This window comes from Lipophrys pholis, assembly GCF_963383615.2.
Source record: "Lipophrys pholis genome assembly, chromosome: 13".
Classification (NCBI taxonomy): Eukaryota; Metazoa; Chordata; class Actinopteri; order Blenniiformes; family Blenniidae; genus Lipophrys; species Lipophrys pholis.
In genome coordinates, this window is record NC_137632.1 from 6,951,650 (window position 1) to 7,095,828 (window position 144,179).

Below are 144,179 nucleotides of genomic sequence, written 5' to 3' on the forward strand. Positions count from 1 at the left end.
TGTCATGGTTTCATAACGGATACACTGACATTTGTGTGATGGGATTTAGCCATGGGTTAATATAGCCATTGCTGGCACACTGCATTGATGTCCATCTCACTTTGGCTGTGAAGTCTATCTCACCGGTTTTTCTCCTGTGCCCTCACAGAGGTTTCTTTCAAAGCAATGAATTGGATTCTGTGCTGGTTTAAACCAATTATTTTATCAGAAAAAGAAAAAAAAAAAAACCTGTTTGATATGTAGGTTTGTTTTATATGATGTTCATGTGCCTCAGGATCCGTTCAGATCATTCTTTTTTGGTGAGTGTTGGGCTGGGGGTAGGGGCTGCTCGGGAAGGCAGGCGATCAGCATTAAAATCAGAGCCATGTAAATCTAATCAATTATACAGTTTTTCAGATAAAATGTTGGTAAATCAAAACACATTTTCCAAAAGTCACAGTATAATGAGAAATTTAAATTGGAAACAGAAACCATTTGTTTATTATAAATGCCAGGGTGAGGTGGTGACTTGCCATCCATAAATTTTGTTATCCTTTCATATTCCTTTTATCTATGACTACAGCTTTGGCACTCGTTCAAGATTTTAATGAACCCAGACTTCTGAGGCATCAAGGCCTAGTGATGCATTGTCCATTTGGATAGGGGAGAACAGAGGGGGGACAAAGGCAAAATGCTTACTCCTTTGACATAATATTTTATATTCTGTTGCCTTACAGGGGGTCATTAGGTGATTGCAACAATCAACAACATAACAGATTGACAAGAATATACGCATATTCAGCATATATCTGGAATTAATACCAGATTGATGAGCGTGTGTGTGTGTGTGTGTGTGTGTGTGTGTGTGTGTGTGTGTGTGTGTGTGTGTGTGTGTGTGTGTGTGTGTGTGGTGTGTGTGGTAAGGGGTGACTCAAATCAAAAAATAATTTTCTGTGCTCCATGAGGACACAGAGAACCCCCCTGCTCTGGCGCGACCCGGTGTCGGCTGCTTTCTTGAGCTCAGAGGTTCCTAGGGGAGACCAGAATGGAAGTTGAGCATCTTGCTGTGATCCAAAGAAAGTGTGCCAAATGCTATCAAAACTGGATTAGTAGACAACAATTGTGTTCGATGAACAGACGGGGGGAGGAAAAGAAGTAGTTTCCAAGTAACCCGTGAATGGAATTTTTCTAACTCCACTGCATTTTTCATCTCTTTTAAGATTGGATGTGCACATAACCTTCCTTTGTTTAGAGGCCCTTTTCAAAATTGAGATTTATTTCATATTCACTTTTTAAGAGCACCAATGACCAAAACAAAGCACGCAGCGGAAAGATCATTGACGTGATTGCAGGAGGCAAAATTTGTGTCTTTCACAAAATACGTTTTAACCCTGTTGGGGTAAAGACAGATAATATTTTTCATTGTTTGTGGTATTCAGTCATCAACCCATTAAAGATGCTCAGCAGAATATTTGGAAATTGAAATTTCTCATCTGGAGTGTGCTTGATGGATATTTCGAGACTTTAGAGTGTGAATAAACACTTTTGTGTATCATTTATGTAAATCAGGTCTGTTGAAAAGCAATAAACTCACCAAAATGACACACAACTCACCATTTCTACAATAAAACCAAATATTGGATGAATGTACGGGATTGGTTTCACACTCTGTAATACCACAGTAATGTATTTACATGTAAAATAGCCCTAATTGTGACTTCTTTCAGGCATTAGATCTTTGTATAAAAAGGGACATTTAAATTAATCTTATGATATAGTTCATATTTTTATTTCACCGTCTCAAAAAATGTATCACCCAGGTGCACTGACTCTGAGGAAGTTATGCTTTAATGAAGGCAAAGGGGGTCAAACATAAAAGCAGTACCATCTCAATGTTTAATTGATCTGTGTTATAGGGTTCAACATGGTTAACCCTTTCATTAGTGTCCTGTTACCAGGATTTGCCATGCATGTTTCTCATATTCCTAACTCTTAGACAGCTCATAAAATCTAGGACATTTGAAAACTACCAGTCATGCAGAGAAATAGAGGTTTGCATGCATGAATTAGATATTAAAGTGGCTCCCAGGACTTCCTCAGTGAGACGGCAAAATCACAGACAGTTTTCACCAGTGTGTCCCACATCAGCTTTTACAATCAAAGCAATTCTGAAGAACTGCCAAGTGTTAGTTAAAGTTATCTGGAGGAAAAAGGCACAAAAACTAATTATTTGCATATTGTTGATCATTTTACAGCCATCATATCAAAATAAATCAGGTCAATTTAGTAGTAAAAGGGTTAACCTGGCTGTGTCATAGTTAGAGTTCTTTTTAATATTTCATCTACCACATAAACACACAGAAGACAGGTGGGATAATACAAAAGTATTCTCAATATTTTGTGTTTCAGCTCAATAGAATAGCAAATTACAACTTCTGAGTGAATGTAACTTTCTCTGAAGTATATTGGATTACATCAGATCGCATTGCAAGTGTACAAAAACACTCAGTGTATCTGAATGTAAATGAGTATCAATAACGGCCTTTTAAAGTATTTGGAATAAGTGACAAGACTGGATAAATTAGATATAAAAAGAACCTAAGAAAATCCTCAAAGGTCAATCTTATATTTATCCAGTGAAGTCACCAGTGCTTACCCTATAAACATATTTTCTTTCTTATGTGTATCCAGGAAAACATCTGTTCTCGATGGTGATAGGAACATGTTTTTTTTAAAGCTTGGAGTGATCTGTAAGAACCAGACAGATTTTTTTTCCCCACTGAGACAATAGTAAAAAAAAAAACAAAAAAAAACTGGCGGACATAAAACCTTTCCTGTATTTCTCCCCAGGTTTACCACCCAAATACCTTTGTGTCTACAGCCATCATAAAGTATACGGAGACCAGCAGCACGTTCCCATTTAAATACGAGTATGGCCCAATAGCTGCCCTCTGAATGCTGACATTTGGAGCAAATCCCCTGCTGACTTAATCATGGAAAATACTGCATGTCATTTGTGCACCACACTTGGACCTGGCTGATGGTAGAGCTGGTAATTCACCACTGCTGTGAGAGACAACTCCTGGGGTGGCATGTGCTCAAATCTCTCTTTCCTTTTACTTCTCCAGTAATTCCTTTTTACAAGCTACTAACTGTCTCCTGGCTCACAGAACATGACACCTGAACAGAAGCATTGCAGACACTGCAAAAAAAAATTAGGTTATGATTTTTTTAAATTATTTTTTAAAAAGCATAATTTGAAAATATTATAAAATTGTGACGTAAACAACCTCCAGTGTTTATGAAGCATTCATCCTTCAGACACTGCAAAAAAAAATTAGGTTATGATTTTTTTTAATTATTTTTTAAAAAGCATAATTTGAAAATATTATAAAATTGTGACGTAAACAACCTCCAGTGTTTATGAAGCATTCATCCTTCACATGTGCTGATAGTAGATCAGAACCCGCCCCTTTTCATCTATCGGCCAATCACAAGAATGAGGCTGCACGCGACAACTCGTCTTTCGTCCAATCGCGGCCGGCATCTCTTGGTGACGTCACTGGGAAACATGGCTGCGCGCATGGTCCGAGTTGTGAAGCGTCTTGTCCCACAGTAAGTCAGCTGGTGTTTCTTTTATCTCTCATAATGTTCAGCGTTCTCTGTCTCCCGTGGAGAGAGAAAAAAAAAACACGACACTGCATCTCCTGCATGTGAATAATGGGCTTGTTTGTTTGTTTTTACGCGCCGCTTTCAGCTGGTGCCACTTGTTTGTTTTGCTGTTTCGAAGTACAGCTGCTTTACAACAAGGTTGTCAGTTATGCTGTCGTCTGTCATCTCCGAAAGGTTTATCAAAATACCCTCAAATATAGCTGATACCGTGACAAGAATAGGACGGATGGTTATTTGTGTTCAATCTGGTGAAAGACCTTGTAACGTGTCTACTACAGAAGATCTGCAAAGTGTGGTGCACTTCAATGCCATTTGCCATAAACACACTTAACCTAGGTGCAATATGACTTCTTATGAAAGTCATATTGCCTTTTAGGTACAAAATGAGGAGACATGTGCAATTCTATCTGACAGTATAGTTGCACATTTCAGAACATCTGCTTTTGTAATTTGCCTATCCAAGCTGATGTTCTGCACCTATGATGTAAGACTGAGATTTAACCTTTTACCATGAAGTCTTTGGGAAATCATTTACAATGTTGTATTAATATTTCTTGTAGAGGAGAACCAAGATGGAACACATTTTTTCGTTGTGCAGTAGGAACACTGAAACACTTGAAATAGCTTTGCAAGGTTTTTACCCTGCTGTGATGCACTTCAGTCTCCTGTGAGTTTGGATAATAAAAAGATTATTATGTATATCAGAAACACACTTAAGACAAAGGGAAATACAATTATGACAGAAGAAGAATTAGTCATGCAGGAAAAATGAGGACAATTATTAGTTTTTATTATATTCTCGATTAAATATTTAAAGAAGAGTCTGGGAAGCCCTGTGTAAAACTGATTCACCTGGGATTGGGTTAGGGTCAGGGTTGGATGAAGGAAAAAAGACACTTGACACAGGGACAAGTAAAAAGTAACACCTCTGACACAAGATTTTCTTATTAAAATAAGGAAAAAAACATTTTTATGGTAAAATTATCAATTGAATATTTCAGAAATCCTGATTTTGCAATTTTCCTATCAATGCTGAGACCATGTAACTGTGGACTGATTTTAACTTGACTTTTAAGATCAACACTGTATTCAAACAGTTTTTGTTGATGGCATCAGGATTATATAACTATTCTCAGCTGAATGCAGTCGTTCATCATCGTTGTTAAAGCTCGAAGGCTAATTTTAAGTCACTGGAAATTCCACCACTGCTAAATAAAACAAGCAAAAGATAGAAAAAAGGCTGTGACTACATGGTGTGAATACAGGAGTTCAAACCGGGGTCAAAATGAGCTTTATTTCCCCAAGTGGTTTGTCATTGACTCATCTGCAGCTGTTGTCCTGCAGAACACGTGTTTTGGAGCGTTAACACTCGTGGGCGTCTTCGAGGGAGTAAAGAGACATTTTAAATGTTGTTTTGGACAGTCTTGCCGGCTTTGCCTTTAATTACTTTATATTTGGTAAGGTACAAAGGAATTGAGGTGCAACATCTGGTGCAAAATAGAAATAGTCATATTCAGAGTTCAATCATTAGAGCGTGGCCATCTTCTTCTATCTAAATGTCATGACTTTAAGTACAGTTTCTATGTTCCTTGCTCGCCGTGCGTGTGTATTGGCAAGTTGTTTGAATTGTAAGACTGATTTATGGCAACGCGTCACATTGGCGTCATCGCGATACTAAACCTCTGCATGTTCATGAACCAACCCCGCAGAGCCTCTGTGTTGCCCGACGTGGACCTCGAAAACTTTGTAGCTCCAAGTCGCAGCGATGCGGACTGCAAGGGCTGAGATTGGTCCAGTTCTGTATGCACGCGAAATAAAACAAAAGTTTCTGTGAACACAGTTAATAAAACAGAATGTTTTTAATAAACAGGATCTCTATTCAGAGGAAATTGCTAATGCGTCAATCACTGTGTGCGACACGCCATCTTGTTCTGGAAACTCCCTCCCAATGAGTTTCATCTGATTTCATGACGGAACTTTCAGAAACTCAAAGTCACATTTACTGTATTTACTCTGCTGGCATTTCACACGAGAACCACATTTTCAAGCTTTCTTGTTTGGTCTTCACCAATGTCTAAGATTTATTTATTTATTTATTTAAATTCTGCTGTGTAGCTTCTTTTAGCGATGGTTTGCTTTCACTATTAGGCAACGGCACTGGAAATGGGTGTTTTTGTCGGTGTCACTGTAGCGCCATTCTGCTGTCATACAGGGACATCTAGTGGTCGCAGATGGTATGTATGGGTTGCTTCTAATACAAGTCAGATGACCAGCCAAATAACTTACGGTATTGCTGTTAGACCACACACATTTCACAATAAAAAAACGAAAATATTATGGGGTAGTTTGAAAGGTATGACATAGTCTCTTACGATGGGCAATTTTATACAGTCTTGCAGTCTCCTGCTCAGTTTTTTTTTTCTTTCCTTAAACTACCTGAACTTTATAGACTTGAAACATTAAAATACTAAAGAGCTCCAAGCATGCGTGTCGGTGCGGGTCTCTGAGATGAGATCATAAGCGTCAGTGACAGATGGTTGGCAGTCCACATTTCCGCGTGCTCTGCTTTTCTACCGTTTTGTAACTTGTCACGCCAATCTCATTGGAGGTACAATGTGGAAAAACAAAACTTTAAACAGTTTGAATGCTACTTCCGCTTAAGTGGGTTTAATATTCCAGTGATGTGTCTGGTCAACAACATTGTGACATGTGGCTCTAATTCGAGGCGCATGAATTTCCAGAGGCACAAAGCTGATGATCCTGCCAAATTAGAGTGTGAAGTGACTGTCACGCCACACGTGTGTGTGTGTGTGTGTGTGTGGCTGTGTGGCTGCGTGTGTGTGTGTGTGTGTGTGTGTGTGTGTGTGTGTGTGTGTGTGTGTGTGTGTGTGTGTGTGTGTGTGTGTGTGTGTGTGTGTGTGTGTGTGTGTGTGTGTGTGTGTGTGTGGCTGTGTGGCTTGTACTCCTGGGCATACTCAGAACAGATAGGACAAAACTACATTTTAAATATAGAATTTTCTTGCAATGTCTAATAAAAAAAAAAAAAAAAGAAAGAAAAAAAAGAAATATATATATGTATTTTTCAAAATTTGTATAATTTGCACATGAGCACTAAAAAAAAAAGTTGATGTTCCTGCTGGGATTCATCTTAAATTTTGAGTGCTGTTTCTGGGAAGCGGTGCATTAATGGTTAAACGCAGCTCTCTCAGATGGCTGGGACCAGGAGAGGAATGTTTGTGCTTGTTTTATGGACAGCCTAGAGCCCTCGCCCTGGCATTGGCGGCAGACTGCTCTTTGTCACAAACACCCTCGTGTCAAAGATGCAACAGCATCCTGGAGGAAGCATTGACTGCCGCTATGAAGTCGACAAGTGATGAAAGTAGCCTAGAGGTTGTCAATTAGGAGAGCCAAGGCCTGGACCTTATAAGTTAATGGGCAGTTTCCCCTCACAGGGCCTGCTAGGGCTTTATAGCACAGCTTATAAAAACCCTAAGTGTAATGCACCCCTATAACGTTTTCAATTAAGAGAAGGGGGCATAAAGCAGTGCAGACACTTGGCAGTCATGCTAGAATGTTTATAAAGTGGCATTTGGCATAAATTGGCAGGGGAATTTTCAATTGCCCCAGTTGTTTTAAGCAGCAGCTACTGTGCAGAATTTTATTTTGATGGCACTTCATGCTGACTGGAAGCATTACAGACTTCCTGGTGTCTTCCCATTACCAGTTCTTTTAGCTTGCTCATATGGACACACAGCCAGGAGTTTAAAAAGCCCCGTCTCCTAAGTCATAAAAGAGATGAGAAACAAGACAGGATTTTAATATACATGTGTAATATGTATTCCTACAGTGTGTAGCTATGCATGCATTTTGGGGTTTTATAGTTAATTAGGTAATTTGATTTTAAGCTATATATTATCGGATGAATTTACAATTAAATGAAATGCCATAAACCTTTGTTTGTAATGCACGTAGAAGTAGGCACCATTTCTAAATCTTCAGCAAGAATCTGTTTGCTCATCTGGTGTCCTCTGCAGGCCGAGCTTTCTTTGGCTTCCGGTAGAAAAATAAATGAGTGTTGAACAAACACCAGCGTGTTGACACCTCATTTCCTCATTGATTGGTGGTGGAAGCCGAGCTTGAGGTGTGTGGCCATAATCCAATCAAGCAAGAAAACAACCACAGGGACTGTGTAACCAAATTCTCCAGCTCTGGGAGGGCCAGCAGGTTGGCCAAGGGACCCCGAACCCTCTGCTCTTCAACGGTTTAATGGTTTATCTAATCTTTTATAAGACACATTCTTGGCCATTGCATCACGGTATCAAAAATTGTGAAACTTGGATGGTTTTGAAAAACAAGCAATTTTTTTTTTCTTTTCTTTCTTTTTTTTTTTTTTTTACCTCAAGTTATGTATGAGATATTTCATCTCACAGTCAAAGAGGAGAATGAAGTTGAATTAAATGTCAATCACAAAATACACCGTGGGACTTGACTGCTAAATCTGCACCACACGTCCGTCCCTGTATTCACTAGCGCTGGCCAGCGTAGCCAAGGAATCAGCCAAGGAATCAATAAATCGCTCTATTACCTGTTGTTGACCCAGCTAAGCTGGCCTTTGAAATCTGTTACAGAGCATTAAGTTAACACATGTTGCTGTGTGAAAACAAAGCTCTGGCGACTGGCGTGGGGACCAGCTGAGTAAACAGGGTTCAGGGAGGCAGAGTGGCAGAGAAAAGAGGCCTACACTTGTCCTCGCACCGACCAAGGTGGATCCATACGGCCAACAGATGGATACGTTAACCTGTATCCCCAAAGTTGGGGGGGGGGGGGGGGGACACACACATACACAACCAAAACAAGTGCCTCCACTCTGGCACTGAAACCTTTGATCAACAGAACATCTCAGGCTTCAGAGGTGGACCTCTTAAGACCCCAGAGCGCACATGGAATTGCATCTGTATAAACATGTCCAGGGAGGAATGTGTGAACAATGCAACAAAAGAATTTAGTCCCAGAAACACGGGGTGGACTCGGCCAACGGGTGGTTTATGTGGTTAAGGCTTTGAGCTCGGTGGTCGGATTGAATGAAAAGCTGAGGAAATAGGCTCTGTTTTTAATGACAACACAAGTGGGGGAACTTTTTACAGATGCGCAGTGATGCATCGTCAATTCTGAGACTATTACATTTTCACAAGTCTGATTTTTATTTATTTTTTAATGATAATTGCTGAAAATACATCGATGTTGAAAATCATTTGGGTTTTATCCCCAGTTTTAATAGTATGCTGAAGATGCTCTTGATTATTAAATTGTACAAATGTCTTATAAAATGAGGTTTTAGCTCACTGCTATTACTAGTTGTCACCTCCCCACTGCTTATTGAACTGTACTCAAGGCTTTACTGGAGGCATGACTAAGAATTACTAATAAAACGTGTGTTTGACTGGTGCAGTTTAGCCCATGTAACATTAATTGGGTAGCAAAATTGTGTGTGGGCAGGATATTGCTTCCAGGTTTTGGAGTCAGCTCCTCTGTCACAAGACCATGGAGTTTCTTTTGGCTAATAAATACATACAGGTTTGCATTGTGTTTCCAACTCGGACACCTGTAGGTGCTTATTGTTTGTATCTCTGGAATTGGTGATCCCGTAGCAATTTGAAGGAAATGTATCTTGTCCTGTCCCCTCTTCTTCAGCCAAGGTGGTGTTTTTTAGTCTTCTCACAGCGCTGAGGTTGGCTCATTGCCATGGTGATGGTCGGCTAGTTCCAGGGCGATGAGGTGTAATTTACCCAGCATTTCCTGTCTGATACACAGCACCCTAATGAGTAAGAGGCCTGCTTTTATAGCAGAGTGTTTGTTAACCAGGCACAGCAGGGTGTGTGTGTGTGTGTGTGCGCGCGTGTGTGCGCACACACCAATAGGTGAGACTACCTGTAATGGTACATGGGATCCATGCTGTGGCAGAGGCTGCAGTTCTTGGTTTAACCCCTCGGTGTCAGTGTAGACAGTGTGCCTTGTGATGAAGTCTCAGAGAAGCAGCCTTTTTTTTTTTTTTTTTTTAAATCATCAAGTGGGTCTTTTATCTGATAAATTTCCCTCATTAAATAGTCCTACACTGTCAGTGAGTGCATGTCCAGAACATTTCACTGACTGTACCTCATGGCCATATCTAGTATGTGATGCTACTAAAACTTGAGGTAATCTCAGCATAAAAAATAAGTTTGCAAAAACATGATGGAGTAATGAATATTTAGGCTGGTGTTGTGCCCTGTGTATTTTAACAATTATATTGTTATTTATTATTAAGTGATGCTTAAAGTTTAATCACATATTCAACTTTGATGTAAATTTGGGAGGGAATTTTAAGATAAGTCATGTATTATCCTGGCTTTAACATTTATAATTCACTGCGATTAGGTAACTTGATGCAGTTTTTCCTTTACTTTATGTCTCCACATTGTAAATAAAACATTTGAGTTTTCTGGCAGCAGATTAATTCTAAGATACTGCACGGGCGTGGGCATTTGTGATGGGCTTCTGTCACTCCTGACATTTTCCACACTTGACGAATTGGTATTCATCTGCTGCAGCTCTTAATGGTTTGGGTTTAATTCAAGGCTGCATAACATTGAATATCTGTTGATGACCTGTGCAAAGAATGAGAGTGTAGGTTGGCTTCTGAAAGACAAAGAGAAAAGATTGTTGTGACACTCCTGAATCAGAATTACTATGCATTTTTTGTGGGGGGGTATTAAAAATTGTGTCTTTCAGCTGTGTGGAGAAGTGGTTTTGTAAAAATGTGCATGTGTGTATGAACATGCTTTTCAGCTTTTTTTATTTATTTATTTTTTAAAACCAAGTCCCATTGAGATCAAAACGCTTTATTTCATAGGAGGCCAAGACGCCATAGCAACAGTTTCTCACAATGAGTGTAGGAGTAACTGAGCAGTTGGATGTGAAGGGCCTTGCTCAGGGGCTCACAGTTGTAGGATTTGAAGCAGTGGACGTCTGGTTGCTTGCTCTCCTCGCCTCTAAGCCACCACTGCCCCAAATAACAAACACGATAAACATGCTGCAGTTGATATAAAAGGTATCTACTCAGATTTTCTAGTGTAACCTTTCTTTCTCTTTTTTTCTTTCTTGGCTGTATATTAAAATAGCTGTTCTCTAATTCTGACCATCATGACATCATTCCAGATGTTGGGGTTATTTGAGGTGAATGATCGCCACGCTTGTCCACTGATGCCACAGCTTTTGAGCAGTTGGACAACCTGCACTCAAGGGTTGTATGATTGTAAACACAGAATCCTGCAGTGGGAAAAAAAAAATACTTTACTCTCTATACTTTTATAAAAAAAAAAATCTTTAGTTAAAAATGTTATTTCTGTTGCATCTGGACATGGAACAAAGTATTGGCTGATTTTTTTTTTTCTTCTTCTTCTTTTTTTTTTTTTTCTTTCTAAATTTGGATGTGGCGTACAACTCCTCATCCCGTGGCTGGCACCAGCACTGGTTGCAGACAGGGAGCCTCCTGTTAGCACTACACTTCATTAGGACCAGGTTTCACTTGTACCACACACATTCAAACAGCGGGGCCATCTCCCTCGCATCAAAGGATATTTCACACAAAGAGTTGTCTCTGTGTCTGTCTCCCCATCAGCGTCCGCTAATGATGCATGCCGCACACATTTTTAACATTGACACCCTCCTCTCCCTCACTCATTCACGCTCACCGGCTCCCAAAGTCGGCTTCCATGTCTTTTTCCCCGTCGGCCCTCGCTTGCTCGCTCTCTCTGCGTCTTTGCCTCCCCCCTCAGCCATTCGTGGTGTTTGTTTGGCTGCTGGGTTTTGTTTGTTTATTGTTTCCAGATGGCAGACGCAGACTTCATTTGTGTGGCTTTCAAGTTCCCAGAGAGCTTTTTACAGCCTTGGCTCAAGCGCTTATCCTGTTTCCTCTAGCCAGGCTTTATGATGGGCCCTTTTATATGTAGCAACTGGAAACAACTGTCACTACCAGTCTGCGGCGGGTAGAACCGGAGAGGGGCCGAGAGAAAGTGTCTCCTTTTCTTCCTCGTATCTCAACATCTTCATCACCGACTGAGCCGTCGATCATCTGCTGAGGACGAGGTTTCTCTCTCTTCCCAGACGGTGAACTTCATCGGCTTCGTGGAAGTAGAGAGGGAACACTTGGATCGCACTCACCACTTCACACTTCAGCTGCATCATCAGCAGTCCCACAGAGAAATGAGATACAGTGTGCAAAAGTAATGCTTTGTCGACATGTTGGTGAAGGCAGCACGCTCACAGTAGTGTTGTTTATTTATTTATTTATTTTTTGTTTCCTTCAGGACCTCACTTGAGTCTAGTCTGGGCATCATTAGGCGCTGTGACATCACTTATTTACAGGAACCCAGGAGGGCAACTCGCCCAGTAAATGTGGGGGAGGACCAGTGCACGTCTTTACTCATCGGATGCGGTTTTAAGACGGGGCAGTAATCAAAGCTCTCAGCTATATAAAACCCACCCCTTCTCCTTAAGGAGGCCTTTTCTCCTGGCTGCTGCTGAATGAGTGATTACCCTGGCATTCCAACCTGCCTAATCCCATTTCTAACACTGATTTAAAAGGGAGTTGCAGTGGCCAAAGCGCTGCATTCACCGGCCCACCTCCCGAAAACCCACCGCTGAAAGGGAAATGTCAAACCACTTTGTAAGTCTGCGAAGTACTGACAAATAAATTGCGAGAGCAAGCGCATTTCATCAGAAGGAGCCAACATTCGGGAGACCACCAGAGTTACTGTCTTACAGAAAGCGAGAGATCCCAGCCCACATGACATTACAGGATAATCGTGTATTTTGTTTGCGAGTTATTAGGCCTTTGTCAGTTTAGAGGAAGATCTGCCGTCTACTGTAGGTTTAGAAATGGTGGCACCATCATTACGCTAACCCTCATGTGACCCTGCACAAGGGGATCCGAGCCGAAGTGTGAGGGGATCTGACTTTAATGTTCACGTAATCAGTGGTGTTTGTGTTTTACCACCACTGAGCGCCTGGCTGGCCGGCTAATCTCATCAGGGTTTGGGCTGTGGTGCTGGGGTGAGGGAGAGGACAGCCTAGCATGACCCATATCTCCGTGCCAGGACGGCTGCAACTCTGCGACTCCACTGCGCAGCTCCATCCGAGTTTACTACGAGGCCCGTTGCCAGGGTGTTTACTACCCAACTGTCTGGCACAACAAGATAATGCCTGTACTAATGCCCTCTAAGGACACAGCCACTCTCGTATAGGAGGGTCTGCTCTTTTCCATCATGCCAAAACTCTTTGCAACAAGAAGAGATTCATGGTTGGAGCTGCAGAAGGAATGCGGACTGGGTTCGCATTGTAACGGGCTTGCATAAGCAACATCTCACCTCTCGCCAAAGATGGAAGTGGGTTTAGTGACATTTAACTTTAATTACTCTTTTCTTCGTCAAAAGAGAGCTTGAAGAAATCAAAAAGAAGCTGAACCATTTCCATTGTAGAGATTCCTGAAATATATTCATATAAAACAGTTGGAAAAACTTGGATTTTTCTTTTTTAATTTAAACCATTTCCCCGATTTTTTTATTTATATATAAATGCATATATTGAAGTGCACTTACGTCCCAAACAGCTGTTTTTACTGCCTTTTCCCTGGTGATTTTTAATGGAATAGCCACAGGATAAGCATACTGTGATATTCTGTTATTTTTGCATCAAACCATCTCTGAAGATCCCAGTGAAATTGGACAAATTAAAGTCCGACAGTGTGAACAGAAGGACCAAGGACTTTTTAAAGACTCATCGCAGGAAGTTAGACGTACAATTATACCTATTAAATTGTTATCTAAGTGTAATGGTGTTTTCTCTACTTTGGAAGTCAGTGAGCGGTCACACTGTAATCTCAGCCAAGTGCCGATAATCCCCATCGACACACAGGCAGCATGCCTGAGGTTGTGTTTAGGCCTTTTCGCACGCAACGAGGAGTTGCTTAAATGTTCTGAACTCCAGTGTTTTCTTGTGCTCCGACATCTGATTAACTTGCAATGCACCAACTTCCGGTTCTATCTGAATCTCCTGTATCGTACATTTTCACCTCATAGCCGCCCACACATGCATAAGTAGTGGAAGTCAGCTGATTTCATGTCAGGTTGAGACTGTTTGCTGAATTTGTGTAATTCAGACACATCACAGCAGGACTGCACCGTGCACTTTCACCAAACACAGTTAGGAGCATGAGCCCTGCAAAGAAATAGAACCGATCATACTTTGTTTCATGAGATACGTTTTGAATATACACATTGAAACTCACGTGATTAGGTCTGAACTCACACACTGCCTCACTCTTTGGATGAATTCCACATCTTTTTTTTAGCAGCAGAATCAAAGACAGCCAATAAAATGAATTGACAGGATTGAGTGAGCACCTTGGCTGATTACATGTCTCTAAAACATGGCGTTGTAAAGCTCAAGGAGGACTCATCAGCAGAAACAATCTGGATGTTGGGTGGATGTCTTTTCCCAGCATACTTTTCTTCTGTTTACTTTTTTTGGATAATCTCCCTAATAGAAATAAATGGGAGGTAAAACCATAATTATTTTTCTTAAAATACATTTTTTGGAGAATTTATAATGTCATGAAGACTATTTAAAAGAAAATAAACTTTCAACAGCTGTTAACAAGGGTTTCTTACCATGTGAAAATCATGAAGGCGTCCAGCATTCAACATATATTTGGCGAGAGTCGTGTGGGGGCTGTGGGGTGGCCGATGGGGTTGAAGTTCTGTGAGGAAGGTCTTCTTATCACACTTTAGAAATCCTCTGGTTCCTTCAGTTCATCAACCAGTTCTGCTCTGATGAACTTGCACCAAACCAACTTGGGATGTTTTATGGTTTTATCTGGCATGAATTGATTGACTGTTCTTTTCCACATTTCATCATTTCTTGAACACATTTATCATATTTACAACAATATTTTTTCATCAAATAATTTGGAATATGTGATATTGTCGTGCTTTTCAAATTTAAATCTTCCATTTCATTGTATTGGCCTATTTGTGAACTGTCAAGACAATGCTTTTATTAATTTTTTTCTTTTGTAATACAGCTGTTTTTGACCACTTTTAACATTTTCTCAAGCATCTGAGAAGAACAAAAAACAAAAACAGACCAAAGAACAGGATAGGAACATATTAAAAACTCAAAAGACTTTATCCTGTATATCACTTTCTGTGTGAGGCCCAATGTCCGGATAAAAGAACTCTGTTGAACTCTCTTTTACAACACACACACACACACACACACACACACACACACACACACACACACACACACACACACACACACACACACACACACACACACACACACACACACACACACACACACACACACACACAGGAAACAAATCAAGAGCAGGCTGTTTGATGGTCTAATTTAAAACAGTGGATATTTTTGAGCTGTGTGTGTGTGTGTGTGTGTGTGTGTGTGTGTGTGTGTGTGTGTGTGTGTGTGTGTGTGTGTGTGTGTGTGTGTGTGTGTGTGTGTGTGTGTGTGTGTGTGTGTGTGTGTGTGTGTGTGTGTGTGTGTGTGGACACAAGGGCATAATAAAAGTAGTTCCTTTATGTGAGGGATAGCTTTCCTGTTTTGATGTTCAGATCTAGTTCTAAATATCTAGTTTTCCGTTTTATTTCAAAACCAGTCATTGATATGGAAACGACAAATGGTTACGCCACCCTTTTGTAAGTACTTTTTGATCCACAGTTTAGATGTAGTAATCCAGGGTATTCATGTACACTAGGCATCATCAAATGGATGATGCAGTAAGATGTATAATCGAAGTGTCATATTTGTAGTATTTCTTTTCAGTCGTACGTGAAAACTGAATTTTGATTGAGTTATGCCCAAACTTGATTATCATTTAATTTGCAATAATAATTAATGCAGGATCCTCAGGCCTCCATCTGGGAACACATGTTCAAATCAAACAAACCATTTAAAAGAGTTGAAATTCTCACTCGGGTTTAATTATCACCTAATAGCTGGTGTGACAACAAACAAGTAATTATTATCTCTTTTGCTACTGTTAGCCCAACCGACAAATTAAGGTGCCTCTGTGCGTGGCAATAAAAAGGTTTGTGTTTATGGAAATCAATCCCTGTGGTGCTAAATGTCACAACACTTTCATTTTATTTTTACATAACTCCTTCCCATCTGACAAGTTTGGATCTGATTTGTCTGGCGTGTGCCCTTGTAGATTTCTCTGTATCAAAATGTCTTTTTTTAGGCATTCGTTCCAATTTATGTTCACGCAGCTTCATTAAATGTAATTGGTTTTCTTTACCGAGAGGTAATATATGTTCTGTGAGGCATTCATCAAACACAAACCAGAGTGTACTACCTGATATTTTGCCTATATGCTCACGGCTGGCTCTTTTATAATTAGCCAACGACCTGCCACCCAAACCTATTAAATCAACAGATTAAAAACTTGCCTTGCTATGTGATGTTAAATACTTGTCTACCGACCTGCGCCCATAGACACACAAACACAAGCAGCATGGTAGGTTAGCTCATCTTTGATCCACACCGACTGACAAAGAGACTCCCGCCTATCAAAGGATTACAAATAAACTGCAGTGAAAAGACTGATGCACAAAATGGTGGCATATGTCTTTCTTCTTTATGTGTTTATGTGTTTGAAAGAAACTGTTAGATATTGGTAGGTTTTCTTTGATGCTTTTGTTTTAAACCTCCAAACGATGCAAACTAAGTGGGTTTTATTTTTTATTTTTTGTTCCTTTTTCAGGAGGACCATTATTTAGCATGAATAGTGAACGATGCACTGACTCAGATGGCACTATAGGACAGACCATGAGCAAATTGCCATGCCTTTTAGTCCTATCTTCGCTGATGCGGTACTTCCTAAGGCTTTTGTCTTCAGTTTGGGGCACAGCTGTCAGGCTAGGTGCTATCCATGCTCCCCTCCCAAAAACCTCAGGCCACGCGCCACTGCACCCCGAACACTAAATAGGAGCATTAGACACACCGTGTTAAGGGCTGCTGGTGTTTGAGCGGTGGCTTTGGGTGCCTGTCTTGTCTCATGGCCAGAGACATGTGCATTATCACACAGATGCACGCACAGCTGCCCACCACACCGCGAAAGTTATCTCTTGGTCCCTGCCCGCCTGCAAAACAGCAGATTTCCTCGATTGCATTAAATGCCTATTGTCCTATTGCTGACTTCTGTTGTGTCTGCCGTCCACTGACCCTCCTCCATCCTTTTAGTTTCCCCATCCCCATCACAGATCTGCACTGTGCAAATACCCACAAGGCCGATCTACCCATATGTAGTGTTGCAGATTTTGATTATGCACCACTGGCATCACACCTCAGCAGGATATATCCAAACATGAAAATTAATTCACAGCTAAATGCTACTATATGCAGTCGGAGAAGGGAGGGCGGAGGGGAAATCAAACACAGGTTTACACTAGTGAAAAGCTACAGAATTAAGAAAGAGAGCCTTAAGGCAAGCACAGAAAGTAGTGTTCATTAATGTGCAAAGCAAATGAAACAGTTACTCCCCCTACGAGCAGACAACACACCCTCTGACTTGCGTAAATAGAAAGACACACACGCAGACATGCAATGGTCATGCCAGACGAGGGAAGATCCGTTTGATTGCAGGGATTTTAAACATGTCAAAAGAAAAATGACCTGAGTAAAACAGATGTAAAACACTTCCTTAGCTGCATAAAAATCCAGTTAATGAAAAAGAATAAAATCAGCATAATGATCTAAAAAAGTAAACAGAGCCCCACTCACAAGAGAGCTGCATTGATCAGTCTGCAATGAGCAAGTTAAGAGAAGATTCTTGCTGTGTTTCAGAAGTTTTAACGCTGTTGTCCAATTTACCTCCATACTGACAGATTCTCAACTTTACACTTTCTTGAACGTTTACGTTGAGGCCATTCAAAAGAAAGAAAAAAAAACCACGCCTCTATTTGTTAGATGTGTGATATTGCACTAAGGGTTTTCCACTATGGTGCATCTTAGCAGCTCTAATGATATTTTAGACTGTTTGTTATGAACTTAAGCATGAAAGTACTTGGGCATGACTTTGTCTCAGAGCAATGCAAATGGAATTGCCCCCCGATGGGGTGGAATGCACCCAGCTGGCCTTTAAAAGGTGATAATTGGAAAATACAGGATGAAGCCACAGTCAAAGTGGGGACCTGTGTTAGACCGAGTTAGCCACACCTAACAAGAAGGAAGAATTGAATACACATTTTTTTTTTTTTTTAAATACACTATGATGTCAAAAGACCCTGTGTATGCAAGAAAATCCAAGCAGGTTTTCCAAAAAGATCCAGGAGAGATTTTTTTTCCCCATAATGTGAAAAAATAAATAAACCAATGAGAACCTGGTGTTATATAACAGTGCAATATGGTCTCGAGAGCACAAGTGAAACCACAGTGCTTGTTGAAGTGGGAGAAGTTCATTGAAATGCCGCTAATACAAATACTGTAACCAAAAAAAAAAAAAGCTTCTCTCAATTTTCCAGTTTAGGTGGTGTTTGAATATTTTCCTTCGCTTTGTTGAACTCTTCGGATTTAAATTCTCTTAGCTGCTGTTTGAGTAGATGTCAATAGGTCTTGGAGTATTGCTTTCCAACCAGGGGTCCTTCTCCACGGTGGGTACGGGACATGACAGGGGAGCCTTGGGTCTTTGCCTGGTCTGAGGTTGTCAAAATTAGATTTGTAGTTGCCAAAGTAAAGAAAAAAAACATTAAGATGCTGACTTGGAAAAGCGTCCATCACTTTAAGTTTTTAAAGTTCCTTCTATGGGATTTCCTAATCGCATCATCATCGAGGCGGATTTTTGCGATTTTTCATTGCTCTTCAAATCGAGCTCAAAGTCGGACCATTTTTAAAACGGTCACCATAAGCTGACCTCAGTGACATGCCGGAAATGATCTTGTAACGACCCCACCATAGCAGCATTAGTAACACAGTGGCTGTTCACGAACGTTACAAACTCTGGACTTTTTAAAAGGATAAATGCCCTCGAGAGAGCAAAATGGTGAGGCGCATTTTTAGAGAAAGTGGCTGAATTTATCATATTGGACAACCAGCCCATCTCCGACGTAGAATATCAAGGTTTTGGTCGTCTTTAAAAGCGCAGCATGTTGTGACATCTGGACGGTATGTTTATATTTTGCTCATTGGATTGATTCTGGCACTTTTCAGTTAAATTGAGCAGTGTTGCATCAGGCCAGTTTCATATTTATTCACTTATACAATTACAGAATAAACAAAGAGCAAGTTCATGTCATCTGCATATAATGAAAGCAGCTTACCGGTCAATATGAAAATGTAAATATCTTGATCGGCACATACCATAAAAAAAAATCAGATCAGGACCAAGAACCAAAAGTTCTGATGAGACATCCCTCTCTGTTCTGCTTTTGTATGTTGGTGTGAGTGGGTGGTCTCACCGTCGTTTGGCTTCACTGTAATCTTTGGGTAAATAAGAGATAAGGGTTGGGGGTCCACAGCTTGTCCACCAAGCAATCCGGGGTTGGTGTCAAGGAAGTGTTTGGAAACCACTGATAACAAAACCTAAACTCAGTGAGCATGACTTTGAAAGAGAAATGTCAAAATTTCTAGATAACAGATTTCATTGGCGAGCTTCAGTGTCCTAACGGAAATTTTATTTATGACACTGAACTGTCTAGATTAATAGCACTCTGCAAAATAGGTCAAAATATTTTAAAAAGAGGCAGTACTGCAGGCTGTAATGTTTTTATTCCTACTACATTGTGGGGATGGGGCTGAGCCGATCCAGTATCGGTATCGAGTTCCGATATCAGCATAATTCACTGATCCGAAATAAAGTGATTCTGAGGTTTAAAAGATATAACAAGTTTATTATGAGATGATGACGTCACGCAGACCCCCACATTGTCCAAATTGAACAATAATTGCTTGTACTGCTTCCTTTTCTGACCTCATACTAACCTCAAGTTGCCTTTTGAGAGTATACGTGCATACATTCGTGCATTTCATACTTCCCTGTAGAAAAGAGTTTATTACACCGTCATATAAAAATCAACAATAATAATGATAATAACAATATTAAAGCAAACAGATCTCTGGTATCGTAATAATATCAGTATCAGCAGATATCCAAATTCAGGTATCGGGATCAGATCATAAGGGAAAAAAGGTGGATCGGCGCATCCCTACTACATTGGTGGAGTAAATTTCAACTTGTTACAGACTTTCGTGCTTTTGTGTGTAATATATTTAGTGGTTATTATGATAAACAAATTTCCCCATTTCTACCTTCACAATATTTCTTAAAAACAAAAAGAAGGTAATATAATCAGATTGACATAATGTATATTGACAAAGGATTATGTGATGGGGCAACATGTTTCTCTACTCCTGTCGTCCTTGGTTAAATCTTGACCTTGTATCAGGCAGACGTGGGTTCAAACTCCCGGGATTCGCAGAAAACACATCTTGCATGAAAACCAGTGAAGTCAAATGGCAACGACCTGCTGAGGTGGCCTCTATAAAAGTGGCCCTTCTACTAAACTCCAGCTTGCCACATTTATTCGCTCGACATTCAAGAAAAGATACCGTGTGCTTTCTGATAAATGATTGAAGATTTTTTTATTTTGCTATTAGATCCACGTTAAGGGAGACATTTGTATGAGATGAAGTCCTCCGCTGTTTACTGCAGAGCGTCCTACAAAACTCGTATCATTGATCACAGAGCTTTTTCTCTTGAGGCTCCACTTTCATGGAACAACCTGCCGGAGAATCTGAGTACGTTTCTTCTTTTAAGTTGCTCCTGAAAATTCACTTTTATCGTAAGGGCCTCTTATAATCTTTATTGATTTATTTTTAGCTTCTTTAATGATTTATTTGTGGGAATGTATAAGCAGTGTTGGTTTCTCCACCTTTATGTGTGCCTCGTAACAGTGCTGATTTTGGTAAACGCTACAAAATGAATCTAATTATTACTGGTATTGACAGAAAACAGACAGATTTACCCTCTGGTGAAAACCCCCCCCCCGCAATTTGTCTTTCATCTAATCTCTTGCTATGTGATGGGGTGTTTGAGAATTTGTAAAACAGCAAAGCTTTTCTATTCTCTTGAAATCTTGTTTGAAGGGTAGCTGTCTTGCTGCGTCTCAAAGCTATTGCATTATGTTGGTATCTTTTACAACATTTTACACACTGCTGCGGGTTGGTAGTGAAAACACTTTGCACCAGCTTTTACACCACAGCTTTTTTAAGCAACAACCAAACTTTGTGACTTATATTTCATGATTTGTTCCACCCGATTGCATGACGTCGGATAATGCCGTTAATTCCAATCTTCTCTTTGGTGTTTACTGAGATAAAAGGCCGAGAGAACGTTAAAATCCACATTGCTGCCAATTCATAAAGCCTGACACAGCATTCCTTTGCTTCTCATGAAGGAAGGAAGTGGAATGGGAAGGTCGGGAGGCCTGTGCAGGAGCTCTTCCGTTTACAAGGCGACATTCAAAGCGTTTCTTCGCTCCTCTTCTGGTGTGCGCCCAACCTGGCGTAAGCCCATGCATCAGGTCTCCATTACAGCGCTCGCTTCCCGGAGAGAATGTGACAGTGATAAGGCGCTTTTGAAGTTCAGCTTTAGTACAGCACATGAAGAGAGGGACAGGAGCAAGCCGCTTCACTAGAAAGGAGAGTCAGCCAGCTCTCTTTTTATTACTGCGTCTGACAAGTATCATGAAGTATTTCTAAATCTGAAACTTCTCGAGTGTTGACGAAGTGATGAAGTTTAAAAGTTGAATGGAAGGTTTAAGGCATCGAGATGTCTTTATTACTTAAGGGAAAACCAAGGTATCCATCCTTATATGTGGAAAAAAAAAAAAAAAACATTAGAAATTTACGACCAAAAACAAACCTGGTGCTTTGGACATTTTCTATGTCAATATCATGAAAAGTTCAGTCATTGCTTTATTATTTGGTTGTGATTGACTGAATGCTGTTTTAGGTTTCCTGGAGCAGGTGGTTTATCCACAGTTAGTCGATTGAATAAATACACTTTTTTCACACCCGTTTCAAGGAGTTAAGTTTGTTTTTATCAGCGAAAACTGGAGGGGGTCACCTTAAGGTTGAAAATGATTGGTTCAATGCCTCATCATTCTCTCCATCTCCCAATAGTCCACAACAATCACAGTGTTCTTGAGCAATTCACTATACACAACCAATACCAAACTCTTTAGTATTTTTTTTTTTTCACAATATAGGTTACATTTGTATGATGTTTACTATGTCCTGCACATGTGCTTCAATACATTTAATCCAAGTTTTGGTTGTCCTCCTCTTAGCTCATTGTCCCGCTCTAATATGATAATAATAGCATTCCGAACCTTTTAACCCAAACTAGTGAAATGATCGTATATTGGTGCGTATTCATAGGAAATTTCTCGATCGTGACGTTTCAGTAGCGCTACGATCATTAGGCTGGGCTCCAGTCAAAACAGTCTGCAGCCCGTCAGTCGTCATGCCCTGTGTCAATCAGCAGACATTTCCAGTAAACATATGCCAACACCCATTCTGCACGGTTCAGGAAATCTTTCGCTAGCTCCAAATGGAAATTTTTTAATGACTTCCTGTACCTGATGCCTGCTATCGCTGTTTGGATCTCAGCTATGCATCATTTTGTCTGAGCGGCAGAAGATTTGTGTTGTTTTTAGGAATCACTGCTTTTAATGTCCTTGACATGTTTGAATTATGTGTGTATCTATTATACATCGCATGATACTCTATCAGACTAAACCTCCATTCTCCATACAGTGCAAATGTAACACAAACATCTTGTTTCATTCATAAAAGTAGGATAGTCTTTGCTTTGTGCTCAAAGACCCACAGTATTAAGCTGAGTAGAATTAAACAAGACTCGTCTATAAGGATTTTTATGTATTTTGGCAGTATCAAAAGGAACTTGTCGCCGGTTGCTTGGTGTTAGGTGTTAAATTTTGCTAAAGCTCGGATGAGATTTGTTGAAAAGGGGGGCTAGACGATATGTTCATTTGGAATACCTGTGGTACTTGTGATTTAAAACAACTATTTGACTCAATGATTTGCACCTTTAATACTAAATGGTCCAATGTCCTGAGAACAATTTATGACAAGCCATTTTCTTTACTACTGGTTCACTATTGTGTTATATCACATTTCACGTCATCTTTCATTTTGTTGTAGCTTTTATATTAAAACTGTTGAGACACATTCCCCACCGCATGGTAATATATTGTTGTTGGACAAAGAAGAAAACATCACATTTACAATGTGCGTACATCTAAACGACCTGTATTGATGGGGTTTAAGAATAAGTTATTGCTTTACCATACTATGGAGAGCTACTACTCAAATTCAATGTAGTTTAATTTATAAAGTGCTTACTACAATGCAGCCCCTTCGTAGCACTGTACATTCAAATAAAATACAGAGGTAGACCCAACCATTTGATAGGACGGGAGAACGATGAACAAAATACTTCACCTCACAGTCATTCTTGCTCTGAGCAGTCAATGTCAGTGTTTTTTTTTAATCATTCTTTCCAGAAACAATTTAATCAACAACAGCCTACATAAGCCTCTCATTATCAGCTGCAATCAGCTCAAAAACTTAGTTAACACCTTTTTTTTTAAACACTAAAATGCCTAGACTGCCACCTCAGTTTAAATATAGTGGGTGCTAAGATACATGTTTTCCGTCTTGTTCTGAGATAAGTTGGTGCCAAACAAATTGAAAAATTGAGTCGGAGTTTAGTTTCCACGATCCTCCCAGTAAGGGAAGGAAGGGGCCTGGTTTATTGCATACCCCCACCCACACCGCACCCTCAGTGGAGAAAGAGGCCATGCCCGGGTCTTGCACTTTCCCTGTCAGTTTCCACATTGTGGCCGCTTCTGTGTTTATGTTTCTGAATGGTTCATGTGTTCAGTTGCTACCAGGAGGTTTGCTTCATTAGCTTCTGCAGCGGGTCTGACAGAGTGACACAGTTGTATTTCACCTCTGTTCTTTCTCAACTATGACACAGTTGTATAGTTTATTTACTTATTTGTTTTTGGAAACGTTGTTGGTTTGTTTGATTGAAAGTTGTATTGATTGACTGTCAAAATGAAGGATGTCAATGCATATGTGAATGTCTTAGGACGTGACCTATAGTAGACTATAGATCGGATGAAATGCTCAAAGCTTACCCTATTGTAAGAGGGATTTTGTGTTGACATAGAACTGTTTAAGAAGACGCTCTTATACCTGTGAGATGATGATGAATTAATGCTTAGCGCACACAGACTTGTATGCATGTGCTTTATATCAGGCATGCTTCAGCACAAACCGTCATGTAATCTCAGGCCCCATTTACACAGCAATGAATACGTGTGTATCCGCAAAACTTTCTTCATTTTTGGGGGGTCCGTTTACATCATACCGGTGGTCAGATCCACTGTATCTGCAAAGTTTTTATTCCGGCTCCCAAGGTGGACAGATTCTTTCACGGTCGTGATTCACTCCTACAGAGACTGCCGGAGGCGACGGAGCGCTGTTACTGCGCATGCGCATCTCTCCCCCTCCCTTCCAATTGAAAATAGTTCCTACTCCTCATGCACTTGTAAACAAACATGGCGGATCCGTAGGTGTATCACTCGCGGTCTGTGTTCTACTTTTATCATCCATATCAGTAGTTTTATAGTTGAGACTCTCCCCTGATAGCGTCTGATGCGTCATCATTCCATACGGATGTCGGGTTCTCTCCATTTTCTTCACATTTATAGCGTATTGTTCTCTGCACACATGTCTGTGTGGTTTCATTACAAAATCAAGCAACAGCGCCGTCCCGTGGCCCGGCATACTAACTACATCATTGTTCGTGTGACGGCTGCTGCATTGTAAACGCACCCCTTTTTTTTTTAACGGATTAGGTGTTGTCCCGTGAAACGTCGTGTCAACGGGGCCGTACTCGAAATGAAGAAACCTTCACGTCTTCATACGTACATCAGTAAAAAAATCTACCATCGGGTTGGCAACAGGACACTACTTGGAAACAATGAAAAAACAATTATTAACTCTAACAGGCTCTGAAAGTTGCACTGTCAGCAGGAATCAGACCTAATGTTCACAGGCTGAAAAGTACTGAGTCTACAGTCTGATACATGCATTTCTTTAATGAGCTCCAAAGCTCCCGAGCAGTCGGTTTGATGTTTCTTGATTTATAAGCAGCAGTTTAGGATGTGCGGGAAGTGATGAGGACAGCTGGTGTCAGCATCACTTGCGTCGAGTACATAGGTCTGTATGTCTGCAGCACTCAACAATTTACTCAGTCAGTGCAAACAGCTATGGCACATAAGTGAAAGATGTATCTGTCAATCTTCACCTGCACTGTATAAAGCAAGCTGCACTTTGTCACTCAAGTCAATTACGTTATTTGAAGGGCCCCTCCATAGAAAATCAAACCCTCTTAACTTGTTCATGTGGATTTTTTTTCTCTTCCAGTTCTGAAGCTCATTCATGAATAAAATAAGTACCATATCCAAGTATTTCTACATTTGAGCTGCAGTGTAGCAATGATCGTTTTGTAGTCAAAAATTCAGGTTTGAAGTTAAAAGGAAAAACCTGTATTGCAAATGATGGTGATTATGTTTCTATGCACGGTGCGTTCATGTTTTGCTGATGCAAATTGAACATGAAAGAAAAGCACTAATAATGCTAATTTACACTGATTGGCACTGCTAATTATTTCATACCTGTCGGCCACAGGGCAGATGTCAAAAGCACAAAATTGACCAGAATGCCGGTGGAAACTGTGTGATGGAGAAAGTCAAACGAACAAAAACACTGCGTCACACATGGCAGGAGTTAGGGGAAAAGAGATAGCATATTGAAATGTCCGGGCACACAGACATATACCTGTTATACTTGAAGTTCTATCACGGGGCGGTCAGTGGTAGAGTCGGTCGTCCAATAACCGGAGGGTTGGCGGTTCGAATCCCACGCTATCAAAAAGTCATTGTCGTTGTGTCCTTGGGCAAGGCACTTTACCCACATTGCCTCGTATGAATGGCGCATGAATGTTGGTGGTGGTCGGAGGGGCTGTTGGAGCAAAATGGCAACGTGGCTACAGCGTAGCTTACCATCACTGGTGTGAATGAATAATCGTCTCTCTCTACGCGCTTTGCGTCAGCTTGAAAAAAGCTCTATATAAATCCGAGCCATTATTATTATTTGTTCATCACAAATTGTATCGCGATCGCAACAATCACAAATATTGCATACCACAATCACATGTTCCCCTGATATCGTGCCGCTCTAATTCTAAATGTGTCCTCCTCATGAGGCATCTGGATCCTGATCTTGACACGTCGGCTGGACTGTCACAGTTCGGGATTATGGCACTGTTCAAACACGTTGACTTCTTGGCCAACTCGTACATTCTACTCTTCCTTTAATTCTGAGCCTGTTTTCAGTTTGGCCTTGTATGTCAAAATAACCGGAATATTCCCTCCTGGCATATGGTGTATGACAGCGAGCTATAGCATTTGCATTTGACAAAGGTGTTGAGGTGAGCAGGTAAGCTGCTGCTACAGATGAGCACTAAAGTGAAGGCTGAAGCCTTTTTTTGTACGCTTGGGAGTGCTGGTGCTGAGGGAAGGTATGGAGTTACATCCCAGTCACATTGAGGCATTCATGTTTTGTTTTGTTTTTCTTGTGAAAATGTATTGATTGGAAAGTGTGATGAAAAGTGAGGTGTTTTTTTTTATTTAACTCCAGGAAAAGAGCATATGGAACGTACATGCCGACATGCATACATACAGCTGGTAGTTACTTTGGAATATAAAAGCAGAGTCAGCAAGAAGAGGTCAACGCTTTTGTCATGTCAGACTTTAGAGTGTGAACATATGGCTGGTTCCTGAAGGCACTGTATGCTTGGTGTTAGTTTTTAATCAAACCGGAAAAACATGCATTAGCTTGCGGCACTTAACAATATCTGATGTGGTTGGTTTTGCTGACTAAATTAACCCTCATTGTTCCGACTTGTATCAGCCTTTTGTTTGCTATTAAAATAATGAGACTTGTCACACATGTTGAGTTTCCTGTTTGCATATAATTAGCTGCGTTTGTAACATTTATGTCATCAAACAACTCTGGTCTTGAGGGTAATTCAGAAATGCCATGAGGGATTGGCAGTGCTTGTGGAGCTCTTTGCACTTTCTTGGGGCTCACTGAGTCATCGGTGGCTGTGTTGCGGTGAAATCTGGTACAAGAATTCTCTCCATGTGGTTCGCGACACCCGCAGAACACAGCGCTCTGACAGTTGCACAATCCCAGTTTCCTATTTCCATCACAGCTTTTCGTTACAGGAAATGTGTTGTTGGTTTAATTATGTGGTGGCGTGTACAACTGTTGCTGTTGGGAAACTGTTGGAGTTCACCTAGCTATAACAAAAAAATGATGCACTGATAATACTGCCTGCCCTGTGTAATTGAAATATTCCAGTCTGTGGTTTGAAGAGGCAAACGAAGCATGCCTCTACAAATGGTACAAAGGAAACAGAAACCCAGTTAAAAAGTGTATTTCTGACCGCTAATAGTCTTTCTGTCAGTTTTATAGCCAATGCCAAAAGATGTAATTTTCAATTTTATTGGGAGAGAATCCAGATGTAGTTGTCAGGGTTTAATTCCAACTGTATAGGCTTACCTTACTGCAAACTAGAGGGGCTTTCAGCTTACAATCCTGTTTTTATGTGGGCTGTAGGGAGGGGCTGCAGGCTGCTCCGGGGGGCTGTGGCCTATATAATACTTCCATGGTTTTGGCAGTCAGATTTTCAAGAAACTTCCTGGTGTGTCAGGATCAATCAAGCCTAAGCCAGTCTTAATTAAAGGCTTGGGGCTGGGCAGAAGTTGAGGGCAAAAGGCATCCCTGTTGGTTAAAAGAATGAAGCGTCTGTCATTACAACACTATGGGGAGCATCAGCTTTATTACTTAAAATTCCTCCTTAAAAAGTCTGACCATTCAGACTGACACCTAATGATTTATCTATAGCCTTCTCCACAAGAAAAGAAAAGAAAAAAACCAGTGCCAGTCTGGTCGTACAAAAGGTTGTAGTGGAAATGGTACGCTAATAACGCGGTCAGATATTCTTCTGCCGTCTAGTCACTCACAAATTGACAGTTTGAGCCCATTTTTATGCATTCAAGGGTATTTACATTCATGCATGCATTGTGACGAGGCAGGGTTGATCCTGTGCGTTAGACCATGAGAGAAGAGCACTGTTCACCGTTCAGCTTGGCTCACAGTATTTTCTATTCTTGAATTATGCAAAGATGTTTCAGTCTGTGAGAAAAGTGCTTCAGTAGAGCACCGTCTTAAACCCTCTTACTCATTTGCAGCCACTTTCTGAGTGCTTTTTAAATAGAACAAGAGCATAAGAGGCTTAATCTCAAAGTAAATGTTACACCGAACGAGTGGGTTTTTCAACGGTCCTGAGCACTGAGGCAGTTTATCGTGCATGTTAAAAACAGACGCAGTTATAAAGCATATGCAGTTATCATATTTAACCACTTGGGGGCACAGGCAACTTACACGGGAGGACAAGAGAGTGAGGTGTGTGTGTGTGTGTGTGTGTGTGTGTGTGTGTGTGTGTGTGTGTGTGTGTGTGTGTGTGTGTGTGTGTGTGTGTGTGTGTGTGTGTGTGTGTGTGTGTGTGTGTGTGTGTGTGTGTGTGTGTGTGTGTGTGAGCTTTAAAGGGGGGATTCATTAATTAAATGGAATATGATCCAAAAGACTCTATACTCACACATAACCCATCATGCCTCACAAGAGAGAAAATAAGACAAATGCCACAGATGTCCCTTTTCTTCTTTGCTCCGTTTATCTCCGGTTCTAGTTTCCCTCCAAATCCAAACGTCAGACAGACAACGCCTTAGTATGTTTTGGTCTCCTGAGTGGATCTTTCCAGTACATCCATCTGTCAGAGTTTTTTTTTTTTTCTGAAGTCCGAGGAGGGGTGGGGGTGGGGGGTATGTTTGTGTCTGGGCCCGGGCTGGTGAAGGGGTGGGGGCATGGGACCAGAAGCAGGACATATCACATCGCAGGCCAAATATCCTTACAGTCTGATCTGCCTTCTGATCTACTGTCCCAGTCATATCAATATCCAGGGCTCAGCCGGGCACATCTCATCCCAGACTGTCATGTAGTACATCTTATAAGCCTCATTTTTAGGCTCATCCAACTAAATGTCTGTTTTTTTTTTCTTCCTTTGATCATCTGTTTTTTGGTGTTTTTTTTCCTGTCAGGTTTAAGCAATGTTTTATCTTTCATCCACAAAATAATTTTTATCTTCCCATAATTACTGTTCACACCTGTGGAGTCGGCCGAGCATTACCTTCTCTTTAACTCCAAACTTTATGAATCACGTTTTCGGGTTACATGGTATAAGTTGAAAAATAAGCAAATTCATGTTTGTTCATTCTCGTTTGATATCCTCCCTTGGCAGTCGGCTTTGAGACTGAATCAGCAGTTGGTTTAACTTAACTTGATGCAAGCTGCTTTGACATTTTGCAGCAACGGTATCTATTATGTAAATGTGAGTCTGTGCCATTTGTGTGCAGTGAGAAGTGCTCTCACCTGCAGAACTAATACTGTTAATGCATTCATATCATGGAGGGTTATGTAACAGTGCGAGCTGGGATGGAAAGAGCGGCCACCTTGCCAGTCGTAATGCATTCAGGCTCCACAGTGTCAGATGGCCCCGGTGATCCAGGGGGCTCAAGATGGCAATGCTGTTCTGCAGTCCGGATATGTGTGTCCGTGCGGGCGAAAATATGTGTCTGTGTGCCGCTATGTTTGTTAGATTAGGCTCAGATATGTGGGTCCATATGGTTCAGTGGTGACACATTTGAATCCTTCTGGCCTTTTTCCAACTATGTGGAATACGTGTGTGTGTGTGTGTGTGTGTGTATGTGTGTGTGTGTCTGTGTCTGTGTGTGAGTGAGTGAGACTGGATTTGTGCTGAATCCTTTCTAACCATATGTATACCTCTATTCATCGGTTCGTGATCATACGGCATCAGTTTGTGTCATGGAGCCAGAACTGGTGAGGAAGGCTGTTTATTGACCCATGGAGAAATCTGCATACTCGTCGCCTTGGTTTGCCATCAGTTGTGAGGCAGCTTAAAAGTAAATGCCAGTCAATCCTTCTTGGCTCCCAGTCTCATTTTTTTTTTCCTCCCTCCCTCTGCTGCCATGACACACAGGCCCAGTGACATGAGTTGTGAAGAAAGCTCCCCACCTCTCCTACGCCTCTATTCTCTTGTGCACTGTAATCCTGACACCAAAAACCGCCCCTCGGAGAACAAGTGTCAGTCTCAGAATAGAGTGTGCAGTCAGCTCCCCCTTCTTTTCCCCCTCTGGTTAGCATGTTCGAGAGTGCTAATGTTCACGGAGGTGACAATTAACTATACAATGATCACAGTGATGCCGCTTGTACTGCTGCCTTACAGCCTTGCTAAAGAGATAAGTAACTGATCTCAACACGACTGGGACTGGGCAGATGACAGATAAGCACATAAAGGGATAGTTGCTTTGGTGAATATTGTGTAAGCTTGCCTACCAGATGTTCTGCAAGCCTTCCATGCTGCATATTTGACTTGCTAATCAGCAGACTATTTATAAATCTTTGAAGCTCTGAACCTTAATAGAGCCCTCATCATTTTATATGTGTGATAATGATAAGACATCAGATAGGGCACTGTATATACATAAGATGACTCTTCGTGTTAAATATTGCTCTTTGAAAATAAGACTTAAGCTTTTAACCCTGGGAAGAAAAAAAAACCTGAATTTTTATTAAAAACAAATCCGCTGGGAAATAGTAAGAGGTGTGTTAAAGGAACAAGCTCTGGCCTTATTTATGCCTACAGACTGGTAAGCCCACCAGTGCGCGCATCCTCTGCTGCTGCCACTGATTTGCACTTCTTAGCCAGGCACCCATCGGTGACTCTGGAAAAAGAGTGGAATTGTTTTGGAGACAAAACCCGAGATACTGACCATGTTGCAACCCCCACTGTCAGGGTGTGTTAGAGCCCAAAGATATTTGCATTAAATAAATGAGAATATCTCCCATGTCCAGCCCTGCTGCGGCCAAAGGTTTACTGTCACAGATGCACGCTCCATCTGGCCCTGTTCTCCTTATCTCCAGTCTTTAACTGTTCAGTTACAGCAACGTGGCTCATGTTCATTTAAGGATATTATATCGGAGATTCGAGTCGGTATCTGTTTTTGTTAATGTTAGATTTAAGTATGAGGAGGAAACCGACATTAAATGAATCTCATTGCTTTGAGGTGTCACAGCGTTTCTAAATTGAGTCATGCGCCTCCTCGTCTGCCCGGGATTTTGGGCAATACAGGGTTGAAAAGGGTCAAGTGATCCTCCATCCTGAGCAAACAGGGACGTGGTGACAGCCGATGGGACAACAAATCTCCACGAGAACTGTGCTGTCCTGCCAACACTCTCCCCGCCTCTCCACAACCAGCACAAACCCCTCACCCCTCAGCCCAGGGCTGTGATCCTGCATAGCCAGCATAATGAAGCCATATAAGCCTGTTATTTGCTGCTTTACGGCTTGTTTTATGAAGGTGAGCTGACAAGCAGCTCCCAGAATGGTTCCTGCCACTTTAACAGACAGCATTACCAAGAGAAAAGGAGCCGTGAGGAGGGAGGGCAGAGCAGGCTGGAGAATGTGCCGGGGCCTTTATGTTGGCCCTACCAGGGCTTTGATGGGTAGAGGTCTGGCTGCAGGCTATCACTAGTACATTTTACGTCTTCCACCTTTTGTCAGGGGGACATTATTGACGTTTGACCTATGTTACTATTCCCAACTCCTCTCCACTAATCAATTACCACATTGATCCATTAATCAGACAGGGTGATGGCCAGTGAAAGGGCCCATGGGTATGTGTGGAGAATTGTGGGAGAGTCCTCAGGCTATCGCGGAGGAGGGCCTTCACCTGTAGAGTGCACGGTGAGAGTTTGGCTTAATGAGTAGTTCCAGCCTATGGTGATGCTTAAGAAAAGGCACAATTCATAACAACATACTTTTTCCTTCTTCTACAGTCCACGATAATAAAATGTATATTTATAGAAAAATAAGTCATCCCATTAGTTTCCACGATTCGCTGTATTTTATAATAAGCATCATTATTAATTTACCATGTCATTTGTACTGAAACATCAACACATAGCCCGGGTGGGCTTCATCGTGTTGTTTTTTTTCTTTTTCACACACTGAGAAAGCAAAAACTTCTCAGTTCTTTCCATAGCCCTCAGGGAAATGAAATAGTCAGGAAGCGTTTGTATTAAGGAATCATTATTTAATACGACTCATGAAACGTTGGCTCGAATACCAGCAGCCAATTCACGATGTCACCAAAAACAAGGATGCTGTTTGAATGCGAGCAAACATGTTTTTGTTCATCTGACTGTTTCCATGGAGGTTAGGCAGTAGCATAATTGTGTTTAGGACAGAAACAGATCAGACACACAGACAGCCAGCAGATCAAAACGGAAGCTGCGGGAGCGGAACCCGCCATGCTTTGATTAGGTTTGGTTTCGTTTTGGTGTGTGCAGACTAAAGCCATCACCCCAGTCTGTCTCTGCCCTTGCCAAGTTGTTTGCCAAAACGGGGAAAGATTTGGAAGAAAGTTGGACAGAAAAAAACTGTGGGCAGTTTGAGTCCACCCTCCCGCTCCTCAGGCCGACCAGAGTCCAGCCGACTGTCACCCAGCTCTTGTGGGTTTTGTGAATTGAGAAGACACTTCATGTGTGGATTTTTCAATTCTTCAGCATGTCATTTGGCTGGGAGTGCTATTGTCCCCTGCCCCTTTTCTCCCTGCTCCTTCTGCCGAGACGAGTCGTGTCATCCCCTCATGATCAGCACTTTTGTTGCCTTTGTTTTTGGCCCTACCTCAGAAGTCCATCTTGTCTTTTATATCCCTGCCTTTCATGCATAAGGGAACAGTTGTGGCCTGTTGTGGGCCTGTTCCACTGCATTTCCACCAGTGGGGTTTCCTTTCATTCTCTTCAAAGTACTACAATGGGGCTCTGAAGGCCTGAATGGCCAATGCAGAATGCACAATCCTACAGAGCCCGCTCATTTTGTTTTGGTAGAGTCAATAAAAATGCTAAGTTAAAAGCTAACCCCCTTATGCCCTCCTCAGATGGAGTGACTTGCATGACCTTTTTAAGCTTCCCTCTCAATTAACTTTTAATGATAAATTCATTGATTTTCTTTTTTTCAGCTGTCATTTGAACTTTACTTTTATCATTCATTTACCTGACTCACATTCAAACTGTCCTGTACTTACAGCAGGAGCCGGCTGAGCTGATTCATCAAGCTGTCTGGATTATTGGTGCACATGAATCCAGCTCTCCTTTTGTCAAACTGTCAATGACAGCACTTTGTCCTTTACAATCTGACTTTTCCTTGTCCCAAAACCTAGATTAAGATGTCTCTGTTCTCTTAAGGAGGTGGATTGAAGTAGTTTTATATGGAGGGATGAGGGATGGAAAAAAAAAAAGAGGGGGGGAAAGACTGCTGTCATCTCAGAGCCGTACGGCAGAGGCCGTGCATGAAAGCCTCGTGTGCCGATTTGTGAGCTGGAAGAAAGCTTGGGACTTTGAGAAGGATTACAGGTAGGCAGACATTGGCTGCCGAAGATAACTGCCATGACTTCATCTTCATTGTGTAGATTAAGGCATAAAACCCAAACTAATGAGAATGGAAAGGGGTGTAGGCATGGATGGGAGGATGAGTAAGGGTTTTTTTTTTTGGTGATGGTCAGGGACTTTGCTTTTAGCTTTTTAAAACAATACGAGAAGAAGAAAAACACTTACAATGTGAAAAATTGAGAATTTTCAATTTTTGCAGTAAACCTCAACAACTAACATCATTTCAGTGGCCAAAGGCTCGTGTTAAGCAGGAGTGTTTTGGTCTGTTCTGCATGTAGTTGAAGGGTGTTTAATATTTTATACTTTCATTTGAACACAAAAAAACATCTTGTGTTGCTACTGAGGGGTTTCAGCACCCATTTCATTTGCCTAATTCTTCATTTCAGTTTTTGGGGTTTTCTAACACAGTCCAGTCAATACAGACATTACCAAACAAGTGCCAGTACATCCAGTGTGTGATTGTCTACCCTGTTCCTACTGGTAAAAGAGAGGCTAGAACCCAGTAAACTCTGCAGCCCCCAACTGATTTAATCTGGTGGGGAACGGATTGCTCATCCTGAGCTCCAACTTGCTGGAGGGCAGGCAAACAAAGCAGGGGGCAGAAAAGTAGAAGAAAAGTGTTTGATTCTTTCCTCTCCCTGTCTTGGGTGTCTCTGGTTAATTTTTCAACATCTCTCTGCCATCCAGTTGTGTCCTCAGTCCTGAGGCAGTGTGAAAAAAAACACATACAGCGTCATGCTGGGAGGAGGACCGTGTGCGGGGAATGCTTCACCTCTGTTTTTCATTCTGAAAAACAAAAAAAGTGTCAGACAGGCAGGTGGACAAGAAGCTAGGTAAATATTGATGACTTTTTGACCATTTTATTTCCCACCCGCAGACAGCTTTCGGCAGACGGCTGGCTTGTTGATGCTTCAGCGCCATCGATTTCCTCCCTACTCTTTATTCATCTTTATTTTCAGCAAATTTAATCTGGAATCTTAAGCACCACAGACCACAGAATGTAGTTTGCATATTAAGAAGTGGCTGATTATTGTGGGGTAGGAACACAGATCTTTAATTTTGTGCATTTTAGACACAGCGTCTGCCTGCACCACCATGCAGGAGATGATTGTAAAAATCTACATATTGAGAGGGTGGCCGTCATCGGGGTCTGTTTTGGAGTGGGCCTCTTGTTATCTGCTGTAATTCATGCGGTAGGATGAATATTACCACCTGAATTAGGCTATTATCTTGCCATGTGGAGGCCAGTAGAGTTACAAGAAATAGCGATGATCATGCCATGATAATGAAGCAATTACTACAGGCTTTTCATAATTCAATATTGATGGCCAGACCGCAATCACCCTTTCTTTGAAACTGTATTGTATATCGCATATCTCATCTTGAATTTATTCTTTGTTGGGATCTACAACATTGTACAAGTGGAACATTTGACTGGCAAGAATACAATACCTAAGATACCACTGAAACCTCTTGTCTGAAGTCTGACAAATAATCAAAATGCCACGAGTACTGACCCTTTTCTTTCTGCAGCCCCTCCGGATTGCCTTCTAGATTGACTTAAAGAAATTATCTGGATAAACTCTTCGATCTTTGGCTTCACTGTAATGTTCTGCTTGTGGCGTCACCCACTCTCAGAACACGAGCCATAAAGATTAAAAGTGAAGGGCAGTTTCCCCAACCACGCTCTAAATTCTGAAAAGTCTCTTGTGATGGTTTCCGTTGTCAAATACACATCTATTTTTGATCATCTTAGAGCATACCGAACCTTCTCATGATTGCGGATTTACAAAGGTGGTCCTGGACTTCAGGTTGGGAACCTTTATGGCTATAAAATAAGGTTTGTCTCATCATTCCATGTATGTCATTTCAATTCCACCAAAGACAAACTGGTGCATCGACACCAAACAAAACTCGTAAATGAGATTTGTATAAACTTCATCCATAGTGGTAGTCCTGTAAAATGTCTTCCATGGCAACATCTGAATCCATCATCCAGCTTCAGCATGTCTTTGTCCATCTTGAGGTCATGGGTTGCTCGAGCTGATTCAAGCATCAGTGGACAAAAAGGAAGGTCCATAACAGAGCAAACTCAGTGACAGATCACGACCACCATTTACACCTGTGTCCTTTTTAGCTTTATCAATTAACCTGGAATGCATTTTTTTGAATTGATGGGGGAAACTGGAATACCAAGAAAAACCCATTTGCACTGTGAAAGAGAACATTCGGACTGTGTAAAGAAATGACCCCAAGCCTGGAATCTGGGCTTTTGTCACTGATGGAGTCCTACTAATGTAGTTTTACTGTGTGCTTGTAGAACTTTGAGATTTTATTAGATGAAAGGTGCTTTATAGATAAAATGTGTTGATGTTAGTATTATTATTAGTATATCACCTCCCTCAAATCAGAAAAATAAATAATTTTTAGTGAGAATGCAGAATATTAAAAAATCATTTGAACAGTTATAGGTCAGTCAATTTCTGGTGAGGTTTGGTGAGGTACAAGCTCAGATTGTTTAAAGTGTTCGGTAACGGTAAAGTGTTTACTTCAATGACATATTTTACTGCTTTACATTCAGGAAAATACACAAACTCCAAAAATGTAATAACAAAACAAAACACTATTGTGTTTATTTAAATTTTTTTGGAGGGGGTGTAATTTATTGATCCCCTTGGAGAAATGATTTCTCTGCCTTTAGCTCATCCTAGTCATAGGTACCCTTAACTACACATGCAGTTACTGGGGGTCAAGGACCTTGCTCAGGAACCCACAGTAATAACCTGCCAGTATGCTTCTCTAATCACCAGGACACCATTTAGTAATGCCTTGACTCTTTGTTTGACTCAAACTAAACCAGACGGTATGATCAAATCCTGATGTCTTACTTTAGATTCGATTAAGAGTGATAAATATCCCACAGTTGCCAGATAGAAATTGAACAAGCAATGGCCTCCAAAGGAAGCTCTTTTCTCATTTATATCAGGCTTATGGAGATTCCCATCTTGCATCATCCTTGATAATAAGAAAGGTCATCAAGTTATAAAGTGAAAAGAATATGTGAATGGCTCTTTTTATAACTCCCACATTTTCACTGACTGGTCAACTGCTTGACATATAATCCAACATGCACACATCACTCTGCACAGAAGTGAATATTCTGACATTTCTCAGTGGCGTGATCCTGCCTGTTACCTTGTGAAACATCACGATGCACCTGTCTGGATTAAATAAGAGGATTTCATAGATAAGATTAATACGATCAGCCATGTTAGTTACATAGTTGCCTGAGAGTAGTGAAGATAAGATGTGTATTTCAAGAATGTGTGGTTCAAGGTGGATTTATTGTAGTTAGACGGTACAGAGACATCTGGCGGTGAGTGTCAGATCATCACAGCCGATTCTGTTGGATTGAAGATCAGTTGTTGGCTCTGTACCTGTGAACTGCTTTGTCCAAGACGCTGTCTGCTGTTTGAGGAAGACGCACACAAATCTGCATGTAAAGTAAGAGTACCACTAACAAAGCCTAGAGAAGTGCCTTGTAAAGCAAAACAAACCCCAAACTTGTTTGGATAAATGTTTTCTGCTCCTCACAATCATTGCTTGTTCGATTGCAGGCCCAAGTATAACATACTGTGCTGCTGGCTCAGGCAGCGCCATGTGTAGTCTAACACAGAGCAGCTTGCCACCTTCTCGCCACATTGCATCACCACAACCTCTTTCAGCGCCACCAGGCTGGGCTCTGCTGCAGCCTGTCTGCTAATAAGAACCAGGCCCATCTAGCACCATATAACCCCACTAACACATACTTTCCTCTGATCTCAGACCAGTAAACATTGTCACTGTGGCCAAGTCCAACCACTTTACAGCTGCTGTACGCCTGCACAGACTCGTGTTATCATAACCCTTCATGTAAAAAAAACCCAGAAAGAGGCGAAAAGAGAGAAGAGGAAATAAATTGGTAACATGGGTGCATATGGCACTTTACGGACTGGTTAAATATGTACAACACAAGTGTATATGGATCTAATGGGAAATGCCAACCAGATGCAGTATGGTGCAAATGGAAATATCCAAATGACTTTTTGTCTTCTGTTTGAAATCACTGAATAAATTATGCTTAAGGTTTATCATGCACATTTAGCTTTTAGGTTTTTATTTATTATTTATCTATTATTATTCAATTGTTTTTAATAACAGCCAGATTATAGTATAGATTATAGTGTTTATGGTGGTCTGCAAGCAAACTTCCCAGATAAAAAAAACAAAACAGATGAATACCAGACATAAGGACGGTCTGTTCAGCCCCAGTGGTTCTGAACATGGTTTTACTTTTTTGGGGAGGATTCTAAGTATTGTTTGCATGCAGCGCTGGTGATTGTTGCACCATCTTCCATTGCAGTTCTATGGATTGTGTAAGTAGCTGCAGGTTGTAGCTGCAGTCACACTGTGAGGTGCAGTGGGACGGTAATGTCAAAATTTCTGAAACGGGTACACAAATATTTCAGGCTATCTTTTGTCGGAAGCTGTGACATTTCACTCTCTCAGCGTACGACGCAAAACCACAGTTTTAGACCATCCAAGACAATATGTTTTGCCATGATTGCCTTGGAACATGTCAAAATTGCACACTGCATGCCCACCTGATATTAGGAATATGTCCTTTTTTAGAAAGGCAACTTGACATGTGTAAAGCCTAAAGGATTGTCTACCTCATTGAGAAAAGTCTTTTTGAATGACCTTTTCTGTCTCACAGAATAATGGCATGATGTTCACCTTAAGTCTTTAACGTCCAGATTATTTTTAGAACAATTTTTTTTGTTGTTGTTTTTTTACTTTTTAAATTTGATATTAATAGATGATTTTCTGATTATAGTTGTGGGAGCCACAGTTCAGTCTTGCAGTTGCCTTTCAACCCATATTGGACTGAGCATCTTCAAAGAAGAAACACTATATGGAGCCTTAAATCCAAACAGTCGTTATGTCATACCCTTGTGATATACTGTTCCCGGGATGTGGTCTTCTTGTTGTTTGATCATCTTTGTTCATTTTTCTAGGAAAGCAGAAGATTTCTTTTTTCACTCCATTCCTTCTTACACTGGCTTGCGTTTTTCCCTCATCGTGGCATGAATGGAAACTGAGTATCTGTTTTGTTCCTTGGTTAATAGTTTAGTGTAAAGCAAGACCTTGCAGGGACTATTAGGAGGTGGAAAGAAGGAGGACAGTAAAGGAGAAATGCTGATTTTGGTCTTGGTTACTGACCTTTGCTTCTGTTTCTTACCAACATCAAGGCTCCTTTCTTTCCTTTCCTTTGTATTTTTTTTTTCCACTTCATAATGGTAGCCCCTTTAAATTACAATCATCTTTTTGTACTTAAATCATTATAATATATTTGACTTTTAAGTGGGCACTTAGTATGGCTTTTTATCATTTCCCCCCCAAAGCGGTAAGTGCAGAATAGACTGATTTCATTCAGGTGACAGCCGTACCTCAACACTTGACATTCCTACTTTTATCCTCTCAACCACTATTTTCAGTGTTATTATCATACATAGATTTTCTTTGACGTCCGCTTAAATATTTTTTTTTTCTTTAAGGTTTCTGGCTCCTAAAACAATTTATCATTTTGGAATTCATAGATTATGTCCACGTTTTTCAGGCTTTTTTGCATCAAGGCACTTTTTTATTTTTTTTTGCCTGAAAAGTTCTTTGACAATACTCTGTTGCCTGATACAGTTACTTTAATGATGCTATAGTCTCTGGTTTCAATGATTTCTGTATGATACTTGAGCCTGTTTACATGGTCACAAATTTGATATCCTTGCAGGGATTTAAGAAAAACACACACAAAGTTAATTCTCAACTCCTCTATCTTAAATGTTTTTTTTTCTAATAGAAGTCATGCTTGAAGAGCTCAGCTCACATATACTGTATAAATGTTGTTTAAAATTTGACCAATATTGAAATACAGTATCTCTGTTTGCAATTAAGGGTTAGCAGTCAACCAAAAACTGTCCAAAGATAGATCTGTAAACTTTAAGCTTAAAGTCAGAGCAGTAGTGTTATTTTTTTCCTCTTGTTCTTGCAAAGTCATTTCAAAACTGCTGATAACAGTTGTGTTTCCATAACCCAGTGACGGCAGTCAGTATAGGCTCAGGGGAAATAAAACGACAACTTCTGTTCAAGAGTCTTCAATTGTTAACCTATTGTCTCACACTGAGTGGGAACATTTCCCAGTTAGCCATTTCTACATGTTGCTGCAAGAGCTTTTCGTTTTGCCTGTGCTCCGGAGCAGATTTTTATTTCGGCTTTACATTCACAAGCGCTGTCCATTCAGGTGTTGAAATGTATCAGCCTTGCACAGTGCTCTTTGCTCACCGGCAACTTCGCGTCATTGTACTTCTCATTTGTGAAACACTTTGAGTTCCACCTGCAGCTCCTACACAACCATGTTGCCGTGCGACGCCCAGCAGACCTCTATATAGAGCAGTGTGACATTAAGCTCCACTGCCATTTCCTCACACAAAGACGTAAAAAAAAAACCAGTGCGTAGCAATAACGTCCTGAACCTTCGAGAAACTTTGGCGCACGCCTTGAAAAATACAGTGATGTCTCCGACGGCATATCTGTCCACTAAAAGCACATTCCCCAAAAGTTGAGACTGTTTTCATCGACTCATCAAGTTGCAAGGCAGATTTTCCCAAGCTTGACTTTCAGTGGGCCTTTCTTTTATCGACAAGAGCCTCTAACTACTTCACTTACCACGTCGAGTCCGAGCAGCATATGTACCATGGCTTTGCAGGCAGGTAGAGTTAACATCCCTCCCACCGTGTGTGGCTCTTTTGATTGATCGATCGCTTCAACCAATTAGTAGCTATCCTTAAGAGCTTTTTCATGTATCATTGCTGTTTTTCTTAAACCTGATGAGTTTCTTATTTTATTTTTTACGAAACATTGAACTTATTATTTTTCAATGAAGGGTGCTCAGTAGGGCTGCCACAAACGATTATTTTGATAGTCGACTAATCACCGATATTTTTTTTTCCCGATGAGTCGACTAATCAGATCATACGTAAATTGAATGTAAAACATACAGCATTTCGCACCAGCATTTCAGCTTGAAGTGTTTAAGGTATATGCAAACTAAAAATAAAGACAATTAAGACGATCTTTCATTAAACCTCTAAAGAAATATGCTTGTAGCAACAAACACTTGTTTAACTGTGTAGCATAAAGTGCAAACAGCTGAGTAAAATAAGGAAAGGGCACTTGCCTAAACCACACAAAAATAAATACTTCAGGTTTATTTTTTAGGTTTTTTTCTTTCCTTAATTTGCCTTTGACATCAAACAGCAACAATGAGGGCGGCGCCTGGAACCAAGGAATTATTAAAGTTTTGGTCTCACTGACTCAAATAGAACACAAGTGCATTTAGTGCTCAGTGCTCACAACTGTTAATGTTTACAGCTATATGAGTAAGTAGTTAGCTGCTAATATTACAGTAAACAGAGAGCTAACTAACTCGCCAGTTAGCTTACCGAGACGATGGTCCCTCTTCACCGTTGTCACGAGCCACAACGCGCTTCCTTTTCCTTTTCAGGTGCTCGTGCATCGCAGTTGTGCTGCCGTGGAAGGCAAGTTCTGTCGTGCAGATATTGCATTGCACACTTTTCTCTTTTGTTTTGAGCTGCGTTGCCGCTGGGTAGCCATGACAACAGAGCCCCGTCTGGTATAGCTTCGGCTGACCCCGATTACCACTACTGCGCATGTGTGTCCAGGACAGGAAGGCAGACGGCAGTGCAAGGTGCCGCAGCAGATTTGAGAGAAAAACAAAGATAAAAAAAACCCGAATTGTCGATTATTAAATTTGTTGTCATCGATTTTAATAGTCGACATAATCGTGACTAGTCCACTAATCGTGGCAGCCCTCGTGCTCAGTTTGAACTTTGTCTGCTCACCAAGCATCAGTAAATGTAGAGCCAAAGGAAATGTAACCTTGTGCTCACAATGTTTTTTTTCTTCTGACCACCATTTATTCCGGGGTCTTCATCAGAGGCTTGTCCAGGGCCCTTCTCAGATGTACTTCTTCTCAGATACTTATCCATTGCTCACTCCGCAACTTTTCTCAGTTTGTATCACTAATAAGGTCATTCACTACCTGCTGCCACCCGTTGGAAGAGTGTTAAATTGCTCTACTTTTTGGGCTAGACCTCCTAAGTTAAATACGATATTTAAAAAACGAATAATAATTTCCCTATTCACACCAGTTTGCATCACTTTATTTGTTAAAACCACTGCAGAATTCACTGTCTTTTCTTCCAAAGCTTGTGAAATGTTCTTCCCTATTGGCATTCTGAATCTGCTTTAACTTCCTGCAACGAGTGTAACATCTCAGTGTAGATTAGACCTTCCTGGGACTGGAGGGCTTGTAGAAGCGTAGTTGACGAGATTAAGAGGCTATTGAAGTCACTTTAGCTCCTTTTATAGAGCAAAAGACAAGAAAAGAGAAAAAACCCATCCCTCTCTGTTAACAAAAGGGATATCCCCTTTCGAGCTTTCCTCAAGCAAATAAGGACACTATCTACCAACAAGTTTCCTCAAAGGACTATTGATTCCCAAGGAGCTTTAGTGGTAGGAGGAGCTTTTTGCCACTGTAATTAGTTAAATCTGATCTTAAACAAAAAGCTTTTTATGAGGACCAATCGTTTCAGAAGTAGGATTAATGAAATAATCCAACAGTTGTGTGGTTGTATGGGAAGCAGCACACACAAGACAACGTTAATGCTTGTGCGTGCGTGCATGCTTGCATTTGAGTGAACATGCAGAACTCACAATGACCATATTGGGTCCACTTTGAAATGATCTGTAGTGTTATATTTCTGATTGTTTTCCAACTGTAAAAAGAATTAAGGTGGCAAATTCACAACGATAAGATGTTGTTTTTACAACCCTGAAACTACTCTGGATTTTGTCACATAGTTCATAAACCACACCAAAGAAGTAGCTCTGAAGAGAACAACCTAATATTAATGCTGGCAGAGTGGTGTAGAGAGTAGAAAATCATATACACCCTCTTTATAAAGAGAAAGAAATAACTTGGCCAGCAAAAAGCAAGATGAGGAAATGAATACACGAAGGCCCGTTCCAGATGGATTTTAGCATATCTTATAGGTTAAAAGAAATATAAAAATCTGATAGGCGCTCCATCCTGCACTGGTGACATTCAAAAACGCAAATATTTGAAACCTGCCTCCAGAGTGGGTAACTCTGAAAAGTCTTGCCTGTCTCTACGAAGAAAACGTTGAAATCCAGACATCATCACCCCGTATCTCTCTTAGCCTGCGTGCAGTGGCAGATTACAGGGTTGTGTTCAAGCCGCTGTCAGAAACTACTGAGTTTGCTTTGACTTTTACAACAAAATGCTCACATACCCAAATTGTTGGTTTTATAATCCAGTGTGACTGAAAGCAGGCGTTCTACTTTGACATCGGTTCGCACAATAGATGCTTGTTTTTCGAGTCCATTTTTGCCGTCGTGTGTTTTGGGTTACGCGTCTATGCTTTGTGTCTTTTTCTTGGTTTTCGGTGTATTTCTGTCTTCCTGTGGCTGCATTACACCCCCACTAAAGGTCTGGTGTATATACTGCAGTGTTTCAACTTTTTCTGTGGTTCCTTGTGGACGGGCAACTTTTTGTCAACAGATGTATCAGCAGATATATTTTCGTCTGTGTGTGCGTAACTTACTGAACAGTTATTTCCATTAAACAGTCTATATACAAAGAGAGAAATCTGTGGTAACCTTCATTTTCATAACTTTACCTCCTTAACTCTTGCCACCGTCCTTCCCCCAAAACAAATTCCTTGGATCCATCCCTCATGCAAGTGGAGTTAACACTATTTATGAGCGTGTCTCACAGCTTATCCAAACCAGTTCATGCTCTATGTATGTTTGATTCGAATGACAGATTGATGACGTAGTGAAGATAAACATGATTGTTGGTCCTTTTACATGCCAAATCTTGTTTATTTGGAAGGAGTTTTGAAAAGTCCTGAAGACAAAGCAACAAATTTAAAGGTGGCAGAAAAAAAGGTGTAGTTTTTATCAAGACAAAAAAAAACAAAAAAACAACAACAACGTATGTGTCGGTGTAACTTTCCATGACTTTGCTCCTAACAGCTACTTTTACCCGGGCTCATTCACTTTCTGCCCTGCCTCGGAATTAAGGCCGTGTGGCAACATTAGCATATGTGTGGCTCAGTGTTTGGGTGAGTTTGCTCTCAACAAAGAGTGCCAAAGCACAGGTCAGCATCTCACATTCACTTCAATGAGCAGCTGAAGGGCAAACGGAGCTCCCAAAATGAAATGTTTCCAGACTTTCACTCCAGTCTGGAGGAGGTGGCCTCTGCCTGGATCTTCATATGGGATATTATGAATGCAGCAACAACCTTTAGATATTCATCGCCCTTAGCCCTTTATTGATACTGTGGGTGCTCATAAGTAATATATGCAGTCATGTGTGCATATGTTATGTGTGTGAAGGTTGTGTATGTTTGCGCGGTACACAAATGCGTGTTTATGTCCTCTTTGCACCGTGTGCTTATGCATGTATACGTTGCTGTTGACAGGGATAGCAGTTGGCTCCTGCCCGCAGGCTTTTATAAAGAAGCATGGCGTCATCACCACCACTCTGCAGGCTCTTCGCTGCGCTACATACCCCGCAGGGCGGTTCTCTACTGCCCCGGCAATGATGAGCGAAAACTGAGGAAACTGGCCTCGCTGGATGTTGACTGTGCCGTGTTGGACTGTGAGGATGGCGTCGCCCTCAGCAAAAAGGTACGCAAAGCCATATATAGGCACATGCAGACATTAAATATCGCATTTTGTGAACAAATTAGGTGGGAAGATTTGACCAAATGTATATCAGTGTGACCCCGAAAGGCTTTTAATCCCATCTCCCTCCTTTGGACAGGTGTTGGGTCTTAATCACTGAAAGGAAAACTACCTAAGTGAGATGTTTAAAACAAGCACATTTCACCCCATTATGATGGTATAAAGACAGCGCGCCCCCCGCATCAGAGTCATTTAAAACAAGGTGACCATGTCCCACTGGGTGAGCAGTGGGAAAGCACCAGATGCAGCAGGTTAAAAGCATTCTCCTCCTGCCCACACATCCTCCCCATTGGTCCTCCTGAACTGCCCATGAAATTGTGATTGGGGAGCGGAATAAAGAAGGGGCCCAGGCAAAAAGTTAACCAACAAAGGTTTTTAAGTCATGATAATAAAGATGATTGATATGGCTGGAGGCTGTTCCTGTAGAAGACAAAGACAATAAGATGATGGCCTGTGTGACTGACAGGCTGAAACTGTGACCCTGCACTGGTGTTGATGGATGTCAGGGCTTCTGTCTTTATTATGTGTTAAAGGAGAAATGTGGAGAGGAATGCAGCACTGGGGACGCCATTCAGACTTGAGAAGAATTCAGCCACCGGTGTTTTTGTGTTTGTCAGCACGTTACAGGTCCATACTGTTTTTGGATTACATGTATTTAACCAAAAGTTTTTGGCTTCAGTCAACCTATTTTTTTTTTTTCAATCGACCTCTAGTCATATCGCGTAAATCATTAGATATTATTCTCATTAGAGGTTAGTAAATTTGCAGGAAACGATACTGAATTTTGAATAGAACAAAAATGCTTCTTTTTCTTTTTTTTTTTTTTCACCTTTTAAAATGTCTTTCCTGTCTTTGCAATTATCCAGCGCCCACCACCTGAAAGTATATGCTGTTAAAATTGGACAGAAAAATTATATTACCTGCAGGGTAGTTCCATTCCCGTAACATGCAGAATAATACCCCTCAGCAGGCTTACCACTTTGTCTTCCTCTAGTGAAACACTCAGAAATGCACAGTAAAAATACCAACAATAAATTCTGGGATATAGAATTGTACCTGTATGGGTTGTATTGCTTTCAACATTTCGGCTTCAGTTAGATCGGTGCTGTGTTGTATAAAAGAAAGCCTGAAGCACATTTCAGCCACTTTTTTTGACATGTTAGCTTCCAACACTGAGTGCTGAAATCTTGTACCCTATTATGTGTTGGCTAGGTCGTGCTGTGTAATATAGAAATTAGTTATTTACTCAATAACAAAATGCACCTTCCCCACTGGTACCCTTTCTTCACTTCCCACACTCTCGGTGTCTTTCTCCACTCTGGCAATTGGAAATCCATGGGGGTTGATGTGTATTTGTACCTTCTCTTAAGACAGTATTTTTTTTTTCCTGATGGATAAACAGCGCTACTAGTGTGTATCTGTATTTGTGGTTTTCTGAAAATGTTTGTTTAATTCATAATGTTTTGTTTTGAAATCAATTTATTCTTGTTGATTGGTTTAATTTTTCACCAGTTTAATTTCCTTTTCGAAGTTGTTTTTCCCCATTTATTCCGCATGTCACAGTTTTTATTGGAGTAATGAATTCATTCATTTTATATACTACAGAGTTTTAAGTGAGTGAAGTATTGTGTTTTTCTTTATAAATCATACATACGTGTGGAGTTTTTTTTTTAATCATCTCTTGTTATTTTGTAAGAATATGTGCTTTGTTTAATACTGAGACCGCTGCCTCAGGATGATGTGTCATAATGTACATTTATTTTCTATTTGGAGACGGATAGCAGGCTCCTTTGGATGTACTTACGTAGGTGCCATGGTTCGTTATTGTGTATATCTACAGAGCCCTGTGCATGGTTGCAGCCTGGTACACTGATGGAGGTTTGAAGCTGCTGCTCCAATGCTGATAATGTACAGCTTTCACTACAACCACCCGTGTTGACATTGTATAAGATGTGAACACACAAGTGTTATTGAACACAGAGGGAGAGACTGTATTGCTTGGTCAAAGTGATGAAAGGGTGTTGAGCCAACTGCATTCCCTCTTTAGTAACAGCTCAGAAAATGTAAGCCCCAGCAAAGAATATTGGATCACTTCACAGGAGCTCCGTAGGGCCTAATTCTTTATTCTCTCCCCATTCTGCTCCTTATAGGTAGTTTTCCTTCTCAGGAGAAAATGCTCGCAGCATATATGTTGTCTTTTTCTCACTTTAAATAGGGAATCAATTTTAGAGCTACGTGGGTTTTGATGCTTTTGACTTTTAGTGCATTTATTGTGCTGTATAGGCCTCTTCGTTCAAAGGATCAGCCAAACAAGTGGAATGTAAAGTTGCTGGCTTGTTGCTGTCAATGCCCGTTAGATATGGATGTTGCCATATGCACTTGCATTTTAACGTATTTGTTAATGTCCGGGTTAAAAGAAAAATACAGACTACAATTTTGTCCCCCTGACTGTAATTTGCCTGAAGCTTTGTAAACATACCCCAGCGTCTTATGAAAAATATTACCCCTAACTTGACTTTTTATTAAGCCAGTTTAAGAGCTGCCCTGGGACTAAGCGATCTATAAATGAATAAGAGACGTGGGCTATTACATTGTGAGAGTGCTGACAATTTCAACAGTGTACACCCGAGCTGCGATTATATTCACCATGACAACCACACAGTCGGCACTGTGGGTTTGCCAAGACATGCCAGGCCTCAACAATGTCTCAGAGTTCTGTAATGCATGTTTAATGGGAGTAAAGCAAAGAATGAGCTTGCTAAATGCCACCCCGAACCACCGCTTTTGTGAAAGCAGGGGCAGGGTGAGAAGTGAGGTTAGTGACGGGGCATGCACGGCTAGGCCCCGAGCGGGGCAACTGCCCACCTATTGCATGTTTGTTAATGTATTCTTTTCATTATCGTCTCACCTTCACCTAAAAACACTGAAGGATGTTCATGACAAAAAGGAACGCGATGAAGGTCACTTCGCCTTCTCCACGTGAAAATTGAAATCCGGGAGTGTGCGCTTTAATTGCCTGCCACTTTGACTCCAGAAATGTCCGCACTCCATCTTGGCAGTAGCTGCTTAGGCAGTGAGGAGATAAAAAAGGGAGTTAAGGGTCGGAGCCACCCAGAGCTTTCTAACTGTCGCCATGGACCCAGAGGGGAGAGGAGGACGGGGAGGAGAGAGGGGAGGGAAGACAAGGCTGACTGCTCTAACACTCTTACACATATCATCATATCTGTATGATCAGTGGGGTGGAGGAAGAGGGAGGGCAAGTTGAAACCCCGGAGCGGAACTGACGGCTACACCTGTCCTCTCTCCTCCTCACCGTCTTGTTCTTTCACTGTCCCCCTCTCCCACTCCCAGCTCCCCTCTCCGGGGTCCTCAGGGTTAAGATTGTTTATCTCTCTCTCTCTCCCCCATCTTCTGTCTCTGTCTCTTGGTGCCCTTTGGTCCAGTATTCCTCCCGGTGCTTCTCTCTCCTTCTCTTTTCCCCACATGGGTCCCTCCACCCTCCATGACTCCCCCCTGCCTCCCTGCCGCAGAGATTCTCTCCTAATCCCTGGAAGTTTGGAACTAATGAACTAACTGCTGAGCCGCTGCCACGGAGCTTGGTCCCAAACTATACTGTACTTCACACTCGATTTCCTCTCCAGATGGCATAGTGGCGCGGCCGACACAACGGGGAGCACCTCTTGCACACCAGCACGCGCCTGCAAATCCACACAGGACATGCAGAATACAAACATGCACACAGGCGTGTGTAGACACAAACTGACATTTGCACACAAACACACACGAGAGAAGCTAAGAGCACACACACACACACAGACACACACACACACACACACACACACACACACACACACACACACACACACACACACACACACACACACACACGGATTGTTACAGTTGGTAGCCCCGCTGTATGTCTGTCAAATACAACCAGAGGACCGCTGTCCGGTGGTTCCTTGTGGCTCTTACAGAGGCAGCACCTCGAGCTCGAACTCAAAAGGAAGTGAATCAGTTTGTTTATCTCAAAGTAAAGTTGTACCACTTAGTGTAACGTCTGTTCAAATTCATTATCCCCTCCCCTCTGCAGATTTCACTGGGCCCGTGAGGAAGCCAGTAAACAGTCATTCCTGCTTTGAAGAGTCCTGTGGGTGCATGAATGTGATTACAAACGACAAAGTTTGGATTTTATGTGTTGTTGTTGCTGTTTTTCAATTCTAATAATGCAATTTGTGTACAGTACTTCAGGATATTTTTCCCTATGTGTTTATTAAAGGTTTGATTATTTTGCCTATTGTGAAATGTAATTCCATTTAACTTTCTAAATGTAGCTGCTCCATTGTGTACAGAAATAGGTGCAGAAACACAATATCACAGCACTTTCTTTCAACCATGGTTGTGTGAAAGCGCTTGATAAAGAAAGATGGTATGATATGGTATGGTACATTACAATATTGGGGCATAAGCTTTCCTCCTTTCCCTGACTATAAGTCAAAATATCTTTGAAGTGACCACAAAATCCCAGGTGCTCCCAAACGTGTGCACATCCCTTGCATGGCAGCAGTTGCCACTCATGTGCGAGTGTGTGGATGGATGAATTTGAAGGATCATGCAAACTGAGTTAAGACTGGTCAAACCAGTGTTCAAGCACACCACAGTTCCCTTCCGCAGGTAGTCCACTTTGATTGTGGAAGCGGGGAAAGCTCATCTGGAATCTGATATGGACCAAACAAGTGAACTCTGGTTTGCTTTGACAATGTGGTTCTTGGTTCACTTACAATATAACACTGGTGCTGGGATATAATACACTGATCAGCCATAACATGATCACTACTAACCGGTGAAGCAAATACCACCGATCATATGTTTGTCAAGGATCATGCTCCTGGCTGGGGAGTATCTTTGATTGATCCTTCTTGGTGAAAATGCTTCTCTGCATTTACCTCATCTCATTTATAGTCAACCTTAACGACACATACTAGGAGCGGTGGGCTGCCGGAGTGGGATGCTCAGAAAACTGGTGGGGTTCAAAGGCCTTGCTCAGGGATCCACACAGCTTGGAAGCTGCATTAGAACGTCTCTAAAGTGCAGCTCATGAATGGTGTTACCAGTTTTCAGTAGTCAATAGAAAACCAGGGACCAGGATCCTGGATAGCCAAGACTCAATGGCACACATGGTTTGGTACCAGACAGCACAGGTCTTATCTAGTGGAGTCTATGCCTCAACAGGTCTGGACTGTTTTGACAGCAATAATTAGATGTATGAATCGGGTGGTCACAATATTACGGCTGAGACATGTATGCTATTTGAATGTGCCCAGTTAAAAATAGGGTCCATTTCCTTAATTCCTTCCACCTCACCAGTAACACTGTGAACCACTGGTGTGAACACAGACCTTTCAGTGGGAGCTGAGGGGGGAAATGACACATTGTGGAGTGGATGACATTATTACAGTCTATTACCTTTGTCTGTCTTTGTCAGTCATTATATATATGAGCTCTGGTCTATGCATGAACTATGTCAGACACCAGAGATTTTCAACTTAACATAAATTATGCAGCCAACTGTCAACTGATACATGACCTCAGTTCAATGCTCACTGTGTTCGTCCAGAGGACACAGAAAGATCTGCTCTTGTTTTAAGTGGATTCAAATGAATAAACTCTTGACAGCAAGTGCACCTGGGAAATAGCCGGCTGAATTATGAATGTTGAACGTTTAGTGTGCATGTGCGTGTATTTACATCACTGTATCTACATGTGCTTGGGTGTCTGCTTGTGTGCTCAACACCTCAGGGGACCCAAGAGACTTGCGAGAAGCTCAGTCAGGCTGCCAAGACTCACAAGTGGGAGGTGAGCCGCTCAGCCAGAAAATAGACCCCGTCCAGGCCACATCAGAAAGACCTAACTCCAAACCGTACTGTCTGTCACAGTGTATGTGTGTTTTCAGTGTCATGTGTCAGGTACTGTATTGATTGGAGTCCTGTGGGAGGGTGCCATAGGAGAAGAAGAGGTCAGGGTGCAAAGGAGAGTGATGACAGTGCATCCATTCCTTTGGAATGTGAAGAGACTTGAAGAAGTCGTGAGCAATATGTGAATGTCAAATTAAATATTTGTTTTCAAGTATAATTTTTGAGGTTTTTCCCACCTATTGATCGTCTGGAGAACCGCCCTGGCGTATGTGTCGTGACTGCAGATAGCACAGCTTGAGGAGGATGATTGAGGCCACGCAAGGCCTCAGAAAAATGCTGAGGCAGAGAACAGAGAGGTCCTCTCTCCCTCCTCTCCCTCATTATCCTGTTACACCCTCGTGTTTTCTCTGGCAGCAGCAGCAGCCTGCACCACTCGGTGCTACGTGGGCTGAGCAACCCACCCAACACTTGGAGAGTAACCCCAGTAGGAGGAGTGATGATGGAGAGGGTTACAGGGAGAGGAAAACATCAAAGAATGGGAGCAGGGGAAGAATGAAGCAGATGTGCGCTCACGATAAGCAAAACTGTGCAGACCTCTATATTTTGTTTTGTAAGAAATTCAGTCAACTTTTGTTTTTTTGTTTTTTTTAATTTGAAGGGCACATTCAGGTTAAAAAAGAAATCCACAATTCCACCAGCTATTGAATAACCTTTCTAAAATTCTATATTTATAAGGAAAATGTGTAAATTCATGATGTATCAAAGTCACAAAGCAGATGAGATGTATTAAAAGCAAAAACATATTTTTACTAGAAATGTTATGAATAATTCTGAATTATTGTAGTGAAAATGTGTTTGTTTTTTTAACCTTGAGTAATCCAATGTTCTTTTATTCTTTGTTTTGCTTTGTTTTAGGCCTCGTTAGTATTTTGCTGTAGTTTCATCTGGTGTACATTTTACAACATAATACTGCCAGTTTTATAATAGAATTATGACAAAATCTTTATGATTTGCAGGAGTTAGAATTAGGTCTCCAATTGTGGTGCATTAAATGAAGAAACTCAGGTACTCAGAGGTACGTCACACACAAAACGTCAAGAGTCAAGAGAACACAAGTGTGCATTAAATAGCAAGTGGGAACAAATCAAATGCTAAAAGCGGCTGTGAAAAGGTTAGTTCTGAGTAGTGGTTCTGTTGCTGCACTTAATGTTATTCAAGTTCTAGATCGTTGGACTCCTCCAAGATCTCCATCCTCACTTTGTATATGAGGGGGGAGGTGAAGATTTTATTACTTAAGTATGATGTAAAATATAATGTTTTACATATTGCTGGAAGGGCTTGTAACAGCCAATAATGTAATAATGGCCAATAACTTGGTACCTGCCAATAATGTAATGATTTTGGACATTTTTAAATTAATAAAGACAATAACATAATAACTTGCCAATAGTGTAATAGTATATTGAAGCCATTGTCATAATAACATTTAGCCAATAATCTAATAAGTTGTTACATTAAGGAGGAGCACGTTAAAAAAAATCTTTTCAAAATGTAATAACTGCAGATTGTATTTTGATATTACATAAATGTCACTGCATTTCAAGGAAATTTAAATATAAGCTTTTTTCCTGTTTTTTTTTTTTTTTTTTAAATCTATGCATGGTGTTGGCATAGTAAACATACTCCTTCTTGAGGATACAGCACCGTCTCTCAGTAATGATTGTAAAGAAAATGGGCTTTTTTTAATTACATGACTGGCAAGTTATTATGTTATTGGTCTTATTATATTCAAAATGGCTAAAATGATTATGTTACTGGCAGTATTTACATTATGGGTTGCTACAGGGGTGCACAGTGGCGTTGTTGTTGGCCTCACAGTGAGACGCCCGGATATGAATCTGGGTTCAATGCGCTTTTGTGTGGAGTTTGCATGTTCTATTTTGGTATGTTTATTCAGGCTTCATGGTGACTTGCGACTTGTCCATTGCTTGCGTTTCCTCACCAAGCTCTGTTGGATGAAGCTGGTTTGAAAGATGGATGAATGAAAGCCTTCATGCCGTGACAGAAAGGATGAAGGTTTTGCGTTAATTAACTGGAGTTCACTCCAGAAATGTCAAGAGAAGCAGGTTTCGTGTCATCGTCATTGTGAAAGTTTCGACTTTCTGCAGTGTTTCAAGTGGACAGATGAGTACGAAGCTGCAAATGAGATGTAAAATCATCAGGAAAAACATCTTTGATAAACAAAATGTCAATTGTAGTTATACAAAGAATAGAATATAGGTAATTTACATAATGTAAAAGCTTCAGCCAACTCTTGATATGTAGCTCCTCATTTCCACAAAACAAATGCAGCTTTTAATGAACTGTAACCAAAGAGCCGTAATGAGATCCTTTCATGGCTAATTAAAGTGAACAAAAAGTGTGTAATAACTAGCTGTTTTCCACCTCAGGCTGTCAGTTCTGACCAACTATGACAAGCAGGTTTCATGATTTACAAATTTCTCCTTCTTCCAGGCTCCAAGTAACGTCTTGTTGTCTGCCCTGACAGGATAACAGATAACACAGTGTGCCTCCATCTGACAGAGTGAAGGCCCGAATCTCCTTCTGCTACGTCTCAGTTATCAGCGTAGCCTGAATTAGTCAGTCATCTCACTCCAGCTTTGTGGAGTGCAGCGTGTCACTTGTCAAAACTCATCCACAGTGACTTGAAGCCGAGTAACACACACACACACAGACACACACAGACACACACACACACGCTCACTGGCAAAGACAGACGAACAAATGCGTGTGCACTCACACTTCAGGCAGGCAGCCTTCACCTGCACGAGTGTACTGCTCATTTTAAATGGCATTGCGAGTTGCACAGTGGGGTGCAAAACGCCAGCTCTTAAAAGGTAAAAAAAAAAAAAAAAGGGGAAAATAACAACCACATTCATTGTGACTCATATCTCCTGCTCTTTTTACATAGAGCCCTATATATACACACACATTCTCTGAGAATAAAGGTACAGCTCTCTGCTGTTTGAATGCACCATGTCAGTGACAAGCAGTACAATGTACAAACAATATTATTTTGAAAAGCAGACACAACTGGTGGCAGCTATTAATTTTGTAAATGATACAGTTTATGACCTTTTGTTGCTGTTTTGTATACTCATGATAGTGTGTGTGTGTGTGTGTGTGTGTGTGTGTGTGTGTGTGTGTGTGTGTGTGTGTGTGTGTGTGTGTGTGTGTGTGTGTGTGTGTGTGTGTGTGTGTGTGTGTGTGTATAATATATTTTTATATATATTTGTATATGCTCTCTAAAGCCCTTCTCATTCTCCTCTTATTTATCAGTGCATACTATATTTTGAAGGAAGGGACCGGGTATTTTTACACGATAGTGTGTCCAGAGGCGATGTTTGACGTTGCTTGTTCCAAGCAGCATGACAGAGGCTCTGGACATGCGTGATCTGATGCTGGAGAGGAAGTTGGCCCTGCTGTGGACTGTATACACATCAGTTTGGACGCTCCAGTCTGATGTGGTGTCTACAAGGCAGCTGCCATGCTGTGTCGCATACACACACCACTCTGTAGGATCCTGAGCGTCAAGGCTCAGGCTGTGTGCTAAGAAGCTGCCCTCGCTCTCCTGGAAGGTCAGCGTCTCTGCACTTGAAAAGCTTCTCGTGTGCATCTGTGCGTTGGACGGCCCTGCTTGCCCAGCTGACTGCTTGCAAGCTTGCCTGCCTGTGTGTCAGCCTCTAATGATGAGGATGATGGAGGGAATCAAAGAAAAGATGGAGCTGACGTCGGGGCAAGCTCTCCGTGGGACACCAGGTGATTGGGGAGGGAGCTTTGAAGCAACTTGTTGGATGGCTGTCCATTAATGTAAAATATCTCCTTTTCAAAGGGCTTTATTCAAGCTCGGAGTAGCGGAGCCCATAGGGGTCAAGGTGTCTAACAGAATAATCTCTCGCTCACTTTAGGCAGAAAGAGAGATAAAAGAAAGCCTCGTGCATAGTGACCTGGCTATCTCCTTAACCATTCTCGGCAGCATGGATTCAGAAATACTGTTGCAAAAGGAGAAAAGTGCAGGAAACAATCCTTGCAATGAGGTAGCTAGGGTTACATTAAAATGATTCTGTACAGCAGGTTGGCCGTATATCAGGCCAAGTCTGGAGTGAAAGGTTGGACTTTTCCTGTCTGTGTGACCTGTAAATGTTCTATACCACGCTTTTTGATCATTTCTGGATGTCTGTTTATTTAGTTTGCTCAGGGATCAATGTGACTCCAGCCACATGAAACAACCATCAAGTTCTCACAGATCAATTTTCCCCAGTTGCCCTGATCGTCGGAGGGACAGACAGAATTTTATCCACCAAGTAGCAGGTTTATGAAGAGTGAGTTATGGCTGCGTAAATCGCTCCATCCGTTTCAAGTTACCACGATACTGTTACAGGTCTGCCTGGGCTTATGAGAGCGGCGGTGAGAAGGAGAGCGAGAGCAAAACTTGAGTAAGAGTCAAAGATCACAGTGCACTCATCAGATGGTGTGACAATCCCTCTTGTCTCATTCAGTGAGGCAAAAGGGAGACACAGATGACACACAGCAGTCCAGCCTGCTCATGACCCCTATTAAATTTGAGCAAATCTTTGATATGTACTTTGATACCGTATTTTATTGATACTGGAAGGGTCTTCACAATATCAAATACAGTTCTGCATTCCAGGAGATCAGAGTGAGGGCTGTTTAGTCCTGTGACCCTTGAGGCTCCCCCTAAACCCTCGTACAACTGAACCTACGTTGACTCTGGACTACTTGTGTTTTTACAAGAGACGGTGATATATGGGCTCTTCATCTTGTATCTGTCCATGTTCTCTTTCGTGCTCACACTTGCATTACAATGCATGGAGTAGAAAAGAAATGATAACTGACTTCAGGCGTTCTACATTCAATTTGCCATCGAGCTGAGGTGTAATGATTAAATGATTAAATCACGTATATAGTATATTAGAATCGGTATAAAAGTATCTGTGCTTCACCGCACAATTTGCACCACGTTCAAAATGTTTATCTCCGGACCGCTTTCTGATTTGCAGAAATTTCAGCCTGAACAGCAAAATAGAGAATGTGTGCATCTCAAGCCGACTACATATACACTCAAGCACTCAAAGACTCTGGCCTCTGATCTGAGCTGACAACTCATAAGCCACCGTTTCCTCATGCTGCTTAACTCGGACCACATTTCTCCCACAGAGCTTCTCTCCTCTCTCCTACCCTGACTTCTTTCCCCATTCCATCCTCATTTCGCTCCATTCCTGCAGCCCAGCATCTGGTTTGAATATACCGGCGTGCGCTACTGTGTTACTGATAGAAGTTGGAAGCGTAGGCCACTCTTTGATTATTTTTTTTTTTTCCATCCTCCTCCTGCTCAACTCGTACAACGCCGGCGTTGCGAGAACAAAGTTGAGTGTGCAGCCTCTGTTTTGCTGATTTGTGCCACTGTCTATACCTGCACAACAGGCGAGGCAGAGGGCAGATGAGTGGCATTTCATCTTGTATTTCTCCCCCCCAACATGTTAGTGTTTCTTTATTTAGTCTAGATTGAAATTCTGTTTGTCCGTTGCTCAGTTTGAGCTCATGTAGTTTTGAGATCATAATGTAAGGTTTATTGTTATGTGCGTACATAATGGCTGATATCAATTATGTGTGTGGGGGAAATGCCTCAAAGGAAATTGCACATTCATTAGATGCTCTTCCAATTTTTCAAACATTATTTGAGAAATTGAAGTTATTTGCATTCTTGCACTATCTTTGTCCCTGTTAATTAAATCCAGTGTGAATCATCCAGTTTCCAACCGCTTGCATTGTCTTCGGCCTGAACTTTATACTGACTTTATCAGTAACCTGAGCTGACAGGATCTGTTTTGCATTCACCATACAGTTTGTTTTCATGTCACTTCCAGAAGAATTATTAGTTATTGTATGCTGAGGGATCGTCATATTTCTCTTTTGCAGACAGAAGCCAGAGAGACGATTCCCAGGATGCTGGAAGAACTGGACCTGGGCCGCACAGAGAAATGCGTGAGGGTGAACTCGGTGTCCAGTGGTTTGGCTGAAGCTGACCTGCAGGTCATTTTGCAGGCTAAAGTTCTTCCTCCTGCCATCATGCTACCAAAAGTTGAAGACGTCGAAGAGGTGCAGTGGGTGAGTAAAGAATCGCCTTCGTTTTATAGATAAAAATTTGATAAAGACGAGCTTCTTGTGGGATTCAGAGTCCAATGTCAAAATCAAAGCAAACAAACAAAAAGCTCAAGGAGAAAATACAGTTGGTGCGACTATCTTTGACCTCTGGGTTTCTTTTTGAAATAACACAGTGGCGCTCTTGCATAAACTCATGAAGTAAGAAGAAACCTCTGGAAACTTCAAAGCAGTCATAGCAAACTTTTTCAATTCCCAGTTTAAAAAAAAAAAAAAAAAAAAGGAAAGGAAAAGGGGAATCGATCCCGGTGTCAAGACTGTCACGGACAGACGGAGTGTTGTTCTTGGCCGCTGCTCAAGAAGCAGATGACATTTCTTCGGATTAGCCTCAGAAGCCCGATAGCTTTCTGTAACAACACAATGGAGCCTTCTGCCACTGGTGAACTCACCAGAGGCTGAATGAATGGAGTCAAGTTGTGGCTGCCAACTAACTTCCTCGTACTTCTCCACTATTAATACACCTTAAATACGCTCTTTCATGCGTATTTGATTTAAATTGACATAAAACTGTCGTATAGACTGAAACTCTTCTGCAAACATTCGTCTACCTGCCTCATAGCCAAATCGTTATTCTTCTTAATCCTATTTGTTTTCTTCCGCAGCTGCCCTGTCTGCCCTTTGTGCTTTTTAATAGCCCCTTGGGTATTCTTTACTGAATTTAAGGTACACTGGTACTGAACAGTTCTCATCATTTTGAATAAATACACAATGTCAAATTCTTTGACATTTTATGGTCATAAAACATCTGAATCTAATGCCAGATATGAGTGAGCACTTATCAAAATACTTGGAAAAGGAACATTTCAATTCCATAGTATTTTTTAAAGTTTACATAAACAGCCTTTTCTCCCATTTATATGGATAATATTTGTTGGAAATGCCACAAACTGGCAAAGAACTCACTGTTCCTTGCATAGAACTTCCCTAAATACAATCTTCATTTTGGACTGGATTTCTGTAAACGACTGGCTGTAGAGTATTGCACACCACTCTCCTGCCATTACTTGAGAAAGGAATCCTGACTATGAGTTTTTATATGCATCTAAAGCACACGTTTATTATTTTCATTTCATGTATTCAAGTCAAATGCATGAATCAGACGCACCGACTGGGAGGAAGTCATGCTCTACCAAAAGCAAAGGGCCAAAACATTATAGCAGCACCTATTTTTATGAGATTGTTGTCTCTTGTAGGAATTGGCGGAAGTTGATTTGTAGGAATTGGCGGAAGTTACCACATATTTTCATTTGTGCAAAAGTTTAGTTGTTTTATGTAGCGACAGTTAACTAACTCTGGCTCATTTACACTTTGTCTCAGTTCATGGATCAACACTTCCTGTTTAATATATAAATAAATGAAATATAAGTTCACAAGCCGAACTTGGAAAACTGTATCCAATCATTTTCTGCTGTTGCTGTGGAAGCATTACCCATAAGGGAACTGAGGTGATATTCTGGTGGTGTCAGGCTGTGGAGTGCTGTCTGGTTTTCCATAAAAAGGTCCTGTCAGGTCCCAAAAGTTCAGAAGACAGCGACATCGTTAATGTCAGCCTTTCTGATCACCTCCGTATGGTTGACTTCTCAGAAAACCAGACTGATGTCGGTCTACCTTGTGTTTTTAAAGGTAATTCATGGAGTTTAAAAGTACCCGCGACTCCATATCTTTTGAGTTTTTCCTTGATTAAAATGGCGGGGTTTTTTTTTTTCGTTCTTTCTTTTTTTTTTTTCAACCCGGTCCATCTACCTGACTTTCTGTCAAAAACATACAGAAATGTTCCGATCACTTTGGGTTCTGAACTGAGGCACATGCAGAACATCGAATGGCGGAGAGGAGACAGAATGAAAGATGTAGTGAAAAGTGTCCAGTCTGGCTTTAAACGTCAGGATCACACACACACACACACACGCACGCACGCACGCACGCACGCACGCACGCACGCACGCACGCACACACACACACACACACACACACACACACACACACACACACACACACACACACACACACACACACACACACACACACACACACACACACACACACACACACACACACACACACACACACACACTCATATGTGGTCTTGGGGCAGAAGCAGGAAGTTTTTAACTAGTGGTTTTAATTAGAACACGTCTATTTCCTGCTGCCCTTTTCTTTCTTCCAAGCATAATTGCTGACAGGTGTTCACTAATTCTTTTTCTTGGCTCTTTTCTTCCCCAGCTACTACTTGTCCTCGCTTGAAAAAAAAAAAAGAAGTCATTTTTGTTCCGCATTTTCTTTTTTACCCATCCACTATTATTATTCCTATTATGCTGAAAATCACAGGAATCACATTGAAAGCTGTAAAATGCAGGTTACTGCCTCCTGTTTTTCATTTTGTAATGCCAGTGCGTTGTAGTAAAAAGCACTTGTAGTCTATTTATGTCAGCTTTCCCACCGGTATAGTTGGTTTTCAGGAGAAATGCCTATCAGTGCCCAGTAAAACTGTTTTCCCGTTGGATTTATTTGTCCCGTATGTATTGCATCAGCAGGTGCAAGTAGGGTTCCTGAGACGAGGTCAAGTTGGAAGATCCAGTCATGCATGCTCGCCTAAGCTTATATGTGTCTCCACCTCACCCTAACTTTTTAAGCTTTTTATATTTGATGGAGGATTTCCTGTGTGTGTGTGTGTGTGTGTGTGTGTGTGTGTGTGTGTGTGTGTGTGTGTGTGTGTGTGTGTGTGTGTGTGTGTGTGTGTGTGTGTGTGTGTGTGTGTGTGTGTGTGTGTGTGTGTGTGTGTGTGTGTGTGTGTGTGTGTGTGTGTGTGTGTGTGTGTGTGTGTGTGTGTGTGTGTATTCATTCATCTGTGTTGTAAGCATGTGTTTGATTTTCCCCCAGTCTTTTAAAGCAGCGCAGTAAATCCCTCACTTGTTTATTTTCCTCACTTTTTTTCTTTTTTTTTTATTGATATTAACACAGGAACCTCCAGACTGATTTGTCGCTAAAAGATGGGCTTGCTTGTTTCTCTTTGTGTGGAAATCTTTTGCTCTGTCTCTCTACTCTCCTCCAGCCCTTGTGTGACTGACAGGCCTTATTGGGCTATAACAGGCGTAACTCCCTCCTTTGTTTGAGGACAATTCTCACACAGATTCGGAGCCGTGTGCATTCTTTGCCCACCACACTATTTGGCGTGCACTGGGAGCGAAAGAATCGCACCCTGTCCCGCTCCTCCTCCTCTACTCCTCCTCCTGTCCCCTCCCCTCGTCCCTTTCTCCGCTTCCCCTCTGTGAAATGAACACTTCAGCAGGCCGGAAACATTTAATCTGGCCCCCTTTTGAAGAAAATTAATTGAAACTTGTCCCACTATAGCCTCCTTTCTGCAGCTCCGTCTCTCCCTCCTTCCCTTTTCATGATTGGGTGGTGAAATTGTCAGAGGGCTTGTTTGTAGCGTGGCTCTGAATGGCGAGAAGAGGTGTTATTTCTCCTTCATACATTTCTTTTATTTTTTACAATTTGGTAGTGAATAACATCCTAAAGGGTCCCGGTTTTGAGAGCCATTGACAACTAATGGCTGCTGCATGCGTCGGAGGAACAATGAGCGAGCACTACAGTGCCTCTTACGCCGTGTAAATCAGACCCTCAAAGTGTATAATAGCTGAAGAGGAGAATACAGCACAGGGACAGAAACATATAATCGGAGAGGTTTGGAGGCTTTTATTTATTTTATTTTTTTTTGCCAGCGGTGCTGCAGGAGCTCTCATTTGTTTTCTTTTGCTGGAATCTAAACAGCCCGCCGGGCTCACCTCAGCCTTGTCGGGGTTTTGCGTGGCGCCGTGTATCGGTGGTAATCTCTGCGTGTAATATCAGCTAGGTTTCCCCACAACAGGCCATATCTATCTAGTCTCCTCTGTCACAGAAATAGGTTTATCTACACCCTCTTTTCACACTCCCTCTCGGACCCCCCCTCCGCCCCTTCCTGTGTTTGCGAAGGAGGGGGGGGGATATTATGCTAAGCCCCCAGCGTTAGTTTTTATGTTGCCATAGCAGCCTTGCTCCCACAGGGTTGTGACCTCAGATGATTACAGTACAAAGCCTATTGGGTCTTGAAAACCTCTTTGAAGATGAAAAGTCTTTGATGGTTTGTATTTATGCAAATCTCTCAGATATGATTTATCCAACTGAGATTGAATGGAGAGATGATTAAAATTGCCCCTATTTTTGAAATCCTTCAATGGAGGCCCCACTCTTTCAGTTTTGAGAACAAGAGTGGTGAGTGTGAGCACGGGGGTTATTTTGCTCTTCATTTAGAGAAATAGTACCTGAGGTTATTTATAACCATCTTCTTTTTTTCTTTTCTTGGTTTTGTCAAAAAAAAAGGAGGAAAGAGAAGTGGAAGGGGGGACATGGAGGTAGACATTTCTACTCTGAGCTTCTGCACCCTTTCCCTCTCTTCTTCTTCTTCTTTTTTTTTTTTTGTCTCGCTTTGAAAGGAAATATCTGACGGAGGGGGCTTTTGTGTGTTTCCAGATGATAGATTTAGGAATTTGGGCTACCCCACTGGCAGTCCAGGGCTAGCTGTGAACTGGTCTGTTGGAAAAAATTGGAATGCTTTGGTCTTCAAAGAATTAAACTTGGTTTTAAAGCCCTACTTAGGTGAGCTCGCATATTAGCAGGAGTCGTGCAGAATAAAGGCCTCAGCAAAGTGTCACATCACACTCTGATTGTTGCTCCAGTCTCCCAGTTCCCTGCCATGGAGGAGGCACGCAAAACAGAATAATGTAGCGGTAAAACACACTCAAAGACATCCCAAATCTTGTTTCCCCCCCCCCATCTTTCTTGGGGGGGGGGGGATATTTTGTTTTTTCCTTCTTCCTCTCGCTGTGTGTGTGTGCGCGTGTGTGCATTTACATGTGTGCACACTCTCTCGTGGGAGCGCACGCTGTAGTGGTGCGGAGCCTCTGAAAGAAGGTAGAGCAGAAGACTTCAGACGAAGGGGGAACCCCGGAGATAATGTAAAATATTTCATTTCTCTCGCTTTTGTTGCCGCCCTCCCGCGCTTGCTCCCCGCGCTATTTGAACCCTCACAGATGTGTCTCTGAATAAGAGCTGAAATGGGAACCGTGCAGGTAATAAAGGTGTCAAGACTTATATCAAAAGTGAGTTTTTACACATTAGGGTTTCCTATTTTTCCTCCTCTCCGCCTGTCCCACCCCACAGTGGCTTTTGAAGGATGTGCCAAGTCATTTGCAATTGTTAGTGCTGAATATATATTTAGTTTTACATTCAATCTCACACAGTAACTCAGCATCTTGGTCTTCTGTCTCTGAAGTTGTGTGCTTTTTTTTTTTTTTTTTACATTCGTTTGAGTCATAATTGATAAGTTGAGTCAGGGTGGGGGCAGCAGTGTGTAACACCTTGTACACGAGAACAGGAAGTTGAGCTGAAATGCAGTTAAAGCAGAACACGGTACCTTCGTCTGGATCTTTATGAGCTTTACACACGATCGCTGCTGGTGCAAAGTGATCGAATGCAAGAGTTTTTATCACTTAAACAACAACTGCAAAAAATAATTCAAGTCATCCACCAGCAGCCCCGACATCTGATCAACGTGATTGCGTGACAAAGATTTACAAAGTAGTGAGAGCTCTTTAGTCGGATTGTTTGTTGTTGTTTTTTCTTTCTTTGCTGTCTCTTCCCAGAAACAGTGGGTTTTATTAATGAGTTGTGCATGAGATGGTCCCTGTGTGCTTAGTTTGTTGACAGGTTTCAGCACAACTTGAAAGGACGGGCACTGACAGAACCCATTCGCCTGGTCACCTTTGTGGAAACCGCTGTGGGCCTGCTCAGTTTTAAGGTAAATTACAAACACACACACACACACACACACACACACACACACACACACACACACACACACACACACACACACACACACACACACACACACACACACACACACACACACACACACACACACGCGCGCACGCCTCCAAAAAAAAAAAAACTGCCCGCGTAAGACATTTTGCTGTTGGTCCATTGTTCAGTTTAGATTAAAGACTGCATCAGCGAGCAGAGAACTCCACATGTCCAAAATAGAAGGGATTCAAAGCTCTCGGACTGTCTCTCAAAATGAGCCTTTTGAGGCTTTTTTTTTTGTTTTGTTTTGTTTCTTCTTTCTTTCTTTTTTTTTTCTCCGTCTGCATGCCTCTTTCTCCATCCCTCTTCAGACACGCTGACATTTTTTAATTAGAAGTGTTTTAATATCATCACAGTGGAGAAGTTCTTAATGATATTTTGGCGAGCATCAAAGCGCTTTCAGTTATATTACAGCATGACCTTCAGCTACATGGGGAAAAGGGCATGGTTTGGGGCATTTGGGGGGAGAAACCAGCTGTCATTCCTCCTTTTGATTTTTTCTTTTAGTTCCTCACTCTTAACTCTGCGACTGTGAGTGTGTGCCTGTGTGTTCGGATGGCAGGGGGTGCTTCTGTGTGCTTTCTTGAGAACACCCTGTATTTTTTTTTTTTGCCCAGACTGAACCCCAGGTTACAAGCATGAAAAAGAAAAAAAAAAACTTGCTGCGACACAGCTAGTGGGGAAATTAATTTGGAGGCCAACAAACGCGCGAAACACAGTCTCATTGTTTTTACGCTCTTCACCACATTCATTTTTTATTTTTTTTTTAACTGTTATACTTGCCTTTGTTATAATTGCCACCAGTCGTCTTCTTTGACACTTTTTGGCAGGAGTGCTATTCCTTGTTTATACTCCAGTGCCAGCATTTGAGAAATATCCACTGGATTGCCTTCAAATACTTTTTTTTGTTCTGCATTTGACAAAATTAACAAATTTTACCCAACATCATTAATTATTGTCAGACTTTCTCAAAATGCATTTTGGGGACAAAAATTGACCCGAATATATTAAAAACCAAACTACGTGAATCAGCTGGGTTGCTAAATGGACATCTGGATGAAGGAAATGTGGGCAGATTCTCCTAAAGCCGATAAAAAATATAAAATAGGAGCCTATTGTGTCATAAAATAATTGAGGCTAAACAAAACGAGGCTATTTGCACTTTTAAGTGTTTTACAGGTCTGGTCCGCTTCGCTTCGTCACGTTCAGCCAGAAAAACTGCTTTCAAAAAGTTCTTGACAGTGAAAATATGTTTCACTACCTCAGAGATGGCTTGTGTTGGTTTTTTTTTTTTTTAATCTAAATTTAGGCTGGTGTATAAATAAATTCTAGTTTTTTTTTTTTTAGGGGGTTCCATTGTTATCATTGAACATTTTCTTTACGAGCGGATCATCTTCTCGTCCAGATGTTAGATGTTCAGACCTCCGTCTCGCCTCGTCCATGTGTCGGCGTGTCCTGACACTGACAGCCAAGTTGATCCCAGTGGTGTGTGAGCGCTTCACATTGTGTGACTGATCGTGTGAAATCGCGTTGAGGCCGAAGTGGAAGGAAAGAGCTTGTTCCTTATACTGTGACCGTCCAGGGACCTCCTGAAATCGTTACACATGCAGTTCCTCCGATCGCCATGGCCTTTTAGCAATGCTTTTGTATGTTCTCGCGTTGCGAAGGTGGTGTGATGTTGATCACATGGTTTCTATGATTTTAAGTTTTAGGTTAGTTTTATGTATGTGCCAGAAGTCAAAGACGCATCTTTATTTCGTGTGAATGTAATCTTAAAATGCACTCCACGTGTAAAAGTTAATTTCCCATTAAAAAAAAAAAGAAAAAGAAAAAGCAAATATGTCCTCACGGCAGTGCTTATTTCTCTTTGTGGGGATTTGGTTTTAAAAGCTCTTTCTATGCTGTGCTCCACATTTCCGGCCTCCCTTGTATGTGATTGTCTTTACTTTATTTATTTTCTACAGGCAGTGTGTGAGGAAATCCGTAGCCTTGCACCCAAGGCTGGTCTTCACCATGACGGCGTAGTATTTGGCTCTGATGACTTCTGTGCCAGCATAGGTAGCTATGTTGAACTTTCTGCTTAATTCTCCAAGAGATTGTCTATTTTCCATTTTTAAGTTAAAGATCTGTGACCAAGTATGAGAATATTCAAGAGTTCGGACCAATTCAAGGAACGCGCATGCAAATATAGTATAATCTATTGAAGATGAAGGATCCTGATCTGCAAAAATGAGACCTAGTTCTACTTTCACGCTTCAGATTTCATCCATCAGACTGGATGGCTACTTGAGTTTATGAGCACTTGGTGAAAATAGAACAGAGACTTTGCTCACAACACACATTAAACAGAGGTTAAACTGGTATTTAGCTCTGTGTTTGATGCGTCCACTTTTATTTAAATGCCACATTATGTTGCAGTTGTGAGGTTTTGAACATTCGACCAACAAAGAAATGAAAGAGACTGACCTCAGGGTAGCTGCAGTTCACAACTCCTTATCTTTCTTTTTTGTTTTTTTTTGTTTTTCCTTGGCACATCAGCGTGCCTCGCTTTGAGGTCTTGACTGACATCTGGCCTGCTGTACGCACTGTGTGTGTGTGTTTCCATATTCCTTTTTAGGTGCCACAAGGACTAAGGATGCCAGGGAGCTGCTTTACGCAAGACAGAAGGTAGTTGTGACCACCAAAGCTTTTGGGCTGCAGGCTATCGACCTGGTCTACATTGACTACAAAGATGTGGATGGACTGAGGCAGCAGGCCAGAGAGGGAGCTCTCATGGGCTTCACAGGTAAACTTTGTGTTCCTACATCTCAAATTCCACATTGTCTTTCCACATCCTGACTTGAGACAACATGTCTTTCTTTACGAAGAACCTCTGCTTTGTGGACTTACTTTATCGGTTTTCTGTACATTTTCTTGGAAACTATCTCCTCACACTTCTACAGATCACATTCATGGAGAAATATTAACTTTTTTTCCCGTTTTGAGCCTCTCTTTGTCCATCTGCATGTTTTTACACATATTACAAGCATTTTCTTTTCATTTCATTCCATTTTAAATGTGACACAATAATTTGATCAGAAACTACACTTTTTTTGCAGTATTGTTATAGCTCGTGTGTTTTAGTAACAATCATCCCTTTTACAGTTTAAAGGGCACTCACTAAAATATGTGCTATTAAACAGTTTAACCCAATGGTGTCATTTGAACATGAAGACTTTAAGAATACACCCCATTACAATCCGATTATAAAATCAAATCTCCTGCTAAAATGACACAAAATCACCATTTTTATTTACGCTACAATAAATGTGTGATTTACAGTACTTATTGGGTTTATGTTTAAAATAGATGTTGTCCTTTGCAGTGGGTTTCTGTGGACTTGCTCATGTTGAACCACAGTTTTTCAAAATTTTTCCACATTTTAAAAAAATCAACGCGTCAGTTGGCTGCACTGATAATTGAAGATGCTTTGCTAAAGCAAAGAGGCCAAACGCTATGGTGGCAAATATAAGAAATACTTCAAAACTACCACCCATCTCAATATGTAGCACAACTATTCCAAGTTTCCATTAGTTCAGGGGGAATCAAAGTGTTGTCAAAGTTACCGGATGTCGTTAATAGAGGGTTAAATTACCATTCCATTTTTTTACTTCATCTTTTTGCTTCAGTCTTATTTCAAAGATGAATAGAGAAGGAGCTCACCATTAAATAACTAAGAATGTGTCTTGAAAAACTGTGGGAGATGACAGAAATCCCCCTGGTTTGCGGTTTGATATTCACATTAATCTTTCGTAATGAAGATCTCACCTGGTAATTAATCATTGTGTGTGTTTTCAGAAGGTCTGCTAGTCTTTTTGAGTGCTGGCGATGCCAGTGAAGTCAGCAAGCGACACTGCAGCCTCTGTTTGCACTCCGGTGCCACCATGGATGGAAGCATACTTGCTCATATGCAAATGTGCCTGAGTGTCCAGGGGTGGATTTGGGAAAGTGTTCATTCACTTTGTGTGTCTGTACACTTTCCGATTACCTTCGTGCACGTGTGCCCTGCAGAGTGCAAGCAACAGACCGCAGTGGATAGGACACACTCTGCCAAATCGGAATCTTTTTTTTTTTTAGGAAATATAGATAACCATGGTGTTTGTTGTTGTACTTTCTCTTCTATTAATGTGCAAATGAGCATGATACTACCAGTAATATTACGTTCGAAAAATGATCCTGCCGCATTGGCTTCACATGTTACCTACATTTCACATCATCAATTCAATTTGTAGACTGAGCTTTTTTTCTGTCTGGTACAGAAACCCTTCCAGCTGACCTCATTTGCCACCTCTCCGGTGTGCTGCTGCAGGCTCGTGTGAGCGCTAATATTTGTATGTGCCTGCCTTTGTGTTTGGATCAGAATTACTCCCCGTCACCCCCAGATTAAACATTATGTCTCACACAAGGGTTCCTCGGATTTATGCAAATATCATGAACATAATATCCCGTTTTTAATTGTTTGTACTTGTTTGAATCAGACCGATTTGGAACTTATCTCCCTTCGAAAATAGAAATCCATCAAGGTAGCTCAAACTGTGACTTACATGCAGTAAAAGGTATAAAAGTTAATGAAGAGAAACAGCTGGTTGATGAAATAAATGGTTTGATTTGATATGGAACAGAACAATTCAAAGCACGGGATTAGTGGCTCACAGGCCGTGGGCACTCTGTATAATCTTGGTTAGTAGCTATTACTGGCCCGAGTGCTTAAGCAATAATAGGGTGCAGCCAAAAGCCTCTACCTGTGCAGTAATTGACCTTGGCACTACCTAAGCCGTGTACAACACCCATTAGCACAGAGCACAAACAGACTGTGGCACTGCACTGCTAAACAGAATAGTTTGGGGGAAATAAAACCTACACTTTGACAAATATGAGATACGTTGGGGAAAGAAGCAATTTTATTTTATTTTATTTATTTTTTACTCCATATGCTCTTGAATTCTTGTGCTGTAAACTGGATGTCGCTGTTAGAATACAGAAATAAAAGTATGACTCCCAGAGGTAGAAAACGGTTCCACAAATATCCCCCCCCACCCCCTGTTTTTTTTTTTTTTTCCAGGGACCACGTTTCACTTCCATCCCCAGGACCCTGCCCATCATTCGCCTGAGAGCACTTTGCTAAATAGCAATCCTCCAATGAAATGCCAGCACCACATGGCAGGCCGGGATTGGCTGCAGGGCATGAATGATGTATTTTAGGACAACCAATGGGTTGTGACTGAGGGCACCTGAGTCACCCAGTCTGTTTCTTCGCCTTGTCATTCTTCTATCGTCCTAAACAACTATACACTCACGCACACCGGCACCCTCACACAGTGTATGAAGCCCAGTGTGGAAACAGTGAACACATAACTGTACTGCTGATGGAAGGGCAACACACTGCTTACTTTAAATCATATTCACTTCGTATTCAGAACCTACTTTTATGTTACGGACAGTTCAGGATCTGCATTAACCAAATAAACAGGCTTATAGATTCAGGCTTACCCACATGCAATCACTCGTTCATACACACACCTCAGCAGTTTATTGGTAGCTCACACACACACACTTCTTCTTGGATAGTGTACTTCCCTCCCGGGGGGTATTAATTTCTTACAGACTGCGTCTCACAACCAATGTTTGAATAGTTTGTTTTTATTAGTAGTCGTTTGTCTGCGCCGGGGTTTTCGGAGGTGAACCAGGGTGAGCAGGTCGCTGCTCTCTCCTCCCTTTTTCCTCTCCTGCCCTCAGCCTCTCCTCCTTTTGCCTCCTTGTGTCTCCTCTTCTCCTCTCCTGGGCTAAAAAAAAAAAAAAAAAATGTTCTGCCCGCCTGCTCGGCCACCTTGAAGGATTTGTTGTTGGCGACAGAGCTAAGCCCTAAAGTGTCGAGGTCCTGCTGGCTGCTGCTGAGCCGTCCGTTCTTACCAGACGATTCATAACCTTAACTTATCACTACAAGTTTGATCTGCAAATGTACACGGGATTATGTCTGTGGCATTCGCCCACATTTAACTGGGAGGGAGAGCGAGAAGGAAGGTTTATTTGGGAGTGTGGCAGATGGAGTCTGAACTCCGGAATATAGTTCGGAAAAGAGAATTCCTCTGCTTTAATGCGAGTAGTAAATACACCACATAAAGTCCTGTTGTCTGATTATGCAGGGTTAAATTGTCCATTTTAAACAATTTACCCAACCGTGTTTGTCTGCTGAGGCGCTGTCGAGGTCTCATGAATCGTTCTGCGCTCTTCGGGTCGACTTCTGTAGCATGATAAGTCTACTCATGCGTTTTAGGTTTTGCATATCAGCAGGCACTTCATTTCTGTCATGATGCACAGCATCCTCTGGTCCTCCGCTGACCTTCTGACTCACCTCGATGCCAAAGGACACACTGATGCATACGCAATTCACTTGTCTGAATTTCCTCTTCCTCCTCTCTTATTGCCTCTTCAGTGCCAACTGCAATGCCTGCCAATCTTATTTCACCCCTTCTATTTCTGCATACAGTTGGAGTGCAGCAACTGTTCGTATTGTCGGCATTGAATGCAATTTTTTTTTAACAGATATATATATATATATATATTTTATTTTTTTATTTGCAGCCACGGCTTTAGTGAGTCACACTGTGAATTGTGTGTGTGTGTGTGTGTGTGTGTGTGTGTGTGTGTGTGTGTGTGTGTGTGTGTGTGTGTGTGTGTGTGTGTGTGTGTGTGTGTGTGTGTGTGTGTGTGTGTGTGTGTGTGTGTGTGTGTGTGTGTGTGTGTGTGTGTGTGTGTGTGTGTGTGTGTGTGTGTTTGACAGGTAAGCAGGTTATCCACCCAGGCCAGATCCAGGCTGTGCAGGAGGAGTTCTCCCCGAGTCCGGAGAGGGTCCAGTGGGCCGGAGAGCTCATCGCCGCCTTTGAACAACATCAAAAGGAGGGAAAGGTAAAAGCACGTCATTTCAAAGCTTTGAACGCCATCTAAATTACTTCGTTGTGAGGGTGTTTTGGCCTAAAACGGCTCACTGTTGTCTCATTCCTAAATTTAAAAAAAATTTAATAAATGGCATCAGAAAAATGCAATTAATCTAAAATGTGTTTCCAAAATTACAAAAAAAGTTTCTCCACAATTCTAGCTTCAGTAGTACGTGTACAATAATTTCAAGGATTGTTTTTAAGCCAAACTTATCTGGTGTTTGTCAGAGTGTCTGCTGAGTGTGTGTCTGCTGTGTGTGTGTGTGTGTGTGTGTGTGTGTGTGTGTGTGTGTGTGTGTGTGTGTGTGTGTGTGTGTGTGTGTGTGTGTGTGTGTGTGTGTGTGTGTGTGTGTGTGTGTGTGTGTGTGTGTGTGTGTGTGTGTGTGTGTGGAGATGACGGGGGTCCCGCTCTGCTCTGACGCTCAGACTGATCCTTTGTGTATCTTCTCACACACCTCCGTAGTTCCAGAGAATACATACTGTACACCCCTGGGTGACTCTCAGAGACAACATAGGAGAGCAGGGGGGGGGGGGGGGCAGGGCCAATTAAGTGTACAATATTATTGTTCCTAATTTAGTGCATGGTTGGATCCTGTGTGTTGAGCTCTGTGGGCTATCTGCTGAGGTAATACACAATCTGCCCACACCTCTCTCCCTGCCAGGCCTGCTCCTACTAAGCATCGCCCGAGGGATTCATATTCTGCCCATCTCTCTGCCGAAGTGTGTGTGTGTGTGTGTGTGTGTGTGTGTGTGTGTGTGTGTGTGTGTGTGTGTGTGTGTGTGTGTGTGTGTGTGTGTGTGTGTGTGTGTGTGTGTGTGTGTGTGTGTGTGTGTGTGTGTGTGTGTGTGTGTGTGTGTGTGTGTGTGTGTGTGTGTGTGTGTGTGTGTGTGTGTGTGTGTGTGTTGGCTTAAATGGTGAGCAGGGTTAGTCCCTTTGTCTTACAGCGTGCCAGGTGTTTGCTTTTCATAATTCTTGCCTCAAATCATTGGCAGCATTTTAAATTGAGGTTCCTGTCGATTATTTATATATATATATATATATATATATATAAATTTTTATTTTTTTATTTTTTTAAACAAATACACAAGCTGTTGACACTATAAGAGACCAGTTTACCAGAAGGATTCAGTCCATATAATGTGAACTATACACGTTTTCTTTTCTTCCTGTTGTTTATCTCGGTCTGATGTTTCTCCTTCTGCTTCTCGCTTGTGTCGCAAACCTGCTCAGGGTGCGTTCACCTTCCGCGGCAGCATGATTGACATGCCCTCGCTGAAGCAGGCTCGCAACATCATAACGCTCGCTGCCGCGGTGCCAGAGAAATGACACCGCTGCTCAGAAGACGCATCGGAGGAAGCCGCCGCCACTGCACCCTGACAGCAGAGGCCAAAGGGGAAAAAAATGGATGTTGTTCGCAGGTCTCGTGACAAAAACAGCGCTTCAGTAACTTTTAAGTCAGTGTCACTTTGCCTGGTGTACAAATGCAATGGTTTTTATTTTCATGTTGCTGACAATAGAATAATGATTCGACTCATTTGAGTTGACTTTGCACTGCTGTGAACTCTGTGCACACTGAGTGCGTTCGCCTCTTATGCACATTATTGCCCTGTCGGCCTTTTTCTTGGCATGCCCTGCAGTACGCGGCCATGTCTCCAGTCTCTCCTGGGTCATGATGAATGCTCCCCCATCTCCACGGTCCAGGCAGCTGAGGGAAAAAGGGTAAACAAACACAACAAGCCACTGTTGAGGATCCATTCAGCAGGCCCCGCTCTTGCAGTCAGGCCTCAAGCCCCCTGCCCGGGTCCTGACTCCTACACATCAAAGTCCTGCTCGCTTATAAAGAAGGAAGAAGAAAAAACTCACAGATGGAAATGCGTAAACTCACAATTTAGCTGTTTTGTGTCGTTCTCTTTAGTAGAGGCATGCAGCTGACCTGTGGTTGACGGCGCGTTGATGGAGGAGGCACGTGGCGTCACAAACCGCCACGACCTGCACTGGAAAGAAGAAGGAAAAAAAAAAAAGAAAGAAAGAAAGCTGCGGCGGTGCTCTTTAACTCGTTTAACACCGGTTCAAAGTGAGCTGCTTTTACATCAACCTCATCAGAAACTAATTAATCTGCCCGGCGATAAAACTTAAAAATGAACTCCTTAATGAGTCCAGTAAAGAAGTTTGTTGTCTTGTCACAAATGGAGGTACAAAGGGGCTTTGTGGAGCACTTGTCCATGTCTGACTTGCAGAGACAGTGAAGTGGGTGTGATGTTAGAATGAGACAGATTAGTGGCCATGTTGCTCCAGCAGACCAGGACTGAGGCTTTGTCTCTGTGACTGTGGTTGGGAGGATAATTGGGGGGGTGTTGAATGGTTAATAGTGCCATTGGTGACCATGGTAATGAAAGGCGCCATACCTCCTCTACCCCACCTCATCCACTCATCTCTCCCTCTTTCTCGCTCCCTCTCTCTCTCATACTGTATGATCCATTGTGTCTGGGGCAGGGCTGGTGTCTGTGCCAGGGCCAGGCCAGACAAAAAGATCGAAACCACTCCTGCGTCCAGCCACAGACCCCAACAGTAAGCCGTCTCTCTGGCATTTGGCCACATATTTCTCCCACCCCTGGTTCACTTTTTCTCTGTCCTGAATACACATTCGGCTTGTTTGTTTGTTTTCACCCGATCTGCTATTATACACCGAGGTTGGTGGACAAAACTGCTATTATGTGAGACATCCATTAAATAAATTCTAAATTATCATCCGGGCACGGATTAAAAAAATAATTAATTAATAATAAAAAAAAGCTTTTCAGATCAACACTGTTGTTTGTTAGAAGTACAGACAATGTGGTGACTTTCTAAATGTTTAATGTTAAACTTGCAAGATGTGTTAATTATGTGGGTCTTTTTCTATTGAACTGTGACTTTTTAACTTGTATTCATTTGTTTACAAGAGATAAAAGGTTTCAAGAATAAAATTGTTCCATTTAAACGGTCGCACTGCAATTTCATTTAGTGTTGAACAAGCTGCATCACATTTATCCATTGAAGTTGCACATGGATGAATTGGTTTTTATTTTTAATTTTTTTGGCTTCCCTGGAAAGTATTTTCAATAATAAAGTAAGTTTGGGGCGACGGCCGACACTCAGGAGTGAATCAACAGCACAAAGACTTGATGAGAGGAGGAGGGAAGGGACTTTAGTGGCGAAGGAGAGATGAGTCTGATGGGACGTCTTGGCTCTTCTCTGCACCAACAGGTGTCCCCCCACACACAGGAAGGAAGATCTCAGAGCAGAGGAAGCTGCTCTCTGCATCCTGCAGGGCGGAAGCCAGAAAAAGCAGCTCTTCTAAGGAGCATCGGGATATTATTTGGACAGTTTATGTTATAGCGGAGCACAACATCCTGCCAGGGTCTCTACACCACTTATATTTATACATGTGTTTTCATTCCACCCAGTAATCCCGTTCTTATGAGGTATTTCCACCTACTGCCACACGTTTTCACCCCCCTCCCTCTTTCTTTTGATGAAAGGTGAAGGAAACTATGTCTGATCCTGCATGGAGCTCCCTGGTTGTTGTTTTTTTTCAGTTTTCTTTGCACCTCAGCGGCTTAACAACTCTCTAACATTTGCAACTGGAGGGTAAAAAAAAAAAAAAAAAAACCGTTTCAGTGACATCTCTGTAGATTAGAGGAATGCATCCCTGTCTGCCTCGGCTGTGTAATTCTACATGACATTTCTATTATGTGTGGAACTGATAAAATCCTCTCACTTCGCACGGCACTTTTATTTAAATACATCTCGCCGGTATTCCCTGAGAGATTAAATTACAATTAACACGATTATAACCTCACAAAATTGTGACGGGAATCAATTAGGCTGCGAGCAGTATTTCATAGCCCGGTAATGTGTTGGTCGAGATTGCTTTCATAAATAATGAGGGACAGCACAGGCGGGGAAAATGCATGTATGCAAAACACTGTCAGAGGAAAATTAAAACGAAATGTTTTACATATTTTTCCATTAATCTAAATGGGACCCGTGTGGCAAAGATAGTTTTATTCTAATTCCCCGCCCGGGGATGCCCAAATAATGACTTGATGTTTTAATAGACTTCTAATGACAATATATGACAAACTAATTGCGGCAAAAGATTATTCTAAAGCAATAAAACATCTCGTTATTGTGGCTGCTGCACGGTTAGAGAAGTGTAAAGCCATTATCTCCCCCCCCTCCCCAAAAAAGGGCTGAAACTACAACATGTACACAGCTGATCAGCAGAACACGTTTAGTTGAAGATAATTAACTCTGTTTCAATATTTAGGAATGATGCTCAAATAAATTACAGCGTGTTCAGAGTGACTTTAACAGCTTCTTTAGAGAAGCACAACTTTTATAATCCCTAATATCCAGCATATTACTACCCTTAGGCAAACAGCTCAATGTTTTTTGTGTTTTTATTTTGTTTATTTGTTTTATTTTAGTAATAATTCTTATTGAATAAATGACATATTAAAATGTGTCAATTCAAAACGAAATAAGCTGTTTCTTTATTATTATTATTTTGTATTTTACCCATATAAGCATCTTAGAATCTGGACATTTAAAAGAAATAAAATAAAATCAGGATTAAGAAAATATATTTTCTCAAATTGTAATTTCAGAGTAAAATTGCATTTCTTTTAAAAACAAGCCATAATAATTCTGATTGAGGATGGTCTGTTTATTAGGATTTTTTTTTTTAATTGTGCTTTGAATAAAAGTCACGAGTCTGGACAAAATATTGTATGATGAAACACTGCCAACCACTTTATTCTGCGCATTAATGTGAGTTAATAGGAGTCGAAGTTTTTTTTTTTTTTTTTTCAGAATGTTTAATTTCAGCCTCATTTTTCCTGCGTGTTTGCATAAAAACCCACCGTCCTTTCCAGAGTCATCTGGCACATGTGGACCATTACTAACTTCATTTGAGGCCCCTCTAAAAAAAAAAAGCCTTTTGTTTGAGCGTCTCAAAAGTAAATTAGAGTTCGAGAGGAATTACACCTTTTCACTTCACTCTAATTTCATGATGGATATACTATTCTGGTGTGTCACACACACCCTGGAAACCACATATAAACCTTATATCAACGCTGCAACATTAAAAAAAAAAAAATGTTGTCCAGGAAATGTAGCTCTGATTTTCGTCCTTTAACCCCCCTCTCACTTTTGGATGTTTAATTGTCAACACACAGGTGGGATAAGTGTGCAGAGGCTCCAGTGCACCTGCTTTTGTCCAGACTTCTCCTAAAGGTGATGGGCGGGGAGATGCTGTGTCTAGATTTATTTAAATAAAAGTTGCGCATGAAGGCCTCTGAGGGCCCACCCTGGTCCTGCAGCTCCTCATCCTCAGCTGTGTGTGTTTTTTTTTTTTTTTTTAACTGTCACGTTAATCTCAACTGCACAACAGAGAATAATATAGTTTATTATCAGTGATATTAGATGATGGTAATAAATTGCATCCATGGTTGTTAAATTTAAATTAACTTCAACCCAAAATGCATGGTATTTCAATCTGACCTTTTTTTTATTATTATTATTACTAGTGCGTAAAATAATTTCTAGGTGACTTTACCTTGTTGCACAGCCATGCTCCTGGCCTGACTCCCCCCCTTAGGTTCACTTCGCCTTAACAGGCCCACATCAAAGGCTGAACGCCCCAACGGAGACCACTAAAACCCGCCCGCTTTGTCTGCTGTTGCCAGGAGGAAGGGTGTCGTGGGAGGAGGAGGAGGAGGAGGAGAAGAAGCAGGACGTGGAGGAAGGGTGGCATGGTAATGAGACTCGTTACAGAGGCACAGAAAGTCTCTGCAACTTTTTTCCTGATCTTTTTCTTTCTTATTTTCAACCACCTTCACTGTCCACCTGTCATCAGATTTGACAAAAAAAGTATTATTTTGCTGCATCGCTGCTGACTTCATGAAATTACACTGCTTAAATGTTTAATTTCTACTCTGATTTTTATTCTGTTACAGTTTAATTGTTTGGGATTTCTGGAGAAAAAAACAAACTTACCTGTCACGCCTGCTTCATTATTTTTTTTTTTTCACATTCTGGAAGTGGATAACTTAAAACACGTGTAATATTACCGAAATTATTTGAGGTGAAACCTCGTAAATAGTAGAACTGAAAGTGCTGAGACAGAGAAAGGTCCTGATTGTTGTTTGTTTTTCTTTGTTGTCCCTGAACGCACCAGACGCGGCAGACCAATAGAAAGTTTACGCGGCCCGACGCAGACAGTTTTAAGGGAGGAAAAGGCAACAGCACCTCATAAAACGAGCAGGTCTGCGGAGGTTGGTGGCCATTGCACACGGAGAACACAGATCAGATCTCACACCTGCCCCTGGCTGCCAATTAGGCTGCTAATCCGAGGCTAAACGACGCAAAGTCGACCTGTTTCTAACGTGTTTAAATTACTATTAATCGAATTTAAGGACAAAAGTCCGAAACAGGAATATTTTTCTAAACCATTTGGAACTTTTCCGATGAATATCAGAGGCGTACGTGTGGTGGAAGCGTGTCCTCGTGCTTCTGCCAGGATCATATCAGTATCAGACACAAATCTTTAAAATAAATCGCAAATGATGATTTAGCGCAAAATACCAAATCATTGTTGAAACTCCAAAATATCCGGAGAGGACACTTGTGAATAAATCCCTTGAGTTTATATTCAATTTTAAAACGTAAAAACTAGACTAATGTTTTAAAAATTTTACTTTTTTCACCGTCACCAACTGATTTTATTTATATAAAGCGTGCACGGTGATACGGGGCGAATTTCCCACTTTTCTTTCTGAGCAACCAGAAACCAAGCTTTTCTGATGTGCAGCGGCCTCCTCCTCCTCCTCCTCCTCCCCCTCCTCCTACTCCTCCTCCTTCTCCACCACCACACACCCCTCCCTGCGCCGTCGAGCAGGTGGAGGCCGCGCACCTGCACGCACAGCTGCGCGCACCTTGTTATTGCCTCCGCCGCTTGACGCACAGATGAGCGCAGAGCGGAGCCGACAACACAATCCCGACAAAACAAACCTCTCCAGTGCTTGTGGAGAGACACCAAAACACGGATTTTTTTTTTTTTTAAAGGAACGAGATAATGTCTTCCTATAGACGCGCTTTCTATCTAAATTAAAATAAATCATTTTAAAGTCCAGTTTATTGCTCATGTTTTCCATCCCCAGATGAATGCAGTTGCGTAATGCAGTATTTATCCCAGTCGTGTTGCCGAGTATCTCTTGTTTGTCATGCTCCCGACTTCAACATGACACCATTTAATCCAATTAAACACGATAACCCTGGACTCACGTATTATTCTCTTCCTTTTTTTCCTTCGAGTTGCTGACAAGCACTCTTGGTTTTGTGTGAAAGAGAGAGTCAAGAGCCCTCTCTTAATCCCGGGCACGACTAGACGTGATTGAAAAGTGAAAGAAAGCCCTCATTGGTCCTCGAGCTGGATGGTGTTTTCTTTGTGGAGTATTGTTGCTTTTTGTTCGGTGCGGTCATCATGCATAGCAGCTCCTCAATTTAGGTCTTTAGAGGGAAAGCACTCCGACTTGAGCTGGTGGCAGCTTGTACGACATGGGAGTACTTCACTGAAACAAAACCAATAGATTCAGATTGCTGGGTTAATACTGTAATCAGAATGGCTGCTAATAAGGGAAACATTTATACAAATTGAATTGTAATTTCTTTGAGTAGATTAGGGTTTATTGCGCTTATTGTAAGAGTCTTTTACGCACGTGCGTCAAAATAGAGGGATCACAACTTTTTGGATAAACTGTTTAAATGGGGCTCTTCTGGAGTAATAACACCTTCGAGGAACTTTGTGAAGCCAAATTAAACACGCGACCTTATTTGTTTTTATTTTTCAAAGTCGTTGCCAATTCAGCACTTCCATGCATTTCAGAGAGGAAAAAAAGTGACATGGTTTTAATAAGCCCGAGCAGGAATAACATATTGTAGGTGTTGCAAAATGACAGGTAATTGACATTAATCCTCTCTCTCTGAGACTCAGGGGGGATCTAAAGTAAATGTGGATACGGTTAATGAAGCCCCACTTGCCCTTTGAATCTCGGTCACAGTGTGCAGCCGGGAAGTTTGAAGAAACTCCATCCGTTTAACACACTTTCCAGGCATACGTCATCAAATATAATGAGGTGATCGGTGAATGATTGCGCGACAGTGCGTGCAAGTAAATCGGCACTTTTTTTCTTTTTTTTGAATAGTTAATGGAGGGATGCTGTTGTATTTACAGGAAGAAGGGGGGGAAAAAACCTGAGACATGGATCAGCGCTTACTTTCTAAGTGATGACTCAGTTTATTACGCCTGCTTATGTGACATCTCGGAGGTGTAGTCAAATTGATGCTCGCCTAACTGACTCCAATAATGCCCCGTTACAATACCCTTTCGGTTACCACCCTCAACCGCGGGGTCGTTATTATGCTTATTATGATTCATAGGGAGAGATGGCTCAATAGGAGCTGTGACAGACAGACAGAGGCCAGGTGAGAGAGGCGGACTTTGAGCGCGAGGAGTCGCGGCTCTCCTCCTCATGAGCGCGCCGCTCCGTGCTACAGGGGCCCCGCTTAATGAGGGCACCTATGGGGCCCTCCTGGATGGAGAAGTCTCCTAACCTCGCAGTGGCCCGGTCGGAATTGAAGCGCAGACACCTGCGCGTCACCCCCCCCCCCCCCCCCCCCCCCCACACACACCCCCACCCCCCACACCCCAGCATCACAGTTCACGTTGCTTTGTGCAACTTTTTGACAACGATAATGATGTGCACGGTGATGCCGAAAATCAGGAAGAGGGGCTGTCGTAGGGAAATCAGGGATGAGCGGGTCATGCATTCCTCCTCAGCACCAGCTCACTTCTGATTGTGGAGCATCACTCTGCAGCCTCCCACTGGAGCGTGCATAATCTTGTGGCTGGTCTTCTTACAAGCCACTGTCATCCCAACATCTGCCACATATATGCAAGTCTAGTAGAAAAAAAAATAGGACTTGTATATGTGATGAATATGCCACCTTTGCAAATTACAGGTTATGTTTTTAAAATGTGCAGTGAACAATCAGTCATGTTATTAAAATATCTCCATCTCTCAAGGTTTGTGTCACGAAGATGGATCAGCTTTGATAGTTTGTGAGATCTACTGTCATTTACCATGGCAAGTGTCTGTGAAGGGCCAAAAGGTCCGAGTCCCCAATGGAGCTGGCCTAATTATACAATTAGTCTTGTGATTGGGACAGTCCAGAGCTCAGTGTCCTGTGGGACAACCAGACACATTATGGCTGTCATCAGTATCTTCACAGCAAGCAAAAGAGCTTACGAGACTAAGAGAGCTGTTTATGTGCCCAGACCAGGCTCCGGGTTATGGTTTCTTTATGTTTTATCCCATTTTGTTTGTGTTTCATGAACATCTACTCTTCAGTACAAAGCAACGTCAGGACTTGGTGGAGAAGACGAGGAGCTGTCAAGTCTGTTTGCTGGACACCATTAATACGATAGGTCATCTCGGTATTCCATCTTTTATGTCTTAAGCCTCATCTGGGGCCTCAGCAGACCAAAACCACAGCCCTTTGAAGCCCTGGGTCAGATGGAGACCCCATATCTCAATCTCATTGCCTATCCAGCCATATTTCCTTTCTGGCTTATCCCTGGTCAGTTGGAAACATCAAGACACCACATTTTCTTCTGCCCATTCAGAGCCATATCTGTCGGCGCCAAACCCAGGTCTGTTAAAGAGAATGAGTGCGGAGCTTGTGATGTGTGGGATTCATGCAGACGTCTCCATGAAGTCAGAGGGAGGTCTTGGCACTGCATGGTTGAGTAGCAGTGGTGCGTCCACATTGGACACTTTATTGCTACTGCACTGGCTTATCACGTTGGATTACAGCTCCGGCGGCGAGCCTGGAAGCTGGGGATGATTGGTAACCAACTTCACCAGTTTGCCTATGATGAACACATCAACATCAACTACTGTCGACGGTCAGATGTTTCTGGGGGAAGAAGGAGTCGTGCCCTTATCTGTTGTTGTCACAGACACCCCCTTGTCTTTCTTTTATTAACCGGACTGTGTTTTTGAGTTGACTTTCCTCGTGTCCCCCCTTCTCCTTATCTGGACAGAACCCATTCCCTTTTCTCCACACTTGGCTCCAAAGATGCTCCTTCTCCCTCCTCCCCAGCTGCGACGGAGTCACTCCCCCCCTCTCTAAACGCCGACCTTTTCTGCACTAAAACCAGACGTGTTCAGGACTGGACCTCTGATGTTGCGGGCATGATAGTTCTGCACAAATCTGGTTCTGATACCAATCTTTGCCCTCAACCGAGAGGGTGAGGGTAAGAAAGAGGAAGCCAACATATGGAGGTGAAGTATAAGGTGCTAGATTGGCAGCATGCTTTGTGAAAACCCATCTTGATCAATCATAGATAACTTTCAATATGTGTTAAGTCAGAAATGAAGGACAGAGATTGTGGTCATGAAATAAATCCTTATAAAAATCCTCAGTGTATATTTGCCCCCTGGGGAGTGTAAACGAACACAATCGGCAGTCACATGTGAGTTTTGTTGTTTGTAGGTATATTTGTTTTGGTTCCAGTATTGATCTAGTTTTTGTTTGCTATAAAATGACCACATATAAACAATAAAATACGCTTGTAAGTAATTAAACATAACAAATTAAAAGTCATACATGTCACTCTTGGCGTGCCAGAGATGAAACAGTTTGTCGTCCCCGGGCACAAATCAAAGTGTCTTCCACTTGGAAGTCCATCTGGTTCTCTCTCTGATGGAGTATAGAGTTCACGATTCCCCTCCACCCTCTCATCCCTAGTTTCCAAGTACGCTGAAGCCTACATCCTGCATTTAGAGGCTTTTAGGAAAGCCCTGTCATTCAATAAGACACTACTGGGGCAGCATGCTCACGCTTATCTGCACTTTAGCTTCTACTTTCTGGCCGGTGGGCGATGCGAGGGCCAGGTAGCGGGGCCCGGCTCATGCGGTTGTCCGTGGACGACCTTGCTCTCCTCACCTACTGCCTTGGAGTGGCTCCCAGTCCTGGGATGGGGCTTTGGACCAGCACCAAGTCTCTACCCCCACAGATGTTACTGAGCCACTAGATATTATGTCAGCTTCTGAGTGATGCATCACGCTCTTTGGAAAAAAAAAACACAAAGTAGCCATGATGCATGTGACAACATGGAAAATGTGTGAAGTTATTGAATGTATAAAAAGGTTTAGGTTGAAAGTAATGAGAATAATAAAAATCATTCCTGTGCCGGTCAGAGGGATAAAAAAACAACACTGGAAACCAATAAAACACATAAATTGTTCTTTATTAAATATTCTATTATTATAAATGATATGTATAGACATTAACATCAAAATATACGTTTTATTGTTTTTCATTTATTCAAATACACACAAAATGACATAAATCAATGTGCTGTGATGTTGAATGTAAATATGCCTACATATGTTTATGTTGAGAAGACAACATTCCATATATTGACTTCATGGTGGGGCCCTTCACTTATTTGCCACTAAAACATAATTGATCAATTTTTACTGTTTGAGTGTTTTTGGGAGGAAAAAATATTTCATCTTTCTCTCTTGAGCTTGGATGAGGAAATATTACAACTCTATAAATGAGGAGCTGTTTTTGTCTGCAGCAGGAAATCTTCGCCACTTTATCCAGAGCTTCGGTAAAGGACACGGTCTAAATGTCAGAACTGGAATAAAACAATTTTCCTCACAGCACACAGAGTAGTATTCAGCCGCTGATTATATTTAATAGAAAAGCTTTCAAACCTGCGAGATGCCATCATGCCTTTGTAGGTAGCCCCGCAACACTCAGAGGCAAAGACTGTTTGTTTCTTTTCAAATTACTATTAAAAGAGGGTGGAGGAAAAAAAATAGAAATTTATGATGTGCTCACTGGGTAATTGATTTAATGAAGTTCCTGTTAAACTAAAACCAAGTACAGGTCAGTTGAACAACCCCCCGGAGTGAGCATTGTCAGATGTTTAACTCCCACACTCCTTGGAGAATAACATCGGGGCTAATAGGTGAAACCGCAGCTGCTGAAGTTGGGCTGGAGAGGAGCGACGTTTCCCCCTGCAGACGTCCGGCAAAGCCCGGTGCACAACCGGACCAAGATTTTCTTTTACTCTCCCCGAAGTGAATCAGGGGGAAGAGCTCCTTCCTCAAAACAGAACAACAACAACAACAACAACAACAACAAAAATAAACGCTCAAGTTTCCTGTCACTTCAGTGTGAAGTTTCCCCCTGCAGACTGGAGCGCATCTTGATCTACTGTAAAAAAAAAAGTATAATAATAATAATGAGAATAATCATTAAATAAATGAATAAATCTGCAGAGTTGGATTTAACCGAGAGGCTAAAGAGCCACTGGGGAAACTATACTTTATAGACGAGAAGTCAAAAGATCTGCAACGATGGAGATCTCATTTATTTCTTATTATTTTACTGTAAAAACGAAACTCTGACCCAGAGAGTCGGTAAAAAGTTGAACGAACAGGTGTGTTTTTGTGGCAAAGCCTTGTTTAGTTCCACTATTCAAAATGTGCGTCACGACAAAACAATCACTCCACTGGGTTTTTTTGGTGACTTCCACTTAAAATGAAAAGGAAAATCGCAGTAGAAAATGAAGCTGTTAATCAATTTCTTCATTAATTACACTATGAAATTAAAATCCCTGCAGATTGAGGCCCTCGATTGAGTTGAATGCCCAGATTGTGTTTCAACTTTATTGAACGGGTATAAATACGCTCCCATAAATAAAGTATCCATTTTTATAGAGTAAAATCGATTTATCAACTCCCCTGTTTCTTGTTTGCAGGGGTCTTGACTTCCGTTTATCACCCACTTTTTAGTTTTCACTCGTCCCATCTATGAAGGAGAGACGTGTGATTTCTTTCTTTCTTTCTTTCTTTTTGAGGGGAAGCTGGGAAAAGAAGAAAAAAAAAAAGGGGCCAAAGCTGTCACAAGGTGCTGCTGTTCTGCTGTATGAGACTTCTGAGTGGAGGTGAAAGGTGTGTGTGTGTGTGTGTGTGTGTGTGTGTGTGTGTGTGTGTGTGTGTGTGTGTGTGTGTGTGTGTGTGTGTGTGTGTGTGTGTGTGTGTGTGTGTGTGTGTGTGTGTGTGTGTGTGTGTGTGTCGACACCTGCTTTCTATTTTTCACCCCAAAATAAAAAGTTGGAGGCGTGCATTTGCCTTCTTGTTTTTTCCCATTCAAGCTTTTATTCTCCGTGACAACATTTATTTGTCTTATTATTATTATTATTCTTTTTTTTTTAAAGTGAGATGACGCGTTGCGTTCAAGGTGAGCCAAGAATCCGGGTACTTGGTGGTGTCGCAGGTGCTCGGATCAAATGACCTGCGCGTTTTCTTAACAAGAGAGAGACTCTTTAACTTTTGTGCCCAAGACGATCACTTCACGAGCAATTTTTTTTTTTTTTTTTTTTTTTTTTTTTCCCCCCCCTGAGCATTGTGCCCGCAGCATTCAGGAGATGGATAATGCTTGTAAAGTCTGACACGACAGCGTTTGTTTTGGTTCTACGCTCGTCTGAGAAATTATCGTTCAACCCCTTTAAAGGGCGCAATTGAGAAGCAGCGGCGTTTCTCGCCGCGACTTTTCGCTTTGTCCTCTCCAAAGTGGCGTCTGCATGTCTGACTCCGCCGGTTACTGATTTGCAGGCAGTATGTTAAGGTGGCCCATGTAAGTGATTTCCACGGACATCCCACTAAAGGAGAACAAATCGTTGACAAAGGAGCGCCTTTCCCATTCAGCGGCGTCGTTAGGACAACCAAAAAGTATTTCTCAGATAATAAGTTCTACTTCAAAGCTTTTCTCACTGAAGGGTGACTGCTTCACTCCTTTTATTAAGTCTCCCTCCTTGTAATGCCCAAAAGGACTGTCTCGGGTTATTTTTCATCGTGTTTATTTTGTAACATTCATTGAGCATTTGTTTCCAAACAGAACCGACAAGAGGAGTGTATACTCCTTTGGCCCTTTGCCTCATAAAAGTCCACGCTCGGGACACAAAAAAAAAACAAAAAAAAAAAACCAACAAGAAGAAGAAGAAGAGGCCTGCAAGTGTCTGAATGAAGCAGTTTTTTGGAGAAACTGTAAAATAAAAAAAAATAATAAAAAATGAGAGAAACTTGCAGGTGCTCATTGTGCAGCTGCAATAATTCTCTTTTTGGGCTGTGACAAAAAAAAAAAAAAAAGTTCATATTTGAGCTCGTTTATGCTCTCGTGTTGTTTAGGTGTTTTGTTTTTTTTTTTTTTTTAAATTATTGCCAAAATCCTCCAAAAATCCTGCAGCTCGACCTTAAGTCAAGTGCGCGTGAATCGACGCAGCGTGTCAGCCTCATAATTATTCCCCAGTTTGTCCTTCTTCTTCTTTTTTTTTTTAACACAACTTGTCAGCTGTTTGGAAGTTTGTATTTTGTCTTGACCCCTGTGTATAAGGTACACGTGCATCTGACTGGAGCGCGTGCGTCATCTTACCTGCCAATGAGGCACTTTTTTTTTGTTTTGTTTTGTTTGGAGCGAGTGCATCCTCCGCTTTGATTTCACCTACTTTTGCGCAAGTTAGTGTTTTTTTTTTTTTCTTCTTCTCTTTTCTCCACCGGACATATTCAAATGTGAGCGTCTCACTACCCAATCGCCATAGAAATCCTAACGCACCATGAAGACTGTCAAAGCAGCCAGCCTTCCTCTCAGAAGCTGCGAGGCTTTGAAGTGGTGCACGACCGGCGTTGGTCAATTTTAATTCTATAGACTGGACAGGCAACTCTTTGAAAGTGAGATTGTGCGTTTTAATGGAGGAAATAAGAGGGGGGACTTGTTTTATACACTCTATACACGGCTTTGCGCATTGTCAGATATCTTTTTATCTTTTATTTTTCCCATGAATGATTCATGCACCGACCGCTTTGTGTTGTCGCGCCTTTTCAGAGGTAGCGCCATCAGGGGGCTATAAGTTTTCCCATTAGCTCGGTGATTAGTTTCTACCAGCCTCCTTGGCCCGATGGGCCCGTTTCCGAGAACAGTGGATAGTTTATAGAAATGTCAGCAAGTGAAGAGCTGCCGCAACCTATCCATTCAAGGTGAGGCTGACACTGGTGTTTTGTTGACTCTCATCCACCAACGTGCGTCTTTCTAAAAGACTTGCACGAAAAGGAAATCTCTCACAGTCCCCACAGAGCAGCCAAACAGTCGATTTATACCTTGAAACGTGTCCTCAATTATTCTAGTTCACTCATAAATCATAAGAAATTACATACGTGGATTTTTTAATGTATAAGCCTTGAATGTTTGTTTGTTTTTTAATTCATTTTAGGAAGTTTTATATTGCAAATTAAATCTTGAACATCAAAGATCTGCACAGTCATAGCTGATTCATCTCTCTCTCTCTCTTTTTTTTCATCCTTTATGTCCAATGGCACCATGCACCTCAATATGAAAGACAGATCACTACAAAAAGGCATGCGAGAAAGGGACTTTTCACATTACACAGCCTATTCAAGTAAATGTTTTCTTCGTTTACAGACCACAGTTTTAAAAAAATTAACCAAAATATGTTAAAATGTAAATTGTCAACAAAAAAAAAAAAAAGAAAAGAAAAGAAAGAAATGAGAAAAATAAACATCAGCAGGGTACTACACATCACCAAAACTGATATTATTATTCTTTGGTGTTTCTGTAATTCCAGTACAACATTGATACCAACAAATAAATTACAATGTACAAAACAACATTTTTTTTTGTAATTAAAACTACACAACATTCACAAGCATCAGTACAATTACATATATACAAATCCTACAGGGTCAAAGCCTGTCAGTGTAGACATTTAGGGTCTCATGGGACTTACTGGACTTTTAAACAAGTAATACACTTGCGTAGTTTTGCATAAAATATAGTCTTAAATAAATCTTAAATATTACAAAATTCCATCCAAACACATGTATTGTATAAATCTGAAAAGTAAATGAGAACCCTTAGGACACTCCGATATGTGTTTCTTCGTGTGTGTTTTTTTCTTCTTCTTCTTCCTTATTGGTATTTCAAAGTGTGTACCACATCTTGTAGAAATATTGTGAAATAATTAAAAAAAAAAAAACAGAAAAGAAAAAGCCTCATCTCCAGCCCATATATTCTGTCCTTTAACTACGTGTTGCCACTTGTAGTGTTACAGGCTGTAACCCTTTCCCATAAAATGTTTCTAATATGACAGTGATTGATTGCAGTCCAGTTATTAACTGCTGGAGGATGATGAGGGGTCATATGAAAGGTGTCATTTCAGCACACCAGTTGAGCATCAACTCATGCAGTTAATTAAACCTGCATGTTATTGCAAATACATTCATTTTTTTTTTTTGCAAAGTTGTGGTTGAATATGGATCAAATTTGGATTCTTGGTTGTTTCAAATAATGAGAAAAAAAATGCTTTTGACCGTATTAAAGTCTGCCAGCTTATAATTTAGATAGAAGTTCAGGGTCACCTCAAGGTATTTTTAATCTTGCTGCAGTTATCCTGACACTGCATCCACAATGAATGTAAATATTTTTTTTGAAGCACAGTCGTTTAGTATGACTACAGTAAAACAAACAAACAAACAAAAAAAAAAACGATCCCATGCGCACTGATGGGTCTGCACCCTTTAATGGGTCAACTCCATGACAACTTTGACAGTCACGTGGTTGTAAACAGGGGCATCAGAGCATTGTCCTTGGGTCTGAATTTCTGAAAGAGTCCTCGTCGTCTGAGTCTGACGTTGGCACATCGCTGGAGGGGGTGTGGAGGTGGTTGGGCCCCCCGCTCCCCTGGCACACGTACCACTCGTTGAGGTTGGTGACCTGAGGCGACAGGTTCGCCGAGCGGTTCCTGTGCGGTTCGGAATTGGGGGAGAGTGGATCCCCGAGGGGGTTGGTGGAAGAAATGTAGTTGACGTTGGTGGAAGGGGGCGGCGGGGACTTGCAGTGCACTTTCATGTGTTTCCGCAGCGAGCTCGGGTGCGTGTAGGATTTGTCACAGCCGCGCACTTTGCAGTAGTAAGGCTTGTCACTGGTGTGGACGTGAGAGTGCTTCTTCCGGTCGCTGCTGTTGGCGAATTTTCGATCACAGCCGTCAAACTCGCACTTGAAAGGTTTCTCCCCTTCAGTAAATGAGAAACAGACACAGTCAGAGACATGCGTGCAGGGCTGTACATAAGAAACACGTGCATTCTCCAACAAGAAATAAAGCTGGACATGAAGGCTCATTATAACATTGAAACTGCAGCTGTTTAGGAGACACAGCCTGAATAATACACGCACACACACACACACACACACCTCCTGACTGCTGAGAAACACAGCCTGCACTTTTCCACAGGGGCGCCCTCTCCACCACAGCTTATTCACTTAGCATTGGTCCACAGCTCCACACCCACTTGCCCACAGCATATTCCTGTGTGAACCCGTGTAACATGCCTCTAGGCCTTCTGGTTTACATGTGGTTGGAGAGGGGGCACTCTGGAGATCACCACGAGGCATTTATGTGCCATAGTTGAATCTGCTTGCAGTTGTTTGTACACACACACACACACACGCGCACACATTCATGTGAAAATACTTATATGTTTTTTTTTATTCTCCCCAAAAAGTGTCCTCTAGAGTGATATAAAAGAAATATGGGCTGCAAATGATAGGTTTCTACTTAAAAGAGGATGTAATGTGAACTTTGTGAGCGTTCATATTTGGTCTGTGACTTAATTCCCAGGAGATTTTGGAGGATTGATTCAAATGTAGAGGCCGCTCCAAAAAAGTGGCAAAAAGGCAAAGCCAAACTTTTTGTTTGTCAAATTACGAGATCAAATTCACCTTCATGAGAGAACCGTTATGAATATTTTGCGTTCTGAAAAGTTACTTTGATGTGACTTGTTGGTTTGAACTTTTGAACTGTGCCACAAGCGTTCCTAACGGACGTGTTTTCAGGATGCAGTTGTTCTGGTTGACAAAGTGAAAATCTGTTACACTTCTGAAAGATGAAGCTCAATAGTTACACAGAGGTTCTGGTAAATAGCTCATTCAAATGACTGACAGGAATTGAACGTCTACACCCTACGAATCACTCTTTTTATGTTCCGATATCCTCCATCATCTGCTTGGATTCCTCATCATATAAACTGAGCTTTTGCGTAAACGTCTCACGCCTGAAGACAATTACTTTTGCGCGTGTTCTGTACGTACGTAAGCACGTTTTACAAATCATAAGCCTTAAATCCTTTGACGCCAACTGCTGGCGTCTCGGCGAATAAATAAGAAAAAAAGTTACCATTTAAGAGAGGAAATGAAATGCTTCTACTCGCTGTGCGAATGCGATTGTGAATAAAACTAGTTTTCCTCGCTTCTGCGCGTAATTACGCACAGCCGTTTTTTTCCTTTTCGGGCGTGAATACTAAAACGAGGTCGCCTCGGGTGTATGATAACGATCTGCCATGCAGCGATTCTGAAGCGATATGCACCGCTTTCCCCCCCCCCCCCGACAATGTGAATTACTGACCTGTGTGAGTTCTCTTGTGAATCTTTAGATTTTCCGATCGCGCGAACACTTTTCCACAACCGGGGAAGGGACACGGAAAGGGCTTTTCTCCCGTGTGAACTCGGATGTGATTGATCAGTTTGTACTTCGCTTTGAAAGCCTTTCCTTCCCGTGGACATTCCTCCCAAAAACAGACGTGGCTGCTTTGCTCCGGTCCCCCGACGTGCTCCACCGTGACGTGGTTGACCAGTTCGTGCATGGTGCTGTAAGTTTTCGAGCAGGGCTTCTTCTGATTCTGCTCCTGGTCAATCCACTTGCAGATGAGCTCTTGCTTTATGGGCTGCCGCATGTATCTTAAAAACGCCCCCGCGGCTCCGTGAGGAGCAGAAGCGATGTTCACATTGAGGTTCATGGAGTTGTAGCTGTGGAGAGAAGACGGTCCATAGTGCTCCGGCCTGTGCCCGAAGTGCTCTGGCCTGCCGTAGATGTCCCCCGGTATACCCAGGCGCATCTGCCCGTTGAGGGCATGGTGGTGGGCACCTGGGGACGCCTGGTCGTGAAGTCCAGTAAAAAGTGAATGGGCCCCACTTTCCGCGTGCCCATAAGCACCTGTTGGGGAGATGAACATGCCATGGTGATGAGGGGAGGAGGCGGAACTATGCTGGTCGCCAAGTGCATGCATAGCAGAGGCTGAGAGTTCTCTCCTGAGGATGAAGTCCCTGCTGCTTGAGTAGCCTGAGTGGGGGTGAGCCACGGGGAAACCAACTGTGGTCTGAGCAGAAGTGAAAGATGCCGCGGTCTGGGCTTCGGGATGGCTCTGAATGTGCTGAGATGGGCTAAGTTTGAGAGCATTTGTCTGTGCCATGTGCTCTGGTCCAAATGGAGTGAGTGCCACTCCGGGGTCGTTGCCCAGCTCCCCAGGGTGGAGATGGGCATGGTGGGAGAGAGGGTGATGCCCCCCTAGCCCCGGGAAGCCTGTCATATTCTGATGAGGAAGGGGTTGAGTCGCTGCCAAATCCGCTAATCTTATCGCCGGATTCCTCTTGCTTAAAGGGGGTTCCATAACTACACTGACAAGTCCATCCGCACTCACCGCAACTGCTTTTCACCTCACCACGCTCTCTAAAACATTAGGGAAATATGTATATAAGGGTTCTATAAGTTCTTTTGTCCGGCTTCTAACTCTGCTTGCTCCTTTTCCCACTCTGTCCTCAAGCGATTGGCAGAACATACAACAGTTGGAGGACACAGTGGGGAATACAGTTTAGAAATGGCACTGCGGGTATTGGACGGATTTCGGTGACTGGCAGTTAGGAGAACGAAGCGATTGGCTGTCGTTCAGCGCAGGGGCTCAGCAGGGTTCCGCCCCCTCACTCTCTTTATCGCCGCTGACTCCAAAAAGTTGTACTCACAAAGTTACCAGCAGATCTGTTTTGTGCGGCTTTCTGTTTACTGGTGCCGGAGCATGTGGATGACCGAAATATCAGTTTATGCGACAAGTGTAGCCCAGTTTCTGCCTGGTTTGCCTCGTCCACATGTTTCTCTGTGGAAAAAACAAAACAAAAACAAAGACAAAACAACAACTGATGACTTAAAAAGCAGGAACGCTGATTCAAATTGGTGGAATGAATTCATCGCTGTTTATATGTGTGAAATAGAAAACAGCTGTGTGAGGGGGATTTATTTATTTTTAAGATATTTTCAAATGAAGTATTTTTGGAATTTTATTCTTAAGTTTGTTTTTCAAAAAAAGATGAGAAAACGCATTTATGGAAGTGGATTCTATTTATAAATTAAAAAAAAAAACATAAAGCAGGTGAATGAAGTACTTTAACCCTTCATTAATGAACAGTAATGATTTTCTTTGTGCATTGATTAACATGAATTGCTGCACTTCAATAAGCTTTCAACTGATTTTTTTCTTGTCCTGAGTTGCCACTTTAAAATTAAAGTTCAGGACATTTTTAGTGCCAAGCTTAAAAAATATGTTTAATTAAACTAAGTCGTACGTTCATGTACAATAGTTTATTGATAGTATATGTGTGCATGAGTTATAAACGTTCAGCAGTTAACTTTGACAACAGCACTGAAGCTTCACTTATTACTTTTATTTTGGAACATGCTTTTCATTAGAGTTTCATGAATTTTAAACGTATTCATTGTAAAAATGTAATTATTATTTACATGATATTTTTTTTCCCGTCTGGCTGCGGTTGGCAGACAGTTCAACTCTATTCAGGTTAATTTCAGATGACAGATTACGACCTGACAGTCTCGCCTCTGTTGACAGCAGTGCGTTTATCTATGGATGACATGTCTTAATTCCCCTTCCCAGTCGAATTATTACAACTCGCCTCGAACTGCAAATCAGCATGTCAGTGAGTTATGCAAGGTAATTGTAGCGTTTAAAAAAAAAAAAAAAAAGAAGCATTTCCCTGTAAAATATGTTGCATTTGAAATATTGAACCTGCAGCACAGCACTCTCCTGCACATAAACCTGCACGTTTTATGATTGAGCTCCACACATGATGGGCCTGTTGCACTTGTTCCCCAGTTGAAACTGATGTATGAACTTGGCGCCCTGCAATTTTAAAGAACAGCTCGACCATATATTTTAGACAATGAGATGCAGGGTGATGCAGCATTACAGAGCAGCTACAGAATGCCATGGTATTCATTGGTAATTAAGTTTATCATCAGCAACTGACTAAATGTACTTGCAGGGTGAATCCCTGTCACCATTGAGTTTCTATTACTGATTTAAAATCGCCTTTAAAAAATGACCAATAGCCACCAAACAATGCACATTTGGGTTTTTTTTGAAGGATGTTGCTAAATAATGAAATTATCCACAGCTCTCTCTGAAGAAAGCTCCTGGAAGCCCATAAAGCAGAGAAAGTCAGTGGGGGCATTGTTTATGATTTGTTGGAGGGGCCATGTCATTAAAACACATGATATACAGCACCACGATAATAAACTGGCGTAATAACATAAAGACCTATTGTCAATTTGTGATTGTCATGACCAAATTATAAATATCATTAAAGTGGACCATGATCATCGAGTGGAAGTACTAAATCCAGATCATTTTAATATATCAAATAATATAATAAGAGTATTTTTCATTGGGACCTCCTGAAGCAAACAGAGAATGAATACATTTTTAAATTCTTTTATTTATTGACTTATTGCTTCCAAATTACCGAAAGCTGTCGATGCCTCAGACAGAAGAGGGGGGCGTCTTCGCCCCTTCCTCGTTCTCTCTCTTTCTAAAACAAAGACGCTTTGTCATAAACAGAGTTATTTTACCAAAAGGAGTCAATAGGGCAACATATGTGGTCTTAACGGGTCAGAGGTCAAACATCCATGAAACACAAGGTCACACAAGCCACACAAGTAACCTTCCAGTGTGTCAACATATTGATACTGTCAGATAACAGAGAGGAGAAATATGCCTTTGGCATAAATTATAATCCACAGAGAGAGCTCCTTTACGATCGAGCTTGTAGAGTTTATTCAAAGACTTCTTCTACATAAAGATGAAGCTCCCACTTTTGTCATTTCTTACCTTAAATCTCTCTTCTTTTTTTTTTTTTTTTTTTTTTTTGAAGCATTTCAAGTGACTTATTTGTTACAAGTGGGAGCCATATTTCAATGCGTATTGGTGCTCGGAGAACCTGTTGAAATGCTGGGCTTTGTGGGGTTTTCAATAAGCTGGACCCCCTTTCTTTCCCAGGCAGAAGGGAAACCCACAGCCATGCGCCTCTCGCCGATTGATTTTTTTTTTCTTCTTTTTCTTCTTCTTCTTTTTAATTTTCCATTGCTTTTTTTCTTTCTTCTCCCCTATCTGGGGAAGGTTTTTGTGGTTTTCTCAGAGAAATAAAGAACTTCTTATAGGGGTCGGCAGACGTGACTTTGAACTTGGATCAGCTCCTGCGTTTCCTGTGGTGCGGGTTGAAATAGACTTGGAAGAATGGCACACAACGCGCAGCCTGTCCCACTCTCAGCTGGGAGACACACAATTTCCACACACACAAAAAAAAAAAGAAAGTTTTTTAAAACGTTTCCTTCACCGTCAGCACTGTTTGTCGGCTGGAGTGCACCGGAGAGTTGGGGCAGACTGAGAAATAAGTTGTGTGACGGACGAACTGAGGTTGTGGGATTGTGATTTGGTGAAAAATGTAAGTAAACTTCTTTTGCCTTGTACGTGAATGAGCATTGGTGTTGTGTGGCCTCTTTGTGCCGATCTGAGTTCTGTTTGTGGAGGATCATTGACGCACAATGAAATATCGATGAAATGACATTACATACACTTGTTTAAAAAAATAAAATAAAAAATGACACCGATATGACCAACTTTATATTAATGTCTGTATGGGAAACCCAAATGCTAGTATCGTTAAAGGCAGGATAAAAGGTTAGGTCCTTACTTTGGGGGCCAGAAACAAACATTTATCGCACTCGCACAACCACTGCGCAGAGCGGTGCTCACAGCTGAAGAGGAAACCATCCTCACATCCAGCTTTAGGATTGGAACTAACTTGCTGCAGCTTCGACCTCACAGGTCACGAAGGGTTAACTTGGATCTTAGCGCACTTCACCGCCATAGCATGTAACTTAATTGGTGTGGTGAACGTGAGAACCACCGAGGAAGCGGAGCCTGCGACGTACAGAACCATTAAAGAACCACTGGCGGTTTCCAGTGTGAGAACTGGAGCACCACTAAAAGGCCCAGTTGTGGTTGTACAAGCAATGAAAAACCACTGGATTCCATATGGAGGCACACATGCTTTTTCAGCTGTGAAAAATTAACAAAACAGATCATGTTCTTTTTTTTTCTTTTTGGTGGTATTAAAATGTAGTGTGTGTGTGTGTGTGTGTGTGTGTGTGTGTGTGTGTGTGTGTGTGTGTGTGTATATATATATATATATATATATATATATATATATATGAGACAGAGAGAGAAATCCTCACTCAGTAACGATTACATAATTCCTAATGCCATACAGTCAATCAATATTAAATATTTATGGGTTTAAAAATGAGAAAAAAAGAAAAACAGGACGGCTGTTGCATAATCTTCATCTTCTCCATATTCTTATTGCTTATACTTATTAGTTACAATATAATTCAAGAAATACTCCTATTCCTTGTATTTAAAAAAAAATAAAATATATATATATATTCCAACATAGCGCCCGCGGAATATAAACAAGAAAAACCGCTCTCGTCGTTCTCTTGTCGTGATCTTTTCGCCTGCTCACTCCTCCAAATCTTCTCCTAAAAGTAGGCGGTAATTATTAGTGGAAAATGGCGTTGCGCTATTAAGTCGGCGGAGCGCTACCTGCCATTGGACAGACACCTGGGATTGATGAGGCTCACTGGCCAATGGGGCTGCGAGGAATGAATGAACAGGCTCCAGTTAAAGGGGGCGGAAGAGGAGGTAGAGCCAGTCCACGGAGAAACAGGGACCCTCCGCGATAAACACAAGGCGAGGCAGAGAAATAAATACATGCCCATTTGGAGCGGCGCGTTTTGAGATGCTCCCACTCGCGGTCGGTGCGCGCAGAAGACACCCAGTAAGACAATTATTTAATTCTTTGCGTGCATTTTAACGCGTCCAACTGTTCCTAGTCAAGAGGAAAAGGACACGAGGAAACTCTTCACTTCGTTGCATTTGGATTTTTTTTTTTTTTAGCTGCAAGTAAATTAGAAGTAAATTCTGTTTCGAGAAGCTGAGTTTTTCTTTTCTTTCTTTTTTCTTTTTTTTTTTCCTTTTTATCCATGAACGGATCAGCGCTTTGAATCACGCCTGATATGGTGTTTCCCCGGCTGGAAGTTCAATCTTTACGTGCCAGCATCAACATTTGATTTTTTCCCCCCCTTCTCTATCTCTCTCCCTTTTTTTTTCTCTTTTTTTTTTTTAAAGTTATTCGGTCGCTGGTTTAAATAATTACCACTCTCTGAGATAATGTTACTGGATGCTGGTCACCAGTTCCCCGGACTGGGAGTGGGCTCGTTCGCCAGGCATCACTCAGCGAGCGATATGCAGGAGAGGGACTTGAGTTTGGCACAGAATAGCTTTGTAGACTCCGCACACATGGGTGCGTTCAAGCTGAACCACGATCTCTCCCCGGGACAGAGCTCAGCCTTCAGCACCCAGGCGCCCGGTTACCCCGCGGCGGCTTTAGGGGCGCACGCAGCCCATGTCACGTCGTACGCGAGCTCTCCGTTCAACTCCACCAGGGACTTTCTCTTTCGCAGTCGCGGCTTCGGAGAATCCTCTCCGGCCAGCAGCCAACACACTATTTTTGGCCCCACGGCGGGATCCCTCCATCACTCCCACACAGACACTCAAGGCCACATTCTGTTCCCCGGCATCCACGACCAGCACGGCTCCCACGGATCCCCCAATGTTCTCAACGGGCAGATGCGACTCGGACTACCGGGAGAAGTTTTCGGACGCTCAGACCAGTACCACCAGGTCTCCAGCCCGAGGACAGACCCGTACTCGGCGGCGCAGCTCCACAACCAGTACGGCTCCATGAATATGAACATGGGGATGAACATGGCAGCCCACCACCACCCCGGTGCCTTTTTCCGCTACATGAGGCAGCAGTGCATCAAGCAGGAGCTCATCTGCAAGTGGATCGACCCCGAGCAGCTCAGCAACCCCAAGAAGTGCTGCAACAAAACTTTCAGCACCATGCACGAGTTGGTCACGCACGTCTCGGTGGAGCACGTCGGCGGGCCGGAGCAGACCAACCACATCTGCTTCTGGGAGGACTGCGCCCGGGAGAGCAAGCCGTTCAAGGCGAAATACAAACTGGTCAACCACATTCGGGTGCACACGGGGGAGAAGCCTTTCCCCTGCCCGTTCCCCGGCTGCGGGAAAGTCTTCGCACGGTCGGAAAACTTGAAGATACACAAGAGAACGCATACAGGTAATTTCAACGTCCTCCTCAACTTAAATTATTAAGCCGCGCGTAATTGTTGTCAACGAAGCGTACGTGAGCTGTTAGGCCTATTTCGTTGCTGTAAACATGTGTGTCTTGCCAAGACAAACACACATTACGATCTAATTAGTCGCGGGTATTTTAGGCTGCTAAAGTACATAGTATTTGTAGAAGCAGTTCAAGTAGATTTAGGATCACGTCCAGGAGAGAGAGAGAGAGGAAACGTGTTTAGAATAAAGAGATTATTTATTTCTACGTTGCACTGCAGCACTTTTAAACAATTCGAGTGGTTTGAAATGATTATTCCAGCGTTTGGGGGAGAATTTGACCGAGTGTGTTTGTGTTTTATTGTTCGGGGTAAACTTTAAAAATGGGTCAAAGGGGACGTGGGAGCGCGCTGCGTGTGTTGTGGAGCAGCTCGTAGTAAAAATCATATACGATGCTGCGCTTTTACAGCTCCAGCTCATCTGCTTTACACACTTTATACCTATCGATTTCCCCACCACCACCACAGTTCGGTCGCTTTTATTATTGAATTAACTTCTGAAAAAAAAATGGATTCTTATGTCTTGTGTTTAAAAACTAAATGCGAGCCGGTCCACAGCCGCACTCCCAGCAATTCCTTTTGTTTTCTCATGCGCCCCTTTTGATTTGTGCTGAGGTGCTAGACAGGGCCATTACCAGGCTTACACATTTGGACTTATTTTCTTGGGAAATACATTATGGTGCCGTGCCATGAAATTGGCCAGGTGCTAATTAGATTTTTATTGTCTCCCAGCAAATGGTATGCCTTCTGTAGGCCCACTGAGGACGGCCTTGTCGCCTTCTCCCACCACCCCCTCCTCCACACCACTATTTGCATTATTCAGGCTAGATAACACGTAGCATCCCCCCACTCATTTTAACTTTAAACTTTGAATATGCATGGCGGCCTGGCTGGGTTTTTTTTTCCAAGCAGGCAAATGCGTACTACGCTGTACTCAACTTTTGCATTTGAATAGCGCTCAAACTATTTGCACAGCTGCACACAGCTCGTTGTTTTCCTAGTGGAAAAATAAATGACCATTTTGTTCTTGTTTATTTTTATTTTTTATCCCCCCCCCCCTTGCAGGAGAGAAACCATTCCAGTGTGAGTTTGAGGGCTGCGACAGAAGGTTTGCAAACAGCAGCGACCGAAAGAAACACATGCACGTCCACACGTCCGACAAGCCATATCTGTGTAAAATGTGTGACAAGTCCTACACACATCCCAGCTCCCTACGAAAACACATGAAGGTAAATACACAACTGCAAGAAGTGTGTGTGTGTGTGTGTGTGTGTGTGTGTGTGTGTGTGTGTGTGTGTGTGTGTGTTTCAAATCTGATTTTACTTTTAGATTTTTTTTTTTGCAACTTCAAATTAGGTACCATGCAGATTGAAGACACTCACTCCTCTTTTAATTAATTTCCCAGGTCCACGAAGCCTCCCCACCAGCATCAGACTCATCACCAGCAGCCAGTTCCGGTTATGAATCCTCCACACCTCCAGGCCTGGTGTCTCCCACCACCGAGACCCAAAGCAACACAACCATGTCCCCAGCCTCAGCAGTGCACAACACCACCAGCCACAGTGGCCTGTCCTCCAATTTCAGTGAATGGTATGTGTAGGACTAAGCTGAAATGAAGCAACACACACTCATTTCACAGCACTGGGCCATTCCAGCAGGAGAATGGGACACGTGCACACAAGAGGCACACAAACACTTGTTTATTTTGTTATTTTTGATGCACCAGGGAAGATGATGATTACCAACAGAGGAAAATATGTATAATATTTGAGGTGTATTTCATATTGTAAATAATGACTAAAAAGCCCACTTTCCCATTGGTTGTGATAGTATGTCAGTCTTTTGGTGTATAGGTGTTCCTTCAATGGTAGCTATTTCTCTAACTGGACTTTTAGTGCACATAATACAATAAAATTGTACAATAATGTTGAATATTGTGATCCTAAGGCAAATTGATTGTACTATACTAAACATCTATAAACTGGAAAGAGTGCCAAAGTTAACATTTAACTCAAACAGACCACAATATTATGCTTGTGAATGTATATTTTAGTTTGCTGGGCTTAACTTGTGATGTTTTGTGCTTTGCAAGTTTGAATTGTGAAATACTATCTGGAAGATTGTGAGGAAAATAAACGTTGTGCCGTTCGATTTTCTGTAACTACGCCCTTCCTTTTGTAAATATCAACTGCCATATTTATCCATTTGTAATTAAATTATGGTATTTACTTGCTACAGATGAAACAGTATTTATAAAGAATGTTTCTTTACTATAAATATGTACAATTACGAGCTAAACATGGGCAGTTGTTTCGTTATGTGCTTTTGTTCGAAGTTTTAAGAGGTGTTTTCTTCCTTATTGTGATAAAAAAAAAAATTTACTGCATACAAATATAATAAAAGGTGTTGCAAGTGCTAAATATCTTTTGCTCTTTCATCCTTTTTCACCCCGTCCTGCGCCGGTGCAGTTTACCGAGTTACATCCTGGCTGGCATCTAATCTTTTGGAGTTAATCAGGGATTCTCTGAGAAGTTTAATATCTCTCAGATGTTTAACCTCGTCTGCAGCTCCTCGCTCTAAAAAATCTCCCATGTCCTTGGGTTTTTTTTTTTTTTACCCTTCAACTCAATAACATGTCGGTGTTAAAAACATGCTGTAAGGCCCCAAACAATATGGCTGCTGTGATGCTAAAATGAGCCCAAAGTTTGGGAATCCTTATGAGACAAACAAAAAGAAAAACAACAAATAACTAAATGAAGTTGTGGGTGTGTAACGACGCATTGAACCTCAGGAACCTAAAACAGTAAGGCACCCTCAGCGTATTCAATACGATGCTATAGTTTCTCTTCCACAAAACACCTTTTCGTCACTTTTTATTCCCCTCCTGTCAGTTACCGAGTATCTCTGGACATACAACTCACGAGTGCCCCTCCCCCTGCATGCTGGACACTCCAGTGCTCAGGAGTTGGTGCACAAGCAGCCGTGAACTTGAACTTGACTCAGTCCACTTGTCTGTGGGAGAGCATCTTCCTGTGGCCTGCGAGAGGAGACGTGCCTCTGTGTTGTTGCGCTTAAATGAGATGAGGCTTCACTCCTGGCTGAATCTATGGTGTTGTGATTAAAAGATAATGGCCATGATTATTGGAGGAAAGTTGCATTGCGTATATGTTTGTGTGAGACTAAATTCCAGCAGTTGGAGCGGGCCAGAACCAAGGCTGGGTGCCGGGTGGTGAGATTGAAGGTCTTTTGTCAGCTTGTTGCTTGTTTTGCACTACTAATTGCACATGCTTCAATGTGGACAAGTTGCTGTCAGTATTGCTTGCAGGAGTCGTGATCAGTGGATGCTGTTGTTGAGGTGTGGTGGGACTTGTTATCAGTCGCAGGCCGATCGTACGCTGCTTCCACTATTGTGGCACTGGTGGACATGTCAGGCTGCAGGCAACCTCATAACTGCTTGGCTCACAGATGATGTTGTAAACAGAAAGATTGGTGGGATCAAGCTGATTACAACCAGGTAATGATTTCAAGTCAAATATATTAGAACCTAATAAAAACGTCTTCCTGTCGACATGTAAGATGTAGTTTGGGAGGTGTTTTTAGATCTCACACGTTTAAGTGATCTCATGAAGATAAACAATAAAAGGTGTAAACAATCTCTATCCCTGACTTGGATGATGCAAAATATAGTTTTATTATGCAGGGTATTTAGCACTTGAAATCACCTCCCAATGGTCTGTTCCGCGGCTGGCCCGGTGACCTCCTCGGCTGAGGAAGGTATGACCTGTGGGGAGTGGGAAAGGTCAGCCGCACACAGTGTGTCGATGTCGGTTCCTGTTCGGCTCCTGCTGCGCTGATATTGATCCGCAGAGAAGAAGGAGGATTTCTTTCTCCTCACTGCTCTTTGTACATCGCTGTGTCCCGTACTGTAAGGATAATATACTGTAAGAACCCAGCCTGCAACACGGCGCTGCAGCCTGTAGGATTTACTTTTATCTGGACGCGGATCAAAGTTTACTTCTTTGAAGTTTTTTTTTGTTTTGTTTTCCAGTCTTCCTTTATTACTTAGGGGAACATTGAATATTTGCATCACATCGTTTAATATGCAGCTAGGCATGACTTACCAACTTTCACCTTTATAAAACAATAACTAACGTCGGATTTACCCTTAAAATCCCATTTCAGGGAAGTTTTTGCATTTGATGTACACGATTTAAAAATTTTAATTATTGTACTATGGGAATGCAAGCAGCCCCTGAGAAGCCAGATGGTTTGCGTTCTTTATCTTATCACAGCCTGTAAGGCCGCTTGATTCATTAAGAGCAGCTCAATAAGGAAACAACAGGTTTTCACGCGGACGCACGAGGCGCGCTCAACATCTTCGACAGTTTTCGTCGAATAAAGGTGGAATAGAATAGAAAATATTTATCTAAATGTGTCAAATGTTTACCTAATAACCTTAAAGGCATTTCATTGCCAACAACAATTTTTTCTACATCAGTAATCATGGCTTTTTCATCCTGCCTGTGAGCGAAACAAAGAGCCCGCAGGGGGACTTTAATTTATAACCAGTTGATAAGAGTTTAGATATTTGGGACATTCGAGTTCAAATAAAGCTTTGCTGCTGTTGCTCTTCACGGTGTGATCCTCCGTAGTTCTGCGTGTTAATTGTGGGAAGGTTGAACTTGGAGTGAGAGGGTGAAGCCTGCGCGGATTGGACCGCGGGCCTCTTGGGAATGAAATCAAGTCAGCGCGCGCAAGTGACGCTCAGTGGAGCGACCCACTGCGTGTCTGCGTCTTTTCAAGCGGTTTGCCTTGAGATTTTGGTAACATATAAGAAAAGTCGGTCTTCTCTCATTTCAGGTGAACGTGTCTGCTCTTTGCACCCCCCCCCCCCCCCCATCACGCTCACACACATACACACAAACAAACAACATATCCTAAATATGTAAATTTGAATTCAGGTATTTTTTTTCTGTGCTAATTTGCCACAAAAATGTGTAATCATGCCTTTTTTTGTCAGTCGTGTGTTTTGCCATGAACCTCCTGCTTTGTAATGGTCAATGGGCGAATTGGAGTGAAGCAGCAGCAGTGGGCCTCTTGGTGCAGCGCGGCGTCATGTGTTGCTCTCCATAATCCAGAGCAGCATTTGTTTGTTTGTTTTGTATTTTAATATGTTTGTTAATAGCATCGATGTCAGAGTTTTTGTTGGTTTTAAATATTTAATGAAGCCTGCAGATGGAGCTCCGCCTGTTTGACTGTTTCCTGATTAGACGTGCGTTCGGAGCGAAATAAAATTGACCTGGTTTCACTTTGGGGTGCGAAACGTCACAATGCAACATAATGATGAGTGCAAAACGCGCCGTGCTGAACAACAACAACAACAACAGCCTGCTTATGGTGGCCTTTAAACGACTAAACATCTTAATAATAAAAAGTGCTGTGTGGGTGTAATTATACAATGCGCTGGAAATTACAATAAATAAATAAACAAATGAATAAATAAATAATAAACGACATTGACTACAACAAGGAGGCGCTGAAATTATTGTAATAGCCTCATTATTTTTCTCTTCTTCTTCTATTTTTTTAAGGAAATGTGTAGTCTAGTAAAGGCGGACGTTACAAAAAAAAAGTGACAATCAGAAAATGAACGTTGCCCTTTAAGTTTCTTTATTAGTTTCTGGTCTTATAACGTTGCGTTCACTAAAAACGTGTTAAATTACAGCTCATATAAAAGTTACATAGAATGAATAAAAGCGCGTCTTTCTCTTCACAGGCCCGTTTTCCTCAATTCCTGCTTCATTATGAAAAACTGAGATTTTAATATTTCAGCAAATGTTTAACAAATACATGTGCGCTTGTTGGACTCTTTAAATTCTTCCATTTCAAAACAAATTCATTTTACAATGTCATACTTCCGAAACGGGCCTTCTCCTTTAAAGAAAACGGAACGGACACACTAATAGGAGTTCGTCGATGTGTGTGTTCTGAAAGAAAACTTTTCAAACAAAAGTCATGTCCTTTAATAGATTTCTCTGCGCTCTAATGAAAAACTGTTATTTATAGTCACACAAGAGCCACTTCAGACTGAAGGCGTTGCTGCTCAGACAGACACTCAACACGGAAAGTAAACTTATAGCCTTCCTATAAAACACACAATATAATTCAGAGGGAAGTAAGAAAAGGAGAAAACAATGTTATGGATGCATCAAAATTTATTTATGGCATAAAAATCCTGTTTTGGAAAGGCTAAATAGAAATTAAGGATGGGGCCACAGAAAGCAGGGGTTTAGTCCAGGGGTCACGTCCAGAACATCCTGACCTTGAGTGAGCAAATCAACTTTGAATGGGACTATTTTCAGATGCTTTCCTTTAATTCAGTACAAAGATGGACACTTGAGGCAACTTTTTTCTAAATGAGTTAATAAAAAATAAAAAAAACGACTTGAAATATAAGAACAATATCAACATTATAGATGCTTTAACAACTTTTGCAGCATTCTGCATCATTTTTCATGCGTGTGCATTTTGCTCTTATGGTGCAAGTGTGACTCACTGCTGCAGTGATGTCTCACAAAAGACACTGTAATCTTCCCCGAATAAATGATAAGCAACGTTCATTTGATAGAAAAAGAATGACACTCAATATCTCATTTGTAAATTAACCCTTTGTGATGTCACCTTGCAGACCGGCTCGAACTCTGGTGGACCATTTTTGGTACCACAGGCCGTATGTTTGACACCAGAAGTAAGAAATAACCACATGCATTCAAGTTTGTTTTTTTTGTAGTTTCACTTATAATGAGGGTGTCAGAGCTTCCGTTATCTGCTCTCCCACACAGAAGTGGAATCTCACCATATATTTGCGATAAGAAAAAAAAAAGAATCCTTGTGAGAATTGAGAGCAAATTTTTAATTTTTTTTTTAAATATGTTTTTTCCCCTTTTTCTCCTTTCTTCCTTTGGGTCGGGTGGATTGCTGGCCCTGTCTCCCTCTGTCTCCCTCTGTCTGTCTGTGACATGGCTTGTGTTGTGTTTGTACTGAAGTCGATGTACAGTCTGCCTTCCTGCGCAAAAGCGCGGCTCCCGCGGCCTTTCATGTGAGTTCAGCGGCCGCCTTTTCTCACACAGATGAATGTGTTTCTGTGAAAAGAGCCGGAATGGCTGTCACTTCTCCTGGCACGGCGGAGAAACAAACAAACCCCCTACTCCCTCCACCCCCCCCCCCCCCCCCCCCCCCTCCAACTCCCCTCCCTCTGCTCCTTTAAGGAAGCTGGCGCAGGCGCCTCCCATCGGACACAAACACTACAGAGTCAGAAGCACAAATAGCCTAAAAAAAAAAAAAAAAAAAGAAAGCTAAACACTCCCTTTCATGCAGGAAAGCTTGGCATGGCTGGTCCTCTCCTGCACAAAGTGGAGAGGTGCAGAGTAAATGACATACTCCAGCTACACCGAGGTGTGCTCATTGTTGTGGTCTACCAACCCTAAAAAAAAAAACAAAAAAAAAAAAAACAAGTGTAAGAAATTCTGCTAATCCACCACAAACTCAGCATCCTGCCCCGCTGCTGCTGCTGCTCGCGCACCGAGGTGCTTCGCGTGGCTCCCATACAGCACTTTGCCAACTTCTCTTTATTCACCGCCAGAATGTGCAGGTAATGTGAGGTTCTCAGGTAAATAACTCCTTTCTGTTGAAGCCAGGACAGGAACAGGTGTAGTATCTGCTAACAATGCACAAAACAAGACACACACACACACACACACACACACACACACACACACACACACACACACACACACACACACACACACACACACACACACACACACACACACACACACACACACACACACACACACACACACACACACACACCCTCAAAAGACATTAGACTTCCTCTTCTATTGAAACCACACTCAACCACGGACATTTTCAATTTCCCCACACCTGTAAACATGCTGTTTTACCTCAGCTGCTTTGATCTTCAAACACAGCAGACCTGTGCCCTGAGGGGGGGGGGGGGGGGGGGGGGGGGCTCCATGCAGAAAGGGTGACTGGGTGGTATGTGCTCTCCGGTGTGTAGGAATGACGCTGGCATGCATCAGATCTGACCTCATGGCGACTTTACCTTTCGTACTCTGTGCTGGAAAAGTCTGCCACGAGAATTCTGTGGATCCCAGACCACCTCAGATGAAAATGAAACACAACTGAGGTTATGCCCACCTCAGGTTTAACACTTTGTCAGGTAAGTGAGCACATATGGTAACTCTCACATCTCCTCCAAAGTATTTTGGTAGGGTCGGATAAAACAGTGACTTCGTATTTGATCATTTGTTTAGTGCGCACCCATGTAGTGACCGTGTTATATTCACTTTGTCGTATTATTTGCACATTGGATTGTTCAACAATAGCCTCTAGTAACATTTTAAAACCTAAAAGAAATCCGGTCAAAGTTGAAACTTATTTAGATATTTTAAGGTTAAAAATTACCCGATTAGTATAATTTGTCTTGTTTTCCACCATCTTACTGATAATATATAATACGAGAGACAGAAAGTTGAATTCCTGTCTGATATAACACGTTTTCTGAAATTCTAAAAGAAAGTTTTGAATAGAGTCTCGCCAGGCTCTGCTCGGACACGGACTCTAATGAGAACTGCAAATGGAAGTGAGAACATGCTCCTTCTATAGTAAAACATAATTTATGTTGAAATTGCTGAACTTTTTTGATAATGCATTTTCACCCATCCATCTTCTTTACTCTGTTTTAATCTAATTCTGAGCTGGAACTGATCCCAGCTAACTTTGGGTGAATGCAGGGTTTGTCTTTATTTCAAACGCAGGCAGCGATTTAAAGAGACCAGTTAACCTCAAAAGCCTGTTTTTGGACTGTGGGAGAAACCCACACACACACTGGGAGATCATCCAAACTCTGCACAGAAAGGCCTCCGACTGGACTCCAACCACTAACGACTAAACTGCCATGCCCCCCCCCCCCCCCCCCCCACACACGTACAACTTCGCACTAAAACAAAGAGAAATATGTGATGTTGTTTATTTCTGATTATTATGCTCTAATTTGATCATGTTGGTTGTGTGGCTTCTGAATTAAAGTGATTTTGAAACCGCTGAACTTTACTGAGCTCATTTAGCCACTCCAAACACCACACTCACATTTCTTCAAATAATACGGAGTAAAAGAAGAACTGAGACAGAGGGTGAGAACGAAAAGCGTCACCGTGACATCAGACTTCCTCTCTTTAGTAAAAAACAACAAAAAAACATGATCATTGCAGGAGGCCAAACTTGATCATTGATGAACTGTTACCTGGAAGCTTTATTTAAACAGACAGCAATGATAGTTCTTAAATGGGCAAAATCACAAGTTTTGTTTTTCAAGTTGCTCGTAGTGAACGCCAGCATTTGATTTGTTTCCTCTGACAGTGACAGCGAGGAACCCAAAGGTCTTTAGTGAAAAAAATGTAATCTCTGAGTCGCTGCAAATCAGCTCTCCTGGTTGATCCCTCCATTTGAACATTCACTGTGACACATTAGAAAAGTTTCAGTTTTTTTCTTTTTTTTTTCAAACGACACAAGGCACGGGCTCAGTGTTGAAGCCCCGAACCCCCCCCCCCCCCCCCCCCCCCCCCCCCCCCCCCCACCGCCGTCACTCACATCCGATTCAAGAGCGATCAGAAAACAAGTCACTGCTCATATTCAAATAGATTTATATGACATGACACAGGAATGAATGGGATATGCCCCCTACTTCTACTACTCCTCACACACACACACACACACACACACACACACACACACACACACACACACACACACACACACACACACACACACACACACACACACACACACACACACACACACACACACTGGCCTCCCAAACCCTCTGTTGCCTGGTATGTTTTCTCATCTTTTCACATTTTGTTTATTGATTTTTCCACCCCCACCCTCCTCAAATCTTACAAGACAGCTCTTGACATGAAGCCTAATCTAAAGGAGAGCTGCGAGGTTTTTTGTTGTTCCCAGCAAATTTCCTTTCACTTTGAGATTATTTAATTTGTGATGTGTTGTGACATGACTGTGTTGAATGTTTAATGTCTTAAAACACATCGGTGGTAAAAGGCTGTCTGACTTCCGCAGGTTTATCTAATGAGACAGAAATGAAAGAGGACAGGGATCAAACCAGTCGCAGTCCCCGTGATGCAGACTCTGATTCAGTAAGTCATTATCACTCTGATCTTAACAGCATTTTCACTGTCTGCGTCTCTCCAGAGGGTTCCATTCACCAGAGAAGACAAACAAATAACACACTGGTGCAGGTTTTGTCACATGCAAATCAGCCGTCCTCTACGTTTTTTTCCCCCCTTATCATTTCAATTAAAGAAAGAAAACAAAACCCATTTGGTTACTATATTGATTGCATTTGTTGACATATGCCAAAATGTTTTTTCTTTCTTTTTTTTTGGTGGTGGGGGGGGGGGGGGGGGGGGGGGATTTGAGGAACCGGTTCTTCCAGGTTCATCAGTGCTACTGTCACAGCAGGGTGCCGCTCTGATTGCACCCCCGTAGACATTGTCAGTTCCCTCCAAAGAGGCTGCGCCTGCTTACCTTTACTCCTTGAGTTTAGTGAGCCGGAAGGAGCTAATTTGATTGACTCCTACCTCCTCTTTCTACGCGCTCCGTCGTACCTCGGAGTCCCCCTGACAGTTCGAGACTTTTCTGGTCAGTGAGTGTATTGACAAGCAGTCAGTTAGCACTTGACATGTCAAGTCCAGTCCAGTCAAGTCTTATTAGATCCTGAGTGTTAATGTATATTTCCCATTGACAGAAACTCATTTATCCTGCGGCGGCCGAACAGACTGCGCAGTCCTTTGGGTGAAACTCTTTGCATTCTTGGAACTCAGTATTTTTTATAATTAGTAGTTTGAAAGGAATGAGTCATATTTCTCTGGCCTCTTATTCCTTTAGTTCAGTGGTGTCAATCACATTTTACTTCAGGCGCCACTTACAGCTCAATTTCATCTTGAGTGGGCCGAACCGGTAAAATAGAGCCAATATAACATCTAAATGTAGATTTTAAAGTTTTACTTTGTTGTGGTATCATTAACCAATCAGATCACCTTTGGCCCCCAGTGAAGTTCTGCTGCGGTTGAATTGCACACTAACAATTCAAAACAATTCAACTAAAGCCTTTACGAAGTAAAACAAAGAGAAATGTCTTTGCTATATCTTCACTGCCTGGAGCTTTTTGGATTGACTATAAAATCGTTGTGATGGATTTAAAGGTCTGGGACACGGCCTTGAACCTTGATACCTGTTAGAATGTTCATTTGAATAGTTCCCCACTGGCCTATGCCAAAGATGAAACTGTAAAATGTAGAAGCAACATTTTGTTTTTATATTTGATGTGCGTCCGTTTAGTCAGTCTCCCGGTTTACAGCAATCTTCTGTCTTCTTCTTCATTTCTATTGTTTTGCTGGTCGATGATAAATGGACTTTTACGTTTCCATTGTAGGTCACGTTCACTCATTCACCCACACCAATAGTGACAGCTGCCATGCAAGGTGCTCGACCTCCTTCAGGAGACATTTTGGGTTCAATGTCTTTCTCAAGGACACTTTAGTATATTCACAGGTCGAGAGGATGGGTCGGACCACCAACCTCGGGATTGGACGAGAACCTGCTTCACCAATTGAGCCCAAATGGAGGCTTTCAAATTATTCAGATTTTTCATGTCTGACCTCCTGGTCATACTTTTAGTTTAGTAACTTTTTTTTTGTGTATATGGAGGGCGATATAGATCTAAAATAGTAATAAGAATTCCAGGCTTTATTTGCAAATTTTCCCTTTCCTTGACAAGGAAAATGAGTTGTGATTCATTCTTTAAAAGTTTGAACTGCTGGGTCATCTCATCTTTCCCAGAAACCAAACAGTGACTGTGAGTGGCATCCCACTGATGGATAGTACTGTTGTTTGCCTGCATGTTTGTACAGCAGTGAAACAAAGTGTCAGGGTAGCGCGTGTTCTCCGGGGCTCTTTTACACTCCTCAGTGTCAGGTTGATGCATATCGTTTTGAAAGATCCATATTTGTCTTGCCAAACATGAATATAAACATGACTCCAAAACGCGCCTCGCACGCTCCTCTTTTTAAAGACGTCGGTTGCAGACTGACAATCCCTCCCGTCTCCGCTCACCTGCAAAGGAGGCGTTGATGGGTGCGCAGCGCCCCGCTTCAGGAGTGTTGGCCAACTTTACTTACCACCAAGGGTCTCCCGAGCCGGGGTAACCGAGGCTCTGCTTGCCCCCTTCTGGACCCCCACCCTTCACACCTGCCCCTCCTGCTCTGGTGCAGGAGTGCCGTGCGGGAGCCCCCACCCCCCCCACCTCCTTCATCCGTCCCACCAACAGTTGAGACGTAAATCAGACACACTGTTGACAGCCACTCACAGTGAAGCAGGGGGACAGGGAATTACATGAAAAGAGTGGTATCCATGACACGATATTTTCACGGCTGGTGAAGAAAAAAAAAAGAAGATTTTTGAGGAGGGGGCTTTATCTTTTTTGTTTTTTTCTTCCTTAAAAGGAAAACAGTTTTCAGTTTATACAAACTCAGATTGAATGAGAAATTCCCCCATGCATTGGATTATTTGGAAAGTGCCATTGCTGGCTTTTGATGAAGGACAATCCTGTGCGGCATCAGGGAGTGATGAAGATGGCACACTGAGAAGCATTCTTGTTTTGTCAGATGCACGGAAAGCTCCTCAATTACAGCCCGCCTCCTCTTCGCGGTGCGCCATGACTACATGCCTCCCTCATTGCCTGAGAGAGGCCACATTTAATGGAAATGCTGTAGACGGGCTGGCGTGAAGCTGAGGGTGGAATTACTAAAGCTTTAGCTCTGACACCTTTGGGACCCGGGCCTTAATCAGGTGGCTGAGGTGTCGGGGCCCAGGGCAAGAGTAGAATTATGACTATTACGGCATGTTAGTACATGTCTGAGGGTGGAGTGGACACACAGATGAGTTCATTGGTGGCAGGATTAGCCAGCTCCCATGCTGATTAGTAACTACCACCAAACCGTGGCTATGCCCCCTCACTCTGCGGCCTCCCAGCAACAGAAAAAAGAAAATAATGCTCCACAATCTTTTTTTTTTTTTTTTTTTGGTTTTGTTTTCTGGCCCAATCGTTTCAAAGCTACTGAATGTGTCGTTTGTGAACTCATTGTTACTGACCTGTAAAGTGACCACCAGATAGGCGAACAAGTAAAACTGTGCTTTAAGGTCAAATATTATGAGCGTGCAGTGAATAAAAAATAAAAAAAAAACACCCACAATTTGATTTTGACTTTAGAGGACAACTTTGCGATTAAAAAAAACATAATGTTAGCAAATAACCTTTGAGAGGGGAAATGTTGAGGCTTTCACTTGTCTTTCAACATGTGTGTGAAAACATTTCATGCTTTCTGACAGTATATGACCCCACATTGTCAGAGAAAAATGCACTGTAAGCTGGTAGGCATGTCAAGCCACAGTATGGGGTCCCTACTTGTTCTATAATCCCAGCCATGGCCTTTTAACCCTCTACGGCTCACCATTCTCTCTACTGCTCTCCCCTCACCGCACCTGACAGTGGAACATGGAAAAACAAATGGAGACCTTGAAAACCATAAGGCACTGCTTGTTTGTCCTCTAACTTGTGCTTTTTGTACCCACACAGCCTCGTGTCCTCAGCTTGTAGGTAAATTTATTAGTATTTTGTTCAGAAATAGCCAGCGAAGGCCCTTCATTCACATGCAGCCTGGGGATGATATTGATTTGCTGTGTGGAGTCTGTCTCATGTGATGCAAGGCCGCTGGTTTTTATTCAGGTGGATGTTTTCCCACCTGTCAGAAAGTTACCGCAAGATGAAACATTGTTTGACATGAAACCAAGCCTTTGGATACAAGCTTGTCTTTTGCAGTTATTTTCACTGTTTTGAATGATAGAGAATAAAAGTACTTTCTTTGCAGTAGTGAGCCTGCAGTAGTCAGGATGGAAACTAATTACAAATACTCACATCAATGTAATCAAGCAGCATTTCGCAGTATTCCTACATTCATTGATTACTAATTTTGCTCATACTTGAGTGGAAATGACTACTTTTGAATTCTTATGCCACTGCTGTGTGCAGTCACATTTCAAATGAATGTTCAAAACTTTGTGATATGCATGATTGTAGCCATTAAAATACCTGATTTGATTTTTTGTTCTTTACAAAACAATAGGTTAGTGTAAAGAATATCCCTGATGCGAGTCCAGGCTTGGTTTCCTTCCTTTCTGTGAGGAATTTGCATGTTCTCCTCGAGCCTGCATTGGGTTTATTTCGTGAATTATAAATTCATGTGATTTCAGTCACTTTTACACTTTTAATCTACATTAATTGTGATATATTAATGGTGTAAAAAAAAAAATAAAATCATTTCACTTTAAACAAGTTGCAAAAACATTAAATAATATTTAAACTTCATGATATTTCCATTGTCCAAAATATTTTAATAAGCGCTTTATTAAGAATAAAGGAGTTCCCTGAGAACCTCTACTTTTACCTGTCCCTTTTCAGTAAAGAATGCGAGTACTTTTGCCAGCTTTGCGTGGAGGCTTTTCTTCTGTTTTCTTGCAAATTTCCTGTAAAAGCCTCATTGAAGCCTGTTTTTAAGCTTTAAAGTTGCCACGTCAGCTTCGTCCTATCCCCCTTTTTGAAGTTTCTACAAATCTGACCTTATGGGAAGCAAAGCCAAAACATTAAACACGGCTATAACAATGAATTTCACTTGTAGGCTTCGCTATAGCAACTGCAGCCGCTACGTGAACTTGATTTCACTTTTCTTTCTTGTCTCCCACCACCCCCCTCTACTTTTACTAATAAAGCCACGTTCCCTGCTGATGGAAAATTGTCGGTTTACCTCGAGCTGCATGGGGCCTGGCAATCAGTCCTTAGAAAAGCAGTGTCAGGTTAACCTGCTGTGATAGTGGACTCCAGGGACAGTGCCCCACCTCTGTTTGACATGCAGGGGTTCTGCTCACCAATAAGAGGCATGCCTGGCACACAATAGAGTTGTTACTCGCCTCTTCAGTTTAAAATCATAAACAAGAGTCTTTTGGTCCGAGTGGTACACAGTTAAAATTATTTTCACGTCTTTTCTGATTGAATTTCTGGTTTTGATTGTGTTCGTATTATTTTCTCTCTCTCTTCTTTGAAACTAATTGCAAGTGTTGGCTCAATTGTCTTTATTGTCTTGCCACCGTATAGCTAAGCCAACAATTGTGCCATACATTAGAGACACGGAGGAAAGCCTTCCAGAGTCAATCTCGCCCATCTCCTGGGGGGAACTGTTAATAAGACACGTACAGTATGGGGGTTCACAAGTCTAGAATGGAAATGTGCAATGTCAAGTTATAATTCTACACCTCTCTTCCGAACTATAGGGCTATGATGACTATAGGGGCATGGAAAACTTTACCATAGACCACGATTCAGATGAGCTTCAAGTCATCCTTAATAGGAGGACTTCTGAGTATCTGAAAAAACAGAAAACAAAAGATGGTTTTTGAATCAAAAACATGAAACATTATTCGAACAATCAAAGTGTTTTTATTTACTTTGGAATTCAGATTAAAGACGGTGCTAATAAAGCATCTCTGTGCCCCACAATAGTAGATTGTTCAGGCCAGAGTGTTTTAAAGAACAGTACTTTTTGGACATCGAGCTGGCTTGGAAAAGCTACAGCTGCAGATGGATCGGCTGTTTACCCACAGAAGGGGTCATTAACGGAGGGTAGCGTCGGGTCAGTGTCCTCGGCCATGGCTACCGTGAGGCTGAAATGGGCAGTTGGCACGGTGTCAAGAATCGGTATGTCATTTGCAAGCTAATAACATTTTTCATGCACACTCCTTCGTATTGACTGGACCATATTTGATTTAATGAAGTGAATTAATTAGACTCAATTGAATTTTGGAACTCTTCAGACTTGCAATAAAATTAGTCAGGCAGCCCGTTTGTGATGTACAACACTCTGCTCAGCTTCTTGTTTCTGTCGCCGCTCCCCTCCACTACAGCCCAACTTTCTACGCTCAATTAATAAGCCAGGATGGCATTTTTAGCATCATTGAGGAGCTTATTTCTCCTGATGTGATAATTATGCTCGAAACACATGCAGGTGTTTATCACTTTTAAGCTTCAATTACAAACAATTGAAACCGCGCAAATGGAAATACAGTTTCATAGAAGTGACACTGGAGCCGCACCATCGTGTTCTATTCCAAGTTTAAGGCCCCGATTGCGCGACAATGAAAACGGGAAACGTTTGTTGGTGTTGGGCGTGTTTTTACACAACAGTGCTGGCAGCCACTGAAATCATGACTTTTTGAAAACAGCTCTCAAAGTGGAACTTTTTGAAAATGCTCCACATACGAGAAAAAAGCAACTTTCCTGAAACGCTGCTATTGCACATGTGCACCACAGATGAAGCAAAAAAAAAGAAACTATATTTTCTGCACACGAAGGAGCAGATGATCAATCCCAACAACGTCACGACTCCCAGTTCATTTTCCACTGGGACTTGATAGTTTTATAGTTGAGAGTCACTCATAATAATTTCGTCATCTGTCCACACAAATGTCTGCGTCCTCCCGTTGTTAATGTTGATAGCAGAGTGTCCTCTGTGTACACGTGTGTTTAGCTTCATGACAAAAACAATCAACAGCACCGACTAGTAGCGTGGCACGCTAACTACGTTGTTTTCAGCATTTCTGCTGTTTAGTTTTCAAGTCGTTGTAAACATGAAACTTTCATCTGGCAAAAAATTAGATTGCATGTTCTCTCTCTGGTTACTGCAACTTCCTGGCACAGTCGAGAAGCATGTCTTGTTGGTGGCTCTAAAACGCATGTATGATTGAATTACTGTGTGTAGGGTTGTCGTTTATCTTCTCTCCTTTTGCCCATTATTGGACCAGTGACCTGTCCCTACCTTCACCTAAAGTCCATCAGGTCCAGCTCCTCCAGACCCCGTACTGGATAAAATGGATTATTTCAGAATGTCATAACTCACCAACAATAATGTTGGGTTAATTAATGATACAGTCATTTTTGTTCAATGGGCCACAACAGGTTTGTGACTACATTAAACACAAGCCACGGAGAACTCAGGCGCAGTTGAAGGCTTTAAGTGTCGGTGAGAGAATCTTTTCCTTCCCAGAAACTCAAAGACATTCACAAACATGAAAAAAAATAAAATAAAATGCTGGCAGGCAATAACACATAACTGATGATTGTGCTTCCCCCCTCTGTGTCGATTTCTGCAGCGGCTACGTATGCAATAGCATCTTGAAAGGACACGTTGACGAACAACAAGTGGCTCATAAAGCTTCAATAGCCTGCTGTATGCTGCTGCTGCTGTTTTGATGCAGCTGCTGATAGTTTTCTGAGAATACGCCTCCCTGCATGCTGTTGGCTGTCACTTAATTAGCCTCCAGTTTTAGCGCCACATGCACCTCAGGTATATTTGCCCGTGTTTCAGTGCACACACAGCTAAGACGGGAGGATGCAGGTGTTTTGTAAATTAAAATTGTCGTGTTTATGGTTGTTTATGCATAGCTCCCCATGGATGAGAGTGTATTAGTGCAGTGGGACACACTTAAAGACATGACAAAGAAGGAGACAGGTGGATTGTTGAGACAATAGCACAAAGGCCCTCAACTGAGATCGAGTGGAAACGTTGCTTCTGCCATTTGAGATACGTGTAAGATTTGTTGCGATTACTTGCATTTATCCATGTTGTACAATGTGCTAATTTAAGTACCATTGAAGAAATGTGTATTTATGTGCAAGAAGGCAGAAGAGAGCGAGCGAGAGAGAGAGAAACCAAAACATAACAAGAACATGCATGCATACAGTGGAAAAAAAAAAGTGAAGAAAAAAGAAAACGTACATGGGCATACATATAATTATAGATCTACATGTGTATTCTTGTATTTACTTTTCTTATCGTCACCTTGTGGAAGCTGCAACCTTTTGCATCCCTCAGACCTTTAGGAGGAGGTTCATTAAATTTTCTTCCCAGCCGCTGTCATTACACTTCCTCCAGACTGAAAAGGAGCCCGCCCTACGTGAGTAAGATATAATTGTTCTTGTGTTGCTTCTTTTTCTGTCTTGTCCAATAATTTGAGGAGTCATCTTAATCTGTAAATGCTTAACCTTTTGCAGAGCACTCATTGAATTACTTGGAATTCTCATACATAAAGGTTATTTCAAATCCTGGCTCGCGTGCCACATTTATGAGATACATCTAATACTTGAATTCTAGAGTTGTAATGTGATATTTGCAAAAGAAGAGACTATTTATGGCTTGGTAGATGAATTATACAGCTATATTAATATATTTCTGAGGAAGAAATGTGGAAGGTACCAAATACGTTCACTTGCCTTAATAAAGCATTAAATAGACTTGTTTTTTTATGGAGAGGCAAAAATAAGCATTTCGATTACAAACAATATCAAACATGAAGGCTGATTTAGTTTTTTCAGTTCAAATTCAAGCTTGACTTGTAATTTTCGGGTCAAAACAAATCAAGCTATTAAAAACCATATAAGAACGAATTTCTTCGGCGCAGATAATAAAACAAAAGCAAACCTCTGAATGTGTTCTTCTGCTCCTCTCCCACTTCAGATAAATCAGTGTTTACCCTCTTTTGGCCCCTGGCTTTAATTTGTGAGCAAGCCTGACCTGACACTGTGTTGGGAAATTCATTGCATCCCTTTTAGTCAATTCATTTAATTATGCCATTCTGCCCAGGGTGCCAGTGCAGAGCAGCATTTGAATGCTGCTTCATCAATCTGCATGTATAAGCGATGTCGCAGTCAGGAGGAGCTACGATGACCAGCGAACACTTTCAGCTCCATTAGATATTCTTGCAGGGGTTGTTTGTGAGACTCCGTGGAAAAGCGTTCAAGTTACTTGGAGAACTAAGTTGATCTGTCGGGGGAGGAAGTGATGGGGAGGACTCACAAACTCTGCTAATTGGAAGGAAACGGCACTTGAGATGAGTGTGGAGATGAGATGATTGTGTAACCATTAAAAGGCTCCCCTACTTCTTTGTAGGTGTAGTAAAACACATTGGTTTCACACTTTTCAATGACAAGATTTTTTTTTTTCCTTTCTTGTGTTAGCATCTTTTGTGACATATGTGAGATCATAGAGTCTTCTTCCTCTTCCCCAGACTGTGTCACACATCTGCGTGGTCCTGCTGTTCAGTTCATTTCACAAGTGTGCACGCCTACACTAAATTAAATTCTACAGGAGAAAAAGCCAATAGGTAATACGTCACGACAGTAATTTTCAGACAGGTTGCCAAAACTGAAAATGTTTAATGCGAATCAATGTGGCTAAGTAAGTGAAAATGAGTGAGTTCAAGAGATCTTTTGCTCTTTGCCTGAAAGCTGCTCTTTTTCTGCTAAGAGAAATCTTTAACTGAAGTGACACAAGGTTCTTACTGGCGTCAATGAAGCACTGAAGCTCTTTTCAGGCATTTGCTGAATTGATCTGTGGATGAGATTGCTGTGCTCGTTTGTTGAATCCACAGCACGTCTTTGGTCATCACTGAATAAATGTGTCTCCCCATATTTAAAAAGGGATCAAAAATCACATCAGCGTGACATCGGTGACTCCGTTCATACCGAAGCACGTCATCTACATACATGATTCAGCTGTGAATGAAACACGTCAGTCAGTGTATATTTACATGTTTATAGATTGAGTCTTATGTTTGCATCAAAGTCATTATTTAAAGAGGAATATTCCCGCCGTCGCTATTATACTGTTGAATAGTGTACAAACACTTTATGAAAACAAACACTTACAAATGTGAATTTATGACCCTTTATGCAAGTGGATAGAACTGGATAGACTTTAAATGAAAGTTGCGTCTTACTTTATCAATAAATGAGACAATATTATTTACATATAAATGTGCAAAGGGTACTTATATAGCGCTTTTCCATTGCTCAAGCAGTCCCCAATGCGCTTTACACTGTTAATGACATTCACCTATTTACGCACACATTCACACACCATTGGAGGCGGCTGCCATGAAAGGTGCTAAATCCATCCATTGGATCAAGGATGGATTGAGCTCCTGGAATCACATTTTACAAACGTAATATGTAAGGTATGACAGATGTAAAATTCACAGGGAAAATCAATTTGCTTTTGAACAGAAACAACAAACATCAGTTACTTTTCCTTTCTCAATTGTGGATAACCAGCAGCATGCGAACATGAATCTATACGAATGATTCTGCCCACCAAAGACACAAGAGAGCGATGGCAGAGCAAAGATAGGGCTCCTACATTACAGTTGATCAGGGCATGGTGGAGCAGTGTGACGCTCGATCGCCTGCTATGACATTGTCAAAATTAAGTCAGTTAAAAAAAAAACAAAAAAAAAAAAAACAAACGCATTTTCTTAATGCAGAGAAGGAATTCCCAAAGTGGTGGACCTGAAGGTACTGAAGATGGCCCAGATAAGGTAAATTAATATAAGTTCATCACCATTTTTCAATGCTCAATTCAGATTCAAATGACTAAAAACATATTTAGACTGAAAAGTTGTCGAAAATGATAATACACCGATCTTACCTATACTAAGTCATTCTTCTCGTCTTCTTGAAGTTGGTTTCCCATTGTGTGCAACTCCACTACCACAATCCACGCCTTGGGTATGAGTGGGAAACAGACTTCAAGAAAAGACTGGAATAAAGATCAGATAGGGGGTCTGCATGCTACAATCTAGGGGTGATTATTATACAGATATTGTTTATTATCATTTCATTAAAACTTTAAAGATGATTGATGCAAGTGAAATTATTCCTGTTCCCTATTGAGTACATTCTGGGAATGAAAACCCAGAAAAGTAGTTGTTGATCGTTGTTTCCTCCCTTTCGTGAAAAACGCATCACATCTACTACTAAAAACAAAACAGTTGTAATGACAAAAGTTTTACGTTGCATTTTGGAAGTTGCAAAAAGCAGTAACTTTGCCAGTTGAAGATAATCTAAATAGATCTACATTTCTAGAGTTGTGATTCAACAAGCACGGAAAATGAGAAGGACATCTCAGTCAGTAGTATGGAAAATGGCGTCAATGGCTGCTGGGATCGGCTCGCTCCCAAAAGGCTCTTGTGGCCGCCACAACATGGAAGCTGAGGAAGAGTAGGAGGCGGAGTAGGCAAAGGAGGAGGAGGAGGAGGAGGAGGAGTATAGAGGCTAGCACAAGCTGTGAATGTGAAAAAGGCCAGATTCAGCTCTCAGCCGGGCAGCGACTTCGACTTACCCCGAACTCAAAACCCTGGAAACAGTCAAGAAACATGGAAGAATTAAAAAAAACGGAACAGTGGGGATATGAAGGAGACAAGACAGTGATAGAAGTAAGAAAAGTAGGATGTGCAGAGTGAGATGCAGTATATATTAAAGAATAAAAAAACAAAGCTTTTAAAGCAAGGCAGCATTTTCCTCATGGTACAAATATGAAAGTTTTTCTTTAGTGTGGCGCAGTAAGTGAGAAAGTCTTTAAACACCAGAGAGGAACAAATGGTAGAATGGAACAGGAAGTGGTACATGATTAATAAAAGCATTTTGTGATGATATTACAGTTGGCCATTGTGTTACCAGTTGAACAATCAGTTGGATATATGTCGATCCTAACTCGACCCATCCATTTTTAATCAATACATGTTATATTTAAGACACATACTCACTTCAAACCAACCACAACTCATTACATAAGACCCATGAGCAAGTTTTCTGTCTTTCACCCCAGTTTTCCGCTGTCAAATAAAAAGGTATACATTATGAGGTGAATTTTAAAGGCAGGATGAATTATTTAACAAAACATTGGGGGGATGGTGGTGAGGGGACAACAAAACCACTGCGGGTGGTAATTCAGAGCAAAAGAGGACTGGGACCGGCTTGTGTTAACTGAGATTACGCTCCGCAGCATTAATACAGTGCAGAAACTGCACCGTCTTCAGCTTTCATGTTGAGGATGAAAATAAGATGTGTTGAACCAAGACTTGCAGTGGTAGCATGGTGATAAACAAACAAAACACCACATGAATACCCAATTAATGCTCCATATGCATGCCGAAAAGCAATGCCTGGGTAGGTTTAGGGAAGACTAAACCATTGTTTGGCCACTCAACATGGGGATGTTATGGTTCATCAGTCATAGTGGGACTTGCACCACAGAGATTCAGAGTTTTATTATCATGTTGAGCACATCCAATATAAGTTTTGAAAAAGCTTTTTCTTTTTTTTCTTTTTTTAATATTGGCATTGTACTCTGACAATGAAATGTGTGTTGAGCCTAATTTGAGATGGGAGATGAAAGGGGAGTGTCCCTCTCAGGAGGACATGTTTGAATTGATGGATTTGGGCTGTGTGTATTCTTCAGCTTTGTGGAAATCTTTGTTGTGCTGTAACGGTCCCAAAGCTCTTTTGACAGTCTGCAGTTCCCTGGCGGTGACTCTGTTGAACAGGTTACGTGTGCAGCTATGTTTGTGTGGGAGTGAGGGCTCCTAATTTCACTGCTGATTTCATGCCAAAATTATAACGGACACTCTGGGGTCGGACACCATCTTTTTCTGTTTCTGGGAACAATGAAGCACTCCACAAACAGCTGCTTTGCATAGTCTTGGATTTCTTGCATTTCTGGACAAATAAGTCCTTCCAGACGTCTCCTATAGGTTTCATGATGACAATAGAAAATGTATGAAATACTACATGAAGTATACATTCATACACACATTGAATGGTTTCTCATTACAACAGTGTAATTTCTTTTTTTTTGTTGTTGTCAATTTCCCAACTCACATACGTTCAAGCCAGCACAGTTTGCTACTGTTGTATTTGTTTAATCTATGTCAAATTGCCCATCCTTCATTTGTGAAGATCACCTGTCTCTCCAGAGGTGTTCTAATATGGCAGATGGTGCTAATTATCAAGGGTCACACACACATGCACCCTCCATCCATACACACATACACACACACACACAGTGTTTAAGGTTATTTATGGCGCGGTGATACCTTCTAACATAGCATCTATTACATTTTGTGAAAATCCTGCAGATGCCAGAGTTCACACTTAACGGAGGATGAAATTAGTTGATGACGCGGTGGAGAGCATGCAAATTAAAGACAAAATTGCATGAACTGCATTGGATATACTCATCAACGACTGACCCTTAATAGAGTTCAGGACTTCTTCCATCATGTTCTATTATGTCGCGAGAGCAGACTCCTGCACCTACCAAGGAAAATGAATTTAATCCTTTTTCAATTTTTCACCTCTTCATCCTCTTCTTCCTCTTCATGCACCCACCCCTCCTATTCTCACACCACACACACACACACACACACACACACACACACACACACACACACACACACACACACACACACACACACACACACACACACACACACACACACACACACACACACACACACACACACACACACACACACACTCACACAGTGTGGGGCATATTCCTGTCTGCATTTAAATGTCCTCCACGTCACAGCAACTGTAGTTCTCAGTTCTGTGCATTAACCTTTGCAGTGGTATTTAATTAAAGGTCCTCACCTGCAACACCACCTCCTCAACCCCCATCTTTTGCCGCCACCTCTTCTTCAACAGAAGCATGGCTAACTGGAAGCGTGCTGTACTTCATTGGCAATCAGCATGACCTTAAAAACATCATGAGGACCTTGCCACTTACCCTCCACCCAACCCCCCTCTGCACTGTAGACCATTGGTTCTGCCTGTCTTTCTTTTTGACCCTGGTGTGCTGTGGCCATGCTCATGCTCAGTGGGGTCCAGCTGATTATTGTGGCTCCTCTACACCACAGGGCCCTGGGGAACACATCAGGGCACAAGTATAGGTCACAGGTCCCAGGTTCTTTGAGGGCTTGTCCATGTGTCCTAACCTCAAATCATCATTACCTAAATGAAGAGAGCAGGAAATAACTGGTGTTGGATTTAAATAATTTCCCTCCAGGATATTTCAACTGTGAGGCATGCTAAGACATCACAGATTTCTTTTCCTGGCGGTAAAGGAGTTAATTTTTTTCATTTTAATGACTTCATTTGATTTAATGTTCATACTCATAGTACATTTGGTATTTCGTTTGGTATGAAGGAAATACAACATATTTACATGAACAACAAATATCAAAAGGTTCACCCTCTATAAGTAGGAACCTCTATTCTTTTGTTGTTTTTCATGATTATTTTGCTATGCTACTGGTTTGTGATGATATGCTGAAATTTGTAATGAAGTGGCCCTGTCTGTCAGGTCAAGTATGGTAGCATGTGTCGGTCCACCCGTCCACTCCATCCCAGCAGGTCCCAAATAGCAGACTATTGGGTGAGCATAGAGGCCCATCGACCATCCCTCCTAATGGTTCTACAGCAGCTGCAAACATACACATGGCATACATGGTTGGCCTCATTAGCGATTCAAACCCTTGGGGTTCTTGGCATTCAAGATCCGGCAGACCGGACCCCCAATGGAGAAATGCATCACGTGGTCATGAGCGTGAAGCAGTTCCTCACGGATTACACAGGTGGACCTTCTCCTCCATGTCCCATCAAATATTTTTTGGTTTGACTTACGATTGGTGCATTGATATGCTTGGGAATGTAATTTCTGTCCCAAATAGTTTGTTAAATCCATATTTCTTTTGATAAGTAAATATAAACAAATTTCTTTTGCTTGGATAGAGCGAATAGGTTCATTATCCTCTAGACCATCTTGAGAAGGCCATTGGTGTCAATTTACCTTGCATTGGAGCACAACACTACACTACCAAGAAGCCAATATATCCAAGAGAAGCATCCAGAGGGTCACCAAGGAGCTTTGTTTTGTTTCTCAGGAGAAATGGTGTCCCAACAGCTACACCTACCCGCTCGGTTTTACTTCCCTCTCTGTGCCTCCCCACATTGTCTCCAAAGAGATTGCGCAGTTATGAGCTTGGACCAGAGCAGTCATCAGCAGTCAGCAAGATCCTCCAATCAATATTCCATGTAATAATCTGGAGAATTGCCTAAAAGTGACAGAGTTAGCACAACCCAGTAACAAATACCATGAAGTCTGAGGTTGTAGCACCGTACCCCACTGTAGCTTTTTTTCCTCCAGATAAGATGGATAATCTATAGAAGGGCCCAGCTCAGCTTGAGGATTCTCCACAGGGCATCCCTATCAACAGACAGATGCATGTTCTTCTGGCTGATGTAGGCTGAGAGCGGACTGCTATCAATATATCAAAAGTACTCAGTCAAGACTTGCTCAAAGTAGCAGGTTGTGGTTATTGATTGACTTTTCCCAGTTGAAGCCAGACTGCTTAAAGACAGGAATGTACTGTGTGGTTTTCATTTCTCCCAAGTAAGAAAAGCAATTGTGACAATGTCTTTATGGATCAGAATCTGTGGTTGTCTGTTGGAAAGTGGGACAGGATCGCAGACATCCAATGCCAAATGATCATGTGACGACAGACACCCTGAGATTATTTTCTGACAATGTCAGAAATTTTACAAATGCCATATCACATGATGCGGCTGCTGCTACGAGCTGCAGCTGCTATTAAACAAAATAAATGGAGGAGAAATGACGTAGGATGCAAAGCAACATGAGAGCAACAATAGTAAGCAGATTACTAAAGAGGCAAAATGATGGACTGCATTTACATGGTCTGTTTCCAGACCAAACACTTTTCCTGCATGTAGAGGCTGATGCAGTATATAGCATTGTGTCTATTGTACACATAGGGCAGTACGTAGCTTCTATGCACCTTGCTGCGTCAAGGTGTTATGTTTTGCAAAGTTGTTCCCCGCCATAACGCTACGGGCGAAGAAGGTTCGGTCACGAAACTGCATGAAACTCATGGGTTATTATAGTTTCTTAGCATGCCTCGTGACCTAGTAGAGTCTAGGTTTAGTTTTTCTAGCATTATGAATTACGTTGTAGAGCTTGTAACTCCTGATTCAGTGGAGGGAGACATCGCGCAGTTAAGCTCATTCTCCGTAAGTTTATGAAATACACATCACACAGAGTAGCAAGTTATAACCTTTTTCATACTGCGCAGTCTGTCGGACTCTTAAGACGCTCATGGTCGAGTGGTTCTCCACGTTCACCTCCTTGACATGGTGTTTATTTGGACTGGCAACTTGTTTTCATTTGAATCAATATGGAGCACAGAGGGGGAAAAAAAGCATTGAGTGGGCGCGGAGTGGCCATCAGAGAAGAGAGCCGATCTGACTTGGCATGAAGAACATAAGAATAAACACCTGGATAAAATAAAAAAATTTTTTTCCTAATTCATATAGTTTCAGACTTAAGTGCTAAATTACTGTCAATTATGAAAAAAAAAAAAAAACACACCGTGGCTTTTCTTATTCATTGTTTAAATAGGAGAGACCTGGCCGCCTGTATTTGCCATTGTCCGAGATTGATTCAGGGGTTGTGTGGATTCTCACAACAAATCTATGTATAATAATTGAATGATTTAATGATTTAGTCGTTCTCCATGACATGTCCTGATTTTCTCAATTTCTGCCCTTAGCAACCGAAGTAGCCAAAGAATCTTGAGCACAGTCCTGAATCAGAGCCTCCAGTATTCAATCCAGTCTTTTGGTGAGACAGTGATTGTCTAGAAAGGGCTTCTGCTCGTGTCCTCAATCAACTTTCACACAACAATATAGCCTAGACTTCTGCAAAAGATTAAGGAATCAATTCTGTGCAAGACATCGTGTCAACAGGTGAGAATGCTTCCATTTACTGTGATGCCATGTGATGAGATGGGACTTTCAAACAACACTGAATGGTGTAAAGTGCAATGTTCAGAAAATGGGGGTGTTTTGCAGGTTTTGCAAATATTGAGTAGTGTTGGTGTCGTTCCATGTCGTAACTTTACGGCCATCAGTCTATTTCTGAAGGGACTGAATAACACATCTGTAAAATTGGCTGAATGACCATTGTTATACTTCAAGTATGAGACTTTCACTCAGTAACAAAATGATAATAACAAATTGGTTGGGAAAAGTTCAAAAACAAATATAAAAGTATTTATCATACATTAAAATTCAAACTGAAAAACATTAAAGTGGCCATTTTTAGTGTCACTCATGTGCTTGTAACAAACTGAAATGACAGCACGGTGTGTTAGCTCTTTGTGAGCTTGAATGTCAGCAGTCAGAACAATTCGGGAGTAATCGTGGATTCTGGTCACATTATGTTGGCAGCAGTAGTTGATCAGTGGTTCTTCCTACATGAGCAAATCTATATTAGAGCCTTTTCAGCACCGTGTCTAGTGCAGGACCTGCAATAACAGTGATAGCACTTATTGACCAGATAAATGTCTTGAATAGAGTCACAAGCTTACACATGATTAACCACTCATATGTGCACCCATGCACATATGAGTATATGCATGTGTCCACACACACACATACTCGGTTCTGTGGGCCCCCCATGAGGTCAAGAGCACCAGTGCCCCTGTGGATTTCTGCCCTATGGTATCATGCTGGGCAGATATTTCTGTCTGCTTGGATGGCTCCTTGACATGGTGTTTATTTGGACTGGCAACTTGTTTTCATTTGAATCAATATGGAGCACAGAGGAAAAAAAAAAAAAGATTGACTGGCCAAAGAGTTGTGAATCAGGAAAGAGAGCCGATCAGACTTGGCACGAAGAACATGGGGCTGCCAATAAACACCCGGCCAAGATTCAAATGTATCTTCTTAATTTGTATACGCTCATAATTAAAAGCTAAATTACTCTCAATTAGGAAAAAAATACCACCCTGTGGATTTTGTGTTCATTATTTACAAAAGGGATTTGAAGTGAATTGAGTTTGAAATGAATTGTGTTTGCGTTCAACTTTCAAAGCAAAATGACAAACCCAACCGAGCCAGTTTCAGCAACAGGCAACATTTCTGTCTTATTTTTATATTGATACAATGAACAATACAAAGAAGCTGTTTTCTCCAGAACGGCTAGTCTACCTGCCAGCACTGCCAAGGGAAACCTAATAAAATGTCATCAGAGTGAAATGAGAGTTAAGTGGAGGGGAAAAAGCTGAATATTCACACTCATTTGCCTGGCACCTGGGGGACTGCAGTCACTCATGGCTGCATTGATATTCATTGTATTATGCGCTCTTCACCAGTTTGCAGTGACAATCAACAGCTTTAACACCTTTGCTTTAATTTAATTAAAGCTGTGATTGTCAAGGTGAAAACTTGATTTGCACACATACATGCATTCACATGCTTGTCTACGCCTTTGTGCAAAACACAAGGGTCATGGTACATGAAGGAGGGCCAATTATTTCTGTATGGATAATTAGACAACTTAAATGGTCATTCAAGCAGAGCGGAAAAAGCGTTTGGAAAAAAAAGTGGGGTGGAGCACATTTACCATTAAGTCATATTACTGTGTCTATTAGCAAATAGTATTGCAAAAGGGTAGTAAGTGAAATGAATTGATTAGTCTACTCTCAAGGCCCTTTTATTGTTTTATAAGCAGTGGCGTTTCTAGAGGTGAACGGACAACTCGTCCACAAAACTGCAACCCCGGGAAACCACGACTATTTATTTCAGCATTACTGATTTGAAGGATTGGATTTCAAAGTATATTTGACACATTTGGAAGGATTATTTAGTGTATTTGACACAAAAACAGAAACAATGGCAGCTGCCCAGAGCGCAAACTCAACAGGGACGCACCGTGCACCGGCTCAGATGTGGTCTTCAGAAACGTTTTTCTTAAAACAAATAAGCTGTAAAGTTAAAACGCTGCTTCACAGATGACGGCTTTGAGTGATGCGTTCGGGTGCTCATACGCATGTCGGAAGCCCGCCTTCCGACGTGTGTATGAGCTGCAGGGCTCATACAGGCTTTACATGCTTTTTCAGCACTATTGATTTTTTGAAGGATTGGATTTCAAAGTGTCTTTATCACGGTGTAAAGACATTGTAGTTCCCCGATGTCGGAATGGGATAACGCCACTTCGGAGCTGAACGCTTTGAGTGTAGCGTTCAGGTGCATCACATAAGCGCGCCTTCCGACATGTCAACGAGCTGCGTGGCTCATACAGTAGCGACGTTACATAATATACATGATTAAAATATGACTGATCTAGTCATTAGTGAGCTGGAACGGGCCTGTGCAGCACACACCAGTGCCGAAGTTGCGGGTGGGGGTGGGGGTGGGGGGGGGGGGCGTCATGTGCACCCAAAGAAAACCATTTTTCGCGAGAAACAAAGCCATATGATACTATACTAAATATATAAGGACATATACCAGATATATGAAACCTATGTAACATATCAATTAGAAATAATATGTAAAAGTACATTGTACAGGATTTATTTTCTCCCAAAAAATTCTGAAATCTCATCTGTGGACGAGTCGTCCTCTGAGGGTGCTGCCCATGGACGAGTTGTCCTACAATCGCAGTAGCAGTAGCAGCAGCAGCAGCAGCATTTCAGAAAAGTTGCGTTTCCCTAACGTACAGAGACGGAGTTGGGCCGTTTTCAAAAACTTGCATTTTCAGTGACTCTGAGCACGGTTGTTGTGTAAATGGCATGCAAAACACCACAGAAGTTTCCCATTTGCACGTGAAAACATTGTCATGTAAACGGATTCCGAATGGAAACGTACCAACAATCTTAGGAACTCTGTCTTCCATTTGCCAGCATAGACATGACTTTATTGGACACTTTCAATTGTGTAGTCATACACTATTCTAGTCACACATTAATATAAGAAACACATTGACCTAGAGTAATTCTAAATCATTCAAAACACGAAAAAGTGTAAAAGTGTCAGGTTATTTCAGAATTAAAACTAATACATGAATTGAATCCAAACTTGTTTTATTGTCAAACAGCAGGAGATGTTTTAAGAAAATGACTTTTTAACATTGAATACCAGACATCAACAGATAAGTTTAAAGTTTGGACATGGACACAATACTACATTAGAAAAGTGAATTTTCTTTTCAATCGTTTTGGGTTTTTTTTTTTTCCCATGGAGCGTTTAAACCAGGGAATAAAACCCTTTCCTTAGGTGGGCACCCTGAGGCTTTGTCTCCCAGTTGGAGTAGAGGTGCCTTGAGGCTGAGCTTGGATCAACATTCTTCTTTCCAGTCCCCTCTAGGGGTAAGATGGAAACTTAACCCATATGTGTCAAGAACTGGAACTTTTTTCCCTTCGTCCCATCCACTGCCATAATCATAGTGGATCAACATTTCACTGGCCTTCGCTCCTTCTAAAGAGACGAATCTGAGCACTGGGGGGATACTGCAGCTCCGGTGTAGTATTCTTGACAGGGAAGCTGAGTTTTAGTCTCAAAGGCCTATCACACAAAGACTGTCCTCATGTAGACATGTCCAGTGTCACATGCTCCATGAATAAGGCCCTGATACTGATTTAGCCGTTACCATGACACCATTTTACCTCTATTTTTCACTTTGACGTCCATTTGGGTGCTCATTCCTCGGTGCTCTACACATTAAACATGTGATGATAAAATGTAATATCAGCAAGCACAAAAATAAACATTTTTAAATTCAACATTTCATGTAATCACAACAATCAGGCTTAGAATCAATGCAATTTCTTGCTTTTCTTTAGAAAATGTTTAGCGGCGACAGAGGAGCCAGTTCAAGATTAGAAACAAATGATAGTACAAATCAAAACTGAGATATAGGAGGGTTAGTACCTCTCATCTCTTGAGGTACAATTTTGTCTGCTTGGCATAGAAACTTTTTTAAAGTTCAAAAGTTGATAGTTTGAGGCACAACAACATTTCTAATGAAAATGTTTTTGTTTCTGATTTATTTTCCCATTTACACTTTAATGTTTTGAAAATGATGTCTGTTTACATGAAAATGAGAGAAACACTGAAAAATGGTGTCATTAGCATGTCATGCTAATGGGAGCTGTAAGTTTTTGTAATGAAATCACACACACATGTTCAGAGAACAATAGGCAACACACTAACAATTGTGAGAACAGACAACCAGACAGACAACCAGGTGACTCTCGGCTTTAAAACTACCCAGGACAATATGGATAATCCATCAGAGATGGCAAGAGTATTGGAAAAGTTACTTTACAAGTTACGAAAAAGACGAGTTACTCGGAAAACTAACTTGTGTGATTCTTTCAATTGCATCTTATTAGGTAGTCCTTTTTTCCTCAGTGCATATGCCTGTCCACTAGCTCTTTATATACCTTTCCTAGAAGTACGGTTTGCAGACATGTTTGGCACCTCAGCAAACCCTCTTGAGAAACCGACCGTCTTTTCCCATGCCATGGTCATGGTTTTGTTGTTGTGTTGAACTGCTGTTCTCCTGATGTGATGAGAACTTGCAACTGTGCTGCAACTTTCATTTTTGTGTGAATGAATATTCATCTTGCTCAAATCTTCTTGACTTTGTGTGGTTGTTGTGTACAGGACTCTCCAGTTCACTTCTTCATGTGTTTACAAATTTCTTTCTGGTTTGGAAAAAAGACTTCTTTCATTATTTTTCTAAGTGTTGCTCCACTGAAAAGTAATTGAATTATGTCTGGTGAAGCTCCAGGCAAATTATAGGTTCAATGACTGAGTTACTTTGACAACAACAAATACTTAATCCTTGACTAGGATGAATAACGGTTTGGACTGACAGATTGGTTCAGTGTCCTGATATTACTCATGACAACATAAACTGATCAGCCACCAATATTGAAATTAATTAGCCACAATATTGAAATCTATTTCCCCATCTCCCATGTCCAATGTGAGATACAGATAATAAACATTTTGTCCTCAATGTTGGTTTGTGTCAGGAGAATTTCCGAGTAAAAAACCTCAGGGAGACACAACAGTTTTCCTTCCTTAGAAAAACTGTTGTGTGTACAGGTGTGAACAACTGACACCTGTTGATGCCTTTGACGGCCCGAGCTCACAACCTCCATGACTAGACTCTGCTGTCAGCATCAGACGGTGAAGCCTATTCCTCAACGTAACTTGTCAGGGCTGTTTTACCTTTAAAGAAAGACACAAAACGAGATGGCCGGTAATAACATAATATTAGTTTGCTCAGTTGGTAGAAGCGGTTGCCTTTCAATAGCAATATTCCAGGTTGGATTTCCCCGTCTCCCATGTCCATGTGTCGACGTGTTCTCCCACACCACTCTGGAGTGAGTGCTTTGCCTAGCAGCTGCCACCATTGTTGTGTGAGTGTGAATGGGTGAATGTAACCAACAATGTAAAGCACTTTGGCACTGTGCAAGTAGTGAAAAGGTGCATTATAAATCAAATCCATTCACATTTTAGAGGTGGATAAGCTCACTCTGGTGTGATATTCCTTGTTCACATAACACACCAGTCGCCACAATGAACTGCGCCGGAGCGATTTCCAACAATGGGCTGTACGTGGTCAGCAAAAGATTGCCGGATATCAGTAATGTAATGTAGTGATGTTGTTCGCTCAAATCAAATGGAAACTTCAGTTGTATTGCCATTTATTACCAGCCAGTCCCATTGTTTAATGTTAGGCCTCTGTACTGTTTACAATGTGTTCGTATCAGCGGCTTTCATTAAGGACATGGAGATAGTGAGGGGACAATTCAGGCCCACCTCAAACTGACAGTGTGAAGGCAACTTGTGAATGGATACGATGATTTATTCAGCACCGAACTTGTTTGAAGAAACAAGTAACAACCTACCAATGCTGTCAGTCATGAAAGAAAACCCAACACACTTTTACTCGATTCCATAAAATGTCTTGTTTTTTACACATTATATTAATGAGCTTTTTTTTTTATATATATATTATTGCAGCCGAGAGAGAGCTCACACACTGAGCCTTCTAAACAGATCCACAATAAATGGAGCAAGTATCAAACATTTTTTTTTTTTTTAGACTCATGGTCATCTTTTAATCTTTGCTTAAAAGATAGTCTTGGTGGCATCCGTGGAACATTAAAGGACCACAGTCAGAAAGAGACCGCGAGGTGATGAAAGTGTAGCCAGGTTTTTCAGAGCGAGGGGGATCTCTGCACTATTGCCTTCACACTCTTTCATTATGAACCGGTCTTCTGGACCTTAATGACCGCAGTGTTTTAAACACTGTTCTGGTGTCAGTTTGGTGTATTTTCCATTTTGATTTCACTGAAATGAACAAGTAAATCTCACAGGCTCCCATTTGTGGCGTGAAAATAATTTCAATATCAAAATATTTAGGAAGGTTAAACAAGGAAATATGGTTTTAGGGTAAAACACAAAATAAATAATGTAACTGCTTATATTGTATGTGGCAGTCCAGGTATCCGGGGAATATGGAATTGTTTAGTGCTGATTGATTGTCTTACCCCGGGCAGGTCCAACAGATCCAACAACAGAACAGAACAGTAATTATTGGGAAAAAAAATTTTTTTAAAGAATTTATTTATCAAAGTTAAGTTTACTGAACCAAATTGATAGTGCATGGTAGGAATTGCCAAGAAGTTGAACTCAACTCTACAAATGTCTTCATTTATAGCAAACTGCCCAACAATATATTTGCAAAATTGGCACTTTGAGCTCTTGATTTGGAGAAGAAAATATGTTTTAGTTACACACTAAACATCAAGTCACGTCAATGATAAACAACTAAAACTAGTTTCTCGGGCAATCAACACTATTTGTCAACTTCTACATTCCTTCCTGTTTCTTATGATAAAATAGTTTAATGATAACTTCATGCAGTCACAGAATACACAACTTTATATAGTTGTGATTACCATTACCAATTAGCAATGATATCTCTCGACTGCAACACTTCTGTTTTATACTTTAAAGTATTACCTGAATGCTGTTGGTTTGTATGCAATATACCTTGAAAAACTGTTCTGTATTGCCAATGATACATGCTTCCACTTTTAGTATTTGATAACCAAAAAGAAAAACTTTCCACTGATTGAAATGATTCATGCCTGCTTGATAGCAGAAGCTGATAACCTTAAATGTTTTTAATCTTATACATATTGTTGTCTCCATGGAGAATGTCGGACAGTGTGTGTGTGTGTGTATCCATATATATATATACAGTAAAAAAAAAATGAAATACATTATAAATAAAAGTGCACCTCTTTCATTTTTTTTTTACTGTTCACCAGCTGTTACCATTCACATACATTTAGGATCGGTACAAGCAGTTATATAGATAAAAACACACTGACACACACACACACACACACACACACACACACACACACACACACACACACACACACACACACACACACACACACACACACACACACACACACACACACACACACACACACACACACACACACATTCCCTTGGGAAGCCTTCCCTTCGCTTCCCAATTCTCACCTACTTCTGCTTTCCGTCATGTGTGTCTCATTTGTCACAACATTCACATGTTACACTTTTCTTCAATTTGATGTGTGAGATGCAGTCAAACCTGAACGCCAAACATTCCCCCCTCCCGTCCCCTCCCAAAAGCCAAAACCACGGTAAACATCCCCCACCACCACCACTGTGCATTTCACACACCCCTCACACTGATAGCCATTCTGTGGAGAACAAACACAATCAAATGAGAGCTCTGTGTTCTGCTTTCAGCTCCCATCCCACAAGTTTCCTACTGGCAGCATAATGATTACCTTTATGAAAATGGCAGGTTAATTTAAACCCAAGTAAGTTTTTTTTTTTTCCCCTCTCTTCTCTCCTCCCACAGTCCCCTCCTCCATTCCTCCCCACACCAGGTGAGCCGCAGCGTTGCCCACGTCTTTTTGTAAGCATTCATCCTTTTATAACTCCGTTCATCCACAGAAGACTGCATTTCCTGTAGGTTTGCAAAAGCACAGAGGTGCACATGGAGTGAAGAACAATACCTCCTCCTCCATGGCCTTATATACCCCCTGAAGGATCCTTATCTTTGGGATTGTAATGTAATGAGTGGCCCCTTGAAACAAAAGGTCTTGACAGCTCTCACAGCTCCGTGGCTCTCTGGGACCACGCATTGTTATTAGATTCCCCAGTGCACCGGCACCCTCTGCCCCTCTAAATCTTTGTATTGGCAAGATCTGCCAAACAAAAAAAGAAAAATCATTAATCCGACTTTTAATACCAAAATTCCTTTCAAGATATCCCCACCGTATTCATTCTTCTTAGCGTGACATCCGTTTTTGAAGAGCCTTTTACACATGCACATCTAAGTAATTTCAAAGTAACCCGGGGAGCTGTTGCCCTATTTTATGTCTGCAATGACAGATGACACAAGTCAGCTTAAACTTTAGCAGCAGACATCCCAGTGTTGACCTCTTCATCTACCCCTCATATTGTCCTTGTCCCTCGCGACAATAGGCCACCAGCGGCTTTGACATCCATCACCTGTTAGCTGCACTCATCCATATGAATATGCCACTCTGTCGCCTGCAGGACGATCTCGGGGCATGATTTCAGGCTTGGCTTGAGACAATGGTGGTATATAGAGGAAAACATCCTCAATACCGGGAAAAAAGTGTGTGTGAAAACAGAATGCATTCACGATTTGGATGAGGTGAAAGCCCATAACTATTTATTTTACTCTTATAGTGGTTTTCAACCCATTTCCATGTTTGAAATTACAAATGGTTCTTAGAGTTTAGGAAAGCTTGATCATGAGGAGTAACATGAGCGTTCGCTGATGTTGCTTTGAGGGTTTTTTTTTTTCTTAGTGGATCTTTTATTGATAACCTCTCCATCTTTCTTTTCTCACCGAAAAGATTCTTTTTTAATTCCCTACACCCAGATCATGTTGTCTGAACCAACCTATGACACGAGTGTGACTGTAAAAGTTTTATTTAGCTTAAATCAAACATAAAATGTTACATAAATGTTTATTTTCCTTTTTTTCTTTCGTTTTTTCTTTTTTAAATAAGCTGTAAAAAAAATTTGGATCCTGTGTTTAAGAGCTAATCATGTATTTCTGATCACCACGTTGAGAATGACGGCATGGATGATTGAAGTTTTACACTATTTCATGTTTGTTTTTTCCAGCTAAAACAAAGTTGGACAAGACAAGTTGATGAGTCATTCTTCTTGACAAATGTTTAAACACTGACTTGAAATCATTATGTCGCTAGGACGTTTTTAACTGTGGGAAAGGACATAAAACTGCAGTAAATTTCACAAATAGGGGACATTTCTATTTAAATAGAGTCCTGCCACATTATGCCGGTGTACTACAACTGGCAACTGGCATCCGGTGACATGTGGCAATGAAAAAAAAAAAAAATCAGATCGTAAGAGGCTGTATGTCATGTCACTCTCTTCAGTGTGTGTAAATATTTCATGTGTACAAGCTTCTACGTTTTGTGACTGACATTCTTTATGTGCCAGTGAGCCACTGTCTCCAGCGCTATTTTGTGTGTGTGTGTATGTGTGTGTGTGTGTGTGTGTGTGTGTGTGTGTGTGTGTGTGTGTGTGTGTGTGTGTGTGTGTGTGTGTGTGTGTGTGTGTGTGTGTGTGTGTGTGTGTGTGTGTGTGTGTTGGGGGCTGCTTTGTTTTGCTAGCTGACAGCTCCCCTCCCCGTGTTGGGCCTGGCAGATGTAGAGGTGTCACAATGTTGATTAATTGTTTACGGTCACCTGTCTGCGTGGCTGCCTGTCTGCCATGTTGCCGCGTGCTAGGGGGATTTAGGGTTGTGGGGTCAAAGTGAAAGGGAGGGAGTGGGGGGGTGGGTGTGGGGGGGGGGGGGGGGGGGGGGGGGGGCAGCTGAAGAGGTGAGGGAAGGGGAGACAACAGAGGGACGATGTGCGGGAGCTCGTGCTAGTGTAAATGATGCCACGCTATCAACCCGCCGCCTTCAGCTGCGGCTGTCTGAACAGCAGTGTCGTCATGTCGAACACGAATCGCAGCTCGCCGGGGCCTGGCAGGGCCCTGTGCTCTTACGCTGTTTCCTGCAGTTCATAGTGCTGCTCTGTGTGCAGAGCCAAAGAAGGACGGCAGCAAACTGTAGAAGGAAGGAGTGGGAGAGCGAGCGAGAGAGAGGGGAAGTTTGAGGGATTTTTTTTTTTTTTCTCTTTTTTGTTTTTTAATAGACTGTATTTAGCAAAACTTGTCCTGCTGGGTAAATTAAAAACCCCTGATGATTGTGTGTGTTTATTCAAAAAGAACTCTCAAGTGCTCCGATGAAAAAATATTGTAATGAAGATTTTGGAAAACGAAATAGCCAACAGTCATTCAGAAATCTGAGAGGCCGTTCTTGTGGCGCAAATAGTGTGATATCAGCATTGCTTGGTGGGTTTTTCTGCCAAAATTGAATTTTTAATGCATGCAACTTGCATTTCAGATGTTAAAAAAAAAAAGATGAATATTTTACAACGCCTGAGCAAAGAGGTTTAGTTCGTCTAAATGAGGGTTGTGATTCATCCGAGTAAGATTTTTTCATGATTTCTGATTTCCTGTTCAGCCGTTATGTCTCTATTCAGGGCTTTTTAGATGGGAGATATTAGCACCATGACATGAGGAGGCTTGGCAGCGCTGCTCAGTTCCATAGTTTGCTGTGCCCTCGTGTAGAGAGAAAGACACACTGGACCTCTGCATCATTGAGAACGCATATCCAATTCAGTTTGAATGGCTTTTGATTTAGCCCATATTATCCATTACTTACTTATTCATAGGCCACTAGGTTTTCTTCCCTTCCATCCATTCAAATCAATATTGCAGAACTCAGTTGTGAGTGTGGGTTGGGGTTTTCTTCAAAGTGGCAATTCTTCCAACCATCTGCGCCACTCTCTCTCTCTCTCTCTCTCTCTCTCTCTCTCTCTGCACGTTTTAAACCCGCCCTTAGTAACAAGCCACGGAGCACCAATCTGTGCCGTGATTCGGCCAAGCCCTGCCTGCCGACTGGGAAGGAACATCATCAAAACTATTCTGTGTTGCCATGGAAATAGAGACCTCAATAAGTTCATCTTTTTCATGTGTGTTTTTTTGGGGGGCTTGCTTGGCATTTGGTTGGTTGGTTGGTTGGTTGAATGAATGAGTGGCGGAGCTGCAAGCTGTTCCTCCTCAGTGTTCTCTCACACCACTTCTGCGTGGATGTGTGTTTATTTATTTAGTCATCAAACATCCACCAGCGCCGTTTTTCCAACATCATCGTCGCCCTGCACCTGAACGATGGGCACCCACGTTTATCTGTGCACACACAGCACGTTCACGCGTTTATCCATAAGTGTGTGTATTGTTGAAAGCTGCAGAAGCAGGTGGATCACAAGTAGATGCAATGCATAGCGTAGAGCTCCTTCTGAATTTCAATAAGAAGAGTAAATCGCTCAGCTGCATGAATGGAAAGAAAATGGGTCAGCTGAATATATTTGCTCCCAACAATTTGTATAATAGATGTTTCAACATACAGGTTATGTGTTGGTTATATTGCTCCATTTTTTTCTCTGTATGGTGTGTATTTGGCTTTTGAGTGGAGCGAGGCGGCGGCACTCACATTCAGCACTGATATGTATTTGTATGTGTAAGTAGTTGTCGTCGTAGTAGTAGTAGTAGTAGTAGTGGAAATGGGAGCTTTGAAGTAACTGGATCTCCCCTTTACGCTGGGAGAATACCAATGTATGTGAGGCGTGTCAGTGTATGTGTGTGTCTATGTGGAGGAGATTGAGATGAGAGGAGAAGAGAGAAAGAGAGAGAGAGAGTGAGAGAGAGAGAGAGAGAGAGAGAGAGAGAGAGAGAGAGAGAGAGAGAGAGAGAGAGAGAGAGAGAGAGAGAGCACAGGATGTGTTATGGGCATGTCACTGCTATGTATGATACAGCTTGATCAGATGGTTTCCAAGAAATTCTCTTTGATGTTAATATTATTCATGTGAACTCTGTGAGGTAGTGAACGCCAGCTCTCAGAGGAGGAAACGTGTACGATGTCTCAGTTATCTTCACTGTTTAAGCTCTGAATCACACAAGAATAAGAAAATCGTTGAAACAACCAAACTGATCTCCCCAAAAAAAGCAGATTTTGGGAGGAGTACCTTGTTCAGGGTGGGCTGGAAAAGCTATATTCCATGTAATTGGACAATTAAAGTGATATCTTGGCATCTCTTTCTGCCTGTTCAGAGGGGGGTAAAAAAAAAAAGAGAGCTTGTAATGTATTCTGACCCTCATCTTACAAAATAATGCTATGTAAGTCCACGTGTGTGTGGGACTTTATGTGTGTGTGGTAAGGCAAGTGTGTTTTGTGGCCTCTGTACTACTTACCAGTGTTAATATAATTCAGTTTGAGATGAAAGGCAGTGACGGGGTACTGTGGGTTATTGTTTCTGAGAAATGAGGAGTGGAAGTGGCCAATTAGATCCTGTAATATGGCATGTAATGCTGGGAGTGGATTTCTCTTCTCTAAATTAATCACTGCACTGAGGTCCTTTTTTTTCAGACTAATGGCAAAGAGATGTAATGCTGCTTTGTCAGGTTAGTTAGTTGTATACCAGCTGCTGAAAATGATCTGAAACAGAGCTTCAATTAACACAGACCTTTTTTTGAATGAGTTCACGTTTGGAATCATTTCTCAGATTTTATATCTGTCAACTGCTGTCAAAGAAGAAAAGACAAGCGTGTGATTAAATCTGCTTCTACAACACTGTAGTGTGTGTGTGTGCGTGTGCGTGTGTGTGTGTGTGTGTGTGTGTGTGTGTGTGTGTGTGTGTGTGTCGGTGTGTGTGTGTGTTTCTACTGTTGTTAGGACCATAATGTGTGTAGGCTTGTTGAAGACATGTTCAGGTTAAGCCAGTAGAAGTCAATCACAGATATTTTATGTCATTTTTGTGATGGGGCTCATAAAAAAACAAAAACAAAACAAATCTCAACTGCATTTTTGAGAAGTCCCCACAAGTGACATATTGAGCGGAAGTTTATCTGTTTTGAAAGGAAAGGGATCCAGATGTCTTGCCCCCCTGCAAGTGTAAGTCTGCGTGAGGTGAAGTTACGTCAATGCAATGTTCTCGAAGGTTCTGTAAACACAAAAGGTGTGTTCGGTGTAGTTTCACTCTCTTTGTAAAGTCTAACCCTCCTTATAGCTGTAAAACACCAGGCCAGTGTTTAAAAGTTAAGCTCTTCTTAGGGTTAAGGTTACAATTACACTGAAGCCATAGTCGCTGTTTGGTACGTTGTTCCAATGGTTAAGGCTAGAATGTGTGGCTTGTGAATACATAATATCATTGAGTGGGTCCTTGAACTAATGCTGTACAAACGTGTGTGTGTGCGCGTGCGCGCCCATGTGTGTGTGTGTGTGTGTGTTCCTGCTTATCTGCTTGTAATCAGGTCTCCACTATTTGCAAAGCTGACCCTAAGTAGATGTGGCTGATAAGGCGGGCCGCTCGATGCATCTGTATGCCAGTGCTATTGTGCTGCAGAGGAGAGGGGATGAGAGAGGAAAAGAGAGAGGGTAAGCGAGAGGAGGGAGAGGGGGTGAGTTTGCTTGAATCTCTGAGGGCTGGCTAACCCCCTGCTCCTTTTCCTGAAATGGAGATGTTATTACATTAGCAGCTAAAAGGGTTTATTCACAGTTAGTGCAGTTTAGGCATGCAAATGGAGGATTTCTGTGTGCTGTATTGCCTGGAGGTATAGGACAGAAAGCACAGGAGATTTGCAAGGATTAGTTCCACAGGTTCCTTTTTATTATGGAAAAGAACCTCTCTTGAATAAAAAGGGGAGGAAAAAGGTGAGTTGAGGAGAAAGGATGGAGAAGAAGCAGTGAGGGAATTTAGGAAGGGTGGGTTTTTTTTTCTCTCCTTCACCACATTAGGCCACCGGTGAAGTACTTGAATTATTCTTGACATCTTGACTCTCACATGTTCTGAGGTTATGCACACAGGGCTGCCTTATCCCCCCCCCCCCCCCCCCCCCCCCCCACCTCCCCTACCTCCGGCTGCCGTAACAGTTGGTAAACAGTATGCAACTCCTGGTCTGCCCTCCTTGAAGGGTGTGTGTTTCTGTGCAGGCATGTGTAGTGAGACATGTCTCACTAAACCCAGTCCTGAAGCCACTCTGAAATAAGTGATGGTTATGATGATGAGGCCTTTCGGCAGATTTTACCAGTGCACACTGCTCAGTGCACATGAAATGGAGGGCGGCGACCCATTCAGATCACTCATGTAGTGGGCGCATGTCTGAGGAACTGGGGTGCAGCAATCTGATATGCTTGAGTTGTAAAGTTAAAGCCTTCATTATCTCGGCACGAGCCATAAGGTGTCACCTTCACTGGACCTGACACATGCACGCTCCCATAACCATAGGAGACCGCGCACACAAGTGTATATACAACTCAAACCATGGGAGTCAAGGTTGAGAGATGAAGGTTTTGAGGCAGAGATAGACAGAAAGACTCTGAATTAATGGGTCATTTAAAAGCCAAGGTCAGTTTGGCTTGAATTTGCTGGAGTGGTCAAGGTGATGGGTCCTGTTGGAGGCAAAGGGACACACACGCAGAAGGCCAATGGCAAATGACTCAGGTCTGTTTTTCAGCAGGGAGGAGAGAGTGATGGTGGAAATGGAGGAGGAGATTGATGGGACTGCGTGTGTTTCAATCAGACTCTATGCAATGTCACCTCCTGAACTACCATCAATTCCTCACTCAGGCCATTTTGTCCAAGTTTTCCCCCCTTTTGTACGTTTCACTTTCAGCAAATAGACACGTAGTCAAGCAAGAAACTCAGATATGACATTATTTTGAAATGTGCAAAAATACATCAGAAAGACCCAAGACGAGTACTTGTGTCCGCTTGTGTGTGTGTGTGTGTGTGTGTGTGTGTGTGTGTGTGTGTTGCAGACTTGAGTACCGACCCTTGAGGTGAAGTGGCTCAATAAACTCCATTTCCAGCTCGGGACATTGCATAAGAAAAGAAAGCGCGAACTGTTGAATAAAAGCTCGCCTTTCTCGGCACCACAGCAGTCATCCATCTTTTCTGGCAGAGCGGCTCTTTAATTGTCTGCATTTGGATACTTTAACACTTGTACTGTTAACAGCCATCAACCATGAGTGTCCTCACACAACTGTGAAGGAGGGACAAAGGCTACGAGCACACAAACCAGTGTCGGTTGTGTGAGACACTCAAACAGGAATTAGTGTAATCAAACACAGTAGATATCCTTCGCAAGCCGTCTGTTGTCAACACAAAGACACACAATGGGCAAAGTTGTCTTGTTGTAACATTGTGTGTCCAGATTTCCAGTGTTGACAACGAGTCATAGATTTATAAAAAAAGGTTGTCAGTTTAGTTTTTTTTTTCTTTTCTTTTTTTGTTAAATCACTAAACGTGCTAAATTTAATCAGAGTTTAACATGCTACTATACCAACATAAAATTAAAGCCAATTTACGACTATTGCTCTCACAGCGTCGGGGGGTACTTTTTGAATTTTACGGCTGCACATCATTTAAAAAAGGTTATAAAATCATTTGCATTGAAGGTTTCCATTAAATATTTTTCCTCTACATTAACCATTTCTGCAAAAAGCAGTGACATGATGGCAGATTTCTATTAGTAATTTGGATTAACTTGTTTTCCCAAGGTTTTTGTTACTGTATTGTTATCATTATCTCATCATATGTCAAACCAAACCATTTGAATGAAAGTTGTTCTGGCAGATATACAAGTTGTATGCAGCTTTTATTGTTGTGGGTATATCTTGAAACTGGAAAAGAAGCCCATGCTTTAGCATTGCATAACACTTCCCTTCACTACAATGAAAGGAGGCAGGGCTGCTTATTCTTCCTCGCAGGGTAAACACAGAACTGCATCCCTCACACTCCAGAAAAGTGGTTTCGTGGGATCGAAAAGACAACCACGGAGTGCATTTCAAAATTAAGTGCAAATGTTGTAATGGAAAAATAAATTGTTTTTAAACGTTTCTGAATGACTCATATTACATTTTATTGCACTTGGGCTACTGCTACACAGGCAATTCCAGATTGTAGGACAGCTTCAATATAGAGTTGACTTTCTAATTTGTTAAGCATGAAACGCTTGTGTTTCTTGATTTCTTTTTTTCTTTTTTTAATGAATGTTTTCATTCCTAGTTTATTATGATCAATTTCAAAATGTCTTTTCATTTAACAAGCGTATGTTTGCAAGAGGAAAGTAACTTTAAGGTAACATTTTTGGGAGTCATTTGTGCTTATTCCCAGAGACAGCAAAGAATGCCACCCTGTCACTAATTAATTTTGAAGTCCAATTTTTTTTCTCGGTTCCTATCACTCTCTCTTTATAAGCATATTTGTAACCTTTGCACACAAATACAAATAGTTTTTGGGCACACATTCCCTAACCCAGGGCCCTGGGCCTGAATCCAGTCAGAACAATAGTGGAGCTGCTCCCCCTGCTGCTACGAGATGGAAACTGCCTCTGGGCCTTCTATCACTCTGGAGGGAATTTGTATGCTTTTGCGATGCTGTTTGCATGAACCATCCAGCGTGCACATGTTACCCAGCACTGTATCCCTTCACATTACACAGTAGGGCTATTCTGCTGCATCCTGCCACAAATATGTATGTGACCTCACCTTCCATTCTCTCACCCTTATGCTGTTCAGTAACAACAGCCACAGCATCTGCTAGTGATTGTGATGACTGCCTGTAACTCAGCCTCCCTTCATTCGTGTCTGCCCATCCAGCAATAAAAGTCTAATGATCCTGTGTGTTTTTGTCCTTGCATCTGTGTGTACGTGTAGTCTTTTGTGTGTGTTTCTACGCACCGGTTTCAGGTTGGTTTTTACCATCTATTTAAGAGACAGATTAGCAAAATTGGATGAGAATAAAAGTGGATTATGGTGCAAAAACAGACATTTTCAGGACATATAAAAATCTACCTCAGTAACACTCAGGGCACGGAAAATCCAGCTCTTGAAGAGGATGTTTTTTGCGAAACACATTAGAAGACACCTCAGCGTGGCTTTCCATTCTTTTTCTAGTTGAAATATACATCCTCAGAGTTTAAGCACCAATTATCATTTGCATTTTATCAGCCATATGGTCACCTGTCATGTTGACATGACCAAGTGATCAAAGGCTGGTATTTGGTGTAATTGTTCCCCACTGTTAGGCTTCAGCCAGTAAGGACTCTCTCCATCTTTGCTTCAGCAGGTGGTGTGTGTGTGCGTGTGAGAGAGACAGACAGAGAGAGAGAGAGAGAGAGAGAGAGAGAGAGAGAGATGAAGAGTACGTGTGTGTTTGCATCTGCATGCATACATGCAAGCCTTTGTGTTTATGTGAATGCATGTGTGTGTGTGTCTGTGTGTGTGTGCGCGTGCATGTGTGTGTGTGTGTCTGTGTGTGTGTGTGTGCATGCATGTGTGTGTTTGTGTGTTACACACATACATTTCTGGCATGCATGTTGTGGTTGCAAAGTTTACAGTCCACATCAGAATTCTGCACTAGTAAAGAGGCCATGCACTATATTTGACTAAGAAATTTGAATTGTAATTGTATGTCACAATATTCTCTCTTTGTGTGTGTGTGTGTGTGTGTGTATGAATATATATGTATATCCTTTTTATTTTATAAAATCAGTTTGTACATTTAAAAAGCTTCTCCAATTCTAACTTTGTATAGAACACGCTACACAGATTGGATCACATGTTTTCCTGGCACCGTCTGCATAGCATTCATATATAATAAAGCAGCCTTTAATTTGTTTTAATGAGGTTGGTTTTGCCCGTGTTGTTGAGGGATTAATTCCTACTGTGTTATGATTCAGCACAGAGTTTGCTGTGGTTGCAGTGCATGGTATGGAGCAGAGGAACAGAGGCCAGTGCTTCAAGTCAGTGCTTCATCAAAGTGCTGTATGAGTTTGGGTCAAGGGGAGGGGGGTGGAGGGTGTATGTGCTGGGGATAGTGAGTACTGTGTGTATGTGTGTGTCTATTTGGGGGGGGGGGGGGGGGGGGGCTTTGGTTTGAAAGGGGCTTTGACCAGGCCTAGTGTGATTCACATTGATTGGGTTTTAATTTGGTCGAGGGCCCCCTTCAACTCATGCACCAAGCTCCACCCATCCCCCCCTCCTCGATTCAGATCTCCACCCACACCCCCCCTCCTTCCTGTCCCAATGAGAGTGAGGAGTCGGGGTGGTCTGGTGACTGGTCAGAGCCAGCTGATAGGAGTAAACTCAACTCAGCAGGCCTGTTGTTTGTGTTTACTCTGTGTGTGTGTGTGTGTGTGTGTGTGTGTGTGTGTGTGTGTGTGTGTGTGTGTGTGTGTGTGTGTGTGTGTGTGTGTGTGTGTGTGTGTGTGTGTGTGTGTTAAAGTTGCCTCAGTGGAACGACCCTCGTGTTGCTTCACATGTTTCAGGAACTTAAAAGGCTTTCTATAAAAACACAATCAATCACAATGTACTTTCACAGGTGGTCTGAGAACATCACTCTCCCTGTGACCACACTGGCTTTTCCTTTTCCAAAATGTTGCGTCTCATTGTATTCTCACTAGTTTTGCATTTACAGCTCATCTTATCTCTCTTCAGTAGACCCGAGGCTGTGAAAAGCTGCAGTTGAGAGAGCGGCTGAGCAATTTAAAGGCGTTTAGAGATGCAATCTCCTCTCCCGTGTTTGCTTTAGCAATCTTATCTCAGCCTTAATCTCTGACAAGTTTTCTTTTTCTTTTCTTAATTTGCAGGCTCAAAGAGGACAGAGGTAGAGGTCTAGCCCTAATTAGGTTAGTTATCTCTGCACCAAAAGGATAAAGTTCTCTCACCAGGACTGTTTCAAATTAACCTAATTGGATTTTTAGCAGAAATCTGCAAATAGTCAGGGTTAAACAAAGAGTGGGACAGAAAGGCAGGAGTTCACGTGAGCTGTGATGCTCGAACTGAGAATAAAAGCCCTTTTGAGGGTCATGGTCAAGGTTTTCCTTTTTATTTTCTCTCAACAAACAGAGGAGAAATGCTGTGGGCGTGCTTCAAGGAGCTCTGGCCTGGCCAGGGGCATGGAAAGTCCAGGCTGTGTGGGCCTCCATTACCGGCTGAAATAAGAGATAATACGATATAGAGAAGAAGACCGAGGACAGGTCAGCAGAGACACATTTCACAAAACACTTTTCAGCATCCCAAAGCATTTGTTTTCCTTTTTTTTTTTTTTTTTTTTACAGCTCATGCACATTTAAATGATTGCATTTGACAGTGTTTGAACGATGATGAAGGAAATTGATTTCTAAAGCACTTTTCATGGACAGCTATCACAAAGTGCTTTAAAAAAAACATTCAGAATGAAATATAGAATAATAATTTATGTATGTAAAAATGAGGACACATTTCAATTTAAAACTACTCAACATACAAAGTGAATGCCCTTTCTCAGGAAACAGCATGCAGACCTCATGGACACAGTTCCCACAAACGCCTGTCTGACAATGTGAGGTGATTTTTAAGTGAGTTCACAGAATCAGCGTATATCAGAGTGTAAAACAAAAAGAGGCAAAAAGTCCATAGTTCTTATGCACGATAGGTCTTATGCGAAGATCAGGCAGATGAATAAAGGTGGAGCAGTTCAGCGATAAACAAGTCGCTGGCTTTAGAGTCCATCCATAAATCAGATTGAGAACTATATAACCTGTAGGGCAAATGAAACCGGGGGCCAGTGAAGAGAGTTGAGTATTGGGGTAATTTGAAACAAGGTTGGCTGCAACCAAGCGACTGTTTTCTTCCATGTGCTCTAAAGCCACATTGACAGCCTGGTTTGCTTTTTTTGTGTGTACTGTTTACCAGCCTATTACCATTTAAAAAGAATCTTGTTTGCATTTCAGTCATATTGTTGCACCAAAAGAACCGTGGAGGGCCACACTGGGTCTTACCTTCATTCATGTCTGAATTTACAGGATCTTGTTCAAACCAGCCTTCTTTTTGTTGTGGAACGTCAAGTTTATGTGGGTTACGTGTTAATCTTATGTCTTTTTCAGTCATTATGTGGCCCGTGGAACAAAAGTGTCCTGTCAAATGGGCCATTCTGGTCCTTGTGTTGGCGTGTCATAGTAACAAGAATGACAAAGAAAGCACTAACAGCAAAACAAAGTCAATGAAAGTATCAGCTAATTTTTCAATTAGTGGGATTGGGTCATGTGGTGTGTCATGGCATTGAACAAAAATGAAACTCAGAAGTGAATGGCAGCAATGGTAGTTGTTGTCTTGTAATAGAAGTTAGACAGCCTTTTGTGAACAGAATAACATGACACTGTATTTTCTCCAAAAATTGACATTACTTCATTTGAGCTATATCTAAATTGATCTGTCTTTGATTCTGCTTCAGTCCTTTTGGAATCAAACTGGACTGTGGCCCCTGAATGACTGATTTCTTTGAGACAAGGTGGACGGCCAAAAACTTCAACTTATTTTAGTTTTGAGTTTAGCAAAACTTCCAGAAACTCTGTGAGATCTGTGACATTTATGTCATTGATGTTTCCTACTTTGTTACTTTAGGAAACAGCGTTTAAGAGTTTTCCATGAGTTCTCTAGGTTGTACCTGATTGTCGCAGTGATGTCAGTGTTTCCCCTGTATTTTGCTAGGGTGCAGTAATGGAGACTAGAAAGTTCAAAGAATTTGCTCATCATCCCTCACCTCCACTGAAAAACGACCTCTGGAACCAACTCCTCTGATACTCATATAATTTCTGGATGTCAGAAATGTCAACTCATAGTTAAGAAAAACAGCTGCAGCGATAATGTCACACTTTCAGTCTGTCAGTTACCAAATAAACCTACTAAATGCGCACATTTTGTTTTTCTCTCTCCCTATAACAAATGTTTAATAATGACTTGTGTAAGGGTGGTGGCAACAAAACAAAAGTATGTGCATAACCTTGCTTGGATTTTTTTTCTACTTATAAGTAGGAATTATTAATAAGCTTTCCCCCCTCTGATATTTGAAAGCTATCAAATTAACACTTCCCAAAGAAGCAGGGGTTGCATTAAGAATCCCAAGTTCCCCACCATGCAGAAGTGTGAAAATATTCTGGGGGGGACTTTGATTATAAGCAGGACTAGAGGATAAAACTATTCCCTTGTTCAAGTCTCTCAGGGTGAATTAATTAGGAACAGGAGCAGCAAGACCTTTGCCGCGAACCTCAAACCTGATTAACATTAATCACAGGTGAAACGTATATGATTTACACCACACTTTCTACAGGATGAACTGCAATTTGAGTGGAAGAAAATTTAATTGACTCATAAAGATTTTGATTAGGTGATAGGAAATTAATAATGACACCGACAATCTCAATCAGAGAAAAAGACAGGTTTTTTTTCCTCAAAATAGCTTGTGGATTGAACGTAACAATTAATCGTACATTTTTATTTTTTTTTCATTTCTCCAGAATGCCCACGTCCACAAATTAGCGTCCACTGCCTGCTGTAGTGATGTATAGATGAGTTAATTAAGCATATTGATTGTTGCAGCATTGATGGATAGTGTGGATTTTTAATTAGTGCATGCTTGAGTGTGTTAAAACTCTTGCGTTCTGTCTGAGTGGAACCAAGTGGAACTGAGCATGTCAGCAGAGAATGTAGCTAAATGTCCCCACAAAACAGCTTGCTGCCTCCGCTCCGGCTCCAAACCATGGATTAACTCCCTCCGTTCCACTCTCTGCCTTGAAACTAGGCCGCCATTTTAGGCCTGCCTGGTCCCTCCCCGCCCTTCATTTTGAATGGAGAGTTAGGCCCAGTAACCCCATTGTGCGTCCAAAGACTTGTCCTCCCCTGAAGGTCCCTCTAAGGAGAGCTCTTTTGAACCCCCACAGATACTCTTTCTCAAAGCTCATTTCATGTATCACATCTCTTCATAAATATTTCACAGTTCTGTGATCAAAGCCCACCTCTGCGAGCCTCTGTTTGGCTAATTGCGTTGGCTGATTTACGGCGTATTAAAAGCCTTCCGTATGCTCCACAGTAAGATGGCTTTGCTGAGAAGTCATAAACGCAAAAACACAACACACGCGCTAACTGGAATTAGGACAGGGACAAGTTTCTTTGGCATGACTTGAAACCTGATTTAGAACAAGTAAACATCATGTGACAAAGATCATGTGTGTTGTGACACATGTGAAACTCTGTTCCCCGTTCCTTAGCTGTGTATTTAGGTAATGCTGCCAGGTTATT

At 41.7% G+C, this 144,179-nt stretch overlaps 3 protein-coding genes across 8 annotated transcripts; 2 read left to right on the forward strand and 1 right to left on the reverse strand.

The window, feature by feature from the left end:
* Positions 1-3,537: 3,537 nt before the first annotated feature.
* clybl (citrate lyase beta like) lies at positions 3,538-72,358 on the forward strand. Of its 6 annotated transcripts, none has more exons than XR_013935937.1 (10): positions 3,538-3,594; positions 44,085-44,292; positions 56,262-56,450; positions 62,236-62,337; positions 64,364-64,457; positions 65,017-65,184; positions 69,220-69,344; positions 70,605-70,832; positions 71,012-71,093; positions 71,290-71,372. XR_013935937.1 is itself a non-coding variant. In XM_080479112.1 (8 exons), the coding sequence occupies exons 1-8, from the start codon at positions 3,551-3,553 to the stop codon at positions 70,698-70,700; spliced, it is 1,026 nt and encodes a 341-aa protein (XP_080335238.1). In that variant the 5' UTR covers positions 3,538-3,550; the 3' UTR covers positions 70,701-72,358. The 6 variants fall into 6 exon arrangements, 1 of the variants encoding a protein (XP_080335238.1); XR_013935939.1 differs by having other exon boundaries at positions 70,605-70,828; XR_013935935.1 differs by having other exon boundaries at positions 70,605-71,093; positions 71,290-71,383.
* A 12,349-nt stretch (positions 72,359-84,707) lies between these two features.
* zic5 (zic family member 5 (odd-paired homolog, Drosophila)) lies at positions 84,708-89,176 on the reverse strand. The gene is made up of 2 exons (XM_080479024.1): positions 87,976-89,176; positions 84,708-86,587 (listed from the first exon to the last, which is right to left on the reverse strand). Exons 1-2 carry the CDS (start codon positions 89,015-89,017, stop codon positions 86,148-86,150), a joined length of 1,482 nt encoding a protein of 493 aa, XP_080335150.1. The 5' UTR covers positions 89,018-89,176; the 3' UTR covers positions 84,708-86,147.
* Positions 89,177-93,400: 4,224 nt separating this feature from the next.
* zic2a (zic family member 2 (odd-paired homolog, Drosophila), a) lies at positions 93,401-97,374 on the forward strand. The gene is made up of 3 exons (XM_080477968.1): positions 93,401-94,898; positions 96,022-96,185; positions 96,362-97,374. The coding sequence occupies exons 1-3, from the start codon at positions 93,926-93,928 to the stop codon at positions 96,554-96,556; spliced, it is 1,332 nt and encodes a 443-aa protein (XP_080334094.1). The 5' UTR covers positions 93,401-93,925; the 3' UTR covers positions 96,557-97,374.
* Positions 97,375-144,179: the final 46,805 nt, after the last annotated feature.

Coding starts and splice junctions, on each gene's coding strand:
- clybl (XM_080479112.1), top strand. CDS start 3,551: ATGGCTGCGCGCATGGTCCGAGTTGTGAAGCGTCTTGTCCCACA. Junction 44,293..56,261: donor GCGTCGCCCTCAGCAAAAAG/GTACGCAAAGCC, acceptor TCTCTTTTGCAG/ACAGAAGCCAGAGAGACGAT. Junction 62,338..64,363: donor TGGGCCTGCTCAGTTTTAAG/GTAAATTACAAA, acceptor TATTTTCTACAG/GCAGTGTGTGAGGAAATCCG.
- zic5 (XM_080479024.1), bottom strand. CDS start 89,017: ATGGAACCCCCTTTAAGCAAGAGGAATCCGGCGATAAGATTAGCGGAT. Junction 86,588..87,975: donor TCACAAGAGAACTCACACAG/GTCAGTAATTCA, acceptor CATTTACTGAAG/GGGAGAAACCTTTCAAGTGC.
- zic2a (XM_080477968.1), top strand. CDS start 93,926: ATGTTACTGGATGCTGGTCACCAGTTCCCCGGACTGGGAGTGGGCTCG. Junction 94,899..96,021: donor ACACAAGAGAACGCATACAG/GTAATTTCAACG, acceptor CCCCCCTTGCAG/GAGAGAAACCATTCCAGTGT. Junction 96,186..96,361: donor CCCTACGAAAACACATGAAG/GTAAATACACAA, acceptor TTAATTTCCCAG/GTCCACGAAGCCTCCCCACC.